Consider the following 134,595-nt stretch of genomic DNA (forward strand, 5'->3'; position numbering starts at 1 on the left):
TCAGCGTCCGCCCGAACCTGCCCCGCCCCGCCACGGGCCGCCCCGCTGGCCGGTCCCGCCCCGAGCCTCCCCCCCGGCCCGGCTGGGACCCCCGCCACCTTCTCCTGTCTCCCACCTGGGCTTGCTGGGCCCAGTCCGGGGGGGGGCGGGGGGGACACATGACCCCAGCCGGGCGGCTCCAGGCCCTCCCCTCCCCCCAGCACAAGTGCGTCCAATAGGAGCTATTTTGGCCCCCACCGGGTCTCTCTAATATCCGGGAGCAGCCCCCTCCCGCACACACGAGACACCCACCCCTGGGCCTTTCTCCCACCTCCCCAACATCTGGGGTCTGGCAGGGGGACCAGGGGGCAGGTCACAGCTCAGACTAGGCCGGGGGGCTGGAGGTGTCTGGGCCCAGGAGAGCGGCCGGCGGGTCCAGGAGTCTCCATCTCTCCCTGGCGCTGCCCCCTGAGTGTCCAGCTTCCTTTGCTCCATCTCCCTCCCCCCGTCCCCCCCGCGCCTCGTCCCAGGGCAGGAGTCTCCCCCCAGCCGACACCCACATGGCCCCTCCTCGCCCTGTCTCAGAGTCCGGCTCAGCAGCCTGAGGGACCCCCAACAAACCCTCCGGAGCAGGGGGAGCCTGATGAGGAGCAGGGGTTCCCCCCTTGCACAAAGCCCCCCTCCAAGGCGTCTGGAAACCTGGGGAGGGCATGAATGGCCACGAACCACCCACCCCTCTGCATGGGGGCCTCGGGCCCGGGTGGGGACTGGGGCGTCTGCCCTGGCTACAAACCAACCTGAGACCCAGCAAACTTGTTCCACTAATTGGAGCCAGTGCCCCACAGAGGGGACAGGCCCTGGGCCCCATTCTCTGCCCCCTGAGCCAGCCAGTCCCAGCCCTGCACCTGAGCTGGTGCCCCCTGGGGTGAACGGCCCCATGACCCCGTCCTCCCAGAGCCAGGGTGGACGCGGGCTTCAGCCGGTTTACCCTCGGCTGCCTGACCACAGCGGCCTCGGCCAACCCACAGAGGGAAAAGGCCCAGGACCCCCCACGGCAACCCACAGCCGCCTTCATTCCATGGCATTAGCCTTGCCAACCACAGTTCAACGGTCGGGAGCGAGGGGCACCGGCAGGGCTGGGGGGAGCCCAGGGCTGGGCTAGCGGGGGGCTGTGGGTCGGGGGTGAGGGGCACTGGCAAGGTGGGGGGAGCCCAGGGCTGGGCTGGCAGGGGCTGCGGGTTGGGGGTGAGGGGCACCGGCAGAGCTGGGGGGGTAGGGGGCTGCGGGTCGGGGGCTTGTGCTGTGGGGGAAGGGGAGGCTCGGCAGGGGGTCTCATGCTGCAAGGGGGGGGCTCGGCAGGGGGTGTCATGTTGGGGGGGCTCAGCAGGGGGTGTCATGCTGCGGGGGGCTCGGCGGGGGTGTCATGTTGGGGGGCTCGGCAGGGGGTGTCATGCTGCAAGGGGGGGCTCAGCAGGGGTGTCATGTTGGGGGGGCTCAGCAGGGGGTGTCATGCTGCAAGGGGGGGCTCGGCAGGGGGTGTCATGCTGCAAGGGGGAGCTCAGCAGGGGGTGTCATGTTGGGGGGGCTCAGCAGGAGTGTCATGCTGCCGGGGGCTCGGCAGGGGGTGTCATGTTGGGGGGGCTCAGCAGGGGGTGTCATGCTGCAAGGGGGGGCTCGGCAGGGGGTGTCATGCTGGGGGGGCTCGGCAGGGGGATCGTGCTGCAGGGAGCAGCGTTGCTCTAGGAGGCTAAGGGGCTGCCGTCCCCCACCCAGAGGCAGCTGCAATTTAATAACAGGGTTGGGGTGGAGGGTGGGGGCTGGGAGCCCGGAATCTCCTCCAGCCTGCTTGACTCCAGTCCCCGTCCCCCACCCGCCCGCCGTGGGGTGCGCCCCCCACGAGGGCTGAAAGGCCCCAGTGATGCCGCGGCAGCTCCGTATCCCAGCCCCGGTGCCAGGGGTTCCCGGAATCTGGCCGCGACTCCGCGGCGTTTGCTTTGGCCGGGCTGGGCCGGGCAGACACACGGGGCTCTGTGCGCCGGGTGGCCCGGGGCCAAGGACAGCAGGGAAGGCCTGGGGCAGCGAGCGTGAGGACAAGAGAGGAACAGGGGGTGCCCTGAGCCGAGCAGGGCCGAGATACGGACGAGGGGCCCATATAAACAGTGTGAGACCCTCGTGTCCCGGACCCCTGAGGCACCGTGTGCCTCAGCTCCGGATGGCCCCGGGACCACCCCCCCCTTCAGGATGCCAGCCCTTCTCGTGGGGCCGCTCGCCTTCAGGGGTTCAACCCTGGGCCCCGCCACCTCCTGGGACCGCACCTCTGAGCCTCCAGCCGCCTGGCTCTGCCGGGGGCCTCTCAGGGAGTCCCCTTGCTCGGGGCCCCCGGGGCCCCACCCCCAGAGGGAGCAACCCCCAACCCCCATATCCAGCCTGCAGCGACTCTCCGCCAGCGTCACCCAGGGGGGTTTATTGAGCGTCTGAACCCAGCACAGGAAACTCTCCGGGCCTCAGGCCTGGCCCCCCTCAGCCCAGCACATCTAGGTCTGTCCCGCACCCAGGGGGGCTCTGGCTGCTCTGTCTCCCCGGCCCAGCCGCCCCCGCTCGCTGATCATCCGATATCCCCTCCCCCACCCTTTGTCTTCCGGCCCCGGTAACCAGGTCACCTCAGCCCATTGTCCTCCCACTGGCCAGAACCGGCTGCTCCGGGCGGGGGGGCCTCCCGGTCACCAGTCGCTGGGTCCCCCATCTCCAGGCCGGTGTCTGGGATCCCGGCTGCCAGGCGAGGTCACACCTGGTCCCCTGCAACAACAACCCCCCCGCCCCGTCATGACACACGCAGCACACGGGGAAACTGAGGCACGCACCGTATGCCTGCAGAACACTAAGAAATTCCCCACTTTGTCACACCTTGTAATGAGTCACCTGACCAGAGACCCCCAGCATGGGAGCAGAGATATAAAAACAAACCCACTGAAGCGGCCGTGACCCCCCCGCCCCCCCACATCGCCTTAGCTGGGGAGGAATCGGGGGCTGGGATGGGGGAGGGATTTGGGGGACTCGAAGGGAATGACCTTAGCCTTCTTAAACCAGTGGGTGGGTGGGGGGACACATCCCAAACCCCTGCGGGGGGGGGGCAGGGTCTCTGGGAGATCAGTGGGGGCAGGGAAGAGAGGTCAGAGCCGCCCCCCCACACACCCGGTCGGAACACGGGTCCAGCTGGGCTGGCGGCTGCTGGACGTGCAGCCGGCTGAGCTCATGGATAAAAATACATTAACGAGCCCCCGGGGGGGGGAGAGTGTGAGAAAGTACAAGGATCGGTCTCTGCATCAACGTGGGGGGGGAACCCAGGGCTGGGCTAGCAGGGGGCTGCGGGTCGGGAGTGAGGGGCACCGGCATGTGGGGGACCCAGGGCTGGGCTAGCAGGGGGCTGCGGGTCGGGAGTGAGGGGCACCGGCATGTGGGGGGACCCAGGGCTGGGCTAGCAGGGGGCTGCGGGTCGGGAGTGAGGGTCACCGGCGGAGCTGGGGGGTGGCCGGGGCTGTGGGCACCAGGGGAGCTGGTTGGGGGGAAGCTGGTGCAGACGTTCCCTGCCCTGGGATCTCCCCCACACTTCTCTGGGTCCCAGCTCTCAGCAGGCTTCCAAGGCCCGGGGCGCCCTCTATGGGCCAAGAGGGGGCAGGACCCTGAGGTCAGGTAACGCATCTGCCACCTAGAACCTGTAGGGCTGGGAGCCTGCTCTGCCTATGGGACCCCATCCCCCAAGCTCAGAGAACCCAGGAGTCCTGGCTCCAGCCCCCCCTGCTCTAACCCACCAGGCCCCACTCCCCTCCCAGAGCTGGGAGAGAACCCAGGAGTCCTGGCTCCCAGCCCCCCCTGCTCTAACCCACCAGGCCCCACTCCCCTCCCAGAGCTGGGAGAGAACCCAGGAGTCCTGGCTCCCAGCCCCCCTGCTCTAACCCACCAGACCCCACTCCCCTCCCAGAGCTGGGAGAGAACCCAGAAGTCCTGGCTCCCAGCCCCCCCCCCCCCCCCGCTCTAACCACCAGACCTTGCTCCCCTCCCAGAGCCGAGAGAGAACCCAGGAGTCCTGGCTCCCAGCCCCGCCCCCCCTCTCTAACCACCAGACCTTGCTCCCCTCCCAGACCTGGGAGAGAACCCAGGAGTCCTGGCTCCTGTCTGATACATCAGAGGAAGGAACAGAAGAAATCTGTCACAATGATTTAATAATTATTAGTTTGACAGGACTCGGCAGATCCCCAGCGGCAAGGCCGGATTGGAGCCAGCGTTCCCTGGAGGGGGAAAGCACCGTGTCCCATTCGTATCGGTACCGTGCCCATGCTGCAGACAGAGAAACTGAGGCAGGGCCGGAGGCTGTGCCAGGCCCCTGTCCCCCGCCCCCGCTGCCCAGCGCGGCAGCGAGTGAGCCAGAGTCACCTCACAGTTTCCTGGCGCTTTGTCCGAGACACCGAACGGCTTGGAAACAAGCGCCCGTTTCCGGCCATCACCCCTGGGGCCATCAGCACAAACACGGGGCAATTCCGGAGCCGCAGGCCCAGCCGCCAGCGACGGGCACCAGCTCCAGGCCAGGCAGCCTAGAGGGAACAGACCCCAGGAGTCCTGGCCCCCCTGCTCTAACCACCAGACCCCCACTCCCCTCCCAGAGCCGGGAGAGAACCCAGGAGTCCTGGCTCCCAGCCCCCCTGCTCTAACCCCCAGACCCCACTCCCCTCCCCGAGCTGGGACAGAACCCAGGCCCCCCCGCCCCCCCGTGCTGTTTTTTCGCTAGACGGGGACGGAAGGGGGTCAGGACGGAAGGAAAAGTTCCCGCACTTGTTTACCCATCCTCCGGCCGTCGCCGGGGCAACCAAACATCTGCATCACAGCGACAGATGTGTGGAGCATCCAGATGCCATAGCAGAGCGATGAGGCAACCGGCCGGCGGGGGCTCGGGGCGCAGCCGGGGGGTGCGGGCGGAGACAGGCCCCCCTCTGCCGGGGCTCCCTTCAGGGCCAGGGCACGGCCCCCCCGCCCCCGCGACGGGGTCTGTCCGTGTAACAACCGACGGGTCAGCCCTGCCGGTGCCCCCCACCCCGACCCGCACCCCTGTGAGCCCGGCCCTGCCCCCCAGCCCTGCCGGTGCCCCCCACCCCGACCCGCATCCCTGCCAGCCCGGCCCTGCCCCCCCAGCCCTGCCGGTGCCCCCCACCCCGACCATCCCTGCCAGCCCCAGCCCTGCCCCCCCCAGCCGCGGTGCCCCCCCCACCCCGACCCGCATCCCTGCCAGCCCGGCCCTGCCCCCCCCAGCCCTGCCGGTGCCCCTCACCCCCGACCCGCACCCCTGCGAGCTCGGCCCTGCCCCCCCAGCCGCTGGTGCCCCTCACTCCCGACCCACAGCCCCTTCCAGACGAGCCGTGGGCTCCCCCCCAGACACGCACAGTGCCCCCCTGTCCCTGTGCAGGGGAGTGAGGTCGGTGCTGACTCAGGGGGAGCGAGGAATAAACAGAATAATAAAACGCCGTCCCGCCCAGGCCCTGGCCCCGACCCCGGGGCTGGCGCGGGCCCTGGCAGCACGGAGCCGTCAGTAGCTCTGGGCTGAGACATCCGACGGCTCCTGGCTCAGTGGTCCTGCTGGATGGGGAGGGGGGGTCAGATTTTCCATTATCTTGTCCCACGAGGGGGGGGTGTCGTGCCCTCGGCCCCGGGTCTGGTTTAGTCATTGACAGGGAAGAGGGTGAGGTCACCTCCGGGGCGGGGGGGGGCGGGGGGAAGGAACAAAAAAACAAGGGAAAAGCCAGTGAAAGAAAGAGGAAGGAAAGAGAAAGATCCAGCATCAGGCTGGGGGAACGGAGAAAGGAAAGAAGGAAGATAGGAAGGACGGAAGGAGAGAAGGAAGGAAGGAGGACGCAGGAAGCCAGCGCCAGGCTAGCGGATGAAGGAAGGAAGGAAGGAGGGAGGCAGGGAGGAAGGAAGGAAGGAAGGAAGGAAGGAGGGAGGGAGGAAGGAAGGAAGGAAGGAGGGAGGGAGGGAGAAAGGAAGGAAGGAAGGAAGGAGGAAGTGGAAGCCAGCGCCAGGCTGCGGGATGAAGGAAGGAAGGAGGTATTCTTACCACAGTATTCTTGCCAGCAAGTTAAAGAAGTCTGGGCTGGATGAATGGACGATAAGGTGGATAGAAAGCTGGCTAGATTGTCGGGCTCAGCGGGGAGTGATCAAAGGCTCCATGTCTAGTTGGCAGGCGGTGTCAAGTGGAGTGCCCAAGGGTCGTCCTGGGGCCGGTTTTTCTTCAATATCTTCATTAATGATCTGGAGGATGGTGTGGATTGCACCCTCAGCAAGTTCGCAGATGACACTAAACTGGGAGGAGAGGTGGATACGCTGGAGGGTAGGGATAGGATACAGAGGGCCCTAGACAAATTAGAGGATTGGGCCAAAAGAAATCTGATGAGGTTCAACAAGGACAAGTGCAGAGTCCTGAACTTAGGACGGAAGAACCCAATGCACAGCTACAGACTAGGGACCAAATGGCTCGGCAGCAGTTCTGCAGAAAGGATCTAGGGGTGACAGTGGACGAGAAGCTGGATATGAGTCAGCAGTGTGCCCTTGTTGCCAAGAAGGCCAATGGCATTTTGGGCTGTGTAAGTAGGGGCATTGCCAGCAGATCGAGGGACGTGATCGTTCCCCTCTATTCGGCATTGGTGAGGCCTCATCTGGAGTACTGTGTCCAGTTTTGGTCCCCCCACTACAGAAGGGATGTGGACAAATTGGAGAGAGTCCAGCGGAGGGTGTCACGGAGTGTGGGGAGTCCAGGCCCTGCACCCCTCTTCCTGGGATTCACTGAGACTCTCAGCCAGCCAGTAAAACAGAAGGTTTATTGGACAACAGGAACACAGTCCAAAACAGAGCTTGTGGGTACACCCAGGACCCCTCAGTGAAGTCCTTCTGGGGGAGCAGGGAGCTTAGACCCCAGCCCTGGGGTTCCCTGTGTTCCTCCAACCCAGCCCCCACCTGAAACTAAACCCCCCCAGCAGGTTCCCTGCTGCAGCCTCCGTCCACATTCCTGGGCAGAGGTGTCACCTCCCCCTCCCCCTCCTGGCTCAGGTGACAGGCTCTCAGGTCTCCCGTCCCCAGGGCACATTCCCAGGTCAACACTCCCCCCTCCCTGCTGCGTCACATCGTCACAGGGATTGGTCCTGCTCTGGGCAGGGGGTTGCACTAGATGACCTCCTGAGGTCTCTTCCGACCCTGATCTTCTATGAGGAAGGAAGGAAGGAGGAAGTGGGAAGCCAGCTCCAGGCTGGGGGACAAAGGAAGGAAGGAGGAAGGCAGTCCCAGGCTGGGGGGACGGAGGAAGGAAGGAAGGAGGGAAGGCAGCCCCAGGCTGGGGGGACGGAGGAAGGAAGGAAGGAGGAAGGCAGCCCCAGGCTGGGGGGACGGAGGAAGGAAGGAAGGAGGAAGCGAGAAGCCAGCGCCAGGCTGGGGGACAAAGGAAGGAAGGAGGGAAGGTGGGAAGGAAGGATGGAGGGAAGGAAGGAAGGAGGAAGCGAGAAGCCAGCGCCAGGCTGGGGGACAAAGGAAGGAAGGAGGGAAGGTGGGAAGGAAGGAAGGATGGAGGGAAGGAAGGAAGGAGGAAGCGAGAAGCCAGCGCCAGGCTGGGGGACAAAGGGAAGGAAGGAGGGAAGGTGGGAAGGAAGGATGGAGGGAAGGAAGGAAGGAGGAAGCGAGAAGCCAGCGCCAGGCTGGGGGACAAAGGAAGGAAGGAGGGAAGGTGGGAAGGAAGGATGGAGGGAAGGAAGGAAAGGAGGAAGCGGGAAGCCAGCGCCAGGCTGGGGGACGAAGGAAGGAAGGAAGGAAGGAAGGAAGGAAGGAAGCCAGCCCCAGGCTGGGGGGACAGAGGAAGGAAGGAGGGAAGGGGGGAAGGAAGGATGGAAGGAAGGAGGAAGCCAGCCCCAGGCTGGGGCGACAGAGGAGGGAAGGATGGAGGGAAGGAAGGAAGGCAGGAGGAAGCGAGAAGCCAGCGCCAGGCTGGGGGACGAAGGAAGGAGGAAGGGAAGGAAGGAAGGAGGAAGGGAAGGAAGGAAGGAAGCGGCAAACCGGCCCCAGGCGGGCAGGACAGAGGGACTTGCGGCAGGACACCCCAGGGGAGACCCAGCGAAAGGCTGAACTGAAGAGCCCCCGAGTGAAGGCCGCGAACAAACGAGCGACCCGGAGATGGGGCCCGGTGCCCAGCGAGCGGGCGAACGACCCCGGGAAAGGCTGAAGGAGGACGGGAGGCCGAGCTGGCGAGCCCCAGGGGTCTGCCCTGGGGGGTGAGGGAGATCTGGGGCTGAGGGGCCCAGGGGGCTAATGGGGGCTGGGAGGGGATGCCTGGTTGGGAGCGGCCAGGCAGGGGTCTGGTGTCACGGAGTGTGGGGCAGTCAGGGCCCTGCACCCCCCACTTCCCGCGATTCCCGGGACTCTCAGCCCGCCGGGGAATCAGACGGGTTATTAGACGACAGGGACATGGTCTGACACGGAGCTTGTAGGTGCAGAGAACCGGACCCCTCAGCCGGATCCATCTTGGGGGGCAGCCTGGACCCCAGTGCTGGGCCTTCCCCTGCCCCGTTTCCACAGCCAGCTCCAGACTGGAACCCCCTCCAGCCCCTCCCCCAGCCACCCCCCCACCCCAGCCCCTCCCCCAGCCTTTGTCCAGCTTCCTGGGCAGAAGGTGTCACCTGGCCCCCCCCCCCCGCTCAGGTCACCTGCTCAGGGATCGTCCCTCAAGTGACGTCACCCCCGGGGACCCCCCCACCAGCCGGCACCAACACAGACAGGCCCCTGCCCCATTCCCCGCCCCCCGGAGCCAGCCAGTCCCCGACCTGGGGGCAGATGGGAGCCGGCGCCCCCTAGAGGGGACAGGCCCCTGCCCCATTCCCCGCCCCCCCGAGCCAGCCAGTCCCCACCCTGGGGGCAGATGGGAGCCGGCGCCCCCTAGAGGGGACAGGCCCCTGCCCCATTCCCCGCTCCCCCGAGCCAGCCAGTCCCTGCCCTGGGGGCAGATGGGAGCCGGCGCCCCCTAGAGGGGACAGGTCCCGGCTTTGCATCTCCTGCAGGGTCGCTGGGTGGAAATTCAGCCCTTCCCCCTCTCTAGCCCCCGCGTCTGCCCTGGCCTCCCCCGAGGGCTCGTTCCGAGCGGCCCCCGGGGGCAGATCTGGAATCACGGGCTGTTCCGGCCGGCGGGAGGCCTGGCAGCCACAGGGGGCCTGGACTGGACGGACGGATGGACGGAGGCGAGGGGGGCGAACGTGACTCACGCTTGGCCCACACCCCACGGTCACTCCCTCCTTGTTGTTGTTTCTCTAATGACATGGAAGAATTCGGCTGGCCCCGAATCCAGCCCGAGCCGGGGACCAGGCAACCAGGACTGCTGGGTTCTACCCTGACGGGGGGGCTGGGAGCCAGGACTCCTGGGTTCTACCCTGGCGGGGGGGCTGGGAGCCAGGAGCCAGGACTCCTGTGTTCTTCCCTGGCAGGGGGGGCTGGGAGCCAGGACTCCTGGGTTCTACCCTGGCGGGGAAGCTGGGAGCCAGGACTCCTGGGTTCTCTCCCTGCCTCGGGGAAGGGAGGGGGTCTAGTGCGTCAGATCTGCGTGTTTTGCTGGATGAAGCCTCTGATCAGACCGTGGGTCAGCACGTGTCGGGGGCCCTAGGGAGCGACCCCGGGTGGGGGTGTCTAGCCGGGCACAAGCAGGTGCTGAGGCCGACGTGCTGGAGCGGGGTCCCCCGGGAGGTTTCTTGCGTGTCTGTGTGTTTGTTTTCTCCCTTGCAAAAGAATTCCGTCTCCATGGGAAGCAGCCGTAAATCACGGGGCCGGAGCCGAGGGGGCCGGGCCGCCCTGCACCCAAACCCCGCACGGTCCAGCAGGCTCAGGCCAGGGAACCCAGCCCTGGGTGATGGACGCCCGGCCGGCCAAGAGCCCCTGTGCAGGGAGCCCGCCCGTAGGGGGCACTGCTGAGGAGAGCACCATGCAGAGCGAACCCAGGCGTCCTGGCTCCCAGTCGCCCCCCTGCTCTAACCACTAGACCCCACTCCTCTCCCTGAGAGAACCCAGGCGTCCTGGCTCCCAGCCCCCCTGCTCTAACCCACCAGCCCCCACTCCCCTCCCTGAGCTGGGAGAGAACCCAGGAGTCCTGGCCCCCACTTGGCTCCCAGAGCTGGGAAGGAACCCAGGAGTCCTGGCTGGGGGTTGGTGCTAAGGACGGAGCAGGAGCAGTGGAGGAGGCCAGGGGCGTGAGGGAGAGCCAGGATAAGGGCTGGTCTCCTTCCCCCCCGCCGCCCGGCTCCGGGCCACATCTGGGATCCATCGCCCGGCCCAGCTGCAAAAGTTCACGGGCTCCTTTCGCTTCCAACCCTGAGCTCATCCCGGCGCTCGCCGCCCAGCCACTGAGTCACCCCCCTGCTCCCCACGGCACAGCCCCCTCGCGCCGCCCTGGGGCAACGGGGCAGCCCTGACTGCCCGGGGAGAGCCCCCTGCTGCCCCCCCCCCACAGCCCAGCCCCTCGCGCCGCCCTGGGGCAATGGGGCCAGCCCTGACTGCCCGGGGAGAGCCCCCTGCTGCCCCCCGCCCTGCTGCCTGCAGCCCAGCCCCCAGGGAACCCCCACTGTGTGTCACATCGTCACAGGGGGTTAATGATCCCAGCTGCCAAGTCTCCTCCCTGCCCGTCCCACTTTCATTTTCACTCTCCGCACCTCAGCTGGGTCCTGCTGGGCCGAGCTCCCCCTACCTGGACACACACGCCCACCACACCCCCCCGCCCGGCTGGGGGCTCCTGCCCCTCCCTGCTCCCGGACGCCTGGGTCCCTGGTCGCTGCCGCGGGGATGGGGCCCCGGAAACACCTGCTGCTGGTGTGGCTGGCGCTGTGGCCCCTACTAGGCCTGCGTGAGCCAGGTGGGTCCCGGGGGGGGACGGCCGGACACCCCGGGGTCAGGGCCGGAGCAGTGGGGCATGAGGAGGGGAGAGCTCCAGGGAACGGGGGGCTGGGGGCACCCTCATCCCACCAGGAAATCCGGGCTGGCCTCGGTGTCCAGGGCGGTGCCGGGCTCTGTGCTGCAGGGAGTGGGGTGGGGGGGCTCAGCAGGGGGCGCTGTGCTGGAGGGGGCAGGGTGGGGGGCACTGCACCGGAGGGGGAGGCGGGGTGGGTGGTTCCCGCCCCAAACTCACCCCCTCTCCCGCCCCGGCGCAGCCTCCGACGGGCCCCACAGCCTGGCCTATCACTACGTGGGCACCTACGACGCCTCGGGGCTGCTGGAGTTCGGGGCGGCCGGGCTGCTGGACGGGGCGCCCATCGACGGCTACGACCGGGCCGCCCGCGCCAAGGTGCCCGCCCAGCCCTGGGTGGGCGAGGGGCTGGACCCCGAGTACTGGCGCCAGGGGGGCGTCTCGCGGGCCGCCAAGGAGGACTGGTTCCGGCGCAACGTGGAGATCCTGAAACAGAGAACCAACCAGACGCAGGGTGAGCGTCCCCCCCCGGCCCCCCAACCCTGAGCCCCCCGGGCCCCCAACGCCCTGATCCAACCACCCCCACAGCCCCTCACCCCCCCTCTGTGCCCCCCACCCCGAGACATCTGTGCCACGCGGAACTTCTCACCCCACTGCCCCAAATCCCCCTCTGTGGCCCCAGATCCCCCTCTCTGCCCCCCCAATGCCTCCCCACCCCCCTGTGCCCCCATTTCCCTTGAAACATCTCCTGCCCCCAAGGCCCCCCTACCCCCCCATTTCCAGTGTCCCCAGTGGAGTCCCCTCCATGGCCCTCCAAAGCCTCCAGATGGGTCTCCCCATCCTGCCTAGTGTCCCACTGATCCCCCCCCGACTCCCTCCCCACGTCTCCGACCCCACCTCTCCCCTTTCCCATGCCTCCCCCTGTGACCCCCCGGGGCCGCAACCCCGTGGCTCCCTCTGGGGTCCCATCGCCCTGCTCCATGACTCCCCCCGTGGTCCCCATGCACCCCCGAGCCCTCTGTGGCTCATGGCCTAGCATGTAGCTCGCCCCGTGACCCCATGGCCTGGCGCGTGGCTCCCCCCGTGGCCCGTGGCCTGACCCATGGCTCCCCCCGTGGTCCCCATGCCCCCACGAGCTCTTCTTGGCCTGGTGCATGGCCCCCCCGTGGCCTGGCCCGTGGCTCCCCCCGTGGTCCCCATGCCCCCCCGAGCTCTCCGTGGCCTGACCCATGGCTCCCCCCGTGGTCTCCGTGCCCCCCCGAGCTCTCCGTGGCCCATGGCCTGGCACGTGGCTCCCCCCATGGCCTGACCCGTGGCTCCCCCCGTGGTCCCCATGCCCCCCGAGCTCTCCGTGGCCCGTGGCCTGACCCGTGGCTCCGTCCCCAGGCCACCACACCCTGCAGTGGGCGCTGGGCTGCGAGCAGGAGCCCGGGGGCGTGGTCCGCGGCTGGTACCAGTTCGGCTACGACGGGCAGGACTTGGTGGTGTTCGACCGGGGGAACCGGCGCTGGCTGGCGGCTCTGCCCTGGGCCGAGGCCACGCGGCGCCGCTGGGACGCCCAGCCCGAGTTCGGGGAGCGGCTGCACCGCTACCTGGGGGACACCTGCATGGAGTGGCTGGGCCGGTTCCTGCGGAGCCGGCGCGCCTGGGCCAGGAGGGCAGGTAGGGGCTGGGGGGCAGTCACCCATGGAACGGGGCCGGGGGGGCAGTCACCCTTGGAACGGGGCCGGAGGGGCAGTCACCCCATGGAACGGGGCTGGGGGGCAGTCACCCCATGGAATGGGGCCGGAGGGGCAGTCACCCCATGGAACGAGGCTGGGGGGCAGTCACCCCATGGAATGGGGCTGGGGGAGGGGTCACCCCATGGAACGGGGCCTGGGGGGCAGTCACCCCATGGAACGGGGCTGGGGGGCAGTCACCCCATGGAACGGGGCCGGAGGGGCAGTCACCCCATGGAACGAGGCTGGGGGGCAGTCACCCCATGGAATGGGGCTGGGGGAGGGGTCACCCCATGGAACGGGGCTGGGGGGCAGTCACCCAAGGAACGGGGCAGGAGGGGCAGTCACCCCATAGAACGGGGCTGGGGGGGCAGTCACCCCATAGAACGGGGCCGGAGGGGCAGTCACCCCATGGAACGGTGCTGGGGGGCAGTCACCCCATGGAATGGAGGCGGGGGAGGGGTCACCCCATGGAACGGGGCCGGGGGGGCAGTCACCCCATGGAACGGGGCCTACCTGGGCAGGGGTCGTCACCCCATGGATTAGGGGGCCGGGAGGAGGGGTGACTCCAGGGTTTGGAGGAGGGGCAACCTCAGGGGTTGGGGTGACCCCACAGATTGGGGGCAGGAGTGACCCCAAGGTAAGGGGGGACGGGTGGCCCCACAGATCAGGGGCTGGGGTGACCCAAGGAAAGGGGGGCTGGGGTGACCCCAAGGAGAAGGGGGACGGGTGACCCCACAGATCAGGGGCTGGGGTGACCCCCCAGATCAGGGCTCTCACGCTCTCTCTCCCCCAGCCGCCCCCCAGTTGCAGGCCTGGTCCCGCCCGACCCCCAGGCGCCCGGGCTGGCTGACTCTCGAGTGCCTGGCCTGGGGGTTCCCAACGCGGGACATCGAGGTGTCCTGGCTGCGGGGGAACGCGACCCTGCCGGGGGCCGAGGCAGGCGGGGGGCTGCCCAGCGGGGACGGGAGCTACCAACGCCGGACCCGCCTGCCGGTGCCCGAGGGACAGGCCCAGGGGGTGCGGTGCCAGGCCTCGCACGGGGACCTGGAGACGCCCCTGGAGACGACCTGGGGTAAGAGTCCCACCCCAGCGCCCCCCCAGACCTGCCACCGGGATCCCCCCAGCACCCCCACTGCCCCCTTCCCCCCACAGCCCTGCCACCGGGATCCCCCCAGCACCCCCACTGCCCCCTTCCCCCCGCAGCCCTGCCACCGGGATCCCCCCAGCGACCCCCACTGCCCCCTTCCCCCCGCAGCCCTGCCACTGGGATCCCCCTTCCCCGCACTGCCCTGCCACCGGGATCCCCCCAACGACCCCCACTGCCCCCTTCCCCCCGCAGCCCTGCCACTGGGATCCCCCTTCCCCGCACTGCCCTGCCACCGGGATCCCCCCAATGACCCCCACTGCCCCCTTCCCCCCGCAGCCCTGCCACTGGGATCCCCCTTCCCCGCACTGCCCTGCCACCGGGATCCCCCCAGCGACCCCCACTGTCCCCTTCCCCCCACAGCCCTGCCACCGGGATCCCCCCAGCACCCCCACTACCCCCTTCCCCCCGCAGCCCTGCCACCGGGATCCCCCTTCCCCGCACTGCCCTGCCACCGGGATCCCCCCAGCGACCCCCACTGTCCCCTTCCCCCCACAGCCCTGCCACCGGGATCCCCCCAGCACCCCACTGCCCCCTTCCCCCCGCAGCCCTGCCACTGGGATCCCCCTTCCCCGCACTGCCCTGCCACCGGGATCCCCCCAGAAACCCCCACTGCCCCCTTCCCCCTGCAGCCCTGCCACTGGGATCCCCCTTCCCCCCACAGCCCTGCCACCGGGATCCCCCCAGCACCCCCACTGCCCCCTTCCCCCCGCAGCCCTGCCACCGGGATCCCCCATCCCCCCACAGCCCTGCCACCGGGATCCCCCCAGCACCCCCACTACCCCCTTCCCCCCGCAGCCCTGCCACTGGGATCCCCCTTCCCCCCACAGCCCTGCCACCGGGATCCCCCCAGCACCCCCACTGCCCCCTTCCCCCCGCAGCCCTGCCACTGGGATCCCCCTTCCCCCCACAGCCCTGCCACCGGATCCCCCCAGCACCCCCACTGCCCCCTTCCCCCCGCAGCCCTGCCACTGGGATCCCCCTTCCCCCCACAGCCCTGCCACCGGGATCCCCCAGCACCCCCACTGCCCCATTCCCCCCGCAGCCCTGCCACCGGGATCCCCCCAGCGACCCCCACTGTCCCCTTCCCCCCACAGCCCTGTCACCGGGATCCCCCCAGCACCCCCACTGCCCCCTTCCCCCGCAGCCCTGCCACTGGGATCCCCCTTCCCCCCACAGCCCTGCCACCGGGATCCCCCCAGCAACCCCCACTGCCCCCTTCCCCCCGCAGCCCTGCCACTGGGATCCCCCTTCCCCCCACAGCCCTGCCACCGGGATCCCCCCAGCACCCCACTGCCCCCTTCCCCCCGCAGCCCTGCCACTGGGATCCCCCTTCCCCCCACAGCCCTGCCACCGGGATCCCCCAGCACCCCCACTGCCCCCTTCCCCCCGCAGCCCTGCCACCGGGATCCCCCCAGCGACCCCCACTGTCCCCTTCCCCCCACAGCCCTGTCACCGGGATCCCCCCAGCACCCCCACTGCCCCCTTCCCCCTGCAGCCCTGCCACTGGGATCCCCCTTCCCCGCATTGCCCTGCCACCGGGATCCCCCAGCACCCCCACTGCCCCCTTCCCCCCGCAGCCCTGCCACCGGGATCCCCCCAGCAACCCCCACTGCCCCCTTCCCCCGCAGCCCTGCCACCAGGATCCCCCCAGCACCCCCACTGCCCCCTTCCCCCCGCAGCCCTGCCACTGGGATCCCCCTTCCCCGCACTGCCCTGCCACCGGGATCCCCCAACGACCCCCACTGCCCCCTTCCCCCCGCAGCCCTGCCACTGGGATCCCCCTTCCCCGCACTGCCCTGCCACCGGGATCCCCCCAGCGACCCCCACTGTCCCCTTCCCCCCACAGCCCTGCCACCGGGATCCCCCCAGCACCCCCACTACCCCCTTCCCCCCGCAGCCCTGCCACCGGGATCCCCCTTCCCCCCACAGCCCTGCCACCGGGATCCCCCAGCACCCCCACTGCCCCCTTCCCCCCACAGCCCTGCCACCGGGATCCCCCCAGCACCCCCACTACCCCCTTCCCCCCGCAGCCCTGCCACCGGGATCCCCCTTCCCCGCACTGCCCTGCCACCGGGATCCCCCCAGCGACCCCCACTGCCCCTTCCCCCCACAGCCCTGCCACCGGGATCCCCCCAGCACCCCCACTGCCCCCTTCCCCCCGCAGCCCTGCCACTGGGATCCCCCTTCCCCCCACAGCCCTGCCACCGGGATCCCCCCAGCACCCCCACTGCCCCCTTCCCCCCGCAGCCCTGCCACCGGGATCCCCCCAGCGACCCCCACTGTCCCCTTCCCCCCACAGCCCTGTCACCGGGATCCCCCCAGCACCCCCACTGCCCCCTTCCCCCCTGCAGCCCTGCCACTGGGATCCCCCTTCCCCGCACTGCCCTGCCACCGGGATCCCCCCAGCAACCCCCACTGCCCCTTCCCCCGCAGCCCTGCCACTGGGATCCCCCTTCCCCCCACAGCCCTGTCACCGGGATCCCCCCAGCACCCCCACTGCCCCCTTCCCCCTGCAGCCCTGCCACTGGGATCCCCCTTCCCCGCACTGCCCTGCCACCGGGATCCCCCCAGCACCCCCACTGCCCCCTTCCCCCCGCAGCCCTGCCACCGGGATCCCCCCAGCAACCCCCACTGCCCCCTTCCCCCCGCAGCCCTGCCACCAGGATCCCCCCAGCACCCCCACTGCCCCCTTCCCCCCGCAGCCCTGCCACTGGGATCCCCCTTCCCCGCACTGCCCTGCCACCGGGATCCCCCCAGCGACCCCCACTGTCCCCTTCCCCCCACAGCCCTGCCACCGGGATCCCCCCAGCACCCCCACTGCCCCCTTCCCCCCGCAGCCCTGCCACTGGGATCCCCCTTCCCCGCACTGCCCTGCCACCGGGATCCCCCCAGCACCCCCACTGCCCCCTTCCCCCCGCAGCCCTGCCACCGGGATCCCCCCAGCGACCCCCACTGCCCCCTTCCCCCCGCAGCCCTGCCACCGGGATCCCCCTTCCCCGCACTGCCCTGCCACCGGGATCCCCCCAACGACCCCCACTGCCCCCTTCCCCCCACAGCCCTGCCACCGGGATCCCTCTTCCCCGCACTGCCCTGCCACCGGGATCCCCCCAGCGACCCCCACTGTCCCCTTCCCCCACAGCCCTGCCACCGGGATCCCCCCAGCACCCCCACTGCCCCCTTCCCCCCACAGCCCTGCCACCGGGATCCCCAGCACCCCCACTGCCCCCTTCCCCCTGCAGCCCTGCCACCGGGATCCCCCCAGCGACCCCCACTGCCCCCTTCCCCCCGCAGCCCTGCCACTGGGATCCCCCTTCCCCGCACTGCCCTGCCACCGGGATCCCCCCAACGACCCCCACTGCCCCCTTCCCCCCGCAGCCCTGCCACTGGGATCCCCCTTCCCCGCACTGCCCTGCCACCGGGATCCCCCCAGCACCCCCACTGCCCCCTTCCCCCCACAGCCCTGCCACCGGGATCCCCCCAGCACCCCCACTACCCCCTTCCCCCGCAGCCCTGCCACCGGGATCCCCCCAGCACCCCCACTACCCCCTTCCCCCCGCAGCCCTGCCACCGGGATCCCCCTTCCCCGCACTGCCCTGCCACCGGGATCCCCCCAGCGACCCCCACTGTCCCTTCCCCCCACAGCCCTGCCACCGGGATCCCCCCAGCACCCCCACTGCCCCCTTCCCCCGCAGCCCTGCCACTGGGATCCCCCTTCCCCGCACTGCCCTGCCACCGGGATCCCCCCAGCAACCCCCACTGCCCCCTTCCCCCCGCAGCCCTGCCACTGGGATCCCCCTTCCCCCCACAGCCCTGCCACCGGGATCCCCCCAGCACCCCCACTGCCCCCTTCCCCCGCAGCCCTGCCACTGGGATCCCCCCAGCAACCCCCACTGCCCCCTTCCCCCCGCAGCCCTGCCACCGGGATCCCCCCAGCGACCCCCACTGCCCCCTTCCCCCCGCACTGCCCTGCCACAGGGATCCCCCCAGCGACCCCCACTGTTCCCTTCCCCCCACAGCCCTGCCACCGGGATCCCCCCAGCACCCCCACTGTCCCCTTCCCCCCACAGCCCTGCCACCGGGATCCCCCCAGCAACCCCCACTGCCCCCTTCCCCCCGCAGCCCTGCCACCAGGATCCCCCAGCACCCCCACTGCCCCCTTCCCCCCGCAGCCCTGCCACCGGGATCCCCCCAGCGACCCCCACTGCCCCCTTCCCCCCGCACTGCCCTGCCACAGGGATCCCCCCAGCGACCCCCACTGTTCCCTTCCCCCCACAGCCCTGCCACCGGGATCCCCCAGCAACCCCCACTGCCCCCTTCCCCCCGCAGCCCTGCCACCAGGATCCCCCCAGCACCCCCACTGCCCCCTTCCCCCCGCAGCCCTGCCACCAGGATCTCCCCAGTGACCCCCACTGCCCCCTTCCCCCCGCAGACCTGCCACCGGGATCCCCCTTCCCCGCACTGCCCTGCCACCGGGATCCCCCCAGCGACCCCCACTGCCCCTTCCCCCCACTGCCCTGCCACCGGGATCCCCCCAGCAACCCCCACTGCCCCCTTCCCCCCGCAGCCCTGCCACCGGGATCCCCCCAGCAACCCCCACTGCCCCCTTCCCCCCACTGCCCTGCCACCGGGATCCCCCCAGCGACCCCCACTGTCCCCTTCCCCCCGCAGCCCTGCCACCGGGATCCCCCCAGCGACCCCCACTGTCCCCTTCCCCCCGCAGCCCTGCCCCTGGGATCCCCCCAGCGACCCCCACTGCCCCCTTCCCCTGCAGCCCTGCCACCGGGATCCCCCAGCGACCCCACTGCCCCCTTCCCCCCGCAGCCCTGCCACCGGGATCCCCCCAGCGACCCCCACTGCCCCCTTCCCCCTGCAGCCCTGCCACCGGGATCCCCCCAGCGACCCCCACTGCCCCTTCCCCCCACTGCCCTGCCACCGGGATCCCCCCAGCGACCCTCACTGCCCCTTCCCCCCACTGCCCTGCCACCGGGATCCCCCCAGCGACCCCCACTGCCCCCTTCCCCGCACTGCCCTGCCAGCCACCTGCTGCCAGGATCCTCCCCTGTACCCCCCACACCACACCCTTCCCCCCACAGCCCTGCCAGCCCCACACTGACGGGAGCCTCCCCCCGCAATTTCTAACCGCTCTCCCCATGGCTCTGTCCCAGCCCCCAGGAGCGTGTCGTGCAGAGGGGGCATCTCCCCCGGGACCGTGGCCGGGGCGGTTCTGGGGGCGCTGGGAGGCCTGGCCTGCCTGGCCGGGGGGCTGCTGCTGCTGTGGAGGAGGCGAGGTAAGAGCGGGGCAGGGCAGGGGGCTCGGGCGCCGGCTCTGGGGTGGGTGGGGGCTCAGCTGGGCTGAGAACGGTCACAACTCGTCTCCCGAACTCACCCACCGCTTGTGTCTTTGCAGCTGGCTGGAGGCTGGGAGTGTCCAAACTGGGCCTCGTCTCAGGTGAGAGACCCCACCCCGGCATCCCCTTTATACAGGGAGTGGGGTCCTGGGGGGGATATGCTCCCGGGGTCTCCCCCCCCTGCCCCCAGGGCCTCCTTCCTGTCCCTCCCCAAGGGGGTATGCCCCCGGGCTCCCCTTCCCCACAGGGAAACCCCCTCCAGAAGCCCCCCCCCGGCTTCCCCCTGCCCCCTCCCTGTTGGTGATACACCTCCTGGGGCCCCCTCCCCCTGGGGCTTCACCCCAGGAGTTCCCTGCCCCACCCCCATGCACCCCCTTCCCCATGGGAGACATACCCCTGGGAGCGCCCCCTGTGCACCCTTCCCCCTTGGGGCATACCCCCCCACGAACCCCCTTCACACTGGGCTGGGGGGGATGCACCCCCCACCTCCGTGCCCTGACTAACCTGCCCCGCTTCTCCTTCCCCAGAGGAAGAGCTGCCCGAAGACAGCTGATCCTGTGGGTCTGGTAAGTGCAGTGACCCCCTGCCCCCCATCAGAGTCCCCGATCCGCACCTGGGGATTTCTGGGGAGCAGATCCGCCACCCCGTGGCCACAGCGGGTACTCCAGCCCTGGACTTCCCCAGCTCCCAGTACAACCAGTCTGCCCCTCCTGCTACCCAGTGGGGTTTCTATGGGGGTGTGACCCCCGCCCTTCCCCCAGCTAATTCCTTTACTGACAGCAGCAGGTTTCCCCTCCACCCTCCGCTCTGTTCTCGCTCATTCCCTTGTTTTTCCCCCAGGCCAGATTTTCCTCCCGGACGCCTGGGTTCCTAGCGGCCAGAGGCAGATCGCGTCCCCGGGCTGGACACGTGACTTGATTCTGAAATGTCGCCTGGACCTTGAGAACCTGGGGGCCCCATTGATTGCCAATTGATTTCCACACCCCAGCTCTGCTGACCCCCGGGTTCACTGTCTCTCCTCCGCGCCCCCCGCGCTGTCCCGCCCAGGGCCGCCACGCCAAGGCAGGAAGCTAATGGCTGCAGAAGGCAGGGAGTGCAGTGGGAAATCACCCCCTTCCTTCGCTGGACGTACAGCACCGAGCACCTGAGACTGGGGCACTATGCTGCAATATGGATCATAAAGAATCGCTTGTAATCATCACCCGCGTCAGTGCCTCAACCCAGCGCCAGGGCTCGGCGGGGAAACAAGTCCCAGCAGCAAAACCCAAGGGGCTGGCGGATTCACAGAACCAGCACCCCACAGGGGACAGGCCCCGTGCCCCCTTCCCTGCCCCCTGAGGCAGCCAGTCCCTGCCCTGAGGCTGGAGCCCCCTAGAGGGACAGGCCCCGGGCCCCATTCACAACCCCCCTGAGCCAGCCAGTCCCTGCCCTGGGGCCGGAGGGGAGCCAGTGTCCCCTAGGGGGACAGGCCCCGGGCCCCATTCCCCACCCCCCTGAGCCAGCCAGTCCCGCCGTGGGGCCGGAGGGGAGCCGGCGCCCCGTAGAGGGAGAGGCCCCTGCCCCATTCCCTGCCCGAGGCAGGCTCTGTGTTCACCAATCAGGAGTCACCAATCTGGAGCTGAATTCTGCTCATCACATTTATTTACACAAGGGGGAAAATCAACAGAATCCCCCCCCCGCCCCCTTTGCGAGGACTCCCCGGCGGGGAACGAGCTGCCGTGGTGCTGGGCACGAATCGCCACACAGGGGCCTGCGCACCCAGCCGCTCTCTGCAAACCGTTTGGTCCAGCCGGCCCCTGCTCCCCACCCCGGGACCTCCCCCGCGTCACCCAACGGGAACAGGGGAAGCCGCGTGTTCCTGCTACTTCCCCGTCCGCTGGGTGCCCCGGGCAGGGGGTGAACGGAGGAGCTCACGCCCCTCGCAGTGACGGGCTCAGGCTCTCTGCACACTCAGGCAGGTGCCAGGGTCCCACTTTGGTGCTTTTCTCCACGTCCAAGAGAGCTGACACCATTTCTTGACTGCAAGCTGAGACTTGCCATGCTAACCTGGCTCCGGGAGCAGGGCCCTGCCCTGGGCCCATAGCACCCGCGTCCGCCTCCGGCCTGGAGCCTGTGATCTCTAAAAGCAGCCCTAGGCAGCAAAGGCAGAGCTGGGGGGCAGCCCCAGCAGGGACAAATCCCAGGGGTCAGGTCCTCAGGGACAGAGGGAAATGCAAGAGAGGAGGGGGAAATCAGTCCTACAAGCCAGGCTATACTCAGAGATTGGAGAATATAAAAGAGCCAGGGAGAGAACCCAGGAGTCCTGGCTCCCAGCTCCCAACCCCCCCACACTAACCCACCAGACCACACTCCCCTCGCAGAGCTGGGGGGAGCCGTGTCTCAGGGCTACCTCTCCTGAGCATGCACCCACTGATGTGGCTGCGGGGCAGTACATGGCACCCCCCAGGGCTCCCCTGGCTCACATCAGCCACTCCCGGGCGTGCACAGAGATGGGCACTGCCGTGGGGGCCGGGGGACCCCAGCTAACAGCGGCCGCGCCCGGGCATGCACCCGCAGGCGGGCCGTCAGGAGGGGGCCGGGGGCCAGGGCCAGGGGTCCCCGGCTCAGAGCGGCCGTGCCCGGGCGTGCACCCGCAGGCGGGCAGTCCCGTGGGGGCCGGGGGCAGGGCCGGGGTCCCCGGCTCAGAGCGGCCATGCCCGGGCGTGCACCCGCAGGAGGGCCGTCAGGAGGAGGCCGGGGGCAGGGCCGGGGTCCCCGGCTCAGAGCGGCCGTGCCCGGGCGTGCACCCGCAGGTGGGCCGTCAGGTGGGAGCTGTGCCGGAAGCGCTTGCAGCAGGCGGTGCAGGCGAAGGGCCGCTCGCCCGTGTGGATGCGCTGGTGCCCGGTGAGGGTGGAGCCCTTGCTGAAGGCCTTGCCGCACTGGGCGCAGGCGAAGGGGCGCTCGCCGGTGTGGGTGCGCTGGTGCTGCAGCAGGTCCGAGCTCTGGCCGAAGCTCTTGCCGCACTGGGGGCAGGGGTAGGGGCGCTCGCCGCGGTGCAGCCGCCGGTGCGTCAGCAGGTTGGAGCTGCGGCTGAAGCTGCGCCCGCACTCGGCGCAGACGTAGGGCTTCTCGCCCGTGTGCACCCGCCGGTGGGCCACCAGGTCCGAGGCCTGGCTGAAGCGGCGGGGGCAGTCGGGGCAGCGGTGCGGGCGCTCGCCCGTGTGGATGCGCTGGTGCTTGACCAGCACGGAGGTGTCCCCGAAGCGCTTGCCGCACTCGGGGCAGGGGTAGGGGCGCTCGCCCGTGTGCAGCCGCCGGTGCGTCCGCAGGTTGGAGCCCCGCAGGAAGCCCCGCCCGCACTCCGGGCACCGGAAGGGCTTGTCGCCCGCGTGGATTCGCTGGTGGGCCACCAGGTTGGAGCTGCGGGAGAACCGCTTCCCGCACACCAGGCACGGGTAGGGGCGCTCGCCTGGCTGGAGGGCGGGGGGCCGAGCCGGGGGGCCCTGCTGGGGGGCGGGATCTGAGCCATGACCCACAGTGCCAGGCTGGGGGGCCGGACCCTGATCTATGGTGCCCTGACTCAGGGGGTTCTGCTGGGGGGCAGGATGTGACCCATGATCCGTGGAGGCCTGGCTCAGGGGACCCTGCTGGTGGGTGGGATCTGACCCATGACCCGTGGGGCCCTGGCTCAGGGGACCCTGCTGGTGGGCGGGATCTGACCCATGACCCGTGGGGCCCTGGCTCAGGGGACCTTGGTTAGGGATAGAATTTGACCCATGACCCACGGGGGCCTGGCTCAGGGGACCCTGCTGGGGGGCTGGATCTGACCCATGAGCCGTGGGGGCCTGCTGGGGGTCAGGATGGGAGCTGTTACCCAGAGGGCCCTGCCGGGTGAGGGTGTCCTCTGAGCTGTGACCCAGGGAGTCCTGCTGGGGCAGGGGGCTGGAGCCCTGATTCAGGGGGCCTGGCTCCTCCCCTGGGGGTGTGGGCTCTGCCTGCTGGCTCCCGCCCGGCCCGGTGCCCTGGGGCCCGTGGCCCCGCCGATGGCGGGCCAGGGTGGAGCTGCGGGCGAAGCTGGCTCCGCAGAGCTGGCAGGGGTAGGGCCGCTCCCCGGTGTGGCTGCGCTGGTGGTTGACCAGGGTGGAGGCCAGGTTGAAGCCAGCGCCGCAGTGCCCGCAGCGGAAGGGCCGCTCGCCCGTGTGGGCCCGCTGGTGCTGCACCAGGTCGGAGCTGCGCCGGAAGCCCTTGCCGCACTCGGGGCAGGCGAAGGGGCGCTCGCCCGTGTGCCGGCTCCGGTGGGCGGCCAGCCCCGACGGCACGGCGAAGGCCTCCCCGCACTGGCTGCAGCGGTAGGGGCGCTCGCCGGTGTGCAGCCGCCGGTGCTTGGCCAGCGAGGAGCTCTGGGAGAAGGTGCGGCCGCAGTGCCCGCAGCGGTAGGGGCGCTCGCCGGTGTGCAGCCGCCGGTGCCGCTGCAGGGTGGAGCTGGCGCGGAAGCTGCGCCCGCACACGGCGCAGTCGTAGGGCTTCTCGCCCGTGTGGGTGCGCCGGTGCGCCAGGAAGTTGGAGCTGGCGCTGAAGGCCCGGCCGCAGTCGGGGCAGACGTAGGGCCGCTCGCCCGTGTGGATCCGCAGGTGCTGCGTCAGGTGGGAGCTCTGCCCGAAGGCCTTGCCGCACTCGGGGCAGGCGTACTGCCGCCCAGGGGCCGGGGGCCCGGGCGGTCCCGCTGGGGCGCAGATCCGCGGCTGGGGTGCCAGGGCAGAGCTGTGGGGCGTCCCTGCTGCCCGGATCGTGGATTCGTCCAGCCCCTTGTCACCGGCCCTGCGGGGAGCCGGGTCCGCATCTCTCTCCCCCGCAGGGTTTCCCCGTCGGCTCTCGCAGGCACCGGGGCTCGGCGGACCACTCTCCTGGGGTTGTCCCGGTAACTTCCCGTGTGGCTCCGCTCGCTCGCGCCCTTCCGGCTGGGGATCCCCCTCCTCGGCCTCGCTTGCTGGCCCATCACCTGCGGGGGAAAGGATCACGGTCAGTATTCTCACGGTGCTGGAAATCCACCCCCCCCCCCCCAAGCAGGGTTTATTAATTATTTTATTCTGCTTGGGGTTTTATTGTAAAGCCGCAGGGTAACCCAGGGCTAACGGCCCTGCCGAGTGCGCTCTGCACAGCCTTCCGCGTGTCCTTTCCTCTCATGCACTCCTCACTGTGCAGTACTTTTGCTCCATATTTCATGGTTTTCCCAGGGCAGATGGGTTTTTTCCCCTTTTTCGGTGAAGCAAAGTTCTCGGCTCGGTCCCAGGTCTGTCTGTGAACCACCTGGAGCCCCCCGGGACAGAGAGAGGGAATCAGACCCGAGCCGTCCCTGCTCGGAAAAGGGAACAAACCAGAGCGATCAAAGCAGGAATTATCCCCTCGCCGTGGGGAATCGGGGCCTGCTCAGGGAGGATCCTGAGCCAGGAACCCCCACAGGATTCCACCGCTAGCATCTTAAACAGCTCACTGCGCTGCCTTCCTGAGCCTGCAGACGGCAGACCCGGGGCCTCTGCTGCTGCTCAGAGCCTCCCAAGGGGGCAAAGGGAAACTGCCCAGAGCAGCCAGTTTCGGAGCTGCTGGCAGGCTGACCTGAACCAGGCTGGTTTCTCTCTGCTGCTGCTGGGCAAGCTCTGAGCAGCAGCCGGGGCAGCCCTGGGGCTGGCGGGGGCAGAAGGACAGAGTAAGATCTAGAGAGCGGGACAGACGGACGCGCTGGTGAAGTCAGGCCCCAGCCGGGCTGTCTGTGGGGCCTGATCCTGGCACTTCTAGGCCTGAAAACATGAGCCACCAGCACCCAGGGACAGAGGTCTATGGACCGACAGACAGGCAGGCATCCAGGGATGGAGACAGACCTCTAAACATAGCAAGGAACACACACAAAATGGAGGTTGTGAAACCATGACACACGGAAGGGGCGGCACCTGGAAGGCCTGTAAATCCCCTGCTGTTACTGCCCAGGATTTAAAGGCTCCAGGAAGCCAGGGGTGAATTTCTGAGCTGGTTTAAGCGATTCCTCACCTGTGCGGGCGTCTCTCGGGGTCTCCTCAGCACCCCGGGGGCCTGGGACCCACAGCTCTGCCCCTCGCTCCATCCGGGAGAGCGCGTCCGGCCCAGGGATGAGAAATCCTGCTCAGGGGACGGGGACAGGCGAGATCAGGGCGTGCGACGCAGCAGGAGAATATCTGCTACAAGGAACGTCCTGTGATTTGAACCCAGCCCCGGCCTGCTCCGGGGGACCTGGCCTGACCCCAGGGGCAGGGAAGAGGCAGGATACCAGGTAGGATGGGCCCGTGGGGCTGACCAGTGGGGGCAGGGAGGGGACGGGATGGGCCCGAAGCGGATAACCCAGGGGGCAGGGGGCGGGCAGGATACCGGGCGGGATGGGCCCATGGGGCTGACCTGGGGGGCAGGGAGGGGGCAGGATACCAGGTGGGATGGGCCCATGGGGCTGACCCGGGGGGCAGGGAGGGGGCAGGATACCAGGTGGGATGGGCCCATGGGGCTGACCCGGGGGGCAGGGAGGGGGCAGGATATCGGGTGGGATGGGCCCATGGGGCTGACCCGGGGGGCAGGGAGGGGGCAGGATACCGGGCGGGATGGGCCCGGGGGGCAGGGAGGGGAATACCACCCCAGGGGGTACCACAGCCCCTGGGGTCTCACTGTCCCCGCTACAGACACCCAGGTGGGGGGGCTCTGGGAGGGCCGGGGGGGCTGTGGGATGTTCAGATCTCAGTCTCCCCCCTGCCCGGTGCCCATCAGCCGGTGTGGGCTGCTCCTGCCCGCCCCCTTCCAGCCCCCCACCGCCTCCTGCCAGCCCCCCCCACCTCCACGCGCCCCCCCCCGCGGCCCCCCGCACCTGCCGGCCCCGGCTCAGCAGCTCCCCCGGCGGAGCTCGGCGCTGCGCGGCCCAGGGGCGGCTCCAGCCCAGCGCGGCCCCCGGGCTCCCCCCGCCCGGGCCGGGCGCAGCAGCGGGGCCGGGCGCGGATGCAGCCGCGGCGCTGACCCAGGAAGCCCAACCCCCGGGCGGGGGGGCGGGGAGAGCGGCCCCCGGGATGGGGGGGGGCATGGACCCGCCTCCGGACCCGCCTCTCCCGGCGGGGGGCTGCTGCTGCCGGGCCCGGCAGGAAATGCTGCTGCTGCTGCTGGGTTCAGAGCCGCCCCCCCCGGGGGGAAATCAGCCCCCCAGCGACGGGCTCAGCCCCCCCCGCCAGTGACGGGCTCAGCCCCCACCCCCCGGCCAGAGACAGGCTCAGCCCCCCCCAGCGACGGGCTCATCCCACCCCCCCCGCCAGAGACAGGCTCAGGCTCTCGGCACACTCAGGTGGGGTCCCTGTGTCGGTCACACTCCGGGGGGGGCAGCCCCCCCATCACAGCAACAGGCTGAGCTCCCCCAGCCCCAGCAATGGGCTCAGCCCCCGCCCCCCCCAGCGACGGGCTCAGGCTCTCGGCACACTCAGGCGGGGTCCCTGTGTCGGTCACACTCTGGGGGGGCAGCCCCCCCATCACAGCGACAGGCTGAGCTCCCCCCGCCCCCCAGCCCCAGCAATGGGCTCAGGCTCTCGGCACACTCAGGCAGCGTCAGTCATGCCAGGGACTCTGGGCGAGCCGTCCCGGTGCCATTTGGACAATGCGTTTTCAAATAAACAGCTACCATGGGAGAGCCCCGGAGAGCTCAGCGCTCCCTGTGTGGCCCCGGGACAGGCCGCTGGCCGGACACAAACCAGCCGCGACGGGACCGGCCGCTCCCCTGGCTGAGAGGGGACGCGGGTCCAGCCGGCCTTGTCCTTATAGAGGGGAGATGGGGCCTGACCTCGAGTTACCGCCCAGGGGTGCAGTCCCAGGGAAGACAAGGCCGCTGGGCACCGGGCACAGAGCGGGAGGCGCATGCCCATGTGCACACACACCCACGCCCACCCACGCGCACACACGCCCATGCACACGCGCACACACACACGCTGACTGGTGGGTCACACGAGCAAACCGTGCAAACAGTGACTGATGTGGGACGTGGCTTTTGGCCAGGATGCCCCAGCTCCCGCCCAGGCCCTGGCTGGGAACAGTCCTTTGAACCCCACCCAGGGGTTTTCTGTGGTCCCAGGCCCAGCGCACGGACCCTGTGGGCTGCGAGTCTCCGTCCCCTGGCCAGTCTGGGTCTCTGCGCCTGCCCTGGTGTGCCAGGCGAGCCGCAGAGCACCGTCCCCTCCTGCTTGCGAAGCGGGGCAGGCTGACTTCTTGCTGCCCCAGGGGAGTTGACCTCCACCTCTCCCTAGGGACCCCCTGGGAAACCCACCGCCCTTTAAAACGCTCCCATGGGTTCAAAGGGTCCCGTGAGCTCCCATCAGTTGGGTCTCGTCCTCGGCAACGTCACAGAGCGTCCCCCGGCGCGACAGAGACGCCTGCCTGTGAGCACAACGAACGCCTAAGGTTCACGACGGTTTGTCCAGGACTGGCCACCTGCAGCCCTTTCCTCTGTGCAGAGGCTGTGGCTGCCACTGCCCGGCCCCCTTCCCTCCATCGCACGGCCCAGTGGGGGTATCGTGAAGGGGGGGGTCACCCCAGGGGACCATGCCCCCTGCTGCAGGGGGCAATCGTCTGCTCACTTGCTCTGGGCTGGAGGAAATAGGGGACCCTGTGGGGGACAGGGCCCAATGCCCAGACCTGCCCTGACCCCAGCAATGGGGTTTAGAGAAGAGCCCAACCCCCAAGGGATGAATCTGGGGCGAAAAGCAGCTTCTGCTCTGGGGCTGAACTGGGGAAAGGAACAGAGCAATTCGGGGATGTCTCCCCAAACAGTGACCAGGTGTCCCCGCCCCATAGAACAGCCGCCCCCTACATTGGGGCTAAACTGTGACCAATAACAATCCTAAATGACTGCAGCCCTGGCACTCATGAGCAACCCTACAATAACAAAGCCATGTGACCACAGCCCTGGCACACATGAGAACTGAAGAGCATAAGAACGGCCATATTGGGTTAGACCGATACAGACTAACACGGCTGCTACTCTGAAACCCATCTAGCCCAGTATCCTGTCTGCTGACAGTGGCCAGTGCCAGGTGCCCAGAGGGAATGAACAGAACAGAGAATCACCAAGTGATCCATCCCCTGTCGCTCATTCCCAGCTTCTGACAGTCAGAGGCTAAGGACACCCAGATCATGGGGTTGCGTCCCTGCCCATCCTGGCTAATAGCCATTGATAGACCCGTCCTCCATGAACTTATCTAGTTCTTTTTTGAACTCTGTTATAGTCTTGGCCTTCACAACATCCTCTGGCAAGGAGTTCCACAGGTTAACTGTGTGTTGTGTGAGAAAATATTTCCTTTTGTTTGTCTTAAACCTGCTGCTGATTCATTTCATTGGGTGACCCCTCGTTCTTGTGTTATGAGAAGGAGTAAATAACACTTGATTTGTTTTCTCCACACCCATCATGATTTTATAGACCTCTATCATATCCCCCCTTCATCACCTCTTTCCCAAGTTGAAAAGCCCCAGTCTTTTCAATCTCTCCTCATATGGAAACCGTTTCATACCCCTAATCATTTTTGTTGCCCTTTTCTGTACCTTTTACAATTCCAATAGATCTTTCTTGAGATGGGGTGACCAGATCTGTGCGCTGTATTCAAGACGTGGGTGTACCATGGAATTATATAGAGGCAGTATGATATTTTCTATTTTGTTATCTATCCCTTTCTTAATGATTTCCAACATTCTGTTCGCTTTTTTGGCTGCCACTGCACATGGAATGGATGTTTCCAGAGAACTATCCACAATGACTCCAAGATCTCCTTCCTGAGTGGTAACAGCTAATTTAGACCCCATCATTTTGTATACATGGTTGGAATGATGTTTTCCAAAGTGCGTCGCTTTGCATTTATCAACGCTGAATTTCATCTGCCAGTTTGTTGCCCAGTCACCCAGTTTTGAGAGATCTCTTTGTAATTCTTTGCAGTCTGCTTTGGACTTAACTATCTTGAGTAATTTTGTATTGTCTGGTTTCAGAGTAACAGCCGTGTTAGTCTGTATTCGCAAAAAGAAAAGGAGTCCTTGTGGCACCTTAGAGACTAACCAATTTATTTGAGCATGAGCTTTCGTGAGCTACAGCTCACTTCATCGGATGCATACTGTGGAAATTGCAGAATACATTATTATATACACAGACACCATGAAACAATACCTCCTCCCACCCCACTCTCCTGCTGGTAATAGCCCATCCAAAGTGACCACTCTCTTCACAATGTGTATGATAATCAAGGTGGGCCATTTCCATTTCCTGCACAAATCCAGGTTCTCTCACCCCCTCACCCCCCTCCAAAAACCACACACACAAACTCACTCTCCTGCTGGTAATAGCCTATCCCAAAGGGACCACTCTCCTTACAACGTGCATGAAAATCAAGGTGGGCCATTTCCAGCACAAATACAGGTTTTCTCACCCCCCCCCCCTTTTCCAAAAAACACACACACACAAACTCACTCTCCTGCTGGTAATAGCTTATCCAAAGTGACCACTCTCCCTACAATGTGCATGATAATCAAGGTGGGCCATTTCCAGCACAAATCCAGGTTTTCTCACCCTCCGCCCCCCCACACACAAAGTGGATGGGCTATTACCAGCAGGAGAGTGAGTTTGTGTGTGTGGTTTTTGGAGGGGGGTGAGAGAACCTGGATTTGTGCAGGAAATTGAAATGGCCCACCTTGATTATCATACACATTGTGAAGAGAGTGGTCACTTTGGATGGGCTATTACCAGCAGGAGAGTGAGTTTGTGGCGGGGGGGGGGGCGGAGGGTGAGAAAACCTGGATTTGTGCTGGAAATGGCCCAACTTGATGATCACTTTAGATAAGCTATTACCAGCAGGAGAGTGGGGTGGGAGGAGGTATTGTTTCATGGTCTCTGTGTATATAATGTCTTCTGCAGTTTCCACAGTATGCATCCGATGAAGTGAGCTGTAGCTCACGAAAGCTCATGCTCAAATAAATTGGTTAGTCTCTAAGGTGCCACAAGTCCTCCTTTTCTTTTTGTATTGTCTGCAAATTTTGCCACCTCACTGTTTACCCCTTTTTTCAGCGCATTTATGAATATGTTGAATGGTCCTGGCCCCAGTACAGACCCCTGGGGGACACCACTAGTTACCTCTCTCCATTCTGAAAACTGACAGTTTATTCCTACCCGTTGTTTGCTGTCTTTAAACCAGTTACCGATCCATGAGAGGATCTTCCCTCTTATCCCACGACCGCTTACTTTGCTTAAGAGCCTTTGGTGAGAGACCTTGTCAAAGGCCTTCTGAAAGTCCAAGTGCGTTATATCCACTGGATCCCCCTTGTCCACATGCTTGTTGACCCCCTCAAAGAATTCTAGTAGATTGGTGAGGCATGATTTCCCCTTACAAAAACTGCTTAAACACAACAACTTGTGTTCATCTAGGCGTCTGATAATTCTGTTCTTGACTAAAGTTTCAGCTAGGTTGCCCGGCACCGAAGTTAGGTTTCCTGGCCTGTAATTGCCAGGATCACCTCTGGAGCCTTTTTAAAAATTGGTGTCACGTTAGCTATTCTCCAGCCATCTGGCACAGAAGCGGATTTAAACGATAGGCTACCCATACCACAGTTCGTCGTTCTGCAACTTCACACCTGAGTTCCGACAGAACTCTTGGGTGATACCATCTGGTGCTGGTGACTTATTGCTGTTTAGTTTATCACTTTGTTCCCAAACCTCCTCTAATGACACCTCGATCTGGGACAGTTCCTCAGATTTGTCACCTAACAAGAATGGCTCAGGCGTGGGGATCTCCCTCACATCTTCTGCAGTGCAGACCAATGCAAAGGATTCATTTAGCTTTTCTGCAATGGCCTTGTCGTCCTTGATTGCTCCTCGATTGTCCATTGGCCTCACTGATTGGTTGCCTTGCTTCCTACTTAAAACAATTTTTGCTGTTAGTTTTTGAGTCTTTGGCTAGTTGCTCTTCAAATTCTTTTTTGGCCTTCCTAATCATACTTTTACACTTCACTTGCCAGAGTTTATGCTCCTTTCTGTTCTCCTCCCTGGGATTTCACATCCACTTTTAAAGGAGGCCTTTTTGCCTCTCACGGCTTCCTTCCCTTTGTCAGCTAGCCACGGTGGCTCTGTGTTGGGCCTCTTCCTATGGTTTTGCTTTGGGGCACACGTCGAACGGGAGCCGCCCTTCCGGCGTTTTGAAAGTTGGCGAGCAGCTTGCCGCATCTGGGGCTGGGGCTGGCCCTTTCCGTTCCCGTCGAGCGCGCGCCCTGGTTTCTGTGGAGGTCCCCTTTCGGCAATGCCGCGCTCCAGCGGGGCGGCTGTGGAGTCCCCGCCCCGGGGGTCATGTCCCTAGATGGCGGTGGCTGGTCCCGAGCGGGTCGGCTCTCGTCAGCTCCTGGGCCAGATCCTGTTTGTGCTCCCCGGGGCTGACTCCCCCCACGGGGGCCAGGGCTGGCTGCTCCACGCCGCAGCCATGGAGCCTCATGGACACTCTGGGTCACTGGAGCCTTTTCTACCTTTGGGCGACCCTACAATAAACCCTGGGGAGGGCCCTGCGCCCCCCCCCCCGCTCCCCTGCTCAGGGGCGCTCTGCCTGGCAACTAGTGACGAGGGAGGCGGTGATACCTTCTGATTGGTCGCCCGGCCTGAGGGGGAGGGAGGGGAAAGAGAGGAGGCGGGATCTGAGAGAGGAAGGGGGAGGAGGGGCCATGGAGTGGGCGGGGCTGATGGGAGGGAGTGGGGGGAGAGGACTCCCCCTCCCCCATGCTCCCCTCAGGTGACAGTTGGCCCCTCCTCCCCTCACAGGGGTCGTCGGCGCCTCGCGCCGACTCACCGCCCATTTCCCGCCCTTTTCTCTCCCCCCCCCTCCCCGCGCCTGTTCGGCTGACTCTGCCCGGCAACTAGTGACGCATTAAAGGACGGCGCTTCTTGATTGGCTGCCCAGCTTTAAGGGGGGGAAGAACCAGGAAAGGAGAATGGATGAGGGGAGGGAGTGGGAAGGGCTAAGGGGAGGGGGAGGGAGAGGGAGGGGCTATTGGAAAGGGGAGGGGCTATTGGGAGGGGAAGGCGGGGCTAATGAGAGGGGAGGGGCTATTGGCAAGGGGAGGGGCTAACGAGCAGGGAGGGAGGCTGGGGGTCCTGCCCTCCCTCCACCCACCCGTCTCTTCCCCCCCTTCTCTCTCCCATTCCCCTCCCTTCTGCGCCACCCCCTTCCCTGACCCCCCCCCATTGGGGTCTCGAGGGGTGTGGGGTTCGCAGTTGGGGGCGGGGCGTGACTCATGGGCATCGCCAAGACAGTGGGAGGTGGGGCGCACTGCCGTGCCCCCCCCGCTCCCGTGGCAGCCCCAGGGTCCCCCCAGCCAACGGCGGGGCCCACGCCAGCCGCGGCCAGTCGAGGCCGACGGCCGTGTTACTGGAGGAGGGGGTCTGGGGGCGCCCCCACCAGTGACAGGGCGGGGCACCCGGTGGGATCCCCCCGACGCCCTCCCCATCCCAGTATGCGTGGGGAGAAGGGGCCGGCCGGGTCTCCGGGGGGGGGAGACCGTTTGCATTCGGGGCAGGCTAAGGCACAGGTGGGGGTGGTCCCTGGCTGTCCGGATCTTAGGCCCCAGATCAACGGAGCTCTTGAGAAGACAATGGCGGATCCGGACAGGGCCACCTAGCCCCCACTGCCCCCCAGAGATCTGCACGTCCCTGCCCCTCCGCAGGGGCCGAGCGGCATTTCCCCAGGACTGGGGAGGTGGGAGAGCTTCAGAGCTCGGGGAACATGCGGGGAGCAGGGGGGCTGCAGGCCCAGACGTCCCTCGGGGATCTGGCCCCCAATGGGTCCTCCCACCGCCTGTTCCCGAGCTGGAGCCGTAGCCCCGATCCGGTGGGTCTCCGGCCCGCTCCGGAGGGGGGCAGGGACTCAGGAGGGGGCGCTGGGCCCCGTACAGTGCTGGGGTGTCCGTGCAATACACCCCCCGCCCTTCCTGCTCTCACGTCCTTGAGGTGAGCCTGGGACAGGGCCTGGTTCTGAAACCTGGCGCAAGGGGGGGATCCCCCGTCTGCTCCTGCCCTGACTGCCCCGGGGCTGGGGATGGGGGGGGGGCGCCTCTGAGCAGAGCCAGAGGAATGCAGAAGTTTGCCGAGACGTGTGGCCCGGAGCAGAACCGAGAACATGCGGGTGACCCCAGCCCCGCGTCCTGCTCCCCAACCCCGGCACAGCTCAGGTCCCCTGCCAGGAGGCTATGCCTCTGCTCCTCTCCTGGGCTTGGGGGCCCTGGCTGGTAAGTGGGGACCCCCCACCTGGACCTTTTCGCTACGGGGGGATGGGGGATATCATCGTAGGGTCAGAGTGGGGCAGCACAATGCTGGGCTTGTGGGGTGCAGGGGGAGATGGGTTCGGCAGGGAGAGACCTGGTGCCAGGGATGAGGGGTGCTCAGGAGACTGGCACTGATTCATCTTGTTCCTCACCCTGCTCCGTCCTCCCCTTTCCTTCCCACCCCCCACCCCCAGCGTCTCTCACCCTCCGGCTGCTCCAAACCATCGTCTTCCCCAGCGCCAGCTCCGCGGACATACAGCTGAAGGCCCTGCTGGGCGACCTGGAGACCCCTCCCTGGACTGCAGCCCCTGCCAGATCCGCTTCCTGCAGCCCTGGGCCCAGCGGGACGTTACCCCGAAGCAGTGGCAGGACCTGGAGCTGCTGATCCATCGCTCCCTGTCCAGCTTCATCCGTCTGATGAACAAAGCAGTTAAGGATGCAGGAGAGGGCTGTGAGTATGGAGCGGTCTGAGGGGGTCGCTCCCCAAACCCAGCAGGGAGCTGAGAACTGACACACTCACAGCAGCGACTGAGTGGGTCCTGACAGGGTGACAAATATGATGCCACTTGATTGGCCATTCCCTGACCCCCCAAGCCAGCCAGTCTCCTACCTTGGGGCCAGATTGGAGCGGGGACCCCCTAAAGGGGAAAGGCCGTGTATGCCTTTTCTCACACCACTGAGCTAGCCAGTCCCCACACTCTGGGGCCAGTGGTGGATTAGCCAATGGGCAAATGGGGCCCATGCCCAGGGGCCCCGGCCAATTGGGGGCCCCGGAAGAGTGCATGCCCCCACACTCCGACCTGCTCCACCTGCCTGCCCACCCTAGAGGGGAAACACCCCGTGTCCCATTCTCCACCCCACTGAGCCAGTCCCCCAGCTCTGGGGCCAGATTGTAGCCTGCGCACCCTAGAGGGGAAAGGCCCCGTGTCCCAGCCCCTGACCCGGCTCCTGGCCACGTGTCCTACCAAAGGCCTTTGTGGAAGGAGCGTGTCGGCTGCTCACGGTGCCACCTGTCCTCCCTGAACGTTGAAAACTGACACCTCTGCGAACCACGAAACACCCAGCCCGCGAGCAGGAAATGCAGAGCTAAGATAGCGCCTCCCCCCACAACCCGCGCTGCCCCGGGGCATGGGACAGACCCAGCTCCCTCTGCTCAGCTGCTCAGCCCTGGGTCTGTGCTGGAGCACTAAGGTCCCCCGGGGAGACTTTCTCTCAGGAACCCCTTAACCACCTGCCCCCAAATTAGCACCACAAAGCCTCCCCTGCACCTTGCTGGGGCAGAGCTAGGTGCGTTTCACGACAGCGGGAGAGCCGGCCCTGCCCTCACAGCTCACAGGCGCAGGACCCTCTCGGTGACAGGGCGCGGACGGCTCCTCCCGGGGCTCGGAGGGTGCTGCCTCTCCCGCTGAGCGAGTGTCTGACTCGGGGTGTCGCCCTGAGGTGCTGCTGAGGAAACAATCGCTCGCAGAGGTGTGACCTCTCTGTGGGCACAGGTGCGCCACCGCCCGGCGTACCGCTCCACACGCAGAACCAAGGCCCGGGGACTTGGGTAACGTTGCGTTGGGAAGCCAAACGTGTCCTTGCTACCGGTGCGGAGCCCAGCTCCGGGGAGCCCAGGGATGTACGTTTATCGAGGCTCAGGGCCACAGTTTTCCTCTGAGCAGCACAAATAACTTTCAAAAAAGCTCTAGATTTGAAAAGCAGGTCATTTGGGCGGGGGTCTGTGTCTCAGGAACCCGTGGCCAAGGGACCCCAGATTAGCACCACAACCTCTGCCTCAGGCCCCGACATCTCGCCGCAATTTTCGAGCCAGTCTGACTGCATGTGAAAAATGAGCTTTACACAGAAACTGCAACGTGCCCTGAACTCCAGCCAGGGCCGCCCCACGGTCCCGCCGCGTCGTGTGGCCCAGCGTCCTCATGGCACCTGACATTATGTCTTCCCCCATCTCTATTTCTGCCCCCCACCCTGCCCCCGGTGACCCTCCGGGCACCCCTTCTCGTCCCCCTGCCCTCCCTGCTCCAGACCCCTTTGTTGCCCAGTTCTCCCCTGGCTGCGAGCTCCACCCCAACGGCTCCTCGACTCAGTTCTGTGACGCCAGGATGAACGGCGAGGACTTCATCAGCTTCGACGCGGGCACAGGCACCTGGCTCGCTCGGCAGGGGGACAAGCTGGCGCTCTACGCCCGGGACCTTCTCAGCCAGGACAGGGGCACGACCGCCATGCTTCAGTCTCTCCTGAGAACAACGGGTGTCAATGGGATCAAGAGCTTGGTCCAGCACGGGAGAGAGTCTCTGGAGAGGCAAGGTGAGGCTGGGCCCCAGGCTCCCGAAATCCCTCCAGCACCTCTCTGCCCACAGCCCCGCATGGGGATCCGTTCCCCATTGCTCTGATGTCGTTCAGGCTGGCTGGTGTGCAGGGGCTGCATACACAGGGATCTCTCACCGGGCGCAGAATTGCAGCTGCCTCTGGGGTGAGACGCTGGGCTTGTTTCTACAGGGATCTCTTGCTTGGCATACAGATGCAGCTACAACAGTTTAGGACAGGAAGTGAAGGGAGTTCCATCACAAATTGTAACTGAATCGTCCCTCTCCCCCGCCCCGTCTCTCTCCCCCTGTCTCAGAGCGGCCGGTCGCCGTGGTGTTTGCCCGAGCGCCTCCCCCAGCCGGGACCCCCGCGCCGTTACTGCTGGTTTGCCGGGTCACCGGTTTCTACCCCCGGCCCATCCGCGTGGCCTGGCTGCAGGACGGGGAGGAGGTGGCGCCGGGCGGGCGGCTGAGCTCCAGCGGGATCCTGCCCAACGCGGACCTCACCTACCAGCTCCGCAGCTCCCTGGCCGTGGGGCCGGGCGACGGGCACAGCTATGCCTGCCGGGTGGAGCACAGCAGCCTGGGGGGCCAGAGCCTGCTGATCCCCTGGGGTAGGGGCACGTCCCTGGGGTGGGGGTGCGGTCGTGGTCCCTGGGGGCTTTTCCTGCACATCCTGAGTGGGACGGGGGTGGGTCCAGGCAGCGGGATTGGGGCGCAGGGAGGCAGAGCAGGTGGGTGTGGGATGTGGAGATGGATCAGGGGGAGCAGGATGGAGGGAGGCAGAGGGGTGAGTGAGGGTTATGGGGGTAGACAAGGGGGAGCAGGATGGAGGAGCTGAGGGGGACGGGACAGGACTGAAACAGGAGGAGCAGGGTGGGGGCTGAGGGGAGAATGAATGGGACGGGATGGAGGAGCTGTGTGGAGTGGGGCAGGGGGAGACAATGGGGCAGGGCTGGGGACACTGGGGACAGAGGCAGGGGTCTGGAGGGGTTGGACATAAGGGAGCAGGACTGGCACGCGGGGAGCCAGAGGAGGTGGGAGTGGGGGTGAGCAGTGGGGGGGGGCAGCAGAGGCAGATGAGAGAACAGGGCTTGTGTAGAGCAGGGCTGAGGGCAGTGCGTTGGGGGGAGCAGGGGGGATTACAGGGGAGGCTGAGGGAACAGGGTGGGGGGCTGAGGGCAGTGCGTTGGGGAGAGCAGGGGGGATTACAGGGGAGGCTGAGGGAACAGCGTGGGGGCTGAGGGCAGTGCGTTGGGGGGAGCAGGGGGGATTACAGGGGAGGCTGAGGGAACAGGGTGGGGGCTGAGGGCAGTGCGTTGGGGTGGGGGGATCACGGGGGATTACAGGGGAGGCTGAGGGAACAGGGTGGGGGGCTGAGGGCAGTGCGTTGGGGTGGGGGGAGCAGGGGGGATTACAGGGGAGGCTGAGGGAACAGGGTCGGGGGCTGAGGGCAGTGCGTTGGGATGGGGGGAGCAGGGGGGATTACAGGGGAGGCTGAGGGAACAGGGTGGGGGGCTGAGGGCAGTGCGTTGGGGAGAGCAGGGGGGATTACAGGGGAGGCTGAGGGAACAGCGTGGGGGCTGAGGGCAGTGCGTTGGGGGGAGCAGGGGGGATTACAGGGGAGGCTGAGGGAACAGGGTGGGGGCTGAGGGCAGTGCGTTGGGGTGGGGGGATCACGGGGGATTACAGGGGAGGCTGAGGGAACAGGGTGGGGGGCTGAGGGCAGTGCGTTGGGGTGGGGGGAGCAGGGGGGATTACAGGGGAGGCTGAGGGAACAGGGTGGGGGGCTGAGGGCAGTGCGTTGGGGTGGGGGGATCACGGGGGATTACAGGGGAGGCTGAGGGAACAGGGTGGGGGGCTGAGGGCAGTGCGTTGGGGTGGGGGGAGCAGGGGGGATTACAGGGGAGGCTGAGGGAACAGGGTGGGGGGCTGAGGGCAGTGGGTTGGGGTGGGAGGAGCAGGGGGGATTACAGGGGAGGCTGAGGGAACAGGGTGGGGGGCTGAGGGCAGTGCGTTGGGGAGAGCAGGGGGGATTACAGGGGAGGCTGAGGGAACAGCGTGGGGGCTGAGGGCAGTGCGTTGGGGGGAGCAGGGGGGATTACAGGGGAGGCTGAGGGAACAGGGTGGGGGCTGAGGGCAGTGCGTTGGGGTGGGGGGATCACGGGGGATTACAGGGGAGGCTGAGGGAACAGGGTGGGGGGCTGAGGGCAGTGCGTTGGGGAGAGCAGGGGGGATTACAGGGGAGGCTGAGGGAACAGCGTGGGGGCTGAGGGCAGTGCGTTGGGGGGAGCAGGGGGGATTACAGGGGAGGCTGAGGGAACAGGGTGGGGGCTGAGGGCAGTGCGTTGGGGTGGGGGGATCACGGGGGATTACAGGGGAGGCTGAGGGAACAGGGTGGGGGGCTGAGGGCAGTGCGTTGGGGGGATCACGGGGGATTACAGGGGAGGCTGAGGGAACAGGGTGGGGGGCTGAGGGCAGTGCGTTGGGGTGGGGGGAGCAGGGGGGATTATAGGGGAGGCTGAGGGAACAGGGTCGGGGGCTGAGGGCAGTGCGTTGGGGGGAGCAGGGGGGATTACAGGGGAGGCTGAGGGAACAGGGTGGGGGCTGAGGGCAGTGGGTTGGGGTGGGGGAGCAGGGGGGATCACAGGGGAGGCTGAGGGAACAGGGTGGGGGCTGAGGGCAGTGGGTTGGGGTGGGGGAGCAGGGGGGATTACAGGGGAGGCTGAGGGAACAGGGTGGGGGGCTGAGGGCAGTGCGTTGGGGGGATCACGGGGGATTACAGGGGAGGCTGATGGAACAGGGTCGGGGGCTGAGGGCAGTGGGTTGGGGTGGGGGGAGTAGGGGGGATTACAGGGGAGGCTGAGGGAACAGGGTCGGGGGCTGAGGGCAGTGGGTTGGGGTGGGGGGAGCAGGGGGGATTATAGGGGAGGCTGAGGGAACAGGGTGGGGGGCTGAGGGCAGTGCGTTGGGGTGGGGGGAGCAGGGGGGATTACAGGGGAGGCTGAGGGAACAGGGTGGGGGCTGAGGGCAGTGGGTTGGGGTGGGGGGAGCAGGGGGGATTACAGGGGAGGCTGAGGGAACAGGGTGGGGGGCTGAGGGCAGTGCGTTGGGGTGGGGGGATCACGGGGGATTACAGGGGAGGCTGATGGAACAGGGTGGGGGGCTGAGGGCAGTGCGTTGGGGTGGGGGGAGCAGGGGGGATTACAGGGGAGGCTGAGGGAACAGGGTGGGGGGCTGAGGGCAGTGCGTTGGGGGGATCACGGGGGATTACAGGGGAGGCTGAGGGAACAGGGTGGGGGGCTGAGGGCAGTGCGTTGGGATGGGGGGAGCAGGGGGGATTATAGGGGAGGCTGAGGGAACAGGGTGGGGGGCTGAGGGCAGTGGGTTGGGGTGGGGGGAGCAGGGGGGATTACAGGGGAGGCTGAGAGAACAGGGTGGGGGGCTGAGGGCAGTGGGTTGGGGTGGGGGGAGCAGGGGGGATTACAGGGGAGGCTGAGGGAACAGGGTCGGGGGCTGAGGGCAGTGGGTTGGGGTGGGGGGAGCAGGGGGGATCACAGGGGAGGCTGAGGGAACAGGGTCGGGGGCTGAGGGCAGTGGGTTGGGGTGGGGGGAGTAGAGGGGATTACAGGGGAGGCTGAGGGAACAGGGTGGGGGGCTGAGGGCAGTGGGTTGGGGTGGGGGGAGCAGGGGGGATTACAGGGGAGGCTGAGGGCAGTGGGTTGGGGTGGGGGGAGTAGAGGGGATTACAGGGGAGGCTGAGGGAACAGGGTGGGGGGCTGAGGGCAGTGGGTTGGGGTGGGGGGAGCAGGGGGGATTACAGGGGAGGCTGAGGGAACAGGGTGGGGGGCTGAGGGCAGTGGGTTGGGGTGGGGGGAGCAGGGGGGATCACAGGGGAGGCTGAGGGAACAGGGTCGGGGGCTGAGGGCAGTGGGTTGGGGTGGGGGGAGTAGGGGGGATTACAGGGGAGGCTGAGGGAACAGGGTGGGGGGCTGAGGGCAGTGGGTTGGGGTGGGGGGAGCAGGGGGGATTACAGGGGAGGCTGAGGGAACAGGGTCGGGGGCTGAGGGCAGTGGGTTGGGGTGGGGGGAGTAGAGGGGATTACAGGGGAGGCTGAGGGAACAGGGTGGGGGGCTGAGGGCAGTGGGTTGGGGTGGGGGGAGCAGGGGGGATTACAGGGGAGGCTGAGGGAACAGGGTCGGGGGGCTGAGGGCAGTGCGTTGGGGGGATCACGGGGGATTACAGGGGAGGCTGAGGGAACAGGGTGGGGGGCTGAGGGCAGTGCGTTGGGGTGGGGGGATCACGGGGGATTACAGGGGAGGCTGAGGGAACAGGGTGGGGGGCTGAGGGCAGTGCGTTGGGGTGGGGGGAGCAGGGGGGATTACAGGGGAGGCAGAGGGAACAGGGTGGGGGGCTGAGGGCAGTGCATTGGGGGGATCACGGGGGATTACAGGGGAGGCTGAGAGAACAGGGTGGGGGGCTGAGGGCAGTGGGTTGGGGTGGGGGGAGCAGGGGGGATCACAGGGGAGGCTGAGGGAACAGGGTCGGGGGCTGAGGGCAGTGGGTTGGGGTGGGGGGAGTAGGGGGGATTACAGGGGAGGCTGAGGGAACAGGGTGGAGGGCTGAGGGCAGTGGGTTGGGGTGGGGGGAGCAGGGGGGATTACAGGGGAGGCTGAGGGAACAGGGTGGGGGGCTGAGGGCAGTGCGTTGGGGTGGGGGGAGCAGGGGGGATTACAGGGGAGGCTGAGGGAACAGGGTGGGGGGCTGAGGGCAGTGTGTTGGGGTGGGGGGAGCAGGGGGGATTACAGGGGAGGCTGAGGGAACAGGGTGGGGGGCTGAGGGCAGTGCGTTGGGGGGATCACGGGGGATTACAGGGGAGGCTGAGGGAACAGGGTGGGGGGCTGAGGGCAGTGCGTTGGGATGGGGGGAGCAGGGGGGATTATAGGGGAGGCTGAGGGAACAGGGTGGGGGGCTGAGGGCAGTGGGTTGGGGTGGGGGGAGCAGGGGGGATCACAGGGGAGGCTGAGGGAACAGGGTCGGGGGCTGAGGGCAGTGGGTTGGGGTGGGGGGAGTAGAGGGGATTACAGGGGAGGCTGAGGGAACAGGGTGGGGGGCTGAGGGCAGTGGGTTGGGGTGGGGGGAGGAGGGGGGATTACAGGGGAGGCTGAGGGAACAGGGTCGGGGGCTGAGGGCAGTGGGTTGGGGTGGGGGGAGTAGAGGGGATTACAGGGGAGGCTGAGGGAACAGTGTGGGGGGCTGAGGGCAGTGGGTTGGGGTGGGGGGAGCAGGGGGGATTACAGGGGAGGCTGAGGGAACAGGGTGGGGGGCTGAGGGCAGTGGGTTGGGGTGGGGGGAGCAGGGGGGATCACAGGGGAGGCTGAGGGAACAGGGTCGGGGGCTGAGGGCAGTGGGTTGGGGTGGGGGGAGTAGGGGGGATTACAGGGGAGGCTGAGGGAACAGGGTGGGGGGCTGAGGGCAGTGGGTTGGGGTGGGGGGAGCAGGGGGGATTACAGGGGAGGCTGAGGGAACAGGGTCGGGGGCTGAGGGCAGTGGGTTGGGGTGGGGGGAGTAGAGGGGATTACAGGGGAGGCTGAGGGAACAGGGTGGGGGGCTGAGGGCAGTGGGTTGGGGTGGGGGGAGCAGGGGGGATTACAGGGGAAGCTGAGGGAACAGGGTGGGGGGCTGAGGGCAGTGCGTTGGGGGGATCACGGGGGATTACAGGGGAGGCTGAGGGAACAGGGTGGGGGGCTGAGGGCAGTGCGTTGGGGTGGGGGGATCACGGGGGATTACAGGGGAGGCTGAGGGAACAGGGTGGGGGGCTGAGGGCAGTGCGTTGGGGTGGGGGGAGCAGGGGGGATTACAGGGGAGGCAGAGGGAACAGGGTGGGGGGCTGAGGGCAGTGCATTGGGGGGATCACGGGGGATTACAGGGGAGGCTGAGAGAACAGGGTGGGGGGCTGAGGGCAGTGCGTTGGGGTGGGGGGATCACGGGGGATTACAGGGGAGGCTGAGAGAACAGGGTCGGGGGCTGAGGGCAGTGGGTTGGGGTGGGGGGAGCAGGGGGGATCACAGGGGAGGCTGAGGGAACAGGGTCGGGGGCTGAGGGCAGTGGGTTGGGGTGGGGGGAGTAGGGGGGATTACAGGGGAGGCTGAGGGAACAGGGTGGGGGGCTGAGGGCAGTGGGTTGGGGTGGGGGGAGCAGGGGGGATTACAGGGGAGGCTGAGGGAACAGGGTGGGGGGCTGAGGGCAGTGGGTTGGGGTGGGGGGAGCAGGGGGGATCACAGGGGAGGCTGAGGGAACAGGGTCGGGGGCTGAGGGCAGTGGGTTGGGGTGGGGGGAGCAGGGGGGATTACAGGGGAGGCTGAGGGAACAGGGTCGGGGGCTGAGGGCAGTGGGTTGGGGTGGGGGGAGCAGGGGGGATTACAGGGGAGGCTGAGGGAACAGGGTGGGGGGCTGAGGGCAGTGGGTTGGGGTGGGGGGAGCAGGGGGGATTACAGGGGAGGCTGAGGGAACAGGGTGGGGGGCTGAGGGCAGTGCGTTGGGGGGATCACGGGGGATTACAGGGGAGGCTGAGGGAACAGGGTGGGGGGCTGAGGGCAGTGCGTTGGGGGGATCACGGGGGATTACAGGGGAGGCTGAGGGAACAGGGTGGGGGGCTGAGGGCAGTGCGTTGGGGAGAGCAGGGGGGATTACAGGGGAGGCTGAGGGAACAGCGTGGGGGCTGAGGGCAGTGCGTTGGGGGGAGCAGGGGGGATTACAGGGGAGGCTGAGGGAACAGGGTGGGGGCTGAGGGCAGTGCGTTGGGGTGGGGGGATCACGGGGGATTACAGGGGAGGCTGAGGGAACAGGGTGGGGGGCTGAGGGCAGTGCGTTGGGGTGGGGGGAGCAGGGGGGATTACAGGGGAGGCTGAGGGAACAGGGTGGGGGGCTGAGGGCAGTGCGTTGGGGTGGGGGGAGCAGGGGGGATTACAGGGGAGGCTGAGGGAACAGGGTCGGGGGCTGAGGGCAGTGCGTTGGGATGGGGGGAGCAGGGGGGATTACAGGGGAGGCTGAGGGAACAGGGTGGGGGGCTGAGGGCAGTGCGTTGGGGAGAGCAGGGGGGATTACAGGGGAGGCTGAGGGAACAGCGTGGGGGCTGAGGGCAGTGCGTTGGGGGGAGCAGGGGGGATTACAGGGGAGGCTGAGGGAACAGGGTGGGGGCTGAGGGCAGTGCGTTGGGGTGGGGGGATCACGGGGGATTACAGGGGAGGCTGAGGGAACAGGGTGGGGGGCTGAGGGCAGTGCGTTGGGGAGAGCAGGGGGGATTACAGGGGAGGCTGAGGGAACAGCGTGGGGGCTGAGGGCAGTGCGTTGGGGGGAGCAGGGGGGATTACAGGGGAGGCTGAGGGAACAGGGTGGGGGCTGAGGGCAGTGCGTTGGGGTGGGGGGATCACGGGGGATTACAGGGGAGGCTGAGGGAACAGGGTGGGGGGCTGAGGGCAGTGCGTTGGGGTGGGGGGAGCAGGGGGGATTACAGGGGAGGCTGAGGGAACAGGGTGGGGGGCTGAGGGCAGTGCGTTGGGGTGGGGGGATCACGGGGGATTACAGGGGAGGCTGAGGGAACAGGGTGGGGGGCTGAGGGCAGTGCGTTGGGGTGGGGGGAGCAGGGGGGATTACAGGGGAGGCTGAGGGAACAGGGTGGGGGGCTGAGGGCAGTGCGTTGGGGTGGGGGGAGCAGGGGGGATTACAGGGGAGGCTGAGGGAACAGGGTCGGGGGCTGAGGGCAGTGGGTTGGGGTGGGGGGAGTAGAGGGGATTACAGGGGAGGCTGAGGGAACAGGGTGGGGGGCTGAGGGCAGTGGGTTGGGGTGGGGGGAGCAGGGGGGATTACAGGGGAGGCTGAGGGAACAGGGTGGGGGGCTGAGGGCAGTGCGTTGGGGGGATCACGGGGGATTACAGGGGAGGCTGAGGGAACAGGGTGGGGGGCTGAGGGCAGTGCGTTGGGGTGGGGGGAGCAGGGGGGATTACAGGGGAGGCTGAGGGAACAGGGTGGGGGGCTGAGGGCAGTGCGTTGGGGGGATCACGGGGGATTACAGGGGAGGCTGAGGGAACAGGGTGGGGGGCTGAGGGCAGTGCGTTGGGGTGGGGGGAGCAGGGGGGATTATAGGGGAGGCTGAGGGAACAGGGTGGGGGGCTGAGGGCAGTGGGTTGGGGTGGGAGGAGCAGGGGGGATTACAGGGGAGGCTGAGGGAACAGGGTGGGGGGCTGAGGGCAGTGCGTTGGGGAGAGCAGGGGGGATTACAGGGGAGGCTGAGGGAACAGCGTGGGGGCTGAGGGCAGTGCGTTGGGGGGAGCAGGGGGGATTACAGGGGAGGCTGAGGGAACAGGGTGGGGGCTGAGGGCAGTGCGTTGGGGTGGGGGGAGCAGGGGGGATTACAGGGGAGGCTGAGGGAACAGGGTGGGGGGCTGAGGGCAGTGCGTTGGGGTGGGGGGAGCAGGGGGGATTACAGGGGAGGCTGAGGGAACAGGGTCGGGGGCTGAGGGCAGTGGGTTGGGGTGGGGGGAGTAGAGGGGATTACAGGGGAGGCTGAGGGAACAGGGTGGGGGGCTGAGGGCAGTGGGTTGGGGTGGGGGGAGCAGGGGGGATTACAGGGGAGGCTGAGGGAACAGGGTGGGGGGCTGAGGGCAGTGCGTTGGGGGGATCACGGGGGATTACAGGGGAGGCTGAGGGAACAGGGTGGGGGGCTGAGGGCAGTGCGTTGGGGGGATCACGGGGGATTACAGGGGAGGCTGAGGGAACAGGGTGGGGGGCTGAGGGCAGTGCGTTGGGGTGGGGGGAGCAGGGGGGATTATAGGGGAGGCTGAGGGAACAGGGTGGGGGGCTGAGGGCAGTGGGTTGGGGTGGGAGGAGCAGGGGGGATTACAGGGGAGGCTGAGGGAACAGGGTGGGGGGCTGAGGGCAGTGCGTTGGGGTGGGGGGATCACGGGGGATTACAGGGGAGGCTGAGGGAACAGGGTGGGGGGCTGAGGGCAGTGCGTTGGGGTGGGGGGAGCAGGGGGGATTACAGGGGAGGCAGAGGGAACAGGGTGGGGGGCTGAGGGCAGTGCGTTGGGGGGATCACGGGGGATTACAGGGGAGGCTGAGAGAACAGGGTGGGGGGCTGAGGGCAGTGGGTTGGGGTGGGGGGATCACGGGGGATTACAGGGGAGGCTGAGGGAACAGGGTCGGGGGCTGAGGGCAGTGGGTTGGGGTGGGGGGAGTAGGGGGGATTACAGGGGAGGCTGAGGGAACAGGGTGGGGGGCTGAGGGCAGTGGGTTGGGGTGGGGGGAGCAGGGGGGATTACAGGGGAGGCTGAGGGAACAGGGTCGGGGGCTGAGGGCAGTGGGTTGGGGTGGGGGGAGTAGGGGGGATTACAGGGGAGGCTGAGGGAACAGGGTGGGGGGCTGAGGGCAGTGGGTTGGGGTGGGGGGAGCAGGGGGGATTACAGGGGAGGCTGAGGGAACAGGGTGGGGGGCTGAGGGCAGTGCGTTGGGGGGATCACGGGGGATTACAGGGGAGGCTGAGGGAACAGGGTGGGGGGCTGAGGGCAGTGCGTTGGGGGGATCACGGGGGATTACAGGGGAGGCTGAGGGAACAGGGTGGGGGGCTGAGGGCAGTGCGTTGGGGTGGGGGGAGCAGGGGGGATTATAGGGGAGGCTGAGGGAACAGGGTGGGGGGCTGAGGGCAGTGGGTTGGGGTGGAAGGAGCAGGGGGGATTACAGGAGAGGCTGATGGAACAGGGTGGGGGGCTGAGGGCAGTGGGTCGGGGTGAAGGGTGCAGTGGGGACTGTGTGGGAGGCTGAGCGAACAGGGCTGGGGTGGGGGGCTGAGGGCAGTGGGTTGGGGGTGGGAGGTACAGGGGGCACTGTGGGAGAGGCGGAGGGACCAGGGCCCATACTCCTGTCCCCGTTCCCAGCATGGCACCCCCTGTTTTACAGAGCACAGCAGACGCTGGGGCCCCGGCCTGGCCGTGGGCATCACCCTGGGGGCTCTGGCCGTAGCCGCCGTGGCCGTGGTGCTGTGGAAGAGCAGACGCAGGTGAGTCCTCTCCCTCTCTGGGGTGGGGGTGGGGCCGTTACACCCCATAACCCATCCCCTCTGCTCTCTCCTTCCAGGGGCTACCAGGACGTTGGACCAGGGGAGTCCAGGGCCTGAGGGCGGCACCGGCCCAGGCGTGGGCATTGGCCCGTCTGCTGGGGACATGGACCTTGGGGCTGGATCTGTGCCCGGCTCCAGAGCTGAGGGCCCTGAGGACGGGTCTGGATCGGGGCGGGGGGGCGCTGGGAGATTGACCCTTTGGGTGCAGGGGGATACGCCAGGGGCTGGGGGGGGGTCTCTACTCCCCAGGTTGTTCTGTGACCATTGCACATGGTGGGGGGAAGGCTGGGGGGGCTGGGATCCAGGGTCCCCAAGGGCCACTGCACTCACTGGGGCCACCGCTGCCCTATGTCACTCGGCAAAGCCCTCAGGGAGGGGCTGCAAGTGGGTGGGTTAGAGCAGGGGGGCTGGGAGCCGGGACTCCTGGGTTCTGTCCCTGGCTCTGGGAGGGGAGTGGGGGCTGGTGGGTTAGAGCAGTGGGCTGGGAGCCAGGACTCCTGGGTTCTCTCCCCAGCTCTGGGAGGGGAGTGGGGGCTGGTGGGTTAGAGCAGTGGGCTGGGAGCCAGGACTCCTGGGTTCTCTCCCCAGCTCTGGGAGGGGAGTGGGGGCTGGTGGGTTGGAGCAGTGGGCTGGGAGCCAGGACTCCTGGGTTCTCTCCCCAGCTCTGGGTCTAGTGGTTAGTGCTGGGAGCTTGGAGCCAGGATCCTCCACTGAACTTGCCCCGGCCCCCCTGTGTAGGCCCCTCTCCATGCCAGGCCCAGTGCTCCGCTGAGTCCCTACCCGGGGGCTGGCAGCCCGGGGAGCCCTGCGCCGGGGGTCTCTGTGGGGGGAGCTGTGTGATCTGGGCCATCGGTTATAACACAAATCCCAGGTGCCAGCTCCCCCGGGGAGGGGAGCCTGACCCCCTCAGCACCCCCCAAGTCCCATGACCGACTCCCGTGCAGAAGCGCAGTGACCCCGCCGGAGGTTGCCCCTGTGAATGTCTGTAACGTGCTAGTAAACGATGCTCAGAGCTGCACCCCGTGTTGTTCCTGCTCCGCCCCACCTCCAGGGACGGCGGCGGGACCCCCCAAGTCGCTGCCCCTCGAGCCAGCCCCCACCACTGGGGCCTTGCTCCTTTCTCTGCAGGTCAGAGGTCCTGCAGGATCCCCGAGGGCTGCGGCATCAGCGACAGGCTGGGCCAGCGCTCTGGGGTGTCGCCCCCCTCTCCTCAGAGGGGCCTCCCACAGCCCCCCAACCTGCTGCCCCTCTTGTGCAATGGGACAATGACCAGCCCCACAAGGAGCTCTGGGCCCCGGGGCTGGAAGGTGACTCTTGGGGGGGTCGGGTGGCCAAAAAGGTTAAATTTACCCCCAAACTCCCGGGGCAGAGGGGCTTTGGCGCATCCTGCTCCATCTGCTGCTGCGGGGACCTGGGTCCCCCCACTCCCTGGGAAGGGGGCAGCTGAGCCCGGCTCTGCCTGGCGACTGCTGACTCTGCCCTGCCCTGATGCTCACTGGCCCCTGGGCTGGGGGTGCCCAATCCCTGGGGTGATGGGCAGCGTGGGGTAAGAGCCTCTGGGTGTGGGGCAACCCCTGAGCCCGCAGGGGCACCCCTGGGGGGATGAGCCTGGGTCAGAGCCCCGCCCCGACCCCAGGGCAGAGAGCCGGGACGTGAGAAGGGGAACGGGAGGCCGGGCTGAGACCGAACCCCCCGAGCTCCTGTTTTCCCAGCAGTGCAGCCTGACTCTGCCAGGAGCCCGATGCTGACGGGGGTCGGGGGCTTCGTGCTGGGGCTGATCTTCCTGGCGCCGGGACTCCTCACCTACCTGAAGGGAGGTGACTGGCTCCGGCGGGAACGGCGGCTCCAGGGGGTGTGGCCAGGTGGGCTGCGGGGAATCTGGGCCGGGGCTCCCCTTGGCAGAGGGCTGGAGGAACCCAGGCCCCCCGTGCTAGACACACCGTAAGCTGGGCTGTAAGTGCCCCATTGGGAAACGCCCGTCACAGTGCAAACGGCTCCCAGCGGCGTTCGTGCCAAGGGTGCTGACAGACGGGCAGCGACGCCCCAGCCGAGAAGACCCAGGGGCGCCTGCCCTGCTGGGAGCTGGGACACACCGGCACTGCTGGAGGGGCCTAGAGGAGACTGAAAAGGATGCCAAGGCCATGGCTGGCCACGAGCGCCCAGTGCAGAGTGCGGAGAACCGCGCCCACCGCCTTGGTGTATGTAGCCGGGTCTCACCCCTGCACCCAGGCCCTGGCTCCTACAGCCCCCGGTGGGGCCTGCTGGGCAGCCCCACCCTGAAGGGTTTATTGAATGGCATAGGCCAGCGCCGGCTCCATCCTGGATCCCAGTGATCCCACGGTGCCCCCAAGTGTCCAACATCCCCTGAACGTCCCAGAGGGAGGAGAATCTGACCCTCGACCCAGGGCCCCGATCTCCCAGCGTTTTGATCCAGACCAGGCGGCAGGGCCCTCAGCTCTGGAGCCAGGCACGGATCCAGCCCCAGGGTCCCATAACGAAGCAGCCTCTGACGGGACACGACTAAGAGTCTCTGCTTCCTTCGTCCCAAACACGAGCTGCCCAGCACCTGGCTTGGAGGCCTCAGAGTCCTGTCCATAGGCAGGTCCCCGCCTGCCTGGCTGAGCCGCACGGCGTGTCTGCCTTCTCGCAGTGGGTCAGGTGTGTCGCTGATGGTCCCTAACGGGCCTTAGGCAGGCTAGGCAGTGCTGATGCCAAGCCGTCTGGGGTGTCCCCCAGAAGCAGAGCACAAGTGTGAACTGCAGACAGGCCAGAGCCAACTCAGTGGAGTCGCATCGTACGCGCATGTAACTTACACGCATTTAACTATACGCGCTCAGCAAAGAAAAAGAACAAGCTAAACAGTGCGGGCGATTCCGCCCACCATTCCACTCGATGAGCGTATGCCCCGGAGCGAGCGTGAGATGGGAGACGTGAATCTGCTGTTCCCTCAGTTCCCGCGCGCCTCTCACAGCGTGAGCATCTCGCCGCGCTGAGTGTGAGTCTCAGTGCGGCGAGATGTTTAAAGATACGTATTTTTTGTACAACATGGCCCTGGCAGGACCCAACTGAGAGCGCCAGGTCAGGACAAAGTGCTTCACGCAGGGCAGTTACAGCCCCGGGCTGGGGTTTTCCACCTCTAAGGCAAACCAAAGCAGCCAGACAGAGCAGACTTTGGTCTCACCCCACCGGCTAACCACAAGTCACCCAAGCAATTCCCTCAGACACTCCGGTTTCCCAGTATCCCCACCAGTGCCCCTCGTTATGGGGATGAGTGGTTATGAAAACCAATCCCCCAGTAAAAGAACAAAGGTTCTCTCGATCCCAAAGGACCAAGCCCCAGAGCCAGGTCAATATACAAATTGGATCTTACCCACAAATCACGCTGTGGCCAACCCTTTAGAATCTAAAGTCTAAAGGTTTATTCATAAAAGGAAAAAGATAAAGACGAGAGCTAGAATTGGAGAAATGGAATCAATGACACACAGTCATGGCCAAGTTCTTGGTTCAGGCTTGTAACAGGGATGGAATAAACGGCAGGTTCAAATCCAGTCTCTGGAGAACATCCCCAGCTGGGATGGATCTTTCAGTCCTTGGGTCAAAGCTTCAGGGTAGCCAAGTCCCTCCAGAGGTCAGAAGCAGGACTGAAGACCAGCTGGAGGAGCTGCAGCAGCGTTTTATAGTCTCTTGCCATGTGGTCTCTGCTTTCTGTGTCCCAAGGACAAGCTGCCCAGCACCTGGCCTGGAAACACCTCAGAGTTCTCTCCATAGGCAGGTCCCTGCCTGCCTGGCTGAGTCCCCTGGCGTGTCTGCCTTCTCTCAGTGGGTCACTTGTATCGCTGATGGTCCTGAATGGACTAGGCAGAGCTGACACCAACTTGGCTGGGGTGTCCCCCAGAAGCAGAGCATAAGTTTGAACTACAGACAGTAGAGAGCCAATATTCATAACTTTAACTACAAAAATGATGCACACAGATAGACAGCATAATCCTAACCAGCAAACCATAACCTCGTCTGAGACACCTTATTTGACCCCCTTTATATAAGATTTGGTGCCACTCCAGGAGCTTGGTTGCAATGATGATCTATAAGGTCCCAGATTATGTCACTAACGTCACAGGCCCCTAAACACAAGCCACTTCAACCTCAAAAACGTGCAGACAACTGGTGAAACTCCTGGCGAAGCTGCATCTGCCAATGAAGAGGCAGCAAAAGCCTCCCCCGAACAATTAAAGAATATCACAGAAGCAAAGGGCTCTCTTCCGGAACAAGTTTTTAATGCAGACGAGACTGGACTCTTCTGGAAAAAACACCCAACCGCTCTTACACTTCGAAATCAGAAGGACGAGCCCCTGGCTTCAAAGCAGCTCAAGACCGTGTGACTGTGTTATTTTGTGGCAATGCAGCTGGGCATTTAATAAAGCCAGGCTTGCTCTACAGGGCTGGAAATCCCCGTGCCCTAAAAGGCAAAAACAAAAATCTGCCTGTGTTCTGGCAATCAAATAAAAAGGAGGCTTGGGTGAGGGCAGCATTCTTTCTGGATTCGTTCTACACGTGTTTCATTCCGGAGGTCAAGCAGTACCGCGAAGAGAAAGGACTGGACTTTAAAGTGTTCCTGATTGTAGATAATGCTCCTGGCCACCCTGCGGCACTCCGGTTTGCGCATAACGACGCTGATGTCGTCTTTCTCCCCCCCATACCACCTCCATCCTCTCGACCAAGGCGTGATTCGCTGTTTCAAGGCCACGTACACGAGGCTTACGTTCTCACGGATATGTAGCGCTATGGATGCTGATCCCAGTTTTCATGTGATGGAGTGCTGGAAGTCCTTCAACATTGCCGATTGCATCACTCACATTAAACAGGCAATGGATGCAATCAAGCCTGAAACAGTCAATGCACGTTGGCGAAACTGATGGAAAGAATGTGTGAATGATTTTAAGGGTTTCCCGACCATTGACAAAGAAGTGAAACGCATTGTTCAGGTGGCCAGGCAAGTGGGTGGTGATGGCTTCGTTGACATCCTTGAGGAAGAAATTGAAGAATTAATTGAGAGCCATAGAGAAACATTGACTAACAAAGAGTTAGAGGAACTGATTAAACGGTCTACAGAAGACGAAGATGATGACGAAGAACAGGAAGAGCCAGCAAATTGGAATCTTCATCAATTTGCTGACGTGTTCTAAGCAGTGAAACACCTGAATGATTTAATTTGTGAATGCGATCCCTCTATGGAACGAAGCCTCAAAATCACACGTCGTATTACGGACGATTTGAGACCGTACCAAGAAAGGTTTGAGCAGCTCAAGAGACAACAGCGACAGTTGCCGATCACCGTGGTTTTCAAGGAAAAACAACCAGCAGCAGACGAGCCCACGCAATCAACTTCTCGAGCTGAACCGGAGCCAACCACTTCGTCTACGACTCGCTCTCCGTCGCCCAAGCTCTCCGTCACCGCCGTCTCCTGGATCGACATCAAGCCCTGACAACCCCGCAATAGTGTTGTCAGGGAAAGAGGAAGACTAATCATCGGAGTGTGTACAGCACTGTAAAATTATATTTTGTATATGTACACTTTTTTATATACTGTACATTACACATTTATACATATTACTGTACAGGGTTATAGACAGAAAACCATGTACAGTATACTGTACTTTATGGGCGATTTAAGGGATTTTCAAGAGTAATTTTGACTATACGTGATTTTTGCCTTACGCGCTGACGTTAGAACCTAACCCCTGCGTAAGATGCCACTCCACTGTACTTATAACTTTAAATACAAAAATGATACATGCATCCAGATAGCATAATCATAACCAGCAAATCAGAGCCTTGTCATAGACACCTTATTTGACCTCCTTTGTACAAGATTTGGTGCCACTACAGGACCTTGGTTGCAACAATGATCTATATGGTCCCAGTTCGTGTCAATAACGTCACACCTCCAACGCAAAATGGATGCAGGAAGGGATGACACAAACATCGCTGAGCGCATCCCAAGAGCTCCCCACCCTTGGTTCTGATTTACTACAGCCAGTATTGGGTTAGAGGCCGTACCAGTGTAGAACAGAAATGGTTTATCAAAGTCATGTTCAATAGCATGATTGAATCTCTTTACAAACTCCAGGTAAAACTTGGTTAGAACAACAGTGGATTGGATCTGCTCTTGCAGCATGGTTCCTGTAGGTCTCATGTGATCTTGCCAAGAGCTAAAGAACATAGCTACTTTATCCATACAAGCTCTGACAAATGTCTGGAACCCAATTAATAGCGAGCCAGTGTAGATCCACCGTGCCCGGCTCAACTGCGTCCTGCTCAACGGAGCCGTCCGCCACGGGAACCGAGACGAGCGTTGCAGGAAGTGCGGCTACTCCAACGAGACACTGCCCCACGTCCTGTGTAGCTGCAAGCCCCACTCCAGAGCCTGGCAGCTGCACCACAACGCCATCCAGAACCGCGCCTCGGGGAGGTCGCCGGGAACTGCGCCATCCCCGGTACCGACAGCCCACTGCAACCCAACGTGGTAGTCACCGACGAGGCCCAGAAAAAGATCATCCTCGTCAACATCACGGTCCCCTTCGAGAACAGGACCCCGGCCTTCCGAGAAGCCCGAGCTCGGAAACTGGAAAAATACGCCCCTCTGGCCGACACCCTGAGAGCGAAGGGCTACAAGGTGCAGCTGGACGCCCTGATTGTCGGAGCCCTGGGCACTTGGGACCCCTGCAACGAGCGTGTGCTGCGGACCTGTGGGATCGGTAAACGCTACGCACAGCTCATGCGGCGCCTCATGGTCTCGGACACCATCCAATGGTCCAGGGACATCTACATCGAACACATCACCGGCCACCGACAGTACCAGGAGGAGTGAGCCGGTACGACATTGTGCACCCACTGTGGGAAAGGGACTGAGAGGCTTTCCCCATTGGACCGTATGAACTGGAACCGTAAACCCACTGAACGTTAAATCCCACCAAATGAGGGTAGACCCATCCCCACCATCGTATCCACTCACTATACTCCACACCTGAACATAGCCGTTATGTGGATAACTTACCCCCATATCTCAATGTCTGTACTCCGACCAGTTAAACTTTTACCCCCAGTCAGGGAGATTGCAGATTATTGTGTAATCCTTACTCCACCAGCTCCTAAATCGAATTTCGCACCCCTTGATAATCTGTACCTTATCCCCTTGACAACCAGAAACTTCTATGCTTGAACTCTGTACCGCTTCTTATTTCAACATTAGCTTAATAAAATTAATGTAGTCCATAGTACAGGAATCTTGGCATTTAGCCGTGAAAGCAATGTGGTGGTGTGCAATATGCAAGTGTCCATCTACAATCATGTTTGTTCTGCCACACCTTTGGCCCAATGCCATTGGGGTTTGGGCCCTTTAGGGTTATCCTGTGGCTTCCCTTTGCAAAATTAAGTTCTCTCTTTCCTCCTTGCCCTGAAGGATCAAACCCTGATTTCTCTTGCTTAAAAGAATCCACTGGGTGTGCTCTCTGTGCTAACAGCTATTAGCAAGTCTTTCTCCCTCTGTCAGCCAGGTAATGTTCATCAACACACCCACTAGCCTCTTTACTGGTTTTCAGGTCCTCAACTGTTACCAATTCCAAGGCTGAACTCTGTCTTAAAGAGATACCATCCATTTTCACTGGCACGTTAGATGCAAGGTTCTGTTGTCCTTCCATTACCAACCTCTGCTTCCACATGGAATGATACGTTAAGTCCACTGAGAGACTACAAGTCAGATCCCAAGTGTCGAGAGGTGAGAGTTGACCTGCCCTTCCCTGCATTCTCCAGAGATTAACTGCCCAGCTGTTCTGCTCTGCAGACTCAGCTCCCCAGTCTTCCCTCTGAACCTGGGCCACATACTGTTCACTCACAGAACCAGCATGGAGACATTCCTCCCTCAACACCCTTGTCTCCCCAACAAGCTGGCCAAACACAGCCACTTGGTTATAGGACTGTTTAACTTTCTAAACAGCTTTCACCCCATCTGAGACCTCCTCAAAGCTATCCACACTGGATCCTTCAACAGGAAAGTCAGTGGATCCATTCACAACAGAACATTTCTGGCTGTCAGGAACTGAAACTTCCTTGATTAAATCACTTTCACACCCTTCAGCTGCAGCAAACTGCTTGCAAAAGTACCATGAGGATTATTTTCCTTAGGAGCTTCTTCGAGCAACAATTCACCCCTCACAGAAATTCTGCCCTTACCCTCTTCACCTAGGGCTTGCTCTAAAGGAATATTTTTCTGAGCAACAACAGACTCTTTCTGGGTCTCCCTTACATCCAGAATCACCTCTGGCCCATCCAGATGATTTTTACACCACCTCCTTTCAGGCAAGCTCATAGACTTACTAGATAAAAGGTTAGAGGTACCCTCTTTCCCTCTGCAATTTTCCTCCTTGTTGCAAGTTTCCACACTGTTAGTGGGTAACTCAACCAAATCACCTCCATGCTCTCCTTGTACCCTGGTTAGGATCTCACCCTGATTAGACAGAGTTGCGACACCCTTTCCCAACAACACACTAGCAACAGGCAAAATACAAGCACCAGAATTGTCTGGTCACTGGGATTTTGCTAGGACACTAACTGGATGCGACCTAGTTACAGGGCCATTCTCCCGAGCAGACACAAACTTAGGACCCTTCCCTTCCTGGGCTTTAGCTGAATCCAGAACCAGCTCTGAGACAACTGCACTACCCTCAGCCGTCACAGGCTGAAAGGCCCCTTCTGTCTGCTCCACAGACCAAGAAGAGCCGGACACACTTTCTCCTTTCCCAGACACCCAGCTTGGGATCTCATTCCTCTTGTCCCAGCACACAGGGCTGGTCACAGACAACTGCTTGGAGATCAGGGTAGCTCCCTCCACAGGCAAGTCAATACCCCTGACAGACACAGGCACGTTTCCTTCACTGTCCCAATTCTCCATCCAGCTAACAGGTAAGGTCCAGGGACGCTCATCTTCCACTCTCCTCGCCTTCCCACCCTGCTGACTAGACACAGCCATCAGCTCACAAGGCTGCCTAGGCTCCTCCAAAATTTCCTTGTCCTCCTCTCCCTCATCCCAGCACCCAGGGCTGGTTCCAGACAAATACTGGGAAAGTGGGGCAGCTTCCTTACCACGTAACCTGCTGTTCTCCACACTACACGGAGCTACTTCCAGCAAAGCAGTCACCCTTTTGAGGTTCACTTTTACAAGCTGTACTTGCCCACAATCCACCACCCATCAAAAATCTCCCCTTTCCTTCCTCAGTTAGGGCTTCACCCTGACCATCCACTTTAATCTGCTCCTGGGAAACATTGTCCTGACCAATGAGATCTTTCCATGCTTGATCTAATTCCAGATTCACTTCTGAGACATTAGACAGACATTCAGAAACTTCATTCACAGACAAACAGCTATTTGCCTCCTTTCCCAGGTTAGAGTCACCCTCTCCCTGGCCGTAGCAAAACTGGTTCAACACAGACAACTGCTCAGGATAATACAACATGCCAACATTGATAGAAACTGGGCTTTCAAGGGGATAGTTTCTGCTGTTGTTCCCTTGCTTTTTTGACCTGGAGCTGAAGTCTGGCAGTTTCTTGTTGCATCTCTTGAACCCTCTCCTCAGCAGCCAGCAGTTCCATACGCCCCCTACGAGCCCTTTCCTCTCTTTCAGCAGCTTCCTTCTGGCTTATGGTTACTGATCTTTAACCAACAATACCAAAATTCAAATTTGGATAGCGTGGGGTTCTGATCCAGAGCTTAATTGACCTGGTTCTGTGGATCCTAGCACGACTACGCCCTTGTAACAATGCGGCCTTTGGCGGGACACAACTGAGAGTATTGTTGGGGTCCCAGGGCATGGCCACTAGGTAAGCCGAGGGGATGGAAGGCCATGAGTGTCGAGGCAGTCTCTTTGCTCAACCCCCCTTCACAGAATTCAGTCCTGGCTGGCCTGAGAAAGCCCTTGCACTCCCAACATAATGCTGCAGCAGCAGACAGAGCTGTTTTGTGTAGGTTTTGCTGGTGCCACATTAGGATAACGGCAGGAATCAGCTACAAGGCCATAACCGCTTATTTGCCTCGTTAATCGCAAGGCTAAGCAGGCTGTGCTGTTGTTTTGAATTGCTAAAATGCTCGTTAAAGATTGCCGGAAAAAGTATTGTTGTAACCCATGTAAGGCGAAGCAGTTTCACTTGCCTGATGTGTAATGCAACAGAGATGAGGAGTATAAAGGTATGTGACTCTGCCGGCTCCGTGGGCAGGATTTGAGATTCTGTTCTCCCTGCACCTTCTTTGGAGCTCCAAATAAACCTTTCTGCTTCTCCACCCCGTTGTGTTTATTGGGTGACCCACACTGGGCAACAAACCCCTGCTGCTGCTCGCCTCTGGCACTGGGTGCTGGCAACACTATCAATTCAGGACAAATCGCTTAGAACAGGGCACAGGTCCAAGTCGCCAGGAGACGGGCCAATCCCCACGCCTGGGCTGGAGTCGCCCCCTCAGGCCCTGGACTCCCCTGGTCCAACGTCCTGGTAGCCCCTGGAAGGAGAGAGCAGAGGGGATGGGTTATGGGGTGTAAAGGCCCCACCCCCACCCCAGAGAGGGAGAGGACTCACCTGCGTCTGCTCCTCCACAGCACCACGGCCACGGCGGCTACGGCCAGAGCCCCCAGGGTGATGCCCACGGCCAGGCCGGGGCCCCAGCCCCTGCTGTGCCCTGTAAAACAGGGGGTGCCATGCTGGGAATGGGGACAGGAGTATGGGCCCTGGTCCCTCCGCCTCTCCCGCAATTCACCCTGCTCCCCCGACCCCTGACCCACTGCCCTCAGCCCCCCATCCTGTTCCCTCTGCCTCCCCCGCAGTCCCACCCCTTTCTCCCCCCACCTTCCCACCTCTTCAAGTTCTGCTCCCCCATCCCAGTTCTGTCCCGTTCCCCTCAGCTCCTCCATCCTGCTCCCCTTCATCCATCCCCCCACCCACCTGCTCTGCTTCCCTGCGCCCCAATCCCGCTGTCTGGACCCACCCCCGTCCCACTCAGAACGTGCAGGAAAAGCCCCAGAGACCACGACCGCACCCCCAACCCTGGGGACGCGCACCTACCCCAGGGGATCAGCAGGCTCTGGCCCCCCAGGCTGCTGTGCTCCACCCGGCAGGCGTAGCTGTGCCCGTCGCCCAGCCCCACGGCCAGGGAGCTGCGCAGCTGGTAGGTGAGGTCCGCATTGGGCAGGATCCCGCTGGAGCTCAGCCGCCCGCCCGGCGCCACCTCCTCCCCGTCCTGCAGCCAGGCCACGCGGATGGGCCGGGGGTAGAAACCGGTGACCCGGCAAACCAGCAGTAACGGCGCGGGGGTCCCAGCTGGGGGAGGCGCTCGGGCAAACACCACGGCGACCGGCCGCTCTGAGACAGGGGGAGAGAGACGGGGAGGGGGAGAGGGACGATTCAGTCTGAGCCTCAGGGACTCACTCGCCAAGCCCAGCTCCATCCCCCGGGGTCAGGCGTTGGCCCCGCTGTCCTGGCCAGGCCCTGCAGTTACCAGTGGTGAGGGAATCCCCCTTCACTTCCTGTCCTAAACGGCTGTGCAGTGCGGCTATGAAATGGCTACAGTGCTCCACCCCAGCTATAGCTGCATTTGTACACCAGGCAAGGGGTCCCTGGATAAACGGCCCTGCACTTGACGCCAGAGGTGGTTGCATCTCAGTGAGCAGAGAATGGTGACCAGCCTCACCTTGCCTCTCCAGAGATTCTTTCCCATGCTGGACAAGGCTCTTGATCTGACTGACAAAAGTCGTTCTCAGGAGAAACTGAAGCGTGATGGCTGTGCCCTTATCCAGGTTGAGAAGGTCCCGGGCGTAGAGCGCCAGCTTGTCCCCCTGCCGAGCGACCCAGGTGCCTGCGTCCGCATCGAAGCTGATGAAGTCCTCCCCGTTCACGCCGGCGTCATAGAATCCCCTCGAGGTGCCGTTGGGGTGCAGCTCGCAGCCGAGGGAGCCCTGGGTAACGAAGGGGTCTGGAACAGGAAGGGCAGGGGGATGAGGACGAGCGTCCGGAGGTCCCAGGAGGGGGCAGAAATAGAAAGATGGGGGAGTAAAGACATAATGTCAGGTGCCATGAGGAGGTTGGGCCATACAAGGGCAGCAGGATTGTGGGGTGGCCCTGGCTGGAGTTAAGGGTAAATTGCAGTTTCTGTTTAAAGCTCATTTTTCACGTGCAGTCAGATTGGCTCAAAAATCGCTGTGTTAAATCAGTGCCTGAGGCAGAGTTTGTGGTGCAAATTTGGGGTCCCTTGGTCACGGGGTTCCTGAGATACAGGCCCCCGCCCAAATGACCTGCTTTCAAAGGGTCAGGCTCCATGTCAGGAAAGACCCGGAGCCTCGGCTCAGGGAGTGGGACGCGGGGCCTTTCCCCTCTAGGAAGTTCAGGCTACAATCTGGCCCCAGACCTGGCTGGCTGACCCTGGGGTGGAGAATGGGGTACGGGTGTTTCCCCTCTGAGGGACGCCGGCTCCAAACGGCCTACGGGCCAGGGACTGGCTGTCTTGCCCCCAGGGACACACTCAGTGGCTGTGGTGAGTGTGTCAGTTCCCAGCACCCCGCTCCGTACTCACAGGCCATTCCCTGCTGCTGAGCTATCCTGTTCACAGTACGGTTGAAGTTGAACAGGTAGCGATGGATCAGCAGCTCCAGGTCCTGCCACTGCTTCGGGGTCAGGCCCCGCTGGGCCCAGGGCTGCCGGAAGCGGATCTGGCAGGTGCTGCAGTCCATGGAGTGGGTCTCCAGGTCGCCCAGCAGGGCCATCCCCTCCATGTCCGCGGAGCTGGCGTTGTGGAAGACATTGATCTGGAGCAGCCGCAGGGTGACAGACGCTGGGGGGAGAGGAGGGGAGGCTGGGGGAGGGGGCAGGAAACAAGTGGAGGACAAAGCAGGTGGGGAGAGAGCTGAATGAGTCTCGGTCTCCTTAAGTCCTTCGCGACAGGGTCTCCCTGCTGAACCTAACCCACCTCCCTACTCCTTCTACTCCCCCAGCAAGGGCCACTAGCCCAGCGTGGTGCTGCCCTACCCTAGCCTTGGGATTACACCATCCCCACCTCCCAGCTGCAAAAACGGTGGGGGAGGTGTCCCCACTTACCGGCCAGGGCCCCCCATGCCCAGGGGAGGAGCAGCAGAGGGAGCAGCATCCTGGCAGGGGAAGGGGGAGCCGGGCTCAGGCGGGCATCAGGGAAGTTCCTCTGCACCCCACACGCCTCTCTGGCCACTTCTCTCTCTGTCTGTCTCTGCTCAGCTCCGTCCCTGCAGTTGTCAGTTGCTGGATCCCTGCGGGGGCCCCGCCTGCTGGAAGGCTGGTTCCCCACCCACCCACCCATGGAGCTGCAGCCCTGCCGCCCGCCTGCCTGGGGCCTGGCATCTGCGCTCTCTGCTCGCCCGCTCCGCACCGCGAATGGGACAAAGGCCTCCTTCTGGAGGCCCAGGCCAGGGCTTTAAAAAGGGACTGTCACGGTGAAAATGGGACGTATGGTGCCAGGGGAGACCCCCCTGCTGCCCCTCACCCCGCTCCCTGCAGCCCAGCCCCTAGCGCCGCCCTGGGGCAATGGGCAGCCCTGACTGCCCGGGGAGAGCCCCCTTCTGCCTCCTGTGACGAAGTGGGGATTTCCCCTTTTTATGTTGTATGTGAGCCTATGTGAGTCTTACTGTTTTTCATGAAAGCTGTGTGTGCCTCAGTTTCCCTGTGAATTGCACCAGTGTCTAGGTGTGACGAAGCGGGACTGTTCTGAATGTTTCCTCTGAATACTTGTAGGGGTGCCTCAGTTTCCCCTAGGCATTTCTTAAGTCTCTAGGGAGTGGAATAAGGGGGTATCATTGTTGCAGAGCAAAGGGCCAGGGTATATAAATGGCCGATACTCTGTCTCCAGGCAACTGATGGCCTGGGCCCTTCCCCCCCGCAAGGTGAGAGCTAAAGGGCTGGAGAACAAAGGAATCAGGTGCCCTCCTGGCCTGGGAAAGGGACAAAGCCGGGGGGGGGGGGGGGGCTAGAGAGAGTTTCATTTGGGGGCTGGCTGGGACATGGAGCGAAGGGCAGACGTGGCTGTCTGGCTCACTGCCCCCCAAAATGGACCCAGCTGAGGGGTCCTGTTCTCTGCACCTACAAGCTCTGTGTTAGACCATGTTCCTGTCTAATAAACCTTCTGTTTTACTGGCTGGCTGAGAGTCCCGTCTGACTGCGGAGTTGGGGGCAGGACCCCGGGCGGACTCACTGTGAGAAGCGCATGGTGGGGCAGGGGATGCTGAATGCTCCAAGGTCAGACCCCAGAAGTTGGAAGCCATGTGAGCTTCTTGCCCTGAAGACAGGCTGCTCTGAGAGAGGAGACTTCCCCAGAGTCCTGCCTGGCTTCGTAGGGAGCACGTCCAGAGCATTGCCCGGGGACTCCGTGACAACTGGTGGTAGCAGTGGGATAAACTGCACCCCGTGGACAGAGCAGCCTGCAGCAAGTGACTGGGGAGCAGTAAAACGAAGGGGGATTAGCGAGAGACAGGTGTGCTGGAGGCTCCGATAGGTGCGGTTCCAGGAGGCAGAGGAGCCTAAGGCTCAACCCCGAGAGAGAGTGGACCCCCGAGAAGGGCTGTCGCACAGAAGGGGGTTCCCGCCAGGGACCACACGGGGCCAAGAGTGGGCACGATCTGTGAGTCCATGACAACGTGGTAGCAGAGGATGGTTCGCGGATGCACCCTGCAGACGGTTGGCTGCAAGCGCAGGTGCTTGGCAGTGAGTGGCGGCCAGCGATAAAACGAGGGAATTGAAGGAACCATCGCGGAAGCGGCCCATTGCCAGCTCCGTACGAGGGACCTGGCACGTCTGTGCAAGGAGAGAGCCTGTCTGTGCCTGGCCCCTGCAAAAGTCACACACCCTTATTCCCACCACCTAGTCATCGGTGCAATACACAGGGAAACTGAGGCACACACAGCATTCACGTTAAACAGTAAGACTCACATAGGCTCACGTACAACATAACAAGGGGAAATCCCCACTACGGCACACCCTCCCCAGCCAGGACTGTTATTATTGCTGTATTACCACAGGGCCAGGGAGCCCGGTTGTACCCAGGACCCCCTTGGGCTCGGCGCTGCCCAGACGCAGCTCTATGTCCCATGGGCAACCCGCTTGCTACCCGGACACCCCAGCTCAGCCTGGACACCCTGCCAGGACCCTTCTGGTTCCCATGCCCCACCCGCGCCCACCGCCTTGGTGTATGTAGCCGTGTCTGACCCCTGCACCCAGGCCCTGGCTCCTACAGCCCCTGGTGGGACCCGCTGGGCAGCCCCTCCCTGAAGCGTTCATTGAATGGCACAGGCCAGCGTGGGCTCCATGAGGATCCTGGATCCCAGCGATCCCACAGCTCCCCCAAGTGTCCAACATCCCCTGAATGTCCCAGAGGGAGGAGAATCCCACCCCCCACCCAGGGCCCCGATCTCCCAAGGCCCCGATCCAGTCCTGCCCTCGGGGCCCTCAGCTCTGGAGCCGGGCACAGATCCAGCCCCAAGGTCCATGTCCCCATGAGACGGGCCAATGCCCACGCCTGGGCCGGTGCCGGCCGCTCAGGGCCTGGACTCCCCCGGGGAGCAGAGGGGATGGGTTAGGGGGTGTAACAGTCCCACCCCCACCTCCACCACCGAGAGGAAGAGGACTCACCTGCGTCTGCTCCCCCACACCACCACGGCCACGGCGGCTACAGCCAGTGCCCCCAAGGTGATGCCCACGACCAGGCTGGGGCCCCAGCCCCTGCTGTGCCCTGTAAAACAGGGGGTGCCGTACTGGGAACCGGGACAGGAGAATGGGCCCTGTTCCCTCCGCCTCTCCCGCAGTCCCACCCCTTCTCCCCCCACCTTCCCAACCCCTCAGCTTCCCCCCACTCTAGTCCTGCTCCCCCCCATCCCAATCTTGTCCCGTTTCCCTCAGCTCCTCCATCCTGCTCCCCCTGATCCATCTCCACGCCCCACACCCACCTGCTCTGCCTCCCTGCGCCCCAATCCCGCTGCCTGGACCCACCCCCGTCCCACTCAGGACGTGCAGGAAAAGCCCCAGAGACCACGACTGCACCCCCAACCCTGGGGACGTGCCCCTACCCCAGGGGATCAGCAGGCTCTGGCCCCCCAGGCTACTGTGCTCCACCCGGCAGGCGTAGCTGTGCCCGTCGCCCGGCCCCACGGCCAGGGAGCTGCGCAGCTGGTAGGTGAGGTTCGCGTTGGGCAGGATCCCGCTGGAGCTCAGCCGCCCGCCCGGCGCCACCTCCTCCCCGTCCTGCAGCCAGGCCACGCGGACGGGCCGGGGGTAGAAACCGGTGACCCGGCAAACCAGCAGTAACGGCGCGGGGGTCCCGACTGGGGGAGGCGCTCGGGCAAACACCACGGCGACCGGCCGCTCTGAGACGGGGGGAGAGATGGGGCGGGGGAGAGGGACGATTCAGTCTGAGCCTCAGGGACTCACTCGCCAAGCCCAGCTCCATCCCCCGGGGTCAGGCGTTGGCCGCTGTCCTGGCCAGGCCCCAGTTCTGCCCCCTGCAGTTACCAGTGGTGACAGAATCGCCCTTCACTTCCTGTCCTAAACGGCTGTGCAGTGCGGCTATGAAATGGCTACGGTGCTCCATCCCATCTATAGCTGCATTTGTACACCAGGCAAGGGGTCCCTGGATAAACAGCCCCCGTGACCCACCCCAGAGGTGGCTGCATGGCAGTACCAGGTGAGGGATCTTTGTATAGGCAGCCCCCCAGTCCAACCCCAGAGATGGCTGCATAGGAGCACTGGGTGCGGGATCCCTGTATAAAAAGCAAACACCTCACCCCAGAGGTGGCTGCATGGCAGCGAGTGGTGTCCAGCCTCACCTTGCCTCTCCAGAGACTCTTTCCCATGCTGGAGAAAGCTCTTGATCTGATTGACACACGTCGTTCTCTGACAAACTGAAGCGTGATAGGTGCGCCCTTATTCTGGATAAGAAGGTCCCGGGTGTAGAGTGGACCCAGTTACCCCCTGCCGAGCGACCCAGGCGCCTGCGTCCGCATCGAAGCTGATGAAGTTCTCCCCATTCACTCCGGTGTCATCGAATCCCCTCGAGGTGCCGTTGGGGTGCAGCTCGCCGCCGAGGGAGTCCTGGGTAACGAGGGGTCTGGAACAGGAAGGGCAGGAGGATGAGGAGGGGTGTCCGGAGGTCCCAGGAGGGGGCAGAAATAGAGAGATGGGGGAGTAAAGACATAATGTCAAGTGCCATGAGGATGTTGGGCCACACGTGGGCAGCGGGATTGTGGGGCGGCCCTGGCTGGAGTTAAGGGTAAGTTGCAGTTTCTCTTTGTCACAGAGTCCCTGGGCGATGCTCTGGACGTGCTCCCTACGAAGCCAGTCAGGACTCTGGGGGAGCCTCCTCTCTGGGAGCAGCCTGTCTGCAGGACACACAGCTCCCCCGGCTTCCCCCTTCCTGGGTCTGACCTCGGAGCATTCAGCATCCCCTGCCCCACCATGCGCTTCCCGCAGCGAGTCCGCCCGGGTGGGGCTCCCGGGGAAGCCAGAGGGTCCTGCCCCCCAACTCCGCAGTCAGACGTGACTCTCAGCCAGCCAGGAAAACAGAAGGTTTATTAGTCGACAGAACTTGTTAGCACAGAAATCAGTGACTTTCAGCCAAGTCCATCTTGGGGGGAGGGGAGCCCAGAGCCAGGACTCTGGCCCTCCCCCTGCGCCCCAAGCCAGCAGAGACTGCCTCGCTTCCAGCTGCCTGGCCCCTGCCCGGCCCGCTGCTCCTCCGGCCTTTGTCCCGCTTCCCAGGCCAAGAGTCACCTGGTCGCAGACCCCTCCTGGGTCTCAGGTTAGGAAGGGGCGGCCATAGCATCCCTGCAGACAGCTGGAGCAGCACCCGCCAGTCACACCCCCTTGTTCCCACCACCTAGACATTGGTGCAATACACAGGGAAACTGAGGCACACACAGCTTTCATGCAAAACAGTAAGACTCACACAGGCTCACATACAACATAACAATGACAGGTTTCAGAGTAGCAGCCGGGTTAGTCTGTATCCGCAAAAAGAAAAGGAGGACTTGTGGCACCTTAGAGACTAACCAATTTATTTGAGCATAAAATTTCCTGAGCTCCAGCTCACTTCATCAGATGCATTTAGTGGAAAATACAGTGGGGAGATTTATATACACAGAGAACATGAAACAATGGGGGTTACCATACACAGCGTAACGAGAGTGATCAGGTAAGGTGAGCTATTACCAGCAGGAGAGCGGGGTGGGGGGAGAGAAAACCTTTTGACGTGATAAACACCCATTTTTTCATGGTCTGTGTGTATAAAAACCTCCTCACTGCATTTTCCACTTTATGCATCCGATGCAGTGAGCTGTAGCTCACGAAAGCTCATGCTCAAATAAATTGGTTAGTCTCTAAGGTGCCACAAGTCCTCCTGTTCTTTTTGCGAATACAGACTAACCCGGCTGCTACTCTGAAACCAGACAATATTACTAGTTCCCTCCAGTGTCTTCCTAAATAGTAATACTCCTTTTTGATCTTTGGATCAAAGCCACAGCCATAGACAAGACTTGTTTGCTGACATCACAAGACCTGAGCAAACATCTACCCTTCCATCTCTAACAATGCCGGCTGCATTTCAAAGCTCTCTTCATTTCCATCTCTTCCTAACCAGTCTTTACAGTTCAGCCCTGGGTCAGGTCAGTCTGTGAGTTAATTAACTCTTTCTGGCCCTGTCACCTGTCAATGAGATATGATATTACACGCAGAACGTCACGTTCACATCTCTCCCAGCTTGGAGATCGAACTGAGCAGGGTCACCTTAGCCAGTGACCTGGGGAAGTTCAGGCCTCCCTCTCCGGGACAAAGCACCACTCTCACCTCATAATCCTGGAAGGACAGACTCCACCTCAGGAGCTTGGCATTGGCCCCTCTCATCTGGTTCAGCCGTGGCAGGGCGAGTGGTCTGTGTGCACAGTGAAGTGGCCCCAAAGAGATCCGGCTGCAGCCTGTTAAGAGCACACCCAGGGCCTTCTCTATGGCCGCATAGCCCTGCTCCCGGGGCAGCAGCTTCCTGATCAGGGACATGATGGGGTGTTTCTCCCCCATTGCATTGGCCTGCCTCGGCACCGCAACCAGCCCTGTGTGTGGGGTATTGCAGGGATCCCCAGGGCTGCGGTCTAAGCTCCCTGCCCTCCCCCCCCGAAGGACTTGACCGTGAGGTCCTGGTTGTACCCACAAGCTCTGTTTGAGACTGTTCCCGTTGTCCAATAAACCTTCTGTTTTACTGGCTGGCTGAGAATCCCAGGAATCACAGTGAATCCCAGGAAGAGGGGTGCAGGGCCCGGACTCCCCCACACTCCATGACACCTGTATACAGCCCCAGCACTCGCCAGCAACCCTAGAATAACATCGCAGCCTGTCCACCGCCCAGCGCTCCCCAGCGACCCTACAATAACACCCCAGCCCGTCCACAGCCCAGCGCTCCCCAGCGACCCTACAATAACACCCCAGCCTCTCCACAGCCCGGCGCTCCCCAGCGACCCTACAATAACACCCCAGCCTGTCCACAGCCCAGCGCTCCCCAGCGACCCTACAATAACACCCCAGCCTGTCCACAGCCCAGCGCTCCCCAGCGACCCTACAATAACCCCCCAGCCTGTCCACAGCCCGGCGCTCCCCAGCGACCCTACAATAACACCCCGGCCTCTCCACAGCCCGGCGCTCCCCAGCGACCCTACAATAACACCCCAGCCTGTCCACAGCCCAGCGCTCCCCAGCGACCCTACAATAACACCCCAGCCTGTCCACAGCCCGGCGCTCCCCAGCGACCCTACAATAACACCCCGGCCTGTCCACAGCCCAGCGCTCCCCAGCGACCCTACAATAACACCCCAGCCTGTCCACAGCCCGGCGCTCCCCAGCGACCCTACAATAACCCCCCAGCCTGTCCACAGCCCGGCGCTCCCCAGCGACCCTACAATAACACCCCAGCCTGTCCACAGCCCGGCGCTCCCCAGCGACCCTACAATAACCCCCCAGCCTGTCCACAGCCCGGCGCTCCCCAGCGACCCTACAATAACACCCCGGCCTGTCCACAGCCCAGCGCTCCCCAGCGACCCTACAATAACACCCCAGCCTGTCCACGGCCCAGCGCTCCCCAGCGACCCTACAATAACACCCCAGCCTGTCCACAGCCCGGCGCTCCCCAGCGACCCTACAATAACACCCCAGCCTGTCCACCGCCCAGCGCTCCCCAGCGACCCTACAATAACCCCCCAGCCCGTCCACAGCCCAGCGCTCCCCAGCGACCCTACAATAACACCCCAGCCCGTCCACAGCCCAGCGCTCCCCAGCGACCCTACAATAACACCCCGGCCCGTCCACAGCCCAGCGCTCCCCAGCGACCCTACAATAACACCCCGGCCTGTCCACTGCCCAGCGCTCCCCAGCGACCCTACAATAACACCCCGGCCTGTCCACAGCCCAGCGCTCCCCAGCGACCCTACAATAACACCCCAGCCTGTCCACAGCCCAGCGCTCCCCAGCGACCCTACAATAACACCCCAGCCTGTCCACAGCCCAGCGCTCCCCAGCGACCCTACAATAACACCCCGGCCTGTCCACAGCCCAGCGCTCCCCAGCGACCCTACAATAACACCCCAGCCTGTCCACAGCCCAGCGCTCCCCAGCGACCCTACAATAACACCCCAGCCTGTCCACAGCCCAGCGCTCCCCAGCGACCCTACAATAACACCCTGGCCTGTCCACAGCCCAGCGCTCCCCAGCGACCCTACAATAACACCCCAGCCTGTCCACTGCCCAGCGCTCCCCAGCGACCCTACAATAACACCCCGGCCTCTCCACAGCCCAGCGCTCCCCAGCAACCCTACAATAACACCCCAGCCCGTCCACGGCCCAGCGCTCCCCAACGACCCTACAATAACACTGTCACGGAGTGCCCGGGCGATGCTCTGGAACTGCTCCCCATGAAGCCAGTCAGGACTCTGGGGCAGTCGCCTTCCGGTGAGCAGCCTGTCCGCAGGGCAAACAGCTCACACAGCTTCAACCTTCCTGGGTCTGACCTCGGAGCATTCCGCATCCTCTGCCCCTCCGTGCGCTTCCCACAGCGAGACCGCCCAGGCTGGGTCCTGGGGAAGCCAGAGGGTCCTGCACCCCAACTCCGCAGTCAGACGGGACTCTCAGCCAGCCAGTAAAACAGAGGTTTATTAGACGACAGGAACATGGTCTAACACAGAGCTTGCAGGTGCAGAGAACAGGACCCCTCAGCTGGGTCCATTCTGGAGGGCAGTGAGCCAGACAACCACGTCTGCCCTTCACTCCATGTCCTAGCCAGCCCCAAACTGAAACTCCCTCCAGCCCCTCCTCCTCTGGGCTTTGTTCCTTTCCCGGGCCAGGAGGTCACCTGATTCCTTTGTTCTCCAACCCTTTAGCTCCCACCTTGCAGGGGGGAAGGGCCAGGCCATCAGTTGCCAGGAGACAGGGTGTCGGCCATTCTCTGTGTCCAGACCCCTGCACACACCTGCCCTCTAGGGCTCTGCAGTGATCATACACCCTTACCCCACCACCTAGATACTTAAGAACTGCATAGGGGAAACTGAGGCACCCCCACAATATTCGGAGGAAACATTAAGAACAGTCCCACTTCGTCACATCTCTCCCCCTTCGAGGTCGAACTGAGCGGGGTCACTTTAGCCGGTGACCTGGGGAAGTTCGAAGCCACCAACGTTCCCATGGATGCCTCAGCGTCTCTGCCATTCCTTGGTAGGAGTTACACCAGGCCCTTCCAGTTTCACGCCCTCCCTTAGGTCGGGGGTGGTCGATAGCACTCGCAGGCCGCATGTGGGAAGGTTTCTGCGGCCCGTGCCCTTTGGCCACCCCAAAACCCCAGTGGGTCAAACTTGGATTGGGTCTTCTCCCCAACAAGCTGGCCAAACACAGCCACTTGGTTATAGGACTGTTTAAGTTTCTTAACAGCTTTCACTCCATCTGAGACCTTCTCAAAGCTATCCACACTGGGTCTTTCAACAGGACAGTCAGTGGATCCATTCACAACAGAAAATTTCTGGCTGTTAGGAACTGAAACTTTCTTGATTAAATCACTTTCACACCCTTCAGTTGCAGTAAACTGCTTGCAAAGACTCCATGAGGATTCCTTTCCCTAGGGCTTTTCTATGCAACAATTCACCCCTCCCAGAAATTCTGCTCTTACCCTCTTTACCTAGGGCTTGCTCTAGAGGAACACGTTCCTGAGCAACAACAGACTCTTTCTGGGTCTCCCTTACATCCAGAATTACCTCTGGCCCATCCGGCGGATACCTACACAATCCCCTTTCAGGCAAACTGACAGACTTCCTAGATAAAAGGTCAGAAGCCTTCTCCTTCCCTTTGCCACACACAAGTTCAGGAATCTTTTCCTTCTTGCTACAGGTTTCCACACCCTCCATAGGTAACACAATCACATCACCTTCACGCTCTCCTTGTGCCCTGGCTAGGATCTCACCCTGATTAGACAGAGTTGCGACACCCTTTCCCAACCACACACGAGTAACAGGCAAAATACAAGCACCAGAATTGTCTGGTCTCTGGGATTTTACATAGACACTAACTGGATGCGACCTAGTTACAGGGCCATTCTCCTGAGCAGACACAAACTTAGGACCCTTCCCTTCCTGGGCTTTAGCTGAATCCAGAACCAACTCTGAGTCAACTGCATGACGCTCAACCATCACAGGCTGCAAGGCCCCTTCTGTCTGCTCCACAGACCAAGAAGAGCCGGACACACTTTCTCCTTTACCGGACACACAGCTTGGGATCTCATTCCCCTTGTCCCAGCACACAAGGCTGGTCACAGACAACTGCTTGGAGACTGGGGTAGCTCCCTCCATAGGCAAGTCAACACCCCTGACAGACACAGGCATGTTTCCTTCACTGTCCCAATTCTCCACCCAGCTTAACAGGTAAGGTCCAGGGACACTCATCTTCCACCCTCCTCGCCTTCCCACACTGTTGACTAGACACAGCCATCAGCTCACAAGGCTGCCTAGGCTCATCCAAACTTTCCTTACCAAGCACCTTGCCACTCCCAACAGATCCCCTGCCCTGCCTGTGTCTCCCCCCACTCAGCTGGGGTCTCAGCTCCCACTGTGCTCAGTGCTGCCCTTCCTGTGCCAGTGGGGGTAGGCAGCGAGCTCGCTGCTTTCCTCACTGCAACAGAGCCAGCCTGAGCCCCCTCTCCAGAGTGCAAGGGCGCAGGGAGCATCTCTCTGTCCCACCCAGCCCCAGGGGTCTGGTTACAGGCAGGTAGGTAGCCTGAGCCTAGCGGCTCCTCCCTGCTGCCAGCCAGGTCATCTGCATTTTCACTGACCTTTTCCCTCTCCACCGATTGGTTCCCTGGATTCAAATTCAAACCCTTGGCCGTTACAGGAGCAGGGCCTGGATCCTGTCCCAAAGAGACACAGTCACCCCACAACAGGGTCTCGCAGCTGGTATCCTGGAGCACCCCAACGACCAGCCAGCCCCACCCCTCCTGGGTCTGCACAGGGATCTGGGCCATAGGCAGGGTGAGGGGCTTCATCCCTGGGACCCTCACCCAGCTCACATAGCCCCTCAACCTCTGAGGCTGCACCACCCAGGGCCTGACAACAGTTCTCTCTGTCCCAGGATCTCGCCACCCCAGGAATGTCTCCCCATTGACCATCACCTTCCGCTCCCACTGGGGGTCCGAGGGGCCTGGCCCCAGGAAACTCCACACAGACATATAGGTTGGGGTCAGGAGTGGGAGCCTGTCCACCTCCCCACCCATCTGGCTGACGGAGTCTACGGCCTTGGGACCCAGCAAGGGAGCTAGACACCGGGGCTTTTCCGCAGGATCCCCCTGGTTCAAATCGCCAGCCTGCTCAAAGGCAGTGAGGTGGGCATCCACATCCCCCCCCTCCTTAACCAGGGGCAGCAATTTAGTCTCGAGGTTCCCTGCGGAACTGGCCCCCCGGGGTCTATCCCCACTCACCCCGGGGAGGTTCCCTAGGCCTCTCCGCTCCCCCACCGCCAGCTCATGCTGCTGCTGCTTCTGCAGCTCTTTCTCGGTCCCTCGCTGTCTCTCACGGTCCTCTAGCTCTCTCGGACTCAGCTCCAATCCCGTCCATCTCCGATCCCCGGATGGGGAACCCGATCGTGAAGACCCTCGTCTGGTCGGGGACAGGAGTCTTGGCGATGCCTGGCTCCCACTCCAGCTGCTCCCAGATCCTGCTATAGCCCCATTTGGGGTCAGGAATCTGTCCCTTAGAGCGGTCATCCTCCTCCAGCTGCACGATTAACTGTGCTTTGGTGAACTTTCCAATGCTCAACCCTCTCTTTCTGCACAGGGTTACAATGTCCTTCTTCAGGAGACGGTGACAGGCCATCACTCCGCTCTTCCCAAGTTGTTGTGGACTCACAGGCCTGTGTGCTCTCAGCTCCCCACGGTTTCCAGGGAGAACCCCTCGTGTGCCAGCCCTTCTCGAGGTCACCACCTCTTTGCCAGGGTCGAGCTGCAGACTCCTCCGCCCCTGCGACCGCTCGCTGCAGTCCCCCGGGGGACCCTGTTACTGCAAAAGTCCTTTTCTCTGGTCACACAATCCTAGGGGTTAACCGCCCCCTGAAACCGTCTCTCTCTGAATCTTCAGCACGCCTAGTCCCCATCAATCCCCCTTTGTTTTACTGCTCCCCAGTCACTTACTGCAGGAAGCGCCATCCACGGGGTGCAGTAGATCCCACCGCTGACACCAGTTGTCACGGAGTGCCCGGGCGATGCTCTGGAACTGCTCCCCATGAAGCCAGTCAGGACTCTGGGGCAGTCGCCTTCCGGTGAGCAGCCTGTCCGCAGGGCAAACAGCTCACACAGCTTCAACCTTCCTGGGTCTGACCTCGGAGCATTCCGCATCCTCTGCCCCTCCGTGTGCTTCCCACAGCGAGACCGCCCAGGCTGGGTCCTGGGGAAGCCAGAGGGTCCTGCACCCCAACTTCGCAGTCAGACGGGACTCTCAGCCAGCCAGTAAAACAGAGGTTTATTAGACGACAGGAACATGGTCTAAAACAGAGCTTGCAGGTGCAGAGAACAGGACCCCTCAGCTGGGTCCATTCTGGAGGGCAGTGAGCCAGACAACCACGTCTGCCCTTCACTCCATGTCCTAGCCAGCCCCAAACTGAAACTCCCTCCAGCCCCTCCTCCTCTGGGCTTTGTTCCTTTCCCGGGCCAGGAGGTCACCTGATTCCTTTGTTCTCCAACCCTTTAGCTCCCACCTTGCAGGGGGGAAGGGCCAGGCCATCAGTTGCCAGGAGACAGGGTGTCGGCCATTCTCTGTGTCCAGACCCCTGCACACACCTGCCCTCTAGGGCTCTGCAGTGATCATACACCCTTACCCCACCACCTAGATACTTAAGAACTGCATAGGGGAAACTGAGGCACCCCCACAATATTCGGAGGAAACATTAAGAACAGTCCCACTTCGTCACAAACACCCCAGCCTGTCCACAGCCCAGCGCTCCCCAGCGACCCTACAATAACACCCCGGCCTGTCCATAGCCCAGCGCTCCCCAGCGACCCTACAATAACACCCCAGCCTGTCCACAGCCCAGCGCTCCCCAGCGACCCTACAATAACACCCCGGCCTGTCCACAGCCCAGCGCTCCCCAGCGACCCTACAATAACACCCCGGCCCGTGCACAGCCCAGCGCTCCCCAGCGACCCTACAATAACACCCCAGCCTGTCCACGGCCCAGCGCTCCCCAGCGACCCTACAATAACACCCCAGCCTGTCCACCGCCCAGCGCTCCCCAGCGACCCTACAATAACACCCCAGGCTGTCCACAGCCCAGCGCTCCCCAGCGACCCTACAATAACACCCCGGCCTGTCCACAGCCCAGCCCTCCCCAGCGACCCTACAATAACACCCCGGCCTCTCCACAGCCCAGCGCTCCCCAGCGACCCTACAATAACACCCCGGCCTGTCCACAGCCCAGCGCTCCCCAGCGACCCTACAATAACACCCCGGCCTGTCCACCGCCCAGCGCTCCCCAGCGACCCTACAATAACACCCCAGCCTGTCCACGGCCCAGCGCTCCCCAGCGACCCTACAATAACACCCCAGCCTGTCCACAGCCCGGCGCTCCCCAGCGACCCTACAATAACACCCCAGCCTGTCCACAGCCCGGCGCTCCCCAGCGACCCTACAATAACCCCCCAGCCTCTCCACCGCCCAGCGCTCCCCAGCGACCCTACAATAACACCCCAGCCTGTCCACAGCCCAGCGCTCCCCAGCGACCCTACAATAACACCCCAGCCTCTCCACAGCCCAGCGCTCCCCAGCGACCCTACAATAACACCCCAGCCTCTCCACAGCCCAGCGCTCCCCAGTGACCCTACAATAACACCCCAGCCTGTCCACGGCCCAGCGCTCCCCAGCGACCCTACAATAACACCCCAGCCTGTCCACGGCCCAGCGCTCCCCAGCGACCCTACAATAACACCCCGGCCTCTCCACAGCCCAGTGCTCCCCAGCGACCCTACAATAACACCCCGGCCTGTCCACAGCCCAGCGCTCCCCAGCGACCCTACAATAACACCTCAGCCTGTCCACAGCCCAGCGCTCCCCAGCGACCCTACAATAACACCCCAGCCTGTCCATCGCCCAGAGCTCCCCAGCGACCCTACAATAACACCCCAGCCCGTCCACAGCCCAGCGCTCCCCAGCGACCCTACAATAACACCCCAGCCTGTCCACAGCCCAGCGCTCCCCAGCGACCCTACAATAACCCCCCAGCCTGTCCACAGCCCAGCGCTCCCCAGCGACCCTACAATAACACCCCAGCCTGTCCACCACCCAGCGCTCCCCAGCGACCCTACAATAACACCCCGGCCTGTCCACAGCCCAGCGCTCCCCAGCGACCCTACAATAACACCCCAGCCCGTCCACAGCCCAGCGCTCCCCAGCGACCCTACAATAACACCCCGGCCTCTCCACAGCCCAGCGCTCCCCAGCGACCCTACAATAACACCCCGGCCTGTCCACAGCCCAGCGCTCCCCAGCGACCCTACAATAACACCCCGGCCTGTCCACCGCCCAGCGCTCCCCAGCGACCCTACAATAACACCCCAGCCTGTCCACGGCCCAGCGCTCCCCAGCGACCCTACAATAACACCCCAGCCTGTCCACAGCCCGGCGCTCCCCAGCGACCCTACAATAACACCCCAGCCTGTCCACAGCCCGGCGCTCCCCAGCGACCCTACAATAACCCCCCAGCCTCTCCACCGCCCAGCGCTCCCCAGCGACCCTACAATAACACCCCAGCCTGTCCACAGCCCAGCGCTCCCCAGCGACCCTACAATAACACCCCAGCCTCTCCACAGCCCAGCGCTCCCCAGCGACCCTACAATAACACCCCAGCCTCTCCACAGCCCAGCGCTCCCCAGTGACCCTACAATAACACCCCAGCCTGTCCACGGCCCAGCGCTCCCCAGCGACCCTACAATAACACCCCAGCCTGTCCACGGCCCAGCGCTCCCCAGCGACCCTACAATAACACCCCGGCCTCTCCACAGCCCAGTGCTCCCCAGCGACCCTACAATAACACCCCGGCCTGTCCACAGCCCAGCGCTCCCCAACGACCCTACAATAACACCTCAGCCTGTCCACAGCCCAGCGCTCCCCAGCGACCCTACAATAACACCCCAGCCTGTCCATCGCCCAGAGCTCCCCAGCAACCCTACAATAACACCCCAGCCCGTCCACAGCCCAGCGCTCCCCAGCGACCCTACAATAACACCCCAGCCTGTCCACAGCCCAGCGCTCCCCAGCGACCCTACAATAACCCCCCAGCCTGTCCACAGCCCAGCGCTCCCCAGCGACCCTACAATAACACCCCAGCCTGTCCACCACCCAGCGCTCCCCAGCGACCCTACAATAACACCCCAGCCCGTCCACAGCCCAGCGCTCCCCAGCGACCCTACAATAACACCCCAGCCCGTCCACAGCCCAGCGCTCCCCAGCGACCCTACAATAACACCCCGGCCTGTCCACAGCCCAGCGCTCCCCAGCGACCCTACAATAACCCCCCAGCCTGTCCACAGCCCAGCGCTCCCCAGCGACCCTACAATAACACCCCGGCCTGTCCATAGCCCAGCACTGAGGGGTGATAGTTGGTCCCTCCCCCTCCCTCAGGTGACAGTTGGCCCCTCCCTCTCAGGTGACAGTTGGCCCCTCCCCCTCCCTCAGGTGACAGTTGCTCTCTGGGGCCTTTGGAGCGTTGAGCCACCTCCCCCCCCCCGGGCACTTCCCGCCTTTTTTCCTCCTTCCCGCCTTTTGCGGCTCAGGCTGACTCCTCCTGGCAACTACTGATGCGGCCACAGGGCAGCGCGTCCTGATTGGCTGACCTGCCTGAAGGGGTGAGGGGAAGGGCGGAGCCCGGGAGGGGGACGGGGCGGGGAGGAGCATGGGGAGGCGGGGCCCCAGAGTGGGCGTGGCTAGCGAACTGGAGGAAGGGGCAGAAAGGGGGAGTGGCTAATAGGAAAGAGGCCAGGGAGGGGGCGGGGCTACTGAGAGAGGGGAGGGACTACTGGGAGGGGCAGGCAGGGAGTGACCCCCCATGCCCCATCTCCTTTGTTCACCCCGGGGCAGCCAGCCCTAGCCCCCGTGTGGGATGAGTGGGGGGGGGAATCCCCCTCCGAACACCCGCCCCACGGGGCCACGGTTGGGGCGTGGGGCCAGGCTGCAGCGATGGGCGGGCAGCGCCCCTCGGCGCGGGGAGGGGCAGGACGCTGATCGTTTTCGGTCCCGCCACAGATTGGAGCCTTAGTTACCCGCCTAGTTTGCCTATGTGTGAATCTGGCCCTACCGGGGGCTGGGGCACTCTCCCCGGGCAGCCAGGGCTGGCCCCATTGCCCCAGGGCGGTACTGGGGGGCCGTGCTGCAGGGAGCGGGGCGGGGGGCAGCAGGGGGCTCTTCCCGGGCAGCCAGGGCTGGCCCCATTGCCCCAGGGCGGTGCTAGGGGCTGGGCTGCAGGGAGCGGGGCGGGGGGCAGCAGGGGGCTCTCCCCGGGCAGTCAGGGCTGGCCCCATTGCCCCAGGGCGGTACTGGGGGGCTGGGCTGCAGGGAGCAGGGCGGGGGGAGCAGGGGGCTCTCCCCGGGCTGACAGGGCTGGCCCCATTGCCCCAGGGCGGTGCTAGGGGCTGGGCTGCAGGGAGCGGGGCGGGGGGCAGCAGGGGGCTCTCTCCGGGCAGCCAGGGCTGGCCCCATTGCCCCAGGGCGGCGCTAGGGGCTGGGCTGCAGGGAGCGGGGCAGCAGGGGGTTCTCCCCAGGCAGTCAGGGCTGGCCCCATTGCCCCAGGGCAGTACTGGGGGGCTGGGCTGCAGGGAGCGGGGCGGGGCGCGGCGCAGCAGGGGGCTCTCCCCGGGCAGTCAGGGCTGACCCCATTGCCCCAGGGCGGTACTGGGGGGCTGGGCTGCAGGGAGCGGGGCGGGGGGCAGCAGAGGGCTCTCTCCGGGCAGTCAGGGCTGGCCCCATTGCCCCAGGGCGGTACTGGGGGGCTGGGCTGCAGGGAGCGGGGCGGGGGGCAGCAGGGGGCTCTCTCCGGGCAGTCAGGGCTGGCCCCATTGCCCCAGGGCGGTACTGGGGGGCTGGGCTGCAGGGAGCGGGGCGGGGGGCAGCAGAGGGCTCTCTCCGGGCAGTCAGGGCTGGCCCCATTGCCCCAGGGCGGTACTGGGGGGCTGGGCTGCAGGGAGCGGGGCGGGGGGCAGCAGGGGGCTCTCTCCGGGCAGCCAGGGCTGGCCCCATTGCCCCAGGGCGGCGCTAGGGGCTGGGCTGTGAGGAGTGGTACCCCAGGCTGGAGGAGATGGAGGGGGCGTCACACACACGCACTGACCCGGGGACAGGGCCTGGTTCTGATCTTGCGGTCGGGGATCCCCCTCCTGCGCTGCCTCCGCTCCCCGACTCCCTCTGCCCTGATTGGCTCGGGGCTGGCAGCTGCGGGGACGGAGCTGAGCAGGGACAGACAAAGAGAGAAGTTGGCAGAGAGGGGTGTGCCCTGGGTAGGAACATACAGCATGTGGGCGACTCTGGACCCCTCGTCCCGCTGCCCTGACACCTGCCACAGCCTGGGTCCCGCTGCCCCTGCCAGGATGCTGCTCCCTCTGCTGCTCCTCCCCTGGGCATGGGGGGCCCGGGCCGGTAAGTGGGGACCCCCCCCGCCATTTTTGTTACTGGGAGAGTGGGGATGGTGTAAAGCCGGGGCGGGGGGAAGCACCACCTGGGGCTAGTGAAGGAGAAGGGGGAGGCGGGTTAGGGTTCAGCTGGGAGATTCTGGAGCCCGGGAGACTCATTAATCTCTCTCCCCACCCGCTTTGTTCTCCACTTGTTTTCTCTTACCCCCACCCCTGCAGCCTTCCCTCCTGTCCTCCCAGGGTTTGTCACCCTCCGGGTGCTCCTAACCTCCCGATTCCACAACGCCAGCTCCGCGGACATGGAGCTGAAGGCCCTGCTGGGCGACCTGGAGACCCACTCCCTGGACTGCAGCACCTGCCAGGTCCGCTTCCTGCAGCCCTGGGCCCAGCGGGGCCTGACCCCGAAGCAGTGGCAGGACCTGGAGCTGCTGATCCATCGCTCCCTGTCCGACTTCATCCTCACAGTGAGCAGAATAGCTCAGCAGCAGGGAATGGGCTGTGAGTACGGAGCGGGCTGAGGGGATCCCTCCCCACACCTACTGGGAGGTGGGTGTGTGCTGAGAACTGACACACTCAACACAGCCACTGAGTGTGTCGGCGGGGTAAAGACAGCCAGTCCCTGGCCCTTCGGCTGATTGGAGCCGGTGGCCCCCAGAGGGGAAAGGCCCCGCGTCCCACTCCCTGAGCCGAGGCTCCGGGTCTTTCCTGACATGGAGCCTGACCCTTTGAAAGCAGGTCATGTGGGCGGGGGTCTGTATCTCAGGAACCCCGTGACCAAGGGACCCCAAATTTGCACGACAGCCTCTGCCTCAGGCCCCGATGTAACGCAGCGATTTTCGAGCCAATCGGGCTGCACGTGAGCCTCAGAGCACTTCGAACAATCAATTTTAAACAGAAATGGCAACGTACCCGTAACTCCAGCCAGGGCCACCCCACAATCCTGCCGCTGTCTTGTGGCCAAACAGCCTCATGGCACCTATCACGCACCTTTATTCCCCCGTCTCTCGATTTCTGCCCCCCCGGGTAACCTCCAGATGCCCCTCCTCATCCCCCCTGCCCTTCCTGCTCCAGACCCCTTTGTTACCCAGGCCTCCCTCGGCTGCGAGCTGCACCCCAACGGCACCTCGAGGGGATTCTATGACGCTGCGGGGAACGGCGAGGGCGTTGTGAGCTTTGAGGTGGACGTGGGCACCTGGGTCGCTCGTTCGGAGGATAAGCTGGCGCTCCACGCCCGGGACCTTCTCAACTGGGATAAGAGCGCATCCGCCAGGCTTCAGTTTTTTTTTAGAATAACTTGCATCTATCTGCTCAGGACGTTTGTCGCGTACGGGAAAGAGTCTCTGGAGAGGCAAGGTGAGGCTGGTCACCATTCCCTGCTCGCTGAGATGCAGCCACCTCTGGCGTCAAGTGCGGGGCTGTTTATCCAGGGACCCCTTGCCTGGTGTACAAATGCAGCTATAGCTGGGGTGGAGCACCGTAGCCATTTCATAGCCGCACTGCACAGCCGTTTAGGACAGGAAGTGAAGGGCGATTCTGTCACCACTGGTAACTGCAGGGGGCAGAACTGAGGCCTGGCCAGGACAGTGGGGCCAACGCCTGACCCCGGGGGATGGAGCTGGGCTTGGCGAGTGAGTCCCTGAGGCTCAGACTGAATCGTCCCTCTCCCCCGCCCCGTCTCTCTCCCCTGTCTCAGAGCGGCCGGTCGCCGTGGTGTTTGCCCGAGCGCCTCCCCCAGCCGGGACCCCCGCGCCGTTACTGCTGGTTTGCCGGGTCACCGGTTTCTACCCCTGGCCCATCCGCGTGGCCTGGCTGCAGGACGGGGAGGAGGTGGCGCCGGGCGGGCGGCTGAGCTCCAGCGGGATCCTGCCCAACGCGGACCTCACCTACCAGCTCCGCAGCTCCCTGGCCGTGGGGCCGGGCGACGGGCACAGCTATGCCTGCCGGGTGGAGCACAGCAGCCTGGGGGGCCAGAGCCTGCTGATCCCCTGGGGTAGGTGCGCGTCCCCAGGGTTGGGGGTGCGGTCGTGGTCTCTGGGGCTTTTCCTGCACGTTCTGAGTGGGACGGGGGTGGGTCCAGGCAGCAGGATTGGGGGGAGGGAGGTAGAAGGGGAGAGTGGAGGGATGGACCAGGGGGGAAGAGGATGGAGGAGCTGAGGGGGATGGGACAGGACTGGGGTGCGGGAGCAGGGTGGGGGCCGAAGGAAGCGCGAATGGGACAGGGTGAAGAGATCTGTGTGGAGTGGGCCTGTTCCCGCTGCGTCACCCCCTGTATTTTACAGAGCAGGGCAGACGCTGGGTCCCTGGCCTGGCCGTGGGCATCACCCTGGGGGCTCTGGCCGTAGCCGCCGTGGCCGTGGTGCTGTGGAGGAGCAGACGCAGGTGAGTCCTCTCCCTCTCTGGGGTGGGGGTGGGACCGTTACACCCCATAACTCATCCGCTCTGCTCTCTCCTTCCAGAGTCTACCAGGACGTTAGACCAGGGGAGTCCAGGGCCTCAGGGGGCAGCACCGGCCCAGGCGTGGGCATCGGCCCGTCTCCTGGGGACATGGACCTTGGGGCTGGATCCGTGCCTGGCTCCAGGGCTGAGGGCCCCGAGGGCAGGACTGGATCGGGGCCCTGGGAGATCGGGGCTCTGGGTGGGGGGTGGGATTCTTCTCCCTCTGGGACGTTCAGGGGACGTTGGACATTTGGGGGCACCATGGGATCGCTGGGATCCAGGATCCGCAGAAAGCCGGTGCTGGTCTGTGCCATCCAATAAACTTCTTCCAGGGTGGGGCTGTGACGAAGTGGGACTGTTCTTAATGTTTCCTCTGAATAGTGTGGGGGTGCCTCAGTTTCCCCTAGGCAGTTCTTAAGTATCTAGGGGGTGGGGTGAGGGTGTATGATCACTGCAGAGCCCTAGAGGGCAGGTGTGTGCAGGGGTCTGGACACAGAGAGTGGCCGACACCCTGTTTCCTGGCACCTGATGTCCTGGCCCTTCCCCCCTGCGAGGTGAGAGCTAAAGGGTTGGAGAACAAAGGAATCCGGTGCCCTCCTGGCCTGGGAAAGGGACAAAGCCCAGAGGAGGGGGGGCTGGAGGGAGTTTCAGTTTGGGGCTGGCTGGAGACATGGAGTGAAGGGCAGACGTGGTTGTCTGGCTCACGGCCCCCCAAAATGGACCCAGCTGAGGGGTCCTGTTCTCTGCACTTGCAAGCTCTGTGTTAGACCATGTTCCTGTCATCTAATAAACCTTCTGTTTTACTGGCTGGCTGAGAGTCCCGTCTGACTGCGGAGTTGGGGGGCAGGACCCTCTGGCTTCCCCAGGACCCCGCCTGGGCGGACTCGCTGTGGGAAGCGCCCGGAGGGGCAGAGGAGGCTGAATGCTCCGGGGTCAGACCCAGGAAGGTGGAGCCGGGGGAGCTGTGTGTCCTGCAGACAGGCTGCTCCCAGAGAGGAAACTTCCCCAGAGTCCTGCCTGGCTTCATGGGGAGCAGTTCCAGAGCATCGCCCAGGGACTCTGTGACAGGGGCTGCCCAGCGGGTCCCACCAGGGGCTGTAGGAGCCAGGGCCTGGGTGCAAGGGTCAGACACGGCTACATACACCAAGGCGGTGGGCGCGGGTGGGGCATGAGAACCAGCAGGGTCCTGGCAGGGTGTCCAGGCTGGGCTGGGGTGCCCGGGAAGCAAGCGGATTCCCCGTGGGACATAGGCCCAGCTACCCACAGGGAGCCCTGACAACACTACGCCCCACAGGGCGCCCGGGAGGCAGCTGGCTGGGCTGGGCTGAGAGCTCCTGGGGGCAGGGCCCTTCCCATAGCCTGAGTCAGCCGGCACAGGTCAGCTGCAGGTGTCTAATTGCAGTGTAGACATACCCTGCCGGACCAGCTTACGGTGTGTCTAGCACGGGGGGCCTGGGTTCCTCCAGCCCTCTGCCAAGGGGAGCCCCGGCCCAGATTCCCCGCAGCCCACCTGGCCACACCCCCTGGAGCCGCCGTTCCCGCCGGAGCCAGTCACCTCCCTTCAGGTAGGTGAGGAGTCCCGGCGCCAGGAAGATCAGCCCCAGCGCGAAGCCCCCGACCCCCGTCAGCATCGGGCTCCTGGCAGAGTCAGGCTGCACTGCTGGGAAAACAGGAGCTCGGGGGGTTCGGTCTCAGCCCGGCCTCCCGTTCCCCTTCTCACGTCCCGGCTCTCTGCCCTGGGGTTGGGGCGGGGCTCTGACCCAGGCCCATTCCCCCAGGGGTGCCCCTGCGGGCTCAGGGGTGGCCCCACACCCAGAGGCTCTTACCCCAGTGCACGGTGAGGGGGTCCCGCAGGCTGATGTGCTCCACCTGGCAGGTGTAGACGTCCCCGCGCCGGGGGCTCATCTCCAGCATCACCAGGATCTGGAAGGTCCAGTCTCTGTTCTGGAGCAGCTCCGTGGACACCACCCCCACAGTCTGCTCCTGCCCATTCTTCAGCCATTTAATCTCGATCCCCCTGGGTAAAACCCCGTCACGGAGCAAACCAGCAGGTCGGGATGGGGCTGGGACCCCAATTTCATGGGGGAAACTTTCACCTTGGGCTCAACTGGGGGGTCAGGGAAGGGTGGGAAAGGGCCAGAGACAGAATGGGGTCCTGCTCTCATCAGTGTGGCACCCCCCCATACTCTGGTGTGGAGACAGGGCCTACACAGGGGGGCAGGAGCAGGAAGAGTTTGGTGGCTCAAGAAGCTGGGCTCCCAGCCCCCCTGCTCTAACCCACTAGCCCCAGCTCCCCTCCCAAAGCTGGGATAGGACCCAGGCGTCCTGGCTCCCAGCCCCCCTGCTCTAACCCACTTGCCCCAGCTCCCCTCCCAGAGCTGGGATAGGACCCAGGCGTCCTGGCTCCCAGCCCCCCTGCTCTAACCCACTCGCCCCAGCTCCCCTCCCAGAGCTGGGATAGGACCCAGGCGTCCTGGCTCCCAGCCCCCCTGCTCTAACCCACTCGCCCCAGCTCCCCTCCCAGAGCTGGGATAGGATCCAGGAGTCCTGGCTCCCAGCCCCCCTGCTCTAACCCACTCGCCCCAGCTCCCCTCCCAGAGCTGGGATAGGACCCAGGAGTCCTTGCTCCCAGCCCCCCTGCTCTAACCCACTCGCCCCAGCTCCCCTCCCAGAGCTGGGATAGGACCCAGGAGTCCTGGGTCCCAGCCCCCACTGCTGTAAGGTCTGAGGCCATTTTCTGCAGCCACATTAGCACAGCAGCAGCCATGAGCCAAGGAGCAGGAAGTCAGGTCCTCACATTCCTTCTGAATGATGTCAAAACAATGAACCGTCAGGCGGCTGAGAAGGCTCCCGTGCTATCATCATCACTGGCTACCGAAACAGATCTTAAGATGGTTCAAGAAAACGTTGCTTGATGGCATCTGCCTGGCAGAAACTCGCGGATCAACGACTGTGGCTGTGAGATCTCGGCCTCTTTCTTGCTGGGCCTGTAGGGTCCCCACTTCCCTGCTGTTTATCTGCCTGGGCTCTGTCCGGTTCTGTAATTGTTCCTGTCTGCTGCATAACTAATTGGGCAAGGTTTCAATCAGCTGAGGCGGTGGGGTATGACGGGGTAAAGAACGGTTTTGCAATACGTTAGGATTGCTCAAAGAATTATTTTGTAAGACTTTAGTATAAGGATCGGTTAAGGTCTAGCTCAGCAGGACTCAAGTTTCACTATAGAAACTGGGATCAAAATTGGAAGTTCTTTGCAACCAACTCCAGGACATGGCCAGAGATCAGAGCTGCCAGACCTCAACACCCTAGGGGGGTACGGGGCCTGGGACCCCCCCCTCCGCCCCAGGCTGTGCCTCCACTCCACCCCTTCCCACCCCTGCTCTGCCCTTCCCCCACTCCACCCCAATTCAATCAACACTGATTCTCCACTGGTAAGGTAGCTCCCTTCTCTTCATGTGTCAGTAAATTTATCCCTGCCTCTGTCATTTTCACTCCATGCATCTGAAGAAGGGGTTTTTTTACACACGAAAGCTTCTGCCCAAAGAAATCTGCTCATCTTAAAGGTGCCGCCGGACTCCTGGTTATTCCAGAGACCGACTCAGAGGGCACTTACAGGATGGAGGCGGCCCAGTGTGACACAGCAAGGGTCTTCCTAATAGCTGGAGGAAAGTATAAAAGAGGGACAGGGACATCACCACTTGGCCTCTCTCCCCCATCTCAACATCTGGAAGATCATTTAGAAGACAAAGACTTTGACTGGGGAGACTGGTCCTAGGCGGAGATGGAAATTCCCCCTCTGTAACAAGAACAGTAAAGTGCCTGAAACAGCCAGTTAGGTGAGAAACTGCTTGATTCAAATCTTGCTTAGTCTGTAGAATTTAGACTACAAGTTGGTTTTTATTTCTTATGTAACCAACTTTGATCCCTATCTCTACTTATAATCACTTGCAATCTAGCTTTCTGTGGTTAATAAATCTGGTTTATATTTTACCTAAACCAGTGCCATTTTGGTGGAAGTGCTCAGGGAATCTCAGCTCAGGTTAACAAGGGGTGTCGCATATTCACTACCCTTTGTCAAAGTGGTGGACTAATTAACGATGTTGCACTGTCTAAGGGACCCTTGAGCCATGTCAGACGGTATAGTTCTGGGGTGCAAGGCTGGGGGGATTGGCTGGTGCCTCTCTGTGTGTGATGCATGAGTGGCTCGGGAAGCGTTCATGCAATTTAGCTGGGTGTAGGGTGTAGGGCTCCATAGGCTGGGCACCTGGAGGGGTTTGCTGCTTATCACTGACCTAGCTCTGTGAGAGACAGCCCAGGCTGGAGAGTGAAGGGGGCACAGGGGTCCCACAGTTCCAGGTTGTCCCCAGGGATGGCTTGATTACAGGCCGTTAAGTACCTACAGGGGGAATGGAAATTTGATACTGGTTCTCCTCAATGTGCCAGACAAAGGCATAACATGATCCAGTGGCTGGAAGTTGAAGATAGACAAATTCAGACTGGAGATAAGGTGTAAATGTTTAACAGGGGAAATAACCAGTGGAACAAGTTCCCCAGGGCTGTGGTGGATTCCTCACCCCGGCGATGTTTAACTCACGACTGGCTGTTTTTCTCCAAGATCTGCTCTAGGAATTATCGTGGGGCAGGTCTCTGGCCTGCCCCAGTTTGGTACAGGGGGTCAGACTAGATGGTCACAATGGTCCCTTCTGGCCTGGGGGTCTAGGAGTCCAAGAGGGGAGAAGCCCCTTCTGCGTCTAGGGCAGGAGCCAGAATTCAGGGACGGGGGCAGCACCGTCGTTCCCGGGACTGTCCACTGGGTGGCGCCCTCGCACCATCCGCCCAGGCCTCCCTCTGCCCAGGGTCTGTGCCCCGCACCTGCAAGGCGGCTCTCGAGGGCCCGCGTGGCTCAGGTGGAGACAGCACCAAGGGGGTTAAATTAACCTAACCCGCCTGGCGTCTCCCCTGCTTCCCTTCACGTCCTGCCCTGTCTGGGCCTGACCCCGGGCCAGCTGCGGGTGCTGGGACCCTGTGTCCCCTCCCCTCCCCACGGCACTCGGGGAAGGGGGCAGCTGAGCCCAGCTCTCCCTGGTGATGCTCCCCATGCTGCCTGGCCCTTTGGCTGGGGGTGCCCCCCCGGGGTGATGGGCAGTGCCCCCCAGGGTGATGGGGCGCGGAGCTGGGCAGAGAAGTTCGCGGTCTGGGTGAGTCTCCCCAGGCCCGTCCCTTTGGAGCAGCCCTGGGGGCTGGCTGGGGCCCGGGGGCTGGGGCTCGGCTTGTGACGGTGCTGAGAACCCACCTGGCTCATTGCACGGAGCCGCAGCAGCTGCCGAGCAGACATTGGGACGTCCCCTCTGGGGAAGTGCTGCAGGAAAGCTGTGCCCAGCCCTGAGCTTGGGGCTCCCTGTTCCCCTCGCAGAGCCAAAGCTGAAGGTCTAGGGACCGGGGGTAGAGGGCTGGGCGGAGGCTGTCACTGGGATGGGGAGGTTGCAGCAGAGGCCAGGCAGGTGGGTCCCTGACTCTCCCCTCTCACAGCAGGCTGCAGGTGAGTGTCACGGCCCCAGTGACACTCACCTGCAGTGCGGTCTGAGGAAAGGGACGTCTGGCACCGGCAGGAGCTCGGCTCCCTCCATAGAGATGTGGGTGTCTATGCGGCCATCATCGAGCGGGGCCGGTGGCTCGCCGAGCAGCCAGAAGGAGGCGCTAGATAAAAGACAGGTGTCTCTGGATACATTCTGTCGATGGCGGGGGAAAGGTGAATGGCGGGAGAGGTGAGTGGAGGGTGCTACTCAACATCTTGTGTGGGTGGTGGGCAGGCAGGGGAATTGAATCCTCGATCTCGGGATCCTCAAGTGGGAGCTTCTACTGCCAACAGGGCCACCTCTGTCAGGCACTAGATGGGACTGGAGAGCCGCAGTGCCCGCGTGGGTTACATGGAGTTAATGTTGCAGGGCTCCCCACTCCATTATCCAAGCCATTAACGAAGCTATAGACTAGTACTGGACCCAGGGCTGACCCCTGGGACCCCTGCTAGATCCACCCTCCCGCTTGGACGGCAAACAACTGTGAACTGCTTTCTGAGGACGGCCTTTCAAACAGTTGTGCACCCACACGACTGTCATGTCATCTAGGCCACATTTCCCTGGTTGGCGTACGAGAACGTCCTGCCGGACTGTGTCTAAAGCCTGACTGAAATCGAGATCCATCATGTCTACTGCTTCCCGCCTGTCCACCAGGCCAGTAACCCTGTCCAAGAAGGAAATTAGGTTGGTTTGGCAAGATTTATTCTTGACAAATACAAGCTGGCTAGTCCTTATAATTCTATTATCCCCCAGGTGCTTACTAACTGATTGCTTAATAATTTGTTCCAGCATCTGTGACGCAGCAGGGAGGGGGGAGTGTTGACCTGGGAATGTGGCAGGGGAGTTTCCCTGAGGATGGGAGACCTGAGAGCCTGTCACCTGAGCCAGGAGGGGGTTGGGGCCAGGTAACACCTCTGCCCGGGAAATGGACAAAGGCTAGAGGAGAGAGCCTGCTGGGGGGGTTGGTTTCAGTTTGGAGCTGGAACACAGGGAACCCCAAGGCTGGGGTCTAAGCTCCCTGCCCCCCAGAAGGACTTGACTGAGGGGTCCTGGGTGTCCCCACAAGCTCTGTTTTGGACTGTGTTTCTGTTGTCCAATAAACCTTCCGTTTTACTGGCTGGCTGAGAGTCACAGTGAATCCCAGGAAGAGGGGTGCAGCCCCAGACTCCCCTACACTCCGTGACAGTATCTTTCCAGGTACCAAAGTTAAGAGGACTGGTCCATAATTCCCCAGGTCCCCTTTGTTCCCGTTTATAAAGACAGGTGCTAGGTTTGCCCTTTCCCTGTCCTGTGGGACCTCACCCTGCCTCCATGAGCTCTCAAAGATCATGGCTACTGGTTCTGAGATTGCTTCAGCTAGTTTCTTAAGTATCCCATGGGGAATTTCATCAGGACCTTCTGACTTGAATACATCCAACTTATCTAAATATTCTTTAGCCTGTTCTTTCCCTGTTTCTGCTTGTGTTCCTTCCCCCTTGTTGTTAATATTGTGTTGAGTATCATTAACCTATTTAGTGAAGACTGAAGCAAAATAGGCATTAAACACCTCAGCCTTCTTGATGTTGTTAGGTATTCGCTCTCCTTCCCCACGAAGTAGAGGACCTACACTTTCCTTTATCTTTCTCTTGCTCCTAAAGTATTTAAAGAACCTCTCCTTATTGCCTTTTATGTCCCTTGCTAGGTGTAACTCATTTTGTGCCTTGGCCTTTCTGATTTTATTCCTATGTGCTTGTGCTGTTCTTTTGTGCTCCTCCTTAGCAATTTGTCCATCTTTCCACTTTCTGTAGGATTCCTTTTTGATTTCCAGGTGATTAGAGAGTTCCTGATGGAGCCATGTTGGCCTCTGTGATGAAGTGGGAATTTTCTGTGATCTATGTTATGAACCCTAGGCCTGCCTCAGTCTCCCTCTGTACGTCACATTGATAGGGTCAGCACTGCTCCTGGACCAGCACAGGAGACAGAAGATGTGTGTGTCACCTCGCTGTCTGGCGGAATGACTATAGTCATCAGAAAAACTGGCTGAAACAGACCCAAACCAAAAGAAGGTGCAGCTAGACAAAGAGACGCCCTAGAGACCCAACAATCAAGACCAAAGAGCAGGAATCCCCAGCAGGTGGAACTGGGGACGCTGGAGAAGAAGGTGTCGGGTGACTGGAAGAAGGGGGGACTCAGGAGCTCAGCCCTGGGGAGAGCGCGAGAAAGGGAGTCCATTACAGCTTGGCTGGCTCCTCAGGGCACTGCCTTGGCCAGGGTGCACGACGGCTTCACTTCTGACCCCCTTTGCTAACCTAAGGACTTTCGGGTTCTGTAGGCCAGGGGACTGAGAAACGGTTCCCTTGTTTTGAAAAGACCCCCTGTGTTGCTCCAAATCCTCCCTGACAGCACGGAGCCCAGAACTACAGCACAAGCCTCCCCTAGGGGTCTGGCTGGGCTGGACTGGTTGCAGGGAGCCATGGCGAGAGACAGGGTTTGCTGGTGACAAAGGCCCAGTGTCAGAGTCCTGGAGACCCCGGGCCTGCCCCTATGGAACTGTGTGGGTCCTTGGGGCCTGGCACACTAAGGGGTCGTTCCGGTTACAGGCTGGGCATAGACCAGACCCTGTGACTCTGTGACAGACTCTTTCTATCTTTTCTTTCCATTGGGATAGTTTGCAGTCGTGCCTTGAATACTGTCTTCTTGAGACTCTGCCAGCTCTTCTGAACTCCTTTTTTTCCTTAGATTTTCTTCCTAACCTACCAGCTCTCTGACTTGGCTGAAGTCTGATTTTTTGAAGTCCACTGTCCCAGATCTGCTGCTCTCACTCCTTTCTTTCCCTAGAATCACGAAGTCTCTCATGTCATGATCACGTTAGTCATGTTGCCTAGAAGTTGCGCACAATTCCATAATAACACTTAAACCACTGCATTTGGAATACAATGGACTCCTAAAATATTTAATTCAATAAGATTTCACTTAATTCAATAAGGTTTATCCAGGATATTGCAAGATATTGTCATATCTGTCCGAGTAGGTATCCCCCAGACAGGGACAATGGGGGAATACCAAAGGTTAACAATGGTACTTTTGCCAGGATCTTTGATGATCTCCTCATGCTCTGGGGTGAAGGAAGATTGTAAAAATTGGAACTGGAACCTGGTCTCTTTGAGTCCTGCTCTGTCTCTTACTCCTTTCCCATCTCTCTCTCTCTCCCTGCTTCTCCCAATTCAGTCCAAGGTGAAAGTTTCCCCCATGAAATCGGGGTCCCAGCCCATTGCAACCTGCTGGTTTGCTCTGTGACAGGGTTTTACCCCTCGGGGATCGAGATCAAGTGGCTGAAGAATGGGCAGGAGCAGACGGCCGGGGTGGTGTCCATGGAGCTGCTCCAGAACGGAGACTGGACCTTCCACATCCTGGTGATGCTGGAGATGAGCCCCCAGCGCGGGGACGTCTACACCTGCCAGGTGGAGCACATCAGCCTGCGGGACCCCCTCACCGTGCACTGGGGTAAGAGCCTCTGGGTGTGGGGCAGCCCCTGAGCCCCGCAAAGGCATCCCTCGCTCTGTGGAGCCCCCAGAGGATGGGCCTGGGTCACAGCCCCACCCCACCCCTGCAGGCAGAGAGCGCAAGGGGAAGGAGAGGCTGAGCTCAGCCTAAACCAGCTGTGCTCTTGTTTCCACACAGGCTCTGGCTGACTCTGCCGGGGCAAGAGGCTGGCTAGGGTCGGGGGCTTCATGCTGGGTTTGGTCTTCGTGGTCCTGGGGTTGCTCGTCTACCTGAGGAATAAGAAAGGTGACTGGCTCAGGGATGGGGCCGGCAGCCCCAGGAAACGAGTCCCCAGTGGGGCCATGATGCAGTGGCACTGGAGGGTTTCTCTAGAATTTTGGTTCACCACACTTTGCTTTAATTTTCCCTTCAGGCTCGAATCCAGTTTTCTAGTGACCCAGGAACTTCCTGCCCATCTCTCTGCCCACGTCCGGGATGTGCAGGGCTAATCCCACCCTGGCTTCCCATAAACCTGAGTCAGACCCTTCAGAGTCTGAGCTACAGTCGTGCCCTCCTGGCCTCCCCTCCACTTCTCCTCTCTAGTCCCACACACTCCCGGAACATCAGGGAGTTGCAGACACAGTTTGAAGTGCCTGCAGATCAGTCAGTTCCTCTCTAGTTATGAAACAAATCCACTTCCCCTTTTAAAAATATGGAGACCAGACTCACTTGAGAAACAGACCAGAAATCGATGAACTCCTGACCCTGAATTCTGACACTTATTTATGCTACCCTCAAAGCTGCTTCCCTTTTTGCCTAAACGTGTGAAAGAAACTGTAATAACTTGCAGGTCAAAACGCTGACTGCGTGATACCCATTTTTCCCTTACCTGCACTCACTCACTCTCTAATTATTTTCCCAGGTGTGTTGACATGAGCACCAACGTCCCATTCACACTCACACACCACTTCCCACATTTTCCTGGGGCCTTTCGCCTTTAGAACAATCTTTCTAAAAGCACAAAAGTCTCCCCTTAAATCAAACGAAGAGACTGTGGAGGGGCTTGTGACAAAGTGGGACTGTTCTCAATGTTTTCTCTGAATAGTGTGGGGGTGCCTCAGTTTCCCCTAGGAATCTAGGGGAAGTATCTAGGGGGTGGGGTAAGGGTGTATGATCACTGCAGAGCCCTAGAGGGCAGGTGTGTGCAGGGGTCTGGACACAGAGAATGGCCGACACCCTGTTTCCTGGCACCTGATGGCCTGGCCCTTCCCCCCTGCAAGGTGAGAGCTAAAGGGTTGGAGACAAAGAGATCAGGTGACCTCCTGGCCCAGGAAAGGGACAAAGCCCAGAGGAGGAGGGGCGGGAGAGAGTTTCAGTTTGGGGCTGGCTGGGGACGAGGAGTGAAGTGCAGACGTGGTTGTCCGGCTCACTGCCCCCCAAAATGGACCCGGCTGAGGGGTCCTGTTCTCTGTACCTACAAGCTCTGTGTTAGACCATGTTCCTGTCGTCTAATAAACCTTCTGTTTTACTGGCTGGCTGAGAGTCACGTCTGACTGCGGAGTTGGGGGGCAGGACCCTCTGGCTTCCCCAGGACCCCACCTGGGCGGACTCACTGTGGGAAGCGCACGGAGGGGCAGAGAGGATGCTGAATGCTCCGAGGTCAGACCCAGGAAGGTGGAAGCCGTGTGAGCTGTGTGTGCTGCAGACAGTCTGCTCCCCGAGAGGAGACTTCCCCAGAGTCCTGCCTGGCTTCATAGGGAGCAGTTCCCGAGCATCGCCCGGGGACTCCGTGACAGGGCTGGAGCTGGATTTTGACTCTACATTGGTCTCGGCTAGCCTCAGTGCCAGGTGGTGATACCTCTCTCTCTCTGCAGGGCTCCTGCATCTGATCCCATCCTGGAGAATGTAGAAGCTGGGAGCCCAGGAACCCACTTCTGCACTGCTGATCGAGGCCTGGTGCCCTCTGGCTGAATGTCCCTTTCTGTCATTGTCTCCTTCCTGGGCTCTCCCCACCCTCCTGTGCTGCTCCCACCTGGGGGAGTCCTCACTTTCCCTCGTGCACATGTCCCGAGTTAACGGTCTCCTGGCCCCCTGCCCAGCCCCACAGTCACTCTTGCTAATGTCGCTGCCCATGTGGGAACCTGTCTGGGATGGCCCCAGGTCCCTGCACAGAACAATCATGCTAGCAGATACGCAAAATTTCGGCAGACTCTGAGACCTCAACCTTGGGGTACAGACCAGAAAGTACAAAGCAAAGTCTAAACCCAAAAAAGAGCAACTGCAGCCAGCAGGACCGGAGAGATTGAGACAGGGACACTTTCTAGCCAATGTCCCACACACAAGGAAACATGAGAAAAATATTTCCTCCAGTTATCGAGAAACGTAAAAGTCGTCTCCTCATAAAATGATGATGACAATGCATGTGTGACCCGGGGAGAAAGGTGACAATAGGGATTGACATGTGTCAACCTGCCACCCAGTCAGGAATGGACAGCAAGGGTAAATAAACACAAGGGATCGCACCCCAAACTCAGTGTGTGAGCCCTCCCCTGAGGGCGCTGGCTTTTCCTTACACTCGGGCAGCGCAGGGACAGCTGATCACAGCTGTAGCTAAACATAAAAACTATGTTCTTAAAGTAGAGAACAGGCAGGTCATGTGAAGTTTAAAACACGTTTCTGTGCAGGCAGGGGTTAGGAGTCGTTTATCCTCTGGCTGGCCATTGTGTATTGTGCATCTCACAATGTAAGTCTATTTGCATAGGGAGCTACCAGCTAATCCAGACTGCGAAATCAACAAGGGATCCCCAAATCTACAGGAAGGAACACACAGTGGGAGGGTGTCCAGTTTATGAATAAAGCTCAATGGACTATTTAATATACCTGGGGGTGCAAAAAGACACACAGTATCCTTCACAGAGGCATGAAGTTAAGAGCGTGGCTTGTTTCCTGAGAAAGATATCACAGCCTGCCTGGCTGGAAAACACTGCTGACATTTTGGAAGAGCTAAGCTTCATTAGATACATAGAAAAGTATCTTGGTAATTAAGATTAGTCTCTAGAATGTGTGTTATGATTTTATTTTATATGTAGCCATTTTTTCTCAATAATTCTACTTGTGTCTTCTCGAATCTCTAACCTTTGTTAAATAAACTGACATTTCTTTTCACTGTGGGCAGGGCTGGGGAATGCCTGTCACTCCGCAGAGCTTGTGTTGCTGTGGCTGGTGGCTAATCTTAACCATAATCACTCACCTCATGCCTGGTGACTCATACTTACAGGGCTCCGGGGGTGCCTTTGTGAGGTTGTGGGGGAAGCTGCAAAGAGGTCGTTTTCTGTTATAACTGCTGCACTGCCTAATACGCCAGCTCTCCAACGAACCCGCTTGCTCAGAGCTCGCTGCGGCCAGGGGGAACTGGCAGGGAAAAGGCTGGGGCCTGTAGTTCCTGTGGCCCCTGGCTGCAGGGAGCAGGATGGGCAGACCAGCAGCCTTGGGGCCGGGGACTCCCCAGACCCAGACCCAGGCCCTAGTTTCCAGCAGGCGGAGGAGCCATGCTGGGGGCTGGGTACAACACAGATTTCTTGGAAGAAAACAGGAGAGCAGATACAAGGGAGCCACTTCTCTGCTCTGGTTTAGGAATCCTTGTTCCTAGCACACCCCTGCCAGCTTCTCTGGCTCTCTAACAGGAGTGTGGCTGGGAGGGTCACTGCCAATGTCAACCACCACTTACTGGTACCCCCGTCCGTGGAATAAAACAATCCAGACAGAGTCCTGCCTATAGTCACATTTTGCTTCCACACAGTGTATACAGCAAGGGCATGCGATGAAAAGCCGTCAGAGCCTCCACTGCAGGGGCTGGCCGGGACGGTGTTGCAGCTACATCAGGACACCTGGGTTCTCTCCAGCTGTGCTGCAGTGTCACTGCGTGACCTCAGGCAGGTCACGTCACCTCCCCATTTCCTTCTCTCTGGAACAGGGGCTAATGGCATTTGCCTGCTTGGCTGGTGGGTTAACTGTCAGCGCAAACCACATGAGGAAATGGTGAGAAGCCAGAATGTGCTCAGCCCTGGTGCTAACAAGTGACCTCGCTGAAATAAACCAGCCTGTGTCGTCTTCTTGTCACTCGTAATGGCCCAGGGACCGAACACGCTGGTGTGTCCCAGGAAGGTCATTTCTGTGCTGCCCCAGAGCACAAATGTCGACCCTCAGACACACAAGACAAAATAACACAGCCCCCTGCTGCAGAAGCAGACAAACCCCAGCAGCAGCACTGCAGAGCACACAGGGTAGAACAACCACCGCAAAACGGTGTGAACCCATGGCACTCACCTCGCTGCGCTCACCGGGGCCTGGGGGGCCGCTCCCCAGTCTCTCCTGCGGTCTCGCCGTGCAGGGACCCGCTGCCCCTGCTCCACAGCGGAGATACAGGGATGGCCCGTGGCCTCCTCCGGCAGGACGTGCGGGGTCTGTCTGCGGCTGCGACTGCCGGGCCTTCTTCCCTCTTTCACACGGCTCAGTGGGGGTGTCATGAAGGGGGGGTCACCCCAGGGGATTGCACCCCCTGCTGCGTGCGTCAATCGTCTGCTCACTTACTCTGGGCTGGAGGAAATAGGGGACCCTGAGGGGGGCAGGGCCCAAAACCCAGACCTGCCCTGACCCTAACAATGGGGTTGAGACAAGAGCCGGAACCCAGAGGATGAATTGGGGGAGATTCACTCTGGAAAAGCAGCGTCTGCTCCAGGGCCAAGTGGAGAAAACCAAGCCGGGGGCTCCCCCTGCACAGCGAGGTCCCTCCGCCCCAGAACAGCCGCACCCCACATAGGGTCCCAAACACCAGGCAGCGATTTTCATCCAGAACCAACCGGGGATGGTCATTGCATGTCACTGTTACCATGAGACCAGCGTGAGGCAGCCCAGCACTGAGGAGCAACCCTACAATAACAAACCAGCCTGTCCACAGCCCAGCGCTCCCCAGCAACCCTACAATAACACCCCAGCCCGTCCACAGCCCAGCGCTCCCCAGCGACCCTACAATAACACCCCAGCCCGTCCACAGCCCAGCGCTCCCCAGCGACCCTACAATAACAAAGCAGAAAGTCCACAGACCAAGAAGTCAGGGTGACTGTGACGTTGCACTCCATATCTTTATGGAAATATGCTTATGAGTGTGAATATGACGTAACTGGAATATGCTTTATGCAAAAGGTCTCTTGTAAGGTTGTAATTATGCAAAGCGTGGGCCACTAATGGGGGTTTAGAATCTTGATGGCTCCCACTGACTAGGACAATTGGTTGTAAATGGTTTATTTACCTGCAAGCCTTCCTGTGGAGGTGTGGGCCAACCCAGGAAGAATGGAGACGAGGGGTCTCACAGTGACATGTGACCATGTCGCCTGGTACTGGAATCCATCTTAAGTCTGGTACTTTTCCATTTAGAATGAGGGGTGGGGACCCAGAGAGACAAAAGATTCCCGCCGTGGCCAAAGCTATAAAAGGGGGTGGAGCAGGACAAAAGGGGGGGCCAGTCATGAGAAAACCCCTGCTTACCACCAGAGATGTCTGCTGGATCTAACAAAGACTGTACCGGGGAAAGGATCAGGCCCAGGCAAGGAAGGAGTCTAGTCTGTGAAAAAGCTCATTGGAACAGCTCTGAGGGCGAGATATCACCCGTAATCAGTTTCTTAATGTATTAGGCTTAGACTTGCCTGTTTTGTTTTATTTTGATTTGTGACTTACTCTGTTCTCTCTGTTATTACTCGAAACCACTTAAATCCTACTTTTTATACTAATAAAATCACCGTTATTTATTTATAAACCCAGGGTACGTGATGAACACCTGGGGGAGCAAATCACTGGACATCGCTCTCTGTCAGTGTTGTAGAGGGCGGGCAATTCCTGCGTTTACCTTGTCTGAGCTTTATACAGGATAAGATGGAGTCCTTTGGGGTTTGGACCCCACTGGGAGCTGGGGGTCTGGGTGCCGGAGACAGGGACCTGCTGACCCCACTGGGAGCTGGGGGTCTGGGTCCCGGAGACAGGGGACCTGCTGACCCCACTGGGAGCTGGGGGTCTGGGTGCTGGAGACAGGGACCTGCTGACCCCACTGGGAGCTGGGGGTCTGGGTGCCGGAGACAGGGGACCTGCTCACCCCACTGGGAGCTGGGGGTCTGGGTCCCGGAGACAGGGGACCTGCTGACCCCACTGGGAGCTGGGGGTCTGGGTGCTGGAGACAGGGACCTGCTGACCCCACTGGGAGCTGGGGGTCTGGGTCCCGGAGACAGGGGACCTGCTGACCCCACTGGGAGCTGGGGGTCTGGGTGCCAGAGACGGGGGACCTGCTGACCCCACTGGGAGCTGGGGGTCTGGGTCCCGGAGACGGCGGACCTGCTGACCCCACTGGGAGCTGGGGGTCCGGGTGCCGGAGACGGGGGACCTGCTGACCCCACTGGGAGCTGGGGGTCTGGGTGCCGGAGACGGAGGACCTGCTGACCCCACTGGGAGCTGGGGGTCTGGGTCCCGGAGACAGGGGACCTGCTGACCCCACTGGGAGCTGGGGGTCTGGGTGCCAGAGACGGGGGACCTGCTGACCCCACTGGGAGCTGGGGGTCTGGGTCCCGGAGACGGGGGACCTGCTGACCCCACTGGGAGCTGGGGGTCTGGGTCCCGGAGACGGGGGACCTGCTGACCCCACTGGGAGCTGGGGATCTGGGTGCCGGAGACAGGGACCTGCTGACCCCACTGGGAGCTGGGGGTCTGGGTGCCGGAGACGGGGGACCTGCTGACCCCACTGGGAGCTGGGGGTCTGGGTCCCGGAGACAGGGGACCTGCTGACCCCACTGGGAGCTGGGGGGTCTGGGTGATGGAGACAGGGGACCTGCTGACCCCACTGGGAGCTGGGGGTCTGGGTCCCGGAGACGGGGGACCTGCTGACCCCACTGGGAGCTGGGGGTCTGGGTGCCGGAGACGGGGGACCTGCTGACCCCACTGGGAGCTGGGGGTCTGGGTGCTGGAGACAGGGACCTGCTCACCCCACTGGGAGCTGGGGGTCTGGGTGCCGGAGACAGGGACCTGCTCACCCCACTGGGAGCTGGGGGTCTGGGTGCCGGAGACGGAGGACCTGCTGACCCCACTGGGAGCTGGGGGTCTGGGTGCCGGAGACGGGGGACCTGCTGACCCCACTGGGAGCTGGGGGTCTGGGTCCCGGAGACAGGGGACCTGCTGACCCCACTGGGAGCTGGGGGGTCTGGGTGATGGAGACAGGGGACCTGCTGACCCCACTGGGAGCTGGGGGTCTGGGTCCCGGAGACGGGGGACCTGCTGACCCCACTGGGAGCTGGGGGTCTGGGTGCCGGAGACGGGGGACCTGCTGACCCCACTGGGAGCTGGGGGTCTGGGTGCTGGAGACAGGGACCTGCTCACCCCACTGGGAGCTGGGGGTCTGGGTGCCGGAGACAGGGACCTGCTCACCCCACTGGGAGCTGGGGGTCTGGGTGCCGGAGACGGAGGACCTGCTGACCCCACTGGGAGCTGGGGGTCTGGGTGCCGGAGACAGGGACCTGCTGACCCCACTGGGAGCTGGGGGTCTGGGTCCCGGAGACAGGGGACCTGCTGACCCCACTGGGAGCTGGGGGTCTGGGTGCCAGAGACGGGGGACCTGCTGACCCCACTGGGAGCTGGGGGTCTGGGTCCCGGAGACGGGGGACCTGCTGACCCCACTGGGAGCTGGGGGTCTGGGTCCCGGAGACGGGGGACCTGCTGACCCCACTGGGAGCTGGGGATCTGGGTGCCGGAGACAGGGACCTGCTGACCCCACTGGGAGCTGGGGGTCTGGGTGCCGGAGACGGGGGACCTGCTGACCCCACTGGGAGCTGGGGGTCTGGGTGCCGGAGACGGGGGACCTGCTGACCCCACTGGGAGCTGGGGGTCTGGGTGCCGGAGACGGGGGACCTGCTGACCCCACTGGGAGCTGGGGGTCTGGGTGCCGGAGACAGGGACCTGCTGACCCCACTGGGAGCTGGGGGTCTGGGTCCCGGAGACAGGGGACCTGCTGACCCCACTGGGAGCTGGGGGTCTGGGTGCCGGAGACAGGGGACCTGCTGACCCCACTGGGAGCTGGGGGTCTGGGTCCCGGAGACGGGGGACCTGCTGACCCCACTGGGAGCTGGGGGTCTGGGTGCCGGAGACAGGGACCTGCTGACCCCACTGGGAGCTGGGGGTCTGGGTGCCAGAGACGGGGGACCTGCTGACCCCACTGGGAGCTGGGGGTCTGGGTCCCGGAGACGGGGGACCTGCTGACCCCACTGGGAGCTGGGGGTCTGGGTGCCAGAGACGGGGGACCTGCTGACCCCACTGGGAGCTGGGGGTCTGGGTCCCGGAGACGGGGGACCTGCTGACCCCACTGGGAGCTGGGGGTCTGGGTGCCGGAGACAGGGACCTGCTGACCCCACTGGGAGCTGGGGGTCTGGGTGCCGGAGACGGGGGACCTGCTGACCCCACTGGGAGCTGGGGGTCTGGGTCCCGGAGACGGGGGACCTGCTGACCCCACTGGGAGCTGGGGGTCTGGGTGCCGGAGACAGGGACCTGCTGACCCCACTGGGAGCTGGGGGTCTGGGTGCCGGAGACGGGGGACCTGCTGACCCCACTGGGAGCTGGGGGTCTGGGTGCCGGAGACGGGGGACCTGCTGACCCCACTGGGAGCTGGGGGTCTGGGTGCTGGTTTTCCGTGACCTCGGCAGCTTTGGGGGGGTTCAGCCCCTGGGTCTGTGTTGGCAGCCGGCTGGCGTGCCTGGCTCCACCAGGCAGGGTCTGGCGTCCCCCGCGGGCAGGGGAAACGGGCTCAGAGGTACGTTCAGCAGGCCAGGTGACCGTCCCAAGGGGGTCTCTGTGACCCACCCCGTCACAGGGACATTTGCTGGGGTCCCCTCAGGTGGCAGTTGCCCCCTCCCCCTCCTGCCCCCTCAGGTGACAGTTGGCCCCTCCCCCATCACACTCTCGGGGGCTGTTGACGCCTCCTGCCACATCTCTGCCTGTTTCCCGCCTTTTTCCCTCACTCCCTAGAACGGCCTCCCTGGCGGACTCTGCCCGGCAACTAGTGATGCTGATAGGCAGCAGCACCTTCTGATTGGCCGGTCCACCAGCATGGGAGAAAGGGAGGCGCCCGGGGGCCTGGGAGGAGAACGGAGGAGAATGGGGCACAGAGTGGGAGGGGCTAAAGGAAGGGAGGGGGCAGGGCTTTTGGGGGGGGACATCGAGGGGGGAGGGGATGTTGGCATGGAGGGGGCAGGTTAGGGGGGCTCTGCCCCTGTCATTCAGGTTCAGCCAGAGGTGCCATTTAGGGGCCAGGGCCCCCCCCGAGTTTGGTAGCTCTAAGATGGATTGAATTGACTTTCGCTCTATGGGAAGGAGATACAGTGCTCCTGTCGGCTGCTTTCTAAGTCGTTATCTCTTTCAGGTGCCTCGGGAGCCCCGGGAATCACAGTTAAAATTTGTCCGTCCCCCCCGCCCCCATCAAAACCTGAACTGGTGCCCCTAGGTTCAGCCCGGCTGCCCCCCAGCGGGAGGAGCCAGCCCCAGCCCCACAGTACAGGACCACCCCTGCGGGGTGAGTGGGGGCAGGCTCGCTCCCCCACCCCAAGCCTACCCTGTGCGCCGGGGCAGGTTTGGGGTGCCGTACCGGGGCTGAGGGTGCTGCTGTGGGCGGAGCCCGTGGGCGGGGTGAGGAGCAGGATGCTGGCCATGAATCTGAGCCCTGGGCACCTGCCTAGTCTGCCTGTGGGTGAATCTGGCTCTGAGTGGGGGGGCGCTGTCCCCGGGCAGTCAGGGCTGGCCCCATTGCCCCAGGGCGGTACTGGGGGGCTGGGCTGCAGGGAGCGGGGCGGGGGCTGCAGGGGGCTCTGCCCGGGCAGTCAGGGCTGGCCCCATTGCCCCAGGGCGGTGCTAGGGGCTGGGCTGCAGGGAGCGGGGCGTGGGGCAGCAGGGGGCTCTCTCCGGGCAGTCAGGGCTGGCCCCATTGCCCCAGGGCAGTACTGGGGGGCTGGGCTGCAGGGAGCAGGGTGGGGGCAGTAGGGGGCTCTCCCCGCGCAGTCAGGGCTGGCCCCATTGCCCCAGGGCGGCACTAGGGGCTGGGCTGCAGGGAGCGGGGCGTGGGGCAGCAAGGGGCTCTCCCCGGGCAGACAGGGCTGGCCCCATTGCCCCAGGGCGGTGCTAGGGGCTGGGCTGCAGGGAGCAGGGCGGGGGGCAGCAGGGGGCTCTCCCCGGGCAGCCAGGGCTGGCCCCATAGCCCCAGGGCGCCGCTAGGAGCTGGGCTGCAGGGAGCAGGGCGGGGGCAGTAGGGGGCTCTCTCTGGGCAGCCAGGGCTGGCCCCATAGCCCCAGGGCGGTGCTAGGGGCTGGGCTGCAGGGAGCAGGGCGGGGGCAGTAGGGGGCTCTCTCTGGGCAGCCAGGGCTGGCCCCATAGCCCCAGGGCGGTGCTAGGGGCTGGGCTGCAGGGAGCGGGGCGTGGGGCAGCAAGGGGCTCTCCCCGGGCAGACAGGGCTGGCCCCATTGCCCCAGGGCGGTGCTAGGGGCTGGGCTGTGAGGAGTGGGGCAGTGGGCAGCAGGGGGCTCTGCCCGGGCAGCCAGGGCTGGCCCCATTGCCCCAGGGTGGTGCTAGGGGCTGGGCTGCAGGGAGCAGGGCGGGGGGCAGCAGGGGGCTCTCCCCGGGCAGCCAGGGCTGGCCCCATTGCCCCAGGGCGCCGCTAGGAGCTGGGCTGCAGGGAGCAGGGCGGGGGCAGTAGGGGGCTCTCTCTGGGCAGCCAGGGCTGGCCCCATAGCCCCAGGGCGGTGCTAGGGGCTGGGCTGCAGGGAGCAGGGCGGGGGCAGTAGGGGGCTCTCTCTGGGCAGCCAGGGCTGGCCCCATAGCCCCAGGGCGGTGCTAGGGGCTGGGCTGCAGGGAGCGGGGCGTGGGGCAGCAAGGGGCTCTCCCCGGGCAGACAGGGCTGGCCCCATTGCCCCAGGGCGGTGCTAGGGGCTGGGCTGTGAGGAGTGGGGCAGTGGGCAGCAGGGGGCTCTGCCCGGGCAGCCAGGGCTGGCCCCATTGCCCCAGGGCGGTGCTAGGGGCTGGGCTGCAGGGAGCGGGGCGTGGGGCAGCAAGGGGCTCTCCCCGGGCAGACAGGGCTGGCCCCATTGCCCCAGGGCGGTGCTAGGGGCTGGGCTGTGAGGAGTGGGGCAGTGGGCAGCAGGGGGCTCTGCCCGGGCAGCCAGGGCTGGCCCCATTGCCCCAGGGCGGTGCTAGGGGCTGGGCTGCAGGGAGCAGGGCGGGGGGCAGCAGGGGGCTCTCCCCGGGCAGCCAGGGCTGGCCCCATTGCCCCAGGGCGCCGCTAGGAGCTGGGCTGTGAGGAGTGGTACCCCAGGCTGGAGGAGATGGAGGGGGCGTCACACACACGCACTGACCCGGGAACAGGGTCTGCTTCTGATCTTGCGGTCGGGGATCCCCCTCCCGCGCTGCCTCCGCTCCCCGACTCCCTCTGCCCTGATTGGCTCGGGGCTGGCAGCTGCGGGGACGCAGCTGAGCAGAGACAGACAAAGAGAGAAGTGGGCAAAGAGGCGTGTGCCCTGGGGCAGAACCGAGAGCATGTGAGTGACTCTGGGCCCCTCATCTCGCTGCCCTGACGCCCGCCTGAGCCCGGCTCCCCCTTCCCCTGCCAGGATGCTGCTCCCTCTGCTGCTCCTCCCCTGGGCATGGGGGGCCCTGGCCGGTAAGTGGGGACACCTCCCCCACCGTTTTTGCAGCTGGGAGGTGGGGATGGTGTAATCCCAAGGCTAGGGTAGGGCAGCACCACGCTGGGCTAGTGGCCCTTGCTGGGGGAGTAGAAGGAGTAGGGAGGTGGGTTAGGTTCAGCAGGGAGACCCTGTCGCGAAGGACTTAAGGAGACCGAGACTCATTCAGCTCTCTCCCCACCTGCTTTGTCCTCCACTTGTTTCCTGCCCCCTCCCCCAGCCTCCCCTCCTCTCCCCCCAGCGTCTGTCACCCTGCGGCTGCTCCAGATCAATGTCTTCCACAACGCCAGCTCCGCGGACATGGAGGGGATGGCCCTGCTGGGCGACCTGGAGACCCACTCCATGGACTGCAGCACCTGCCAGATCCGCTTCCTGGAGCCCTGGGCCCAGCGGGGCCTGACCCCGAAGCAGTGGCAGGACCTGGAGCTGCTGATCCATCGCTACCTGTTTGACTTCAACCGTACTGTGAACAGGATAGCTCAGCAGCAGGGAATGGCCTGTGAGTACGGAGCGGGGTGCTGGGAACTGACACACTCACCACAGCCACTGAGTGTGTCCCTGGGGGCAAGACAGCCAGTCCCTGGCCCGTAGGCTGTTTGGAGCCGGCGTCCCTCAGAGGGGAAACACCCGTACCCCATTCTCCACCCCAGGGTCAGCCAGCCAGGTCTGGGGCCAGATTGTAGCTTGAACTTCCTAGAGGGGAAAGGCCCCGCGTCCCACTCCCTGAGCCGAGGCTCCGGGTCTTTCCTGACATGGAGCCTGACCCTTTGAAAGCAGGTCATTTGGGCGGGGATCTGTATCTCAGGAACCCCGTGACCAAGGGACCCCAAATTTGCACCACAAACTCTGCCTCAGGCCCCGATATAATGCAGCGATTTTCGAGCCAATCTGACTATGCACATGAAAAATCAGCTTTAAACAAAAACTTCGACGTGCCCTGAATTCCATCCAGGGCTGCCCCACAATCCCGCCGCTGTCATGAGGCCAAACGTCCTCATAGTACCTGACAAGTCTATTCATCCCTCCCATCCCTCACACTGCCTCTCTATTTCTGACCCTTACCCCTGCCCGTCGGAGACCTCAGGACGCCCGTCCTCATCCCCCTGCCCTCCCTGCTCCAGACCCCTTTGTTACCCAGGTCTCTGTCAGCTGCGAGTTCCACCCCAACGGCACCTCGAGGGGATTCTATGAGGCCGCGGTGAACGGCGAGGACTTCATCGGCTTCAACGCGGATGCAGGCACCTGGGTCGCTCGGCAGGGGGACAAGCTGGCGCTCTATACCCGGGACCTTCTTAACCATGAGAGGAGCACGGCCATCACGCTTCAGTTTCTCCTGCGAGCAACCTGTATCAATGAGCTCAAGAGCTTTGTCCAGTATGGGAACGAGTCTCTGGAGAGGCAAGGTGAGGCTGGACACCACTCGCTGCCATGCGACCACCTCTGGGGTAGGATGTGGGGGCTGTTTATACAGGGATCCCTGGTCCAGCACTGAGAAGAAGTCGCCTTTGGGGTCAGGTGTGGGAGCTGTTTATACAGGGATCCCTCACCTTGGACTGAGATGCAGCCACCTCTGGGGTGGGGCACGGGGGCTGTTTATCCAGGGACCCCTTGCCTGGTGTACAAATGCAGCTATAGCTGGGGTGGAGCATAGTAGCCGTTTCATAGCCACACTGCACAGCCGTTTAGGACAGGAAGTGAAGGGGATTCCCTCACCACTGGTAACTGCAGGGGGCAGAATTGGGGCCTGGCCAGGACAGTGGGGCCAACGCCTGACCCCGGGGGATGGAGCTGGGCTTGGCGAGTGAGTCCCTGAGACTCAGACTGAATCGTCCCCTCTCCCCCGCCCCGTCTCTCTCCCCCTGTCTCAGAGCGGCCGGTCGCCGTGGTGTTTGCCCGAGCGCCTCCCCCAGCCGGGACCCCCGCGCCGTTACTGCTGGTTTGCCGGGTCACCGGTTTCTACCCCCGGCCCATCCGCGTGGCCTGGCTGCAGGACGGGGAGGAGGTGGCGCCGGGCGGGCGGCTGAGCTCCAGCGGGATCCTGCCCAATGCGGACCTCACCTACCAGCTGCGCAGCTCCCTGGCCGTGGAGCCGGGCGACGGGCACAGCTACGCCTGCCGGGTGGAGCACAGCAGCCTGGGGGGCCAGAGCCTGCTGATCCCCTGGGGTAGGGGCACGTCCCCAGGGGTGGGGGTGCGGTCGTGGTCTCTGGGGCTTTTCCTGCATGTCCTGAGTGGGACGGGGGTGGGTCCAGACAGCGGGATTGGGGTGCAAGGAGGCAGAGGGGTGAGTGAGGGTTGTGGGGATGGACCAGGGGGAGCAGGATGGAGGAGCTGAGGGGGACGGGACAGGACTGGGATGGAGGGAGGCAGAGGGGTGAGTGAGGGTTGTGGGGGTGGACAAGGGGGAGCAGGATGGAGGAGCTGAGGGGGACGGGACAGGACTGGGATGGAGGGAGGCAGAGGGGTGAGTGAGGGTTGTGGGGATGGACCAGGGGGAGCAGGATGGAGGAGCTGAGGGGGACGGGACAGGACTGGGATGGAGGGAGGCAGAGGGGTGAGTGAAGGTTGGGGGGATGGACCAGGGGGAGCAGGATGGAGGAGCTGAGGGGGACGGGACAGGACTGGGATGGAGGGAGGCAGCAGTGGCGGCTGAGGAGAGCGCGAATGGGACGGGGTGCAGAGAGCTGTGTAGAGTGGGGCAGAGGAGGTGCGGGGAGCAGAGCTGGGGAGGGCCTGTGGGGTATGCGGAAAAAGACATGGGTATGGTGGGGATTGGACAGAGGGGAGCAGAACTGGATTGGGGGGAAGCAGGGGGTGGGACTGTGGGAGAAAATAGGGGGACTGTGGGGGAGGCTGAGCGAACAGTGCGGGGGTGTGGGGCTGAGGGCAGTGGGTTGGGGGTGGGGTGTCACGGAGTCCCTGGGCAATGCTCTGGAACTGCTCCCTATAAAGCCAGGCAGGACTCTGGGGAAGTCTCCTTCCTGTGAGCAGCCTGTCTGCAGGACACACAGCTCCCCCGGCTTCCCCCTTCCTGGGTCTGACCCTGGAGCCTCCAGCCTCCTCTGCCCCTCCGTGCGCTTCCCACAGCGAGTCCGCCCAGGCAGGGTCCTGGGGGGGCCAGAGGGTCCTGCCCCCCAACTCTGCAGTCAGACGTGACTCTCAGCCAGCCAGTAAAACAGAAGGTTTATTAGACGACAGGAACATGGTCTAACACAGAGCTTGTAGGTGCAGAGAACAGGACCCCTCAGCCGGGTCCATTTTGGGGGGCAGTGAGCCAATCAGCCAGCCCCAAACTGAAACTCCCTACAGCCCCCCTCCTCTGGGCTTTGTCCCTTTCCCGGGCCATGAGGTCACCGGATTCCTTTGTTCTCCAAACCTTTAGCTCTCACCTTGCAGGGGGGAAGGGCCCAGGCCATCAGTTGTCAGGAAACAGGGTGTCGGCTATTCTCTGTGTCCAGACCCCTGCCCATACCTGCCCTCTAGGGCTCTGCAACGATCATACACCCTTACCCCACCCCCTAGATACTTAAGAACTGCCTAGGGGAAACTGAGGCACCCACACACTATTCAGAGGAAACATTAAGAACAGTCCCACTTCGTCACATGGGGGGAGCAGGGGGAGACTGCAGGAGAGGCGGAGGGACCAGGGCCCATACTCCTGTCCCCATTCCCAGCATGGCACCCCCTGTTTTACAGGGCACAGCAGGGGCTGGGGCCCCGGCCTGGCCGTGGGCATCACCCTGGGGGTTCTGGCTGTAGCCGCCGTGGCCGTGGTGCTGTGGAGGAGCAGACGCAGGTGAGTCCTCTCCCTCTCTGGGGTGGGGGTGGGACCGTTACACCCCATAACCCATCCCCTCTGCTCTCTCCTTCCAGGGGCTACCAGGACGTTAGACCAGGGGAGTCCAGGGCCTGAGGGCGGCACCGGCCCAGGTGTGGGCATTGACCCATCTCCTGGGGACATGGACCTTGGGGCTGGATCTGTGCCCGGCTCCAGAGCTGAGGGCCCCAAGGGCAGGACTGGATCGGGGTGTCACGGAGTGTGGGGGAGTCCGGGCCCTGCACCCCTCTTCCTGGGATTCACTGTGACTCTCAGCCAGCCAGCAAAATGGAAGGTTTATTGGACAACAGGAACAAACAGAGCTGTGGGTACAACCAGGACCCCTCAGTCAAGTCCTCCTGGGGGAGCAGGGAGCTTAGACCCCAGCCCTGGGGTTCCCTGAGTTCCACCACCCAGCCCCAAACTGAAACCAACCCCCCCCAGCAGGCTCCCTGCTGCAGCCTCTGTCCACATTCCCGGGCAGAGGTGTTACCTCCCCCATCCCCCTCCTGGCTCAGGTGACAGGCTCTCAGGTCTCCCACCCCCAGTGAAACTCCCCTGCCACATTCCCAGGTCAACACTCCCCCCTCCTTGCTGCATCACGGGTAGCAAGTGGGTTGCCCATGGGACATAGGCCAGCTACCCACAGGGAGCCCTGACAACACTACGCCCCACAGGGCGCCCGGGAGGCAGCTGGCTGGGCTGGGCTGAGAGCTCCTGGGGACAGGGCCCCTCCAGAGCTGGGTGTGAGGGACCCAGGCTCCAGGGGTAGGTTCTGTGTTTTTGTTCTGCGTCTGGGCAGCAGCGAGCCCAAGGGGGTCGTGGGCACGACCGTCTCCTCGACCCTGCGGTAATACAGCAATAATAATAGTTCTGGCTGGGGGGGGAAGAGAGGGAGGCTAGCGAGTGTGGACGCAGCGCAGCCAGAAGGGGTTTATCCCCAGTGTGGGGACAGCGCCTCCCCGCACGGCCCTCGCCCGGTCCACACATGCCCTGCTCTGCAGAACGACTGTGTGCACATGGGGGGCTTGGCGACACAGCGGTGTGCTGGGGTGTGGGGTCACGCCTCTGACCCCCAGAGCTCTGTGTGTGTCCCGGGGGTGGTGTCACACCTAACCTGCAGAGCTCTGCTGGGATAAGCATTAAGTGTAGACCAGGCCACAGGCAGGGTTCAGGGGGACCATCCATGGGAGACTGGGACGTGGGCCCATTACTCTCCAGGGGGCTCCAGCTCTAATGCAGCCCCAGGGTGGGGGGACTGGCAGCTCAGTGGTGAGGAATGGGACACGCGGCCTTTCCCATTAGGGTGCACTGGCTCCAATCCAGCCCCAGGGCAGGGGAGGGGCTGGGCTGGCTGAAGGAGGTGGGCAATGGGGCACGGGGCCTTTACCCTCCTGCGGTGCCAGCTCCGCTCTGATGTTAGTGACCAGAATTCCTCCCCACGGGGCCTGGTCTGTGCCCTTAATATGTAGCGTTGCTCCGTGTCCCCTGCCCAAACCCGGCCTCCCCCAATGGCACCACCTTCCCCTCTCCGTCTAACGTGCTGGATGTTCACACTGCGCACGTCAGGATGGGATGGGAGGTGGAGGGTGGGACGGAGTGGGAATTTTCTGTAATATTTTGTATGAATACTGTATGTGCCTCAGTTTCCCCTATATGGTGCATTGTTCACTAGGTGGGGGGAAATGGCTGTTTACTCTTTGCAGAGGCCCAGCAAGGCAGGTGTGGCTGGTGCCCGGCTGTCTCGGCTTTGGGGCCCAGGTTCATGTAGCAAAGCCAAACACGGCAACATTTGCCACCTAGCACCCAGCAGATGATCCTGATCATGTCGACTTCCTGCCTCTCAGCAAGGGAGCTGCGCCCCATTCCCCTGGCCAAGAACATGACCTGAGGAGGGGCCAGGTGGGGGGTGAGCTCACCCGGGAACTAGAGACAAAGGGGGGAACAGGGGACAAAGAGGCCCAGAGCGGGAGCCAAGGGGTCCACACAGCTTGGCTGGGGCTGGGAGACCCCCCAAAGGAACTCAGCTGTACCCCAGTTCTCTGTGCTGGCCTGAGGGCTTCCTATGCCGTGTGCTAGTCACCTAATAAACCCACCTGCTTTGACAAGGCTGCCTGAGTCCCTGCACATTCTGGGGGGGCCATCGCCCCCTTTGGGGTACACATCTCTCGGAGGTGTCCAGCCCAGGAGGACTCCCTGAAGGACGCTCACAGCGTGAGGCCGGGGTGCTAACGGCTCCAAGGTTTGACCCAAGGGGGCAGGGAAGCCACGTGGCTCCCCTGACGGCAGAGTGGGACCCGGGGGGGTGAAGGGGGGTCTGACACTCTAAACGGGTCCCCCAGACCCAGGTCCAAGGCTGGGCCAAGGCACCAAACCTGGGGAGCTGTGACAGGGCCCTTTGTGGGGTTGGGACTCAGAACTTCTGCCAGCCCCGAACCTTCCACTGGGAATAATTCACACAGACCCATCCGCCCAATCCCCCCAGACACACATCCTCCCCCACCCCCAGCAGAAAGGGGTTTGGGCACCAGGCACTAGGGAAGGGGCTGGAGCGCCCCAGGTCCTTTGCCGTGTGTCCTGCTTTGCTGGCATCTGGGCTGTGGGGTAGCGTTGCCCCCGGACGGCCATGGGGCCATTGCAGGTGCCGGGCGAGTCCTGCAGCCTGACCGCAGTCTGTCCCCTAGCAGGGAGAAGTATGGAAACAAGCCTTCCGGGCTGGTGCTCGGAGCTGGGCAGAGAAGGTCTCAGGCTGGGGGGTCCCGACGACTTTCCAGATCTCTCCCTTCTGAGCAGCGATGGGGGCGTGACGGATCCTGGGGGCCGGGAGCTGCTGGGCTGGGGCTCTGCTTGTGACACTGACGGTGCTGAGAACCCACCTGGCTCATTGCTCACAGCAACCCTGTGCAGAGCCCCGTCCTGGGTGGCTGCTGGGTGTATCAGGGGATCGGACCCCACAGGCCATTGGGGGCCCCATTCTGGGTCGGTGCTAGGTGTATTGGGAGGGGCTGGATCCCACCCAGCCTGGGGAGCCCAGTCCCAGCAGGCGCTGGGTGTAATGGGGGAAGAGGGGGTTGGACCCACATGCCGCTGGGAGCTCCGTGCTGGGCAGATGCTCAGTATGTCAGGGGGATAGGACCCCACAAGCTCTGGGCACCCTCTGCCTTTCCCTGTGTGCCCCCTACTCGGGGTCCCACCTGCCCCCCACTCTCCTCATCTCTCCCATTCTCTCCCCGGTGTCCCCTCCATCCGTGGGTGCTCAGTGTTACTGTCATTCTCCTCCCTCACCCCACATCTCCCTGCTGTCTCCTCAGGCTGCCCCACATCCTGGGAGGGTGGCTGCGGGGGAGAGCTTTCCTTGCCGCTCTAGGGGCCCCCGGCTGTTCCCCACTGGGCCGCTGAGCTATAAGTCCCAGGACAGGTGGGTCCTTGAGCTAAGGGGTCTCCCCTCCCCAGAGCATTTCCTGTGTCAGCACAATGCTGTCCATAGCCCGAGCACTCCTCAGCAACCCTAGAATAACACCCCAGCCTGTCCACAGCCCAGCGCTCCCCAGCGACCCTACAATAACACCCCAGCCCGTCCACAGCCCAGCGCTCCCCAGCGACCCTACAATAACACCCCAGCCCGTCCAGAGCCCAGCGCTCCCCAGCGACCCTACAATAACACCCCAGCCTGTCCACAGCCCAGCGCTCCCCAGCGACCCTACAATAACACCCCAGCCCGTCCACAGCCCAGCGCTCCCCAGCGACCCTACAATAACACCCCAGCCCGTCCACAGCCCGGCGCTCCCCAGCGACCCTACAATAACACCCCGGCCTGTCCACCGCCCAGCGCTCCCCAGCGACCCTACAATAACACCCCAGCCCGTCCACAGCCCAGCGCTCCCCAGCGACCCTACAATAACACCCCGGCCTGTCCACCGCCCAGCGCTCCCCAGCGACCCTACAATAACACCCCGGCCTGTTGTGAGGCAGCGGGGAGGGGGGAGTGTTGACCTGGGAATGTGGCAGGGGAGTTTCACTGGGGGTGGGAGACCTGAGAGCCTGTCACCTGAGCCAGGAGGGGGATGGGGGAGGTAACACCTCTGCCCGGGAAATGGACAGAGGCTGCAGGAGGGAGCCTGCTGGGGGGGGTTGGTTTCAGTTTCGGGCTGGGTGTGACTTTGTCCATCTCTTGGTGTGGCTCTGGGCTGCTGTTCTACCTGGTAACAGGCTGGTCAGCGCACTCACCACTGCTCTAACCGGCTACATCCCACTCCCCTCCTAGTCCTGGCTCCCAGCCCCCCTGTCCTAACCCACTGCACCCCAGCTCCCTCCCAGAAGGTGGTGCCACTGGGGGAGGCCGGATTTGGGCAGGGGACATGGAGCAACGCTACATATTAAGGGCACAGACCAGGCCCCGTGGGGAGGAAATCCCCCCCCCCCAGACTGGGATAGAACCCAGAAGTCCTGACTAGCCTGCCCCCTGCTCGAACTCACGAGACCCCACTCCTCTCCCAGAGCTCAGGATAGAACCCAGGAGTCCTGAATAACCCCCACTCCCACCACTCAAGCCCACTTCCCCTCCCCAGCCAGGACTGTTATTATTGCTGTATTACCGCAGGGCCGAGGAGCCCGGTCGTGCCCACGACCCCCTTGGGCTCGCTGCTGCCCAGACGCAGAACAAAAACACAGAACCTACCCCCGGAGCCCGGGTCCCTCACACCCAGCTCTGGAGGGGCCCTGCCCCCAGGAGCTCTCAGCCCAGCCCAGCCAGCTGCCTCCCGGGCGCCCTGTGGGGCGTAGTGTTGTCAGGGCTCCCTGTGGGTAGCTGGCCTATGTCCCATGGGCAACCCACTTGCTACCCAGACACCCCAGCCCAGCCTGGACACCCTGCCAGGACCCTCCTGGTTCCCATGCCCCACCCGCGCCCACCGACTTCGTGTATGTAGCCGTGTCTGACCCCTGCACCCAGGCCCTGGCTCCTACAGCCCCTGGTGGGGCCCACTGGGCAGCCCCTCCCTGAAGTGTTCATTGAATGGCAGAGGCCAGCGCCGGCTCCATGCTGCTCCTGGATCCCAGCGATCCCACAGCTCCCCCAAGTGTCCAACGTCTCCTGAACGTCCCAGAGGGAGGAGTATCGGGGGGGGGGGGGTAGCCATGTTAGTCTGTATCCACAAAAACAACAAGGAGTCCGGTGGCACCTTAAAGACTAACAGATTTATTTGGACATAAGCTTTCGTGGGTAAAAAACCCAGTTCTTCAGACCTCCCAGGGCCCCGATCCAGTCCTGCCCTCGGGGCCCTCAGCTCTGGAGCCGGGCACGGATGCAGCCCAAAGGTCCATGTCCCCAGGACACGGGCCAATGCCCACGCCTGGGCCGGTGCCGCCCTCAGGCCCTGGACTCCCCTGGTCTAACATCCTGGTAACCCCTGGAAGGAGAGAGCAGAGGGGATGGGTTAGGGGGTGTAATGGTCCCACCCCCACCCCAGAGAGGGAGAGGACTCACCTGCGTCTGCTCCTCCACAGCACCACGGCCACGGTGGCTACGGCCAGAGCCCCCAGGGTGATGCCCACGGCCAGGCCGGGGCTCCAGCCCCTGCTCTGCTCTGTAAAACAGGGGGTGCCATGCTGGGAACGGGGACAGGAGTATGGGCCCTCGTCCCTCCGCCTCTCCTGCAGTCCCACCCCTTCTCCCCCCACCTTCCCAACCCCTCAGCTTCCCCCCAGTCTAGTCCTGCTCCCCCATCCCAATCTTGTCCCATTCCCCTCAGCTCCTCCATCCTGCTCCCCCTGATCCATCTCCACGCCCCACGCCCACCTGCTCTGCTTCCCTGCACCCCAATCCTGCTGTCTGGACCCACCCCCGTCCCACTCAGGATGTGCAGGAAAAGCCCCCTGAGTCCACGACCGCACCCCGAACCCCAGGGACGTGCCCCTACCCCAGGGGATCAGCAGGCTCTGGCCCCCCAGGCTACTGTGCTCCACCCGGCAGGCGTAGCTGTGCCCGTCGCCCGGCCCCACGGCCAGGGAGCTGCGCAGCTGGTAGGTGAGGTCCGCGTTGGGCAGGATCCCGCTGGAGCTCAGCCGCCCGCCCGGCGCCACCTCCTCCCCGTCCTGCAGCCAGGCCACGCGGATGGGCCGGGGGTAGAAACCGGTAACCCGGCAAACCAGCAGTAACGGCGCGGGGGTCCCGGCTGGGGGAGGCGCTCGGGCAAACACCACGGCGACCGGCCGCTCTGAGACGGGGGGAGAGATGGGGCGGGGGAGAGGGACGATTCAGTCTGAGCCTCAGGGACTCACTCGCCAAGCCCAGCTCCATCCCCCGGGGTCAGGCGTTGGCCCCGCTGTCCTGGCCAGGCCCTGCAGTTACTAGTGGTGAGGGAATCCCCCTTCTCTTCCTGTCCTAAACGGCTGTGCAGTGTGGCTATGAAACGGCTACTATGCTCCACCCCAGCTATAGCTGCATTTGTACACCAGGCAAGGGGTCCCTGGATAAACGGCCCCCTGCCCCACCCCAGAGGTGGCTGCATCTCAGTCCAAGGTGAGGGATCTTTGTACAAACAGCCCCCATGCCCAACCTCAGAGATGGCTGCATATGAGCACTGGGTGCGGGATCTCTGTATAAACAGCAAACACACCCCACCCCAGAGGTGGTCGCATGGCAGCGAGTGGTGTCCAGCGTCACCTTGCCTCTCCAGAGACTCTTTCCCATGCTGGACAAGGCTCTTGATCTGACTGAGACACGTCGTTCTCAGGAGAAACTGAAGCGTGATGGCTGTGCCCTTATCCAGGTTGAGAAGGTCCCGGGCGTAGAGCGCCAGCTTGTCCCCCTGCCGAGCGACCCAGGTGCCTGCATCCGCATCGAAGCTGATGAAGTCCTCCCCGTTCATGCCGGCGTCATAGAATCCCCTCGAGGTGCCGTTGGGGTGCAGCTCGCAGCCGAGGGAGCCCTGGGTAACGAAGGGGTCTGGAACAGGAAGGGCAGGGGGATGAGGACGAGCGTCCGGAGGTCCCAGGAGGGGGCAGAAATAGAAAGATGGGGGAGTAAAGACATAATGTCAGGTGCCATGAGGAGGTTGGGCCATACAAGGTGTGACGAAGTGGGACTGTTCTTAATGGTTCCTCCGAATATTGTGGGGGTGCCTCAATTTCCCTTATGCAGTTCTTAAGTATCTAGGTGGTGGGGTAAGGGTGTATGATCACTGCAGAGCCCTAGAGGGCAGGTGTGTGCAGGGGTCTGGACACAGAGAATGGCCGACACCCTGTTTCCTGGCAACTGATGGCCTGGACCCTTCCCCCCTGCAAGGTGAGAGCTAAAGGGTTGGAGAACAAAGGAATCAGGTGACCTCCTGGCCTGGGAAAGGAACAAAGCCCAGAGGAGGGGGGGCTGGAGGGAGTTTCAGTTTGGGGCTGGCTAGGACATGGAGTGAAGGGCAGACGTGGTTGTCTGGCTCACTGCCCTCCAAAATGGACCCAGCTGAGGGGTCCTGTTCTCTGCACCTGCAAGCTCTGTGTTAGACCATGTTCCTGTCGTCTAATAAACCTCTGTTTTACTGGCTGGCTGAGAGTCCCGTCTGACTGCGGAGTTGGGGGGCAGGACCCTCTGGCTTCCCCAGGAGCCCCGCCTGAGCGGTCTCGCTGTGGGAAGCACACGGAGGGGCAGAGGATGCTGAATGCTCCGAGGTCAGACCCAGGAAGGTGGAAGCCGTGTGAGCTGTTTGCCCTGCGGACAGGCTGCTCACCGGAAGGCGACTGCCCCAGAGTCCTGACTGGCTTCATGGGGAGCAGTTCCAGAGCATCGCCCGGGCACTCCGTGACACAAGGGCAGCAGGATTGTGGGGTGGCCCTGGCTGGAGTTAAGGGTAAATTGCAGTTTCTGTTTAAAGCTCATTTTTCACGTGCAGTCAGATTGGCTCAAAAATCGCTGTGTTAAATCAGTGCCTGAGGCAGAGTTTGTGGTGCAAATTTGGGGTCCCTTGGTCACGGGGTTCCTGAGATACAGACCCCCGCCCAAATGACCTGCTTTCAAAGGGTCAGGCTCCATGTCAGGAAAGACCCGGAGCCTCGGCTCAGGGAGTGGGACGCGGGGCCTTTCCCCTCTAGGAAGTTCAGGCTACAATCTGGCCCCAGACCTGGCTGGCTGACCCTGGGGTGGAGAATGGGGTACGGGTGTTTCCCCTCTGAGGGACGCCGGCTCCAAACAGCCTACGGGCCAGGGACTGGCTGTCTTGCCCCCAGGGACACACTCAGTGGCTGTGGTGAGTGTGTCAGTTCCCAGCACCCCGCTCCGTACTCACAGGCCATTCCCTGCTGCTGAGCTATCCTGTTCACAGTACGGTTGAAGTTGAACAGGTAGCGATGGATCAGCAGCTCCAGGTCCTGCCACTGCTTCGGGGTCAGGCCCCGCTGGGCCCAGGGCTGCCGGAAGCGGATCTGGCAGGTGCTGCAGTCCATGGAGTGGGTCTCCAGGTCGCCCAGCAGGGCCATCCCCTCCATGTCCGCGGAGCTGGCGTTGTGGAAGACATTGATCTGGAGCAGCCGCAGGGTGACAGACGCTGGCGGGAGAGGAGGGGAGGCTGAGGCAGGGAAGAAGAGGAGGACAAAGTGGGTGTGGAGAGAGATTAATAAGTCTCTGTCCCTTAAACAATCCTGCACTACGGGGTCTCCCTGCTGATCCCTAACCTGTCTCCCCCGTCCTACTCCCCCAGCAAGGGTCACTAGCCCAGCATGGTACTTCCCCACCCTGCCCCTAGTATTACACCATCCACATGCATCCCTGGTAGCAGAAAGGGCAGGAGGGGTCTCCACTTACCAGCCCGGGCCCCCCATTCCCAGGAGAGAAGCAGCAAAGGGAGCAGCATCCTGGCAGGGGAAGGGGGATCCGGGCTCTAGCGGGTGGTGTCAGGGCAGTGGGACGTGGGGCCCAGGATCCCCATGTGCTTTCAGTTCCTCCGCATCCTACACGCCTCTACGACAACTTCTCTTTTTCTCTGTGCTTGCTCAGCGCTGAGCCCGCGGCTGCCAGCCCCAAGCCAATGAGGGCAGAGGGAGTCGGGGAGCGGGGGCAGCGCGGGAGGGGGATCCCGGCAGCAAGATCGGAACCAGGCTCTGTCCCCGGCAGACTCAGCCTATGTCCACACTGGCACTTCGTCCGCAAAACTTTTGTCGCTCAGAGGTGTTAAAAACACACTCCCGAAGGACAAGAGTTTTACTGGCGAAGGGTGCGGGTGTGAACAGTGCTCCTGCCGACAAAGCCGCTGCCGCTCGTGGGGGGTGGATGGTTTTTGTCGGCAGGAGAGCTCCCTCCTGCCGACAACCAGCTGCTATGCTGTGCGCCTTTCCGCGGCCATAGCGTGTGTGAGACGCCCCCTCCGTCTCCTCCAGCCTGCGGTACCGCTGCTCCAGCAAAGCCCCCCGCGCCGCAATGGGGCATCAGGCCAGCCCCGACTGCCCGGGCAGAGCCCCCTGCTGCCCCCCGCCCCGCTCCCTGCAGCCCAGCCCCTAGCACCGCCCTGGGGCAATGGGGCCAGCCCTGACTGCCCGGGGAGAGCCCCCTGTTGCCCCCCGCCCCGCTCCCTGCAGCCCAGCCCCTAGCGCCGCCCTGGGGCAATGGGGCCAGCCCCGACTGCCCGGGCAGAGCCCCCTGCTGCCCCCGCCCCGCTCCCTGCAGCCCAGCCCCTAGCGCCGCCCTGGGGCAATGGGGCCAGCCCCGACTGCCCGGGGAGAGCCCCCTGCTGCCCCCCGCCCCGCTCCCTGCAGCCCACCCCTAGCTCCGCCCTGGGGCAATGGGGCCAGCCCTGGCTGCCAGGGGAGAGCCCCCTGCTGCCCCCTGCCCCGCTCCCTGCAGCCCAGCCCCTAGCGCCGCCGTGGGGCAATGGGGCCAGCCCTGGGCTGTGGACAGGCTGGGGTGTTATTGCAGGGTCGCTGGGGAGCGCTGGGCTGTGGACAGGCTGGGGGGTTATTGTAGGGTCGCTGGGGAGCGCTGGGCTGTGGACGGGCCGGGGTGTTATTGTAGGGTCGCTGGGGAGGGCTGGGCTGTGGACAGGCCGGGGTGTTATTGTAGGGTCGCTGGGGAGCGCTGGGCTGTGGACGGGCTGGGGTGTTATTGTAGGGTCGCTGGGGAGCGCTGGGCTGTGGACAGGCCGGGGTGTTATTGTAGGGTTGCTGGGGAGTGCTGGGCGGTGGACAGGCCGGGGTGTTATTGTAGGGTTGCTGGGGAGCGCTGGGCGGTGGACAGGCTGGGGTGTCATTGTAGGGTCGCTGGGGAGCGCTGGGCCGTGGACAGGCTGGGGTGTTATTGTAGGGTCGCTGGGGAGCGCTGGGCTGTGGACGGGCCGGGGTGTTATTGTAGGGTCGCTGGGGAGCGCTGGGCTGTGGACAGGCTGGGGTGTTATTGTAGGGTCGCTGGGGAGCGCTGGGCGGAGGACGGGCCGGGGTGTTATTGTAGGGTCGCTGGGGAGTGCTGGGCCGTGGACAGGCTGGGGTGTTATTGTAGGGTCGCTGGGGAGCGCTGGGCTGTGGAGAGGCTGGGGGGTTATTGTAGGGTTGCTGGGGAGCGCTGGGCGGTGGAGAGGCCGGGGTGTTATTGTAGGGTCGCTGGGGAGCGCTGGGCGGTGGACAGGCTGGGGTGTCATTGTAGGGTCGCTGGGGAGCGCTGGGCCGTGGACAGGCTGGGGTGTTATTGTAGGGTCGCTGGGGAGCGCTGGGCTGTGGACGGGCCGGGGTGTTATTGTAGGGTCGCTGGGGAGCGCTGGGCTGTGGACAGGCTGGGGTGTTATTGTAGGGTCGCTGGGGAGCGCTGGGCGGAGGACGGGCCGGGGTGTTATTGTAGGGTCGCTGGGGAGTGCTGGGCCGTGGACAGGCTGGGGTGTTATTGTAGGGTCGCTGGGGAGCGCTGGGCTGTGGAGAGGCTGGGGGGTTATTGTAGGGTCGCTGGGGAGCGCTGGGCCGTGGACAGGCCGGGGTGTTATTGTAGGGTCGCTGGGGGGCGCTGGGCTGTGGACAGGCTGGGGTGTTATTGTAGGGTCGCTGAGGAGCGCTGGGCTATGGACGGGCCGGGGTGTTATTGTAGGGTCGCTGGGGAGCGCTGGGCTGTGGACAGGCTGGTTTGTTATTGTAGGGTTGCTCCTCAGTGCTGGGCTGCCTCACGCTGGTCTCATGATAACAGTGACATGCAATGACCATCCCCGGTTGGTTGTGGATGAAAATCGCTGCCTGGTATTTGGGACCCTATGTGGGGTGCGGCTGTTCTGGGGCGGGGGGACCTCGCTGTGCAGGGGGAGCCCCCTGCTTGGTTTCCCCCACTTGGCCCCGGAGGAGATGTTGCTTTTTCAGAGAGAATCTCCCCCAAATTCATCCTCGGGTGTTGGGCTCTTCTGTAAACCCCGTTGCCAACTTTGCGATTTTGTCACTAGATTTCGTGGCTTTTGGGTTTCTCTCGGGAGGAAAGAGGTGTCCAAGTGACCCGGGACAGATCTCGCGACTTTCCCTGCCAATTACAGGGATAGTGAGAGGCAGGCGTCGCCAATTTGTCCCATCACTAAATCACTCCCGAGGAGCTCAGTGGTGGTCATGAAGTCCATGGCTCTGTGGGACACCGAGTCACTGTCACTGCATCTCCCTCGGGCATTCCCGGGCTTCTGGGGCTGGCCGGCCGGGACTGGGTGTGACTCCCGCTCCTGGGGGCCAAAGGAAGTGGGGCTCAGCCTCAATTCCTTGGGGTGGGGAGGGGGGTGGAAAGCCAGAGCTAATGGCGAGGGGTGGCTGGAAGAGGGGAGGACACAACTGCCCCCAGGGGGACAAGTTAGGATCTTCTGCTTCGTGAAAAGCACTGGTGAGCAGGGCAGGCGCCGCTCCCTGGGCGAGGGTGAGGCAGGAAAAGCCCTTTGTCAACAGATCTGTGAGCCTTTGGCCACTGAAATGTTTCCTGATCAAAATCCCCCTCCAAGGAGCGGGAAGCCGGCTTGTCTAGTTGGGTGAGTCCCGGGTCTCTGCTGGGCCTGCCCCCGTGACTAGCTTCTGCGCTCCCCCTGCCCGGGCCGAGGACACTCCCATGCTGGGCACTCCCTTTCTGGCCGGATCGTCTGGGCAGCTGACTGTATTTTGTTATCATTGACAGGCTCCATGGGCGTCTCTCAGCTGGAAGGGGGCTGGCAAAGGGTTTCTGGCTGTCCTGGTTACACGGGGCAGGGCTGGGGTCCCCCCTATTTCTTAACCTGGCATTTGGCTGCCCCTCCAGCCCTTCCTTCGGGGCTCTGCTCCCTGGCGGCGCGGCCCAGATTCCCTTGGCCCCAGCCAAGGGGATGAGCTGTCCCAGGCAGGGTTAACCTGCCTCCCCCGGAGCAGATGTTGCCTTGAGAAAGGGCTCCTGTGGAAATCGCTCCGCGCCGCCCAAGGGGGGCAGTTGGGGCTCTCCAGCCATAGAAACGGTTATTCTTCGTGCTGATCAAATCCCACCAGCGGGTCACGCCTCCCCTAAGTCCTAGGGCTCAGCTCCCAGCCAGCAACCCCCCAAACCGTGCCTGCGATTGCCAGGGGCTTTGCTGCGAGCGCTGGCTCGGCGGTCTCTGAACGTGACGTCGATTCTCTCCATCGGCCGGTGCGCGCGTGTTGTCTGCCCGGGGTTCGGCTGTCTGGGGGGGAAGGAGGTTTGGAGGGAGGGAAGGGATCAGGTGGGATCTGCGCGTTTCTAGATAACTCCAATGGCTGCTGGCCTGGTAGCAAACATCAGAGCAGTGAGGAGCAAAGGGACCTTTGCTTCTGCCTGAGATTCGCTGCGGGGAAACCGGGGCGAGGGAATAAACCCCTCGCAGGGCGTGCCCGGCATTGCGGTGGTTTCTTGTTCAGCAGCAGGGTGTCCTCCGGCCCAGGCACAGACACTCGGCTAATGCTCGGCTGAATTCTGTGGACATTTTGTTTAGTGACGTTTTTGATGCCGTTTTGAATGCTTAAATAGCGACATCTAGTGACTTTTCAGGGTGCCTCTGGCGACGTCCTGCCATGTGGAGTTGGCAGCTCCGAGCACCAGCCCCGGGACTACGCCCATCGCTCTGGGGATGGGCACCCTCGGCCCAGAGGCCAGGCAGCCTCGGGGCTGGGCAGCGTCACCAGTCGCCAGGCAGAGCCGGCCCCAGCAGGGCTCGGTTCCATACTTCTCCCTCGTACGCTCTGGGGTCGGGCTGCAGGACTCGCCCGGCGCCTGCCCCAGAACAGCTGGGATGACACTGGAGAGCAGGGCCAGCCGCCCCATAACAGGGCACACAGCAAAGTGTCTGGGCTGCGCCATCTGCTTGGCCTTCTGCCCCAAACCCCTCGCTGCTGGGGGGGGGCAGGCCGTGGGGGGCGAGGGGGGGAGGATCACTCAGCTTTGTCTCTGTAAATTTAATCCCAGTGAAAGGTTCAGGGCTGGCGTCTCAGGGAAAAGATCTGAGCTCCCACTTCCACGGGGCTGAGCCTTGACCCCCAGGCAGCCCACCAGAGCAGGGGGGCTCAGTCTCCATGGGTCAGGCACAGCTCGGCCTCCCAGATGGTCCCACCATCAACTTCTGTAAGGGGCTTTTCAGGCCTCCCAGTCTCTGAGCCCCTCCCCCTCTCTGCTGCATTCGCCCCCCCCTTCCTCAGGACAAGGCCAGTGTCCCCATGGCCCAGGTGGGGAGGGAGGCCCAGAGAATTCAGGGTCTGGCCCAGGGTCACACATGAAGTCACTGGCAGAGCCAGGAATTGAACCCTGGGATCCAGGCTCAGACGCCAGCCCCTGAGCTCCTGGGTTGTCTCCTCTCTGGACCCCTCTGGGACAGCTCCCCAGGTTTGGTGCCTTGGCCCAGCCTTGGACCTGGGTCTGAGGGACCCGTTTGGAGTGTCAGACCCCCCTCGCCCCCCCGGGTCCCACTCTGCCGTCAGGGGGAGCCACGTGGCTTCCCTGCCCCCTTGGGTCAAACCTCGGAGCCGTGAGCACCCCGGCCTCACACTGTGAGCATCCTTCAGCGAGTCCTCCTGGGCTGGACACCTCCGAGAGATGTGTACCCCAAAGGGGGCGATGGCCCCCCCAGCATGTGCAGGGACTCAGGCAGCCTTGTCAAAGCAGGTGGGTTTATTAGGTGACTAGCACACGGCATAGGAAACCCTCAGGCCAGCACAGAGAACTGGGGTACAGCTGAGTTCCTTTGGGGGGTCTCCCAGCCCCAGCCAAGCTGTGTGGACCCCTTGGCTCCTGCTCTGGTCCTCTTTGTCCCCTGTCCCCTCTTTGTCTCTAGTTCCCGGGTGAGCTCACCCCCCACCTGGCCCCTCCTCAGGCCATGCTCTTGGCCGGGGAATGGGGCGCAGCTCCCTTGCTGAGAGGCAGGAAGTCTATGCGGGCCATTGGGCCTCTGCAAAGAGTAAACAGCCATTTTCCTCCCACCAAGCAACAATGCAGCATAGAGGGGAAACTGAGGCACTCACAGTATTCATACAAAATATTACAGAAAATTCCCGCTCCGTCCCCCAGCTCACTAACAGCAGATCGGAGCTGGCACCCCTAGGAGGGTAATGGCCCTGCGTCCAATTCCTTGCCCCACACTGGGCTGCTGGCGGACTGCACCCCTCTAGATCCTGCTGTGTAGCCATGCCCGAAGCGGCAGGTGTGTGGCCAGGAATTTGTCCATCTTCTCTCCGTGTGGCTCTGGGCTGCTGTTCTACCTGGTAACAGACTAGTCAATGCAGCCCCACCCCGCTCTAACCCACTAGCCCCCACTCCCCTCCCAGAGCTGGGATAGAACCTAGGAGTCCTGGCTCCCAGGCCCCTGCTCTAACTCACTAGCCCCCACTCCCCTCCCAGAGCTGGGATAGAACCCAGGAGTCCTGGCTCCCAGCCCCCTGCTCTAACTCACTAGACCCCCCTCCCTGAGCTGATAGAACCCAGGAGTCCTGACTAACTCTTCGCCCCCACTCCCCGGCTTGAATCCACTTCCCCTCCCCAGCCAGGACTATTATTATTGCTATATTACCGCAGGGTTGAGGAGACGGTCGTGCCCAGGACCCCCTTGGGCTCGGTGCTGCCCAGATGCAGAACAAAAACACAGAACCTACCCCCAGAGCCCGGGTCCGTCACACCCAGCTCTGGAGGGGCCCTGCTCTCAGCCCAGCCCAGCCAGCGACCTGGAGCGGCTTCCCCCGGCGCCCTGCGGGCCGTAGTGTTGTCAGGGCTCCCTGTGGGTAGCTGGGCCTATGACCCATGGGGAGCCTGCTTGCTACCCGGACACCCCAGCTCAGCCTGGACACCCTGCCAGGACCCTCCTGGTTCCCATGCCCCACCAGCGCCCACCGCCTTGGTGTATGTAGCCGTGTTTGACCCCTACACCCAGGCCCTGGCTCCTACAGCCCCCGGTGGGGCCCACTGGGCAGCCCCTCCCTGAAGGGTTTATTGAATGGCACAGGCCAGTGCCGGCTCCATGCGGCTCCTGGATCCCAGCAATCCCACGGCGCCCTGTCACGGATCCACAGGTCCAGTGGTCTGGGAGGACCCACAGTCCCTGGGAGGGCCCCTTCAGGGCGCCAGACCCACTTAGTGTCTCACTCTCTGACTAGGGCAAGTGACGTGACTTCACCACCTCCTGGAACCGAACCTCGGAGCCGTCAGCACCCTGCTTCACGCTGTGAGCTCCCTGGGTGGGATGTTTTGCTTATAAGAAGCACACGGGATCTTTTTCAGGGGAAAAGGCAATACGCCTCGTTTATTGGAGATACAACAATTAGCATATGCATTCAATCACACACACGCTGTCCTGCCAGTTACCAGTGCAGAGTCTGGATCAATCTAGTGGCCAGCTAGGTTGATTATGGGTAGGGAGGAGCCGGGTTCCATCGGTCATGACACGATGCTCCAGGAAAGTCTTGGCAGGACGAACCCAAAGTTTCATGGCAAGGCAGCCTGTTAGATAGTGATCTTCCTTCATTGGGACCAAGGAGTTCTGCACAGTCATGCTGGAATCAGTTGTTGTTTGACGAGTGCTTGTTTTCTTAAATTGTTTTTCTCATCCTTTATCTTGTCCTTTATCCACTTATCTTCTAACACACACATTCCTCATTCACACACAAAACAGGATTGATTTACACGGAGCATTGGAACAGGAGCATCAAGTTGCAATGCAGGAGAAAACAATCATTCCATTCTTTTACTTCTTTCAAAATGCTAAACCTACAAGGAAGTGGTGACCCGAAAGGTCTGTCACTGCCTTGAAATCAGCTTCAGACACAAGATTCTGGCCGATGCATCTCTACCAATGGCCCATTGGGCCATTCCTTCCTGCTTTCAGAAAGGGTGGCTGGCAGGCTATGGTGAAATCCTACATCAATACGTTTAATACGTGCTACATTATTCTTCTTTATCCTTCATTCTAAATTATACAAAGTACAACCATAAAATCCTACCACCACAAGGACACTGAGAGAGACTTGTGCACCCAAAGGGAGCGCTGCCCTGCCATCTGGGCGTGCCCAGCGGGGGAACAAAGGGCTGAGGAGGGGCCAGGTTGGGGGTGTGTGTGTGTGTGAAGTGTGGGGGGTGGGGGCTGGAAGCTGGGGCTCTCTCCTGAGCTGGGACAAAGGAGGGGTCAAAGGACTGTGGGCTTGGGGCTGACCAGGCTGCAGCTCTGCTCTCTGTGCTAACCAAGGGCTGTCTGCGCTAGGGTGCAGCCAACTAACAGGCCCCACAGCTGGCATCTGTCAGAGCTGGCTCTCTGCAGAGTGAACCACCTTCCCTGCCACCTCGTTAGCCAGGCAGCTCGTGGGGCTAACGGTGGCACACACAGCACTTGTCCGAAATATTTCAGAGAATTCCCGTTCTGTGACAGCTCCCGAATGTCCAGCGTGCCCTGAACATGGCAGAGGAAGGAAAATCCCAACCCCACAGCCCGGGCCCCGATCCCTCAGCACTCCAAACCAGATCAGCCCTCGGGGCCTCAGCTCTGGAGCCGGGCACGGATCCAGCCCCAAGGTCCGTGTCCCCAGGAGAGGGGCCAATCCCCACTCCTGGGCCGGTGCCGCCCTCAGGCCCTGGACTCCCCTGGTCCAACGTCCTGGTAGCCCCTGGAAGGAGAGAGCAGAGGGGATGGGTTATGGGGTGTAACGGTCCCACCCCCACCCCAGAGAGGGAGAGGACTCACCTGCGTCTGCTCTTCCACAGCACCACGGCCACGGCGGCTACGGCCAGAGCCCCCAGGGTGATGCCCACGGCCAGGCCGGGGCCCCAGCGCCTGCTGTGCCCTGTAAAACAGGGGGTGCCATGCTGGGAACGGGGACAGGAGTATGGGCCCTGATCCCTCCACCTCTCCCACAGTCCCCCCCAGCCACCCGACCCACTGCCCTCAGCCCCCCTGACCGTGTTCCCTCAGCCTCCCCCGCAGTCCCCTCTGCTGCCCCCACACCTGACCCGCTGGGAATGGACACAGGAATATGGACCCTGTTCCCTCAGCCTCCCCTGCAGTCCCACCTGCTCCCTCCACAGTCCCTCCCCCTCAGCCTCCCTCTGCTCCAGTCCTGCTCCCCTCTGTCCGACCCCCTGCAGACCCCTGACTCTCTCCCCAACCACCCCAAACCCTCCCCAGCCCTGCCCCTCCTGGCTCCACACAGATCTCTCCGCCCACCCCATTCGTGCTCCCCTCCGCCCTCACCCTGCTCCCCCCATCCCAGTCCTGTCCTGTCCCCCTCAGCTCCTCCATCCTGCTCCCCCGGTCCATCCCCCCAACCCTCACTCACCCCTCTGCTTCCCTCCGCCCCAATCCCGCTGCCTGGACCCACCCCCGTCCCACTCAGGACGTGCAGGAAAAGCCCCCAGGGACCATGACCGCACCCCCACCCCAGGGACGTGCCCCTACCCCAGGGGATCAGCAGGCTCTGGCCCCCCAGGCTGCTGTGCTCCACCCGGCAGGCATAGCTGTGCCCGTCGCCCGGCCCCACGGCCAGGGAGCTGCGGAGCTGGTAGGTGAGGTCCGCGTTGGGCAGGATCCCGCTGGAGCTCAGCCGCCCGCCCGGCGCCACCTCCTCCCCGTCCTGCAGCCAGGCCACGCGGATGGGCCGGGGGTAGAAACCGGTGACCCGGCAAACCAGCAGTAACGGCGCGGGGGTCCCGGCTGGGGGAGGCGCTCGGGCAAACACCACGGCGACCGGCCGCTCTGAGACAGGGAGAGAGAGACGGGGCGGGGGAGAGGGGACGATTCAGTCTGAGCCTCAGGGACTCACTAGCCAAGCCCAGCTCCATCCCCCGGGGTCAGGCGTTGGCCCCACTGTCCTGGCCAGGCCCAAGTTCTGCCCCCTGCAGTTACCAGTGGTGACAGAATCGCCCTTCACTTCCTGTCCTAAACGGCTGTGCAGTGCGGCTATGAAATGGCTACTGTGCTCCACCCCAGCTATAGCTGCATTTGTACACCAGGCAAGGGGTCCCTGGATAAACAGCCCCCAGAGGTGGCTGCATCTCAGTGAGCAGGGAGTGGTGACCAGCCTCACCTTGCCTCTCCAGAGACTCTTTCCCATACTGGGCAAAGGTATTGAGCCCATAGACACACATTGTTCTCTCAAGAAACGGGAACAGGGTGGACAGGCTCTTATCCTGGTTGACAAGATACTCGACATAGATCCCCAGCTTGTCCCCCTGCCGAGTGACCCATTTGCCTGTGTCCAAGTCAAAGCTGATGAAGTCCTCGCCGTCCACCGCAGCATCACAGACTCTCCTCAAGGTGCCGTTGGGGTGCAGCTCGCAGCTGAAGAAGACCTGGGTAACAAAGGGGTCTGGAACAGGAAGGGCAGGTGGGATGAGGATGGGCGTCCGGAGGTCACCGTGGGGGGGCAGAAATAGACAGCTGGGGGGGCAGGGTTACGACATAACGTCAAGTGATATGAAGACATTTGGCCACATGATGGCGGCAGGATGGTGGGGCAGCCCTGACTGGAGTTCAGGGCACCTTGCAGTTTCTGTTTAAAACTGATTTTTCAAAGTGCTCTAAAGTCCATGTGTACAGACAGATCGGGTTGAGAATCTCTGTGAGACATCAGGGCCTGAGGCATCTGGGGTCCCTTGGTCACGGGGTGGGGGAGATACAGACCCCCGCCCAAATGACCTGCTTTTCAAAGAGCTTTTTTGAAAGTTATTTGTGCTGCTCAGAGGAAAACTGTGGCCCTGAGCCTCGATAAACGTACATCCCTGGGCTCCCCGGAGCTGGGCTCCGCACCGGTAGCAAGGACACGTTTGGCTTCCCAACGCAACGTTACCCAAGTCCCCGGGCCTTGGTTCTGCGTGTGGAGCGGTACGCCGGGCGGTGGCGCACCTGTGCCCACAGAGAGGTCACACCTCTGCGAGCGATTGTTTCCTCAGCAGCACCTCAGGGCGACACCCCGAGTCAGACACTCGCTCAGCGGGAGAGGCAGCACCCTCCGAGCCCCGGGAGGAGCCGTCCGCGCCCTGTCACCGAGAGGGTCCTGCGCCTGTGAGCTGTGAGGGCAGGGCCGGCTCTCCCGCTGTCGTGAAACGCACCTAGCTCTGCCCCAGCAAGGTGCAGGGGAGGCTTTGTGGTGCTAATTTGGGGGCAGGTGGTTAAGGGGTTCCTGAGAGAAAGTCTCCCCGGGGGACCTTAGTGCTCCAGCACAGACCCAGGGCTGAGCAGCTGAGCAGAGGGAGCTGGGTCTGTCCCATGCCCCGGGGCAGCGCGGGTTGTGGGGGGAGGCGCTATCTTAGCTCTGCATTTCCTGCTCGCGGGCTGGGTGTTTCGTGGTTCGCAGAGGTGTCAGTTTTCAACGTTCAGGGAGGACAGGTGGCACCGTGAGCAGCCGACACGCTCCTTCCACAAAGGCCTTTGGTAGGACACGTGGCCAGGAGCCGGGTCAGGGGCTGGGACACGGGGCCTTTCCCCTCTAGGGTGCGCAGGCTACAATCTGGCCCCAGAGCTGGGGGACTGGCTCAGTGGGGTGGAGAATGGGACACGGGGTGTTTCCCCTCTGGGGTGCGCAGGCTACAATCTGGCCCCAGAGCTGGGGGACTGGCTCAGTGGGGTGGAGAATGGGACACGGGGTGTTTCCCTTGTAGGGAATGTTGGCTTCAGTCAGCCTAAGGGCCAGGGACTGACTGTTTTGCCCTCCATCCACCCTGCCAGGATACACTCAGTCGCTGTGGTGAGTGTGTCAGTTCTCAGCTCTCTGGTGGGTAGTGGGAGGGACGCCCTCAGACCGCTCCATACTCACAGCCCTCTCCTTGATCCTTAACCACTTTGTTCACCAGACGGATGAAGTCTGACAGGTAGCGATGGAGCAGCAGCTCCAGGTCCTGCCACTGCTTCGGTTTCAGGCCCTGCTGGGCCCAGGGCTGCCGGAAGTGGATCTTGCAGGTGCTGCAGTCCATGGAGTGGGTCTCCAAGTCGCCCAGCAGGGCCATCCCCTCCATGTCTGCGGAGCTGGCGTTGTGGAAGACATTGATCTGGAGCAGCCGGAGGGTGAGAGACGCTGGGGAGAGAGAAGGGGAGGCTGGGGGGAGGCGTCAGGAAAGAAGTGGAGAACAAAGTGGGTGGGGAGAGAGATTAATGAGTCTCCCGGGCTCCAGGATCTCCCTGCAGACCCCTAACCCGCCTCCCCTATCCTTCACCCACAGCAATGGTCACTAGCCCAGCGTGGTGCTGCCCCACCCTGGTTTTAGTATTACACCATCCACTTCCACCCCAGTAGGAAAAAAGGGCAGGGAGGGGGGTCCCCACTTACCAGCCCGGGCCCCCCATGCCCAGGGGAGGAGCAGCAGAGGGAGCAGCATCCTGGCAGGGGCAGCGGGACCCAGGCTGTGGCAGGTGTCAGGGCAGCGGGACGAGGGGTCCAGAGTCGCCCACATGCTGTATGTTCCTACCCAGGGCACACCCCTCTCTGCCAACTTCTCTCTTTGTCTGTCCCTGCTCAGCTCCGTCCCCGCAGCTGCCAGCCCCGAGCCAATCAGGGCAGAGGGAGTCGGGGAGCGGAGGCAGCGCGGGAGGGGGATCCCCGACCGCAAGATCAGAACCAGGCCCTGTCCCCGGGTCAGTGCGTGTGTGTGACGCCCCCTCCATCTCCTCCAGCCTGGGGTACCACTCCTCACAGCCCAGCCCCTAGCGCCGCCCTGGGGCAATGGAGCCAGCCCTGGCTGCCCGGAGAGAGCCCCCTGCTGCCCCCCGCCCCGCTCCCTGCAGCCCAGCCCCCCAGTACCGCCCTGGGGCAATGGGGCCAGCCCTGACTGCCCGGAGAGAGCCCTCTGCTGCCCCCCGCCCCGCTCCCTGCAGCCCAGCCCCCCAGTACCGCCCTGGGGCAATGGGGCCAGCCCTGACTGCCCGGAGAGAGCCCCCTGCTGCCCCCCGCCCCGCTCCCTGCAGCCCAGCCCCCCAGTACCGCCCTGGGGCAATGGGGCCAGCCCTGACTGCCCGGAGAGAGCCCTCTGCTGCCCCCCGCCCCGCTCCCTGCAGCCCAGCCCCCCAGTACCGCCCTGGGGCAATGGGGTCAGCCCTGACTGCCCGGGGAGAGCCCCCTGCTGCGCCGCGCCCCGCCCCGCTCCCTGCAGCCCAGCCCCCCAGTACTGCCCTGGGGCAATGGGGCCAGCCCTGACTGCCTGGGGAGAACCCCCTGCTGCCCCGCTCCCTGCAGCCCAGCCCCTAGCGCCGCCCTGGGGCAATGGGGCCAGCCCTGGCTGCCCGGAGAGAGCCCCCTGCTGCCCCCCGCCCCGCTCCCTGCAGCCCAGCCCCTAGCACCGCCCTGGGGCAATGGGGCCAGCCCTGTCAGCCCGGGGAGAGCCCCCTGCTCCCCCCGCCCTGCTCCCTGCAGCCCAGCCCCCCAGTACCGCCCTGGGGCAATGGGGCCAGCCCTGACTGCCCGGGGAGAGCCCCCTGCTGCCCCCCGCCCCGCTCCCTGCAGCCCAGCCCCTAGCACCGCCCTGGGGCAATGGGGCCAGCCCTGGCTGCCCGGGAAGAGCCCCCTGCTGCCCCCCGCCCCGCTCCCTGCAGCACGGCCCCCCAGTACCGCCCTGGGGCAATGGGGCCAGCCCTGGCTGCCCGGGGAGAGTGCCCCAGCCCCCGGTAGGGCCAGATTCACACATAGGCAAACTAGGCGGGTAACTAAGGCTCCAATCTGTGGCGGGACCGAAAACGATCAGCGTCCTGCCCCTCCCCGCGCCGAGGGGCGCTGCCCGCCCATCGCTGCAGCCTGGCCCCACGCCCCAACCGTGGCCCCGTGGGGCGGGTGTTCGGAGGGGGATTCCCCCCCCACTCATCCCACACGGGGGCTGGGGCTGGCTGCCCCGGGGTGAACAAAGGAGATGGGGCATGGGGGGTCACTCCCTGCCTGCCCCTCCCAGTAGTCCCTCCCCTCTCTCAGTAGCCCCGCCCCCTCCCTGGCCTCTTTCCTATTAGCCACTCCCCCTTTCTGCCCCTTCCTCCAGTTCGCTAGCCACGCCCACTCTGGGGCCCCGCCTCCCCATGCTCCTCCCCGCCCCGTCCCCCTCCCGGGCTCCGCCCTTCCCCTCACCCCTTCAGGCAGGTCAGCCAATCAGGACGCGCTGCCCTGTGGCCGCATCAGTAGTTGCCAGGAGGAGTCAGCCTGAGCAGCAAAAGGCGGGAAGGAGGAAAAAAGGCGGGAAGTGCCCGGGGGGGGGGGAGGTGGCTCAACGCTCCAAAGGCCCCAGAGAGCAACTGTCACCTGAGGGAGGGGGAGGGGCCAACTGTCACCTGAGAGGGAGGGGCCAACTGTCACCTGAGGGAGGGGGAGGGACCAACTATCACCCCTCAGTGCTGGGCTATGGACAGGCCGGGGTGTTATTGTAGGGTCGCTGGGGAGCACTGGGCTGTGGAGAGGCCGGGGTGTTATCGTAGGGTCGCTGGGGAGCGCTGGGCCGTGGACGGGCTGGGGTGTTATTGTAGGGTCGCTGGGGAGCGCTGGGCTGTGGACAGGCTGGGGTGTTATTGTAGGGTCGCTGGGGAGCGCTGGGCGGTGGACAGGCCGGGGTGTTATTGTAGGGTCGCTGGGGAGCGCCGGGCTGTGGACGGGCTGGGGGGTTATTGTAGGGTCGCTGGGGAGCGCTGGGCTGTGGACGGGCTGGGGTGTTATTGTAGGGTCGCTGGGGAGCACTGGGCTGTGGACGGGCTGGGGTGTTATTGTAGGGTCGCTGGGGAGCGCTGGGCGGTGGACAGGCTGGGGTGTTATTGTAGGGTCGCTGGGGAGCGCCGGGCTGTGGACGGGCTGGGGGGTTATTGTAGGGTCGCTGGGGAGCGCTGGGCTGTGGACGGGCTGGGGTGTTATTGTAGGGTCGCTGGGGAGCACTGGGCTGTGGACAGGCTGGGGTGTTATTGTAGGGTCGCTGGGGAGCGCTGGGCGGTGGACAGGCCGGGGTGTTATTGTAGGGTCGCTGGGGAGCGCCGGGCTGTGGACGGGCTGGGGGGTTATTGTAGGGTCGCTGGGGAGCGCTGGGCTGTGGACAGGCTGGGGTGTTATTGTAGGGTCGCTGGGGAGCGCCGGGCTGTGGACAGGCTGGGGTGTTATTGTAGGGTCGCTGGGGAGCGCCGGGCTGTGGACAGGCTGGGGTGTTATTGTAGGGTCGCTGGGGAGTGCTGGGCCGTGGACAGGCTGGGGTGTTATTGTAGGGTCGCTGGGGAGCGCTGGGCTGTGGACAGGCTGGGGGGTTATTGTAGGGTCGCTGGGGAGCGCTGGGCTGTGGACAGGCTGGGGGGTTATTGTAGGGTCGCTGGGGAGCGCTGGGCTGTGTACAGGCCGGGGTGTTATTGTAGGGTCGCTGGGGAGCGCTGGGCTGTGGACAGGCTGGGGTGTTATTGTAGGGTCGCTGGGGAGCGCTGGGCTGTGGACAGGCTGGGGTGTTATTGTAGGGTTGCTGGGGAGCGCTGGGCTGTGGACAGGCTGGGGTGTTATTGTAGGGTTGCTGGGGAGCGCTGGGCTGTGGACAGGCTGGGGGGTTATTGTAGGGTCGCTGGGGAGTGCTGGGCTGTGTACAGGCCGGGGTGTTATTGTAGGGTCGCTGGGGAGCGCTGGGCTGTGGACAGGCTGGGGTGTTATTGTAGGGTCGCTGGGGAGCGCCGGGCTGTGGACAGGCTGGGGTGTTATTGTAGGGTCGCTGGGGAGCGCTGGGCTGTGGACGGGCTGGGGTGTTATTGTAGGGTCGCTGGGGAGCGCTGGGCTGTGGACAGGCCGGGGTGTTATTGTAGGGTTGCTGGGGAGCGCTGGGCTGTGGACAGGCTGGTTTGTTATTGTAGGGTTGCTCCTCAGTGCTGGGCTGCCTCACGCTGGTCTCATGGTAACAGTGACATGCAATGACACTCCCCAGTTGTTTCTGGGTGCAAATTGCCACCTGGTGTTTGGGACCCTCTGTGGGGTGCGGCTGTTCTGGGGTGGGGGGACCTCGCTGTGCAGGGGGAGCCCCCGGCTTGGTTTTCCCCACTTGGCCCTGGAGCAGACGCTGCTTTTCCAGAGTTGCTTCCCCTCGCGCAAGCCCTGACGTGTGTCTAGCAAAGAAAACTTGTGATACACAGGGGAAAGGAACCCGGCATTGATTTGGTAAAACACCACAACCACTCGTCATAGGCACGTGCCCATGAGCAAAACGCCCACCTCCGAGTAAGTTGGGCAGTGCCCTTTGCCTGAGTTCCTCATTTGCGCTGGGAAAGTCCAACAACAAATACTCCTTTCACACGCCACTCCCCCTCCCTCCGCTGCACCCCCCTCACAGCTGCTGTCCTTGGCCAGAGAGACTCAGAGTCCGGAGGGTCTGGGCAGGTCTGGGTTTGGGCATTGCATTGCATTTGGGCATTGCATTAATTGCATTCACGTGCGTTCATCTCCCACCCCCGTTGAGTGATGCCCCAGCTGCTGCTGCCGCCGCGGCAGGGCAATAGAGCCGCGAAGGCCACCGTTCACGCTGCACCCCGCCGTGCTCTTGTTTGCCCTGCCCTGCGCCACCGCGTTTTCTCCTGCCACCGCCCTGCCTCTCTATTGCAGCCTCTGTGATGCCACCTCTCGAGGTCACCCCACTTAACCCAGCGCTCAGTGGCCTCAGCAGTTAGCGGGGGAACCCCACTGCTGGTGCGGGCTGAGCAGCCGCTGTCTCACAGCAGGTCTGGGCCTCAGCGCTTACACCTGGGTGTCAGTGATCTGAGCTCCAGTGACCACTGAACAAAACAGCGGACTCCCGACTGACTCTAATCGGCTCTGCCTTTCCATCAGAGCGAGCAGAGGGGTCTAATGGTGCGTAGATTCCTTAGGCTGTGTCCGCACTAGATCACTTACAGCAGGCGACGGTGCTCCAAGCCGATGGGAGAGAGCTCTTCCCTTGGCTTAATAAATCCTGCCTCAGCGAGAGGCGGTAAGTCTGTCGGCCCCGCCTCGACATCAGTACTTAGATGGGTTATAACTACGTCGCTCGGGAGCGTGCAGGGGCGAGAGGAAGGGGGTACGGGCACTTTAATATCGCTGCCCCTTCCCCCCCCCGGCCGCTGACGGTGGGGGGGCAAAAGAAATAGCTGCCTCGGGGCCACGATTTAAAAGGGCCCCGCGCTCCGGCCGCCTCTGCCGCTACCGCGGCTGCGCCGGCCGGACCCCGGGGCCCTTTAAATCGCTGCGGGAGCCACGGGCGGCGCGGGCCAGGGAGCAGAGACTGACTGGCTGCGGGATGCTGACCCCCATCCTCACCCCTTCCACCCGAAGCCTCGCCCCTTTCGGGGGGGGGAGGGCAGAGCGGCCCCGTACCGGTAAAATCCGCATTTTACTTCCACCCCTGGGAGTGTGGATTATTCCCAAGTCATTTCTAGTGTAGAGATGGTCTTAGGCAGAATCCCGCCCACTGGATAGAAACGCCTCTCCCATCCTCTTTCCCTTCCCACAGGGATTTGGCCCCCCCAGCGCCTGCTTAGCGAGTGCAGTGCCAGGAGCGTAACCCCTCAAGAAAGGTCTGCGAAGCACAGATCTGCTCCCCTTTACTTATACCATACAGATAACAACTTTGCAGGACCCCTGCATTCAAATTTAATTGTTTTTATTAAAGCTAATGCTAAAATGATCTCATACACAGGTTAAGGAAAGAGTGTGTGTACATCTGGGTGTCGTGCTTAAATTATTCAAATGTACAAAGTTTAGTTTAAAAGTCATAAGACACATACAGTACATAAACTGCAATATCCCAAATTAGGGTTAATACATTTAAACATTAGCATCCAACTATTTGGGTACATCACTCCTAAAAAGAGTGGCTTGTGGAAAGCAAATATAACAGTGAGTGTAGATTGTCCCTCAGTAATTGAGAATTTAGGATAGGTTGTCTCTCTGGGAAGTATTTTAGTTACTTTTTGACACCGGCCAGAACAGAGTAGGTGTCTTTATGCAAATACGGTCTGGTCCTGAAGTCCAGATGTCAGGGGAGAGCTCATTCAGCCCCGGCTTACACAACCTGTGTGGAAGCAAAATGTGACTATAGGCAGGACTCGGTCTGGATTGTTTTATTCCACAGACCGGGGTATCAGTACGTGGGTGGTTGATGTTGGCAGTGACTTTCGCGACCAGCCCCTCACCTGAGAGAGGAGCAAGAGAAGCTGATGGGGGAGAGCTAGAAACAAGGACCCCCTAAACTGGAGTAAAGAAGTGGCTTCCTCATGTCTGTGCTCCTGTTTTGTCTAAGGTATGTGTGTTGTACCCAGCACTGCTCCTCTGAACGTGCTGGTAACTAGGGCCTGTTCTGGGGAGTCCCCAGCCCCCAAGGCTGCTGGTCTGCATTTTGACCTGCAAGTTATTACATGTTTTTTCACGTATTTAGCAAAAAGGGAAACAGCTTGGAGGGTGTGAGGATGTGACGCAGCAGGGAGGGGGGAGTGTTGACCTGGGAATGTGCCCTGGGGACGGGAGACCTGAGAGCCTGTCACCTGAGCCAGGAGGGGGAGGGGGAGGTGACACCTCTGCCCAGGAATGTGGACGGAGGCTGCAGCAGGGAACCTGCTCGGTGGGTTTAGTTTCAGTTTGGGGCTGGGTGGAGGAACACAGGGAACCCCAGGGCTGGGGTCTAAGCTCCCTGCTCCCCCAGAAGGACTTCACTGAGGGGTCCTGGGTGTCCCCACAAGCTCTGTTTTGGACTGTGTTCCTGTTGTCCAATAAACCTTCGGTTTTACTGGCTGGCTGAGAGTCTCAGTGAATCCCAGGAAGAGGGGTGCAGGGCCTGGACTCCCCCACACTCCGTGACAGAGGGTAGCACAAGTAAGTCAAAATTCAGGGCAGGAGTTCATTCATTTCTGGTGTGTTTCTCAAGTGACATGCATCCCACGAAAGCTTATGCTCCAATACATCTGTTAGTCTATAAGGTGCCACAGGACTCTTTGCCGCTTTTACAGATCCAGACTAACACGGCTACCCCTCTGATACTTTCTCAAGTGAGTCTGGTCTCCATATTTTTAAAAGGGGAAGTGGATTTGTTTCACCACTGGAGAGGAACTGACTGATTTGCAGGCACTTCAAACTGTGTCTGCAACTCCCTGATGTACCAGGAGTGTGTGGGACTAGAGGCCAGTAGCACGAGGAGGCCCATCACTTTAAAACAGGGGTGGCCAACCTGTGGCTCCAGGACTAGAGGAGACCTGGAGGGGAGGCCAGGAGGGCACAACTGTAGCTCAGAATCTGAAGGGTCTGACTCAGGTTTATGGGAAGCCAGGGTCTGGGATTAGCCCTGCACATCCCGGACGTGGGCTGAGAGATGGGAAGGAAGTTCCTTGGTCACTAGAACACTTTATTTGTGCCAGAAGGGGAAGCTAAAGTAAATTGTGGTGAATCAAACTTCTAGTAAAAAGAAAAGGATGACTTGTGGCACCTTAGAGACTAACAAATTTATTAGAGCATAAGCTTTCGTGGGCTACAGCTCACTGCATCCAGCTCATGAAAGCTCATGCTTGTCACGGCGTCCCCGGGCGATGCTCTGGAACTGCTCCCCATGAAGCCAGTCAGGACTCTGGGGCAGTCGCCTTCCGGTGAGCAGCCTGTCCGCAGGGCAAACAGCTCACACGGCTTCCACCTTCCTGGGTCTGACCTCGGAGCATTCAGCATCCTCTGCCCCTCCGTGTGCTTCCCACAGCGAGACCGCTCAGGCGGGGCTCCTGGGGAAGCCAGAGGGTCCTGCACCCCAACTTCGCAGTCAGACGGGACTCTCAGCCAGCCAGTAAAACAGAGGTTTATTAGACGACAGGAACATGGTCTAAAACAGAGCTTGTAGGTGCAGAGAACAGGACCCCTCAGCCGGGTCCATTTTGGAGGGCAGTGAGCCAGACAACCACGTCTGCCCTTCACTCCATGTCCTAGCCAGCCCCAAACTGAAACTCCCTCCAGCCCCCCCTCCTCTGGGCTTTGTTCCTTTCCCAGGCCAGGAGGTCACCTGATTCCTTTGTTCTCCAACCCTTTAGCTCTCACCTTGCAGGGGGGAAGGGTCCAGGCCATCAGTTGCCAGGAAACAGGGTGTCGGCCATTCTCTGTGTCCAGACCCCTGCACACACCTGCCCTCTAGGGCTCTGCAGTGATCATACACCCTTACCCCACCACCTAGATACTTAAGAACTGCATAAGGGAAATTGAGGCACCCCCACAATATTCGGAGGAACCATTAAGAACAGTCCCACTTCGTCACATCTCTCCCCCCTTCGAGATCGAACTGAGCGGGGTCACTTTAGGCGGTGACCTGGGGAAGTTCGAAGCCACCAACGTTCCCATGGATGCCCCAGCGTCTCTGCCATTCCTTGGTAGGAGTTACACCAGGCCCTTCCAGTTTCACGCCCTCCCTTAGGTCGGGGGTGGTCGATAGCACTCGCAGGCCGCATGTGGGAAGGTTTCTGCGGCCCGCCCTTTGGCCACCCCAAAACCCCAGGGGGTCAAACTTGGATTGGGTCTTCTCCCCAACAAGCTGGCCAAACACAGCCACTTGGTTATAGGACTGTTTAAGTTTCTTAACAGCTTTCACTCCATCTGAGACCTTCTCAAAGCTATCCACACTGGGTCTTTCAACAGGACAGTCAGTGGATCCATTCACAACAGAAAATTTCTGGCTGTTAGGAACTGAAACTTTCTTGATTAAATCACTTTCACACCCTTCAGTTGCAGTAAACTGCTTGCAAAGACTCCATGAGGATTCCTTTCCCGAGGGCTTTTCTATGCAACAATTCACCCCTCCCAGAAATTCTGCTCTTACCCTCTTTACCTAGGGCTTGCTCTAGAGGAACACGTTCCTGAGCAACAACAGACTCTTTCTGGGTCTCCCTTACATCCAGAATTACCTATGGCCCGTCCGGTGGATTCCTACACAATCCCCTTTCAGGCAAACTGACAGACTTCCTAGATAAATGGTCAGAAGCCTTCTCCTTCCCTTTGCCACACACAAGTTCAGGAATCTTTTCCTTCTTGCTACAGGTTTCCACACCCTCCATAGGTAACACAATCACATCACCTTCACGCTCTCCTTGTGCCCTGGCTAGGATCTCACCCTGATTAGACAGAGTTGCGACACCCTTTCCCAACCACACACGAGCAACAGGCAAAATACAAGCACCAGAATTGTCTGGTCTCTGGGATTTTACATAGACACTAACTGGATGCGACCTAGTTACAGGGCCATTCTCCTGAGCAGACACAAACTTAGGACCCTTCCCTTCCTGGGCTTCAGCTGAATCCAGAACCAGCTCTGAGACAACTGCACAACGCTCAACCATCACAGGCTGCAAGGCCCCTTCTGTCTGCTCCACAGACCAAGAAGAGCCGGACACACTTTCTCCTTTACCAGACACACAGCTTGGGATCTCATTCCCCTTGTCCCAGCACACAAGGCTGGTCACAGACACCTGCTTGGAGATCAGGGTAGCTCCCTCCACAGGCAAGTCAATACCTCTGACAGGCACAGGCACGTTTCCTTCACTGTCCCAATTCTCCACCCAGCTAACAGGTAAGGTCCGGGGACACTCATCTTCCACTCTCCTCGCCTTCCCACCCTGCTGACTAGACAAAGCCATCAGATCACAAGGCTGCCTAGGCTCATCCAAACTTTCCTTACCAAGCACCTTGCCACTCCCCACAGATCCCCTCCCCTGTGTCACGGAGTGTGGGGGAGTCCAGGCCCTGCACCCCTCTTCCTGGGATTCACTGAGACTCTCAGCCAGCCAGTAAAACCGAAGGTTTATTGGACAACAGGAACACAGTCCAAAACAGAGCTTGTGGGGACACCCAGGACCCCTCAGTGAAGTCCTTCTGGGGGAGCAGGGAGCTTAGACCCCAGCCCTGGGGTTCCCTGTGTTCCTCCACCCAGCCCCAAACTGACTAAACCCACCGAGCAGGTTCCCTGCTGCAGCCTCCATCCACATTCCTGGGCAGAGGTGTCACCTCCCCCTCCCCCTCCTGGCTCAGGTGACAGGCTCTCAGGTCTCCCGTCCCCAGGGCACATTCCCAGGTCAACACTCCCCCCTCCCTGCTGCGTCACATCGTCACATCTCTCCCCCCTTCGAGACTGAACTGAGCGGGGTCACTGTGACCAGTGACCTGGGGAAGTTCGGGGCCCCCTCTCCGGGACAGCGCATCCGCTATCAGGTTGGCACTTCCCTTCACGTGGACCACGTCCATGTCGTAATCCTGCAGGAGCAGGCTCCACCTCAGGAGCTTGGCGTTGGCTCCTTTCATCTGGTGCAGCCAGGTCAGGGGAGAGTGGTCGGTGTAGACGGTGAAGTGTCGCCCGAAGAGATAGGGCTCTAGTTTCTTGAGGGCCCACACCATGGCCAGGCACTCCTTCTCGATGGCCGCGTAGTGTTGCTCCCGGGGTAGCAACTTCTTGCTCAGGTACACGATGGGGTGTCTCTCCCCCTTTTCATCCTCCTGCATTAACACCGCCCCCAGTCCCGTGTCGGAGGCGTCGGTGAACACCACAAAGGGCTTGTCAAAGTCTGGGTTTGCTAGAACTGGGCCACTGACCAGAGCCTCCTTCAGCGCCCGGAAAGCCTCCTGGCACTGCTCGGTCCAGACCACCTTGTCTGGCTTCCCCTTCTTGCATAGCTCAGTGATGGGGGTGGCTATGGCGCTAAAGTGGGGCACAAATCTTCGGTAGTATCCTGCCATCCCAATAAAGGCTTGGACCTGCTTTTTGGTGTGGGGAGCGGGCCAGTCTCTGATCACCTCCACCTTGGCCGGTTCCGGCTTTAGGCGGCCGCTCCCCACCCGATGGCCCAGGTAAGATACTTCAGCCATCCCCACCTTGCACTTCTCCGCTTTGACAGTCAGCCCAGCCCCCTGGAGTCGGTCCAGCACTTGTCTAACCTGGGACACGTGGTCCTCCCAGGTCTGGCTAAAGACACAGATGTCGTCAATATACGCCACGGCAAAACTCTCCATCCCCCTCAGGAGCTGGTCCACCAGGCGCTGGAAGGTGGCCGGCGCTCCCTTGAGGCCGAAAGGCAGGGTCAGAAACTCATAGAGCCCCAGAGG

General features: G+C 62.9%; 8 protein-coding genes and 3 pseudogenes across 10 annotated transcripts; 5 read left to right on the forward strand and 6 right to left on the reverse strand.

The window, feature by feature from the left end:
• The first annotated feature begins 10,720 nt into the window (after positions 1 to 10,720).
• Positions 10,721 to 20,341, forward strand: LOC141998365 (class I histocompatibility antigen, F10 alpha chain-like). 2 transcript variants are annotated; one of them, XM_074971124.1, is made up of 8 exons: positions 10,721 to 10,897; positions 11,193 to 11,462; positions 12,335 to 12,610; positions 13,463 to 13,741; positions 18,982 to 19,104; positions 19,224 to 19,265; positions 19,692 to 19,730; positions 20,005 to 20,341. In XM_074971124.1, exons 1-7 carry the CDS (start codon positions 10,828 to 10,830, stop codon positions 19,715 to 19,717), a joined length of 1,086 nt encoding a protein of 361 aa, XP_074827225.1. In that variant the 5' UTR covers positions 10,721 to 10,827; the 3' UTR covers positions 19,718 to 19,730; positions 20,005 to 20,341. The 2 variants fall into 2 exon arrangements, with proteins under 2 accessions (XP_074827225.1, XP_074827226.1); XM_074971125.1 differs by having other exon boundaries at positions 10,721 to 10,888.
• Positions 20,342 to 21,825: 1,484 nt separating this feature from the next.
• Positions 21,826 to 26,108, reverse strand: LOC141998363 (uncharacterized). Its single transcript, XM_074971122.1, has 3 exons — positions 26,024 to 26,108; positions 25,186 to 25,293; positions 21,826 to 24,142 (listed from the first exon to the last, which is right to left on the reverse strand). The coding sequence occupies exons 2-3, from the start codon at positions 25,256 to 25,258 to the stop codon at positions 21,924 to 21,926; spliced, it is 2,292 nt and encodes a 763-aa protein (XP_074827223.1). The 5' UTR covers positions 25,259 to 25,293; positions 26,024 to 26,108; the 3' UTR covers positions 21,826 to 21,923.
• A 7,285-nt stretch (positions 26,109 to 33,393) lies between these two features.
• On the forward strand, positions 33,394 to 48,224 carry LOC141998112 (antigen-presenting glycoprotein CD1d2-like; annotated as a pseudogene).
• Positions 48,225 to 49,318: 1,094 nt separating this feature from the next.
• Positions 49,319 to 59,145, reverse strand: LOC141998367 (antigen-presenting glycoprotein CD1d-like). The gene is made up of 6 exons (XM_074971126.1): positions 59,020 to 59,145; positions 58,499 to 58,777; positions 57,620 to 57,901; positions 56,995 to 57,291; positions 56,512 to 56,611; positions 49,319 to 56,434 (listed from the first exon to the last, which is right to left on the reverse strand). Exons 1-6 carry the CDS (start codon positions 59,066 to 59,068, stop codon positions 56,395 to 56,397), a joined length of 1,047 nt encoding a protein of 348 aa, XP_074827227.1. The 5' UTR covers positions 59,069 to 59,145; the 3' UTR covers positions 49,319 to 56,394.
• A 2,426-nt stretch (positions 59,146 to 61,571) lies between these two features.
• On the reverse strand, positions 61,572 to 67,677 carry LOC141998369 (T-cell surface glycoprotein CD1b-1-like). Its single transcript, XM_074971130.1, is given in 6 exon segments — positions 61,572 to 61,675; positions 62,010 to 62,306; positions 62,766 to 62,834; positions 62,837 to 62,894; positions 62,896 to 63,046; positions 67,360 to 67,677. Coding segments are annotated over 6 exon segments (705 nt in total). The 5' UTR covers positions 67,386 to 67,677.
• An 8,292-nt stretch (positions 67,678 to 75,969) lies between these two features.
• Positions 75,970 to 78,974, forward strand: LOC141998371 (antigen-presenting glycoprotein CD1d-like). Its single transcript, XM_074971131.1, has 6 exons — positions 75,970 to 76,121; positions 76,334 to 76,612; positions 77,186 to 77,467; positions 77,808 to 78,104; positions 78,394 to 78,493; positions 78,571 to 78,974. The coding sequence occupies exons 1-6, from the start codon at positions 75,998 to 76,000 to the stop codon at positions 78,869 to 78,871; spliced, it is 1,383 nt and encodes a 460-aa protein (XP_074827232.1). The 5' UTR covers positions 75,970 to 75,997; the 3' UTR covers positions 78,872 to 78,974.
• Positions 78,975 to 79,977: 1,003 nt separating this feature from the next.
• LOC141998113 (DLA class II histocompatibility antigen, DR-1 beta chain-like) lies at positions 79,978 to 83,379 on the reverse strand (annotated as a pseudogene).
• A 306-nt stretch (positions 83,380 to 83,685) lies between these two features.
• Positions 83,686 to 90,571, forward strand: LOC141998114 (rano class II histocompatibility antigen, A beta chain-like). The gene is made up of 4 exons (XM_074970744.1): positions 83,686 to 83,745; positions 84,080 to 84,086; positions 87,403 to 87,606; positions 89,460 to 90,571. Exons 1-4 carry the CDS (start codon positions 83,686 to 83,688, stop codon positions 89,492 to 89,494), a joined length of 306 nt encoding a protein of 101 aa, XP_074826845.1. The 3' UTR covers positions 89,495 to 90,571.
• An 8,563-nt stretch (positions 90,572 to 99,134) lies between these two features.
• LOC141998368 (antigen-presenting glycoprotein CD1d-like) lies at positions 99,135 to 103,755 on the forward strand. 2 transcript variants are annotated; one of them, XM_074971127.1, is made up of 6 exons: positions 99,135 to 99,316; positions 99,559 to 99,837; positions 100,460 to 100,741; positions 101,207 to 101,503; positions 103,035 to 103,134; positions 103,212 to 103,378. In XM_074971127.1, the coding sequence occupies exons 1-6, from the start codon at positions 99,268 to 99,270 to the stop codon at positions 103,249 to 103,251; spliced, it is 1,047 nt and encodes a 348-aa protein (XP_074827228.1). In that variant the 5' UTR covers positions 99,135 to 99,267; the 3' UTR covers positions 103,252 to 103,378. The 2 variants fall into 2 exon arrangements, with proteins under 2 accessions (XP_074827228.1, XP_074827229.1); XM_074971128.1 differs by lacking the exons at positions 101,207 to 101,503; positions 103,035 to 103,134 and having other exon boundaries at positions 103,212 to 103,755.
• A 4,582-nt stretch (positions 103,756 to 108,337) lies between these two features.
• LOC141998370 (antigen-presenting glycoprotein CD1d-like) lies at positions 108,338 to 112,010 on the reverse strand (annotated as a pseudogene).
• An 8,020-nt stretch (positions 112,011 to 120,030) lies between these two features.
• On the reverse strand, positions 120,031 to 124,162 carry LOC141998364 (antigen-presenting glycoprotein CD1d-like). The gene is made up of 6 exons (XM_074971123.1): positions 123,853 to 124,162; positions 123,343 to 123,621; positions 121,615 to 121,896; positions 120,987 to 121,283; positions 120,276 to 120,375; positions 120,031 to 120,198 (listed from the first exon to the last, which is right to left on the reverse strand). The coding sequence occupies exons 1-6, from the start codon at positions 123,974 to 123,976 to the stop codon at positions 120,159 to 120,161; spliced, it is 1,122 nt and encodes a 373-aa protein (XP_074827224.1). The 5' UTR covers positions 123,977 to 124,162; the 3' UTR covers positions 120,031 to 120,158.
• Positions 124,163 to 134,595: the final 10,433 nt, after the last annotated feature.

Source organism: Natator depressus, chromosome 14 (genome assembly GCF_965152275.1).
Source record: "Natator depressus isolate rNatDep1 chromosome 14, rNatDep2.hap1, whole genome shotgun sequence".
Lineage (NCBI taxonomy): Eukaryota > Metazoa > Chordata > Testudines > Cheloniidae > Natator > Natator depressus.

Excerpts from the sequence above, each read along its gene's own strand:
- LOC141998363 (XM_074971122.1), bottom strand. The coding sequence starts at position 25,258 with ATGGAGCGAGGGGCAGAGCTGTGGGTCCCAGGCCCCCGGGGTGCTGAG. Across the intron at positions 24,143-25,185 it reads CCCGAGAGACGCCCGCACAG|GTGATGGGCCAGCAAGCGAG; the intron begins GTGAGGAATCGC and ends TTTCCCCCGCAG.
- LOC141998365 (XM_074971124.1), top strand. The coding sequence starts at position 10,828 with ATGGGGCCCCGGAAACACCTGCTGCTGGTGTGGCTGGCGCTGTGGCCC. Across the intron at positions 13,742-18,981 it reads GCCCCTGGAGACGACCTGGG|CCCCCAGGAGCGTGTCGTGC; the intron begins GTAAGAGTCCCA and ends GCTCTGTCCCAG. Across the intron at positions 19,105-19,223 it reads GCTGCTGTGGAGGAGGCGAG|CTGGCTGGAGGCTGGGAGTG; the intron begins GTAAGAGCGGGG and ends GTGTCTTTGCAG.
- LOC141998364 (XM_074971123.1), bottom strand. The coding sequence starts at position 123,976 with ATGTGGGCGACTCTGGACCCCTCGTCCCGCTGCCCTGACACCTGCCAC. Across the intron at positions 123,622-123,852 it reads GGCATGGGGGGCCCGGGCTG|CCTCCCCTTCTCTCTCCCCA; the intron begins GTAAGTGGGGAC and ends GCCTCCCCCCAG. Across the intron at positions 120,376-120,986 it reads GAGCCTGCTGATCCCCTGGG|GGCACAGCAGGCGCTGGGGC; the intron begins GTAGGGGCACGT and ends CCTGTTTTACAG.
- LOC141998368 (XM_074971127.1), top strand. The coding sequence starts at position 99,268 with ATGCTGCTCCCTCTGCTGCTCCTCCCCTGGGCATGGGGGGCCCTGGCC. Across the intron at positions 101,504-103,034 it reads GAGCCTGCTGATCCCCTGGG|GGCACAGCAGGGGCTGGGGC; the intron begins GTAGGGGCACGT and ends CCTGTTTTACAG. Across the intron at positions 103,135-103,211 it reads CTGTGGAGGAGCAGACGCAG|GGGCTACCAGGACGTTAGAC; the intron begins GTGAGTCCTCTC and ends CTCTCCTTCCAG.
- LOC141998114 (XM_074970744.1), top strand. The coding sequence starts at position 83,686 with ATGGGCAGTGCCCCCCAGGGTGATGGGGCGCGGAGCTGGGCAGAGAAG. Across the intron at positions 87,607-89,459 it reads CCCCCTCACCGTGCACTGGG|GGCTCCTGCATCTGATCCCA; the intron begins GTAAGAGCCTCT and ends CTCTCTCTGCAG.
- LOC141998367 (XM_074971126.1), bottom strand. The coding sequence starts at position 59,068 with ATGCTGCTCCCTCTGCTGCTCCTCCCCTGGGCATGGGGGGCCCTGGCC. Across the intron at positions 57,902-58,498 it reads TCAGCAGCAGGGAATGGCCT|ACCCCTTCGTTACCCAGGGC; the intron begins GTGAGTACGGAG and ends TTCCTGTTCCAG. Across the intron at positions 56,435-56,511 it reads CTGTGGAGGAGCAGACGCAG|GGGCTACCAGGACGTTGGAC; the intron begins GTGAGTCCTCTC and ends CTCTCCTTCCAG.
- LOC141998371 (XM_074971131.1), top strand. The coding sequence starts at position 75,998 with ATGTGGGCGACTCTGGACCCCTCGTCCCGCTGCCCTGACACCTGCCAC. Across the intron at positions 76,613-77,185 it reads TCAGCAGCAGGGAATGGGCT|ACCCCTTTGTTACCCAGGCC; the intron begins GTGAGTACGGAG and ends TTCCTGCTCCAG. Across the intron at positions 78,105-78,393 it reads GAGCCTGCTGATCCCCTGGG|AGCAGGGCAGACGCTGGGTC; the intron begins GTAGGTGCGCGT and ends TGTATTTTACAG.